At 49.5% G+C, this 144179-nt stretch overlaps 1 protein-coding gene across 2 annotated transcripts; it reads right to left on the minus strand.

Moving 5' to 3' along the window:
• Nucleotides 1-5439: 5439 nt before the first annotated feature.
• Nucleotides 5440-106571, minus strand: IGF2R (insulin like growth factor 2 receptor). Of its 2 annotated transcripts, none has more exons than XM_036110047.2 (48): nt 106217-106571; nt 87481-87620; nt 78676-78797; nt 77004-77102; nt 71837-71969; nt 68940-69069; nt 67152-67257; nt 64367-64529; nt 64015-64189; nt 63081-63184; nt 57505-57669; nt 54779-54919; nt 53445-53585; nt 52196-52333; nt 51435-51582; nt 50749-50926; nt 50000-50115; nt 49351-49519; nt 47936-48115; nt 45279-45380; nt 43891-43992; nt 41821-42016; nt 40416-40586; nt 39270-39413; nt 39015-39190; nt 38667-38754; nt 37997-38212; nt 36976-37106; nt 36628-36725; nt 34457-34593; nt 33268-33458; nt 31592-31718; nt 27538-27657; nt 26976-27232; nt 26451-26669; nt 24539-24688; nt 21858-22019; nt 20526-20733; nt 20025-20171; nt 18867-19101; nt 17966-18102; nt 15406-15520; nt 14111-14257; nt 13382-13569; nt 11435-11621; nt 8902-9054; nt 7944-8013; nt 5440-7241 (listed from the first exon to the last, which is right to left on the minus strand). In XM_036110047.2, the coding sequence occupies exons 1-48, from the start codon at nt 106363-106365 to the stop codon at nt 6825-6827; spliced, it is 7488 nt and encodes a 2495-aa protein (XP_035965940.2). In that variant the 5' UTR covers nt 106366-106571; the 3' UTR covers nt 5440-6824. The 2 variants fall into 2 exon arrangements, 1 of the variants encoding a protein (XP_035965940.2); XR_013441035.1 differs by lacking the exon at nt 5440-7241 and adding an exon at nt 8389-8531.
• Between the last annotated feature and the right edge of the window lie 37608 nt (nt 106572-144179).

Here is a 144179-nt window from a genome sequence, read left to right on the forward strand (position 1 = left end):
CGGATGGCTCCTGGATGGCTCCTGGTCATGGGATAGACCAAGCCATGCTTAGAAGCTTGGAACTTTCAGCCCCACCCCCATTCTCTTGAGGAGGAAGAAGGGCTGAAAATGGAGCTAGTGGGTCCATCAAGCCTACATGATGAAGCCTCTCTAAGAATCCCAAAAGTGCGGGATCTGGAGAGCTTCCTGGCTGGTGAACACATCCACACTGGGAGGAGGACGCACCCCAGCCCCACGGCGACAGAAGCTCCATCCCAGACCTTGCCCTACGTACCTCTCCGTCTGGCTCTTCATCCGCTCCTTCAGTAAACAGTATAAATGTTTCCCTGAGTCCTGTGAGCCGCTCTAGCAAATCAATGGGGAAGAGGTCACAGAACCCCAATTTGCATCCAAGTCAGACAGAATTATGGGTCACCTGGGGACTGACGATTTGCAGTTGGCATTTGAAGTGGGGGACAGTCTCGTGGGACTGAGCCCTCAACCTGGGGGGGTCTGATGCAATCTCCAAGTAGACAGTATCAGAACTGAGTTAAATTAGAGGACCCCCAGGTGGTGTTCCAAAGAATTGCTGGGTGTGGGGGAAAATCCCACATGTCTGGTGACCAGAAGTGAAATGTTCTGGGTGAGTAGCAAGGGAGACACACAGGAGAGGGGAGAGCTGGGTTTTCCCTGCACAGGAGGAAAAATGAGTGGCTTTTTGTAACACAAATGTGCTGGCCCCAAACAGGCTGGCTCTCCTCACACCGACTCCTCTGCTTGGGAAGCAGCCAGGGAGCAAAGGGCCTGCTTTCCACACATCCTGGGGCCGAAGCAAGGCCCCTCCCCGTCCCCACCTCCCCAGCGGCCAGTCCAGCCGGCCAGGCCTGCCGTGCACTGCTCTTTTCTCTGCGGAGAAAGCAACCCGCCTGGCTCTGGGCAAGGGCCTGGCACGCTTTCTCGTGCTCGGCCCAGGCCACTCCCTGTCTCATCTCCCAGTCCCTGGTTCAGGTGCATGGAGGGGAGGCCGGGGACCTCTCGGGGATCAGAATTACAACTGGGAGAAGCAACACAGGACAGCAACCGACCACCGTGCCCCCCACCCCCGACCCCGTGGGCGCCCCTCCTCCCCGCTGCCCTCGGCCCCAGAGCTGTCCCGGGCTGCAGGCCTCCTCACCGGCCCTGGGTTTGCGGGTTCCCTCTACGTGCCGCCAGGAGGGGACCACCATGTCCTCTCCTCACTGCCCTCAACCCCCAGCACCTTCTCCAAAAGTCCCAGTAGCCAGAACCCACGTCCTCAAGATATCAGGGTCCATGCCTGGCCCGCGAGAACCTGCTCGCTCTGTGACCCACCCACCCTGTCCCCACAAAGGAGTCCGCAAAACCACCTGTGCATTCCCTCATTCGTCCTCCGTCGGGCACGGAGGCGATCACAGGTCACAGGGGGGCGGCCTGGATGCGGGCCCCGGGCACAGCCATGGCTCCTGCTGGGTCTGATGGCTGCCTGGCCCCTCTAGGAGTGCGACCGGCCCTCAGATCCCTGGATTACGTAACGAAGCCCCGCGGGCTGGGAGGCTTACATCGCAGGAATGTATTATGTCACAGTTCCGAAGGCCACAACTCCAAAACCAAGGTGTGGGCAGGGCTGGTTCCTTCCCAGGGCCGTGAGGGGAGGGTGTGCTCCAGGCCTGTCGCGCTGGCTCGTGGAACGCCGCCTTCTCTCTGCGCACATCTGTCTCTGTCCAAATTTTCCCTTTTCGTAAGGACACTGGTCCTAGCGGATTAGGGCCCACCGCCTGACCTCACTTCAACCTGGTGACTTCTGTAAAGACCCTCTCTCTGAATATAAGGTCACATGCTGAGGTGCTAGGGGTTAGCACTTCATTTATGAACTCGGGGGGACACGATTCAACCCCTAACAATGTCGCCTCGCCAGCACTCATGCGTGGAGAGTAGAAGGGCATTCCAGTGCAGGGCCTCATCAAGGTCAGTGTCACGGTCAGCATCTTGGGGATTGGACCTGAAGTGGGGAGAGGTGTTGTGGGGGGGCACAAATGGCAGGGGTGGGGCCCTGGGGAGGAGGGGCTTCCTCAGGGAGAGGAAGCATGTACACATCTCTTGGGCCCTCCCCATCTATCAGACGGCACCCACAGTCCGTTCCCTGTGACCCTCAGGAAACAACAGAACTGGGGCCCATGGTGACAGCTTTTCTCAGGGCACGGGCCACAGGCCAACCTCCCCAAGGGGACACTGGCAAACATTTAGAAAGCACTGCATACTGTACCCCTTCTTGGAGATTCACTGGCCACATCGTTTATTGTAATTTCAACCATCTGTCCTTTTGAAGACTCTAGAAGTCTCGTGGCAAGAAAGCCTGTCTAGTCAGCATCCTCCAAACTGACTTGGGCACAGGCCCTTTACACGTTTTGTAGAACATCTACCAAAATCATACAGAACAAGGATTCCACGGGGCACACTTTGGAAAACATCACTCTATGACGACAAGATTTCCTAGTTTAAGTATGATTTTGTTACCCCCGAGGTCCCTCTCCCATGCTTCCTGAACAAGAGTCGTAAAGCCACGAGGTGGGGCAGAGCACAACAGGGATCCTCCAGGGGCGGGGCGGGTGAGGGGCGGGTGAGGGGCAGCCCACGGGGAGAGTGGCCTGTCAGGGTCTCAGACCCCAAGCAGGGTGAGGAGGGCAACCTCCCACGTCAAGGCCACGAAAGTACAAAGAGGACAGAGGAACTTTCTGGGCTGAAATAAAAAGACAGAGCAAATGAGGGAAAAAAAAGTTCCTTGTCTTGTTTGTTCAAAATTTGTTATGTTCTGATTGTCTCAAAATTAAAACAAAAAACAGTCTGCAGTCAAGGGTCACAAGGTTTGACGGGACATGGCCCTCGGCTTCTTTCATGGCTTTCTGGGGCACCGCACCCCACGGTGTGTCTGTCTCCAGCTATGCACCCCACGCGGCCAGCTCCCCAAGGCCGCTTCCTCCAGGACGGTGCTGAGAGCAGCCGTTAGGTCACCCCAACTCGGCTGTGAGCACAGACGGGGCTCCACGGTTTTGCCCTCTCCAGGCGTAATGACCACCTGCACCATGTGTTCAAGCTGGTTTTCCTCTAACGCTGTACCAAAATAATATTAGAAGTAATTTTTTTACTGAATGTGGTTTGCAAACTGGTCAGCACACAACACAGACTAAGAGGTGAAGAAACAGGAGTTAACAGTTCACAAGCCTCCCTTTGCTCTTTCTTTTTTTTTTAAGATTTTATTTGACACCGAGAGAGCTCGAGAGAGCACACAAGCAGGGGGAGCAGAAGGAGCAGCAGACTCCTTGATGAGCAGGGAGCCCGATGCGGGGCTCCATCCCAGGACCCCAGGATGATGACCTGAGCCGAAGGCAGATGCTTAACGGACTGAGCCACCCCGGCGCCCCGTTTCCCTCCATCTTTAAGAAAACTCTGTATTCCCGCCAGGACTACTCCCTTCCAGGCTGGGAGGCTCCCCAGTGTGTGCGCGGCCAGGGGGCCGTTCTTCCACCGACCCCGCCCTTCCGCGGCTCGCCGTGGGGCCTCCGGGGCAAGCGCACACGGCTCACGGTGACTTTCAGGAGACACTGCGAGTCCTGGGCCCGTTCCAGCCTTACCTCCTCCATCTGCCCTGAACGCCGCCCCCACCCGAGCCTGGACGTGTGTCACAGGACTGCCCGGCCAGGTGGCCAGCCCCGCACCCCCAGCAGCCCCATTGGTGCTTTCTGCCAGGATCATTCGCTCGCCCCGTGCTCCCCGGCCACACAGCAAGGCTAGCTTGAGGGCAAGGCCAACCCCAAGCCAGTGAAGCCCAGCTGGAGAAGCAAGCCCTGTGAGTGCACCTGAGTCGTGGGTGCTCTTCAGAAGCTGGTGAAGGGGATTTCTTTAAATCTAACCTCGTCCATACTGCCTGCCCCCAGCATGCTCACTATCCCCTAGTGACCTGATCCCCAAGAAGAGCCTTAATTAAGTCCTCCATGCCCATCAGTTCACTCACATGAAGGACTGGATTATCCCACAAGATTGTTTTAAATGCCCAGGCGGCAGTCAGCCTTCCTGAAGGGCTCGTCTGGTTAAGTGTCCTAGTAAGAGCAGATTCTACTTTACTATGGATTGCCCTGACGCAGGTTAGCCTACATTGTGCTTATCCCCCCCTTACTCTACTTCTCCGCCGCTCTTGGACAGTCTCCAACAGAAGGGCGTAAAAAAGTTGGTTCAAGGAAACAGAGTATCTGGGTTGTACTCTTACCAGTAAGATCCCTTCTCTGGAAACACCATGGCTCCTATTTGCGGGCAGGGCACATTTTCCTAAAACTACCTACAGCAACAACTGACAAGGATGGTGACTGTCTTTCAGAACCCAGGGCAGCGATGGTCTAGGTTCTCAAGAGTCCAAGCAAATGCCCTCAAGCACACAGGCCACCTGGCCCCCTCGGCTGTCCGGCCATGAGCTGCGCACTCAGCAGGCAGCCCGGAGCGCAGGCGAAGACCCCTGCCATCGAGCTCACCAAGAGGGCCGGGGCGTGTGCGCAAGTGGCCCCCCAGACCTCCTGACCGAGGGGCTTCCTGTGTCTTCGGGGGAAGCGGGGGAGGGCACGATGCCCTAGGACCAGTGACACCTTGGTCGTAACATACACTTTTCTAAAACTTGAGTGTCTGTTTCAGAAGAGACATTGTAAAAAAAATTTTTTTTTTAAGATTTTTTATTTATTTATTCATGAGAGAGAGAGAGGCAGAGGGAAAAGCAGGCTCCCAAGGAGCAGGGAGCCCGATGCGGGACTCGATCCCAGGACCCTGGGATCATGACCTGAGCCAAAGGCAGACGCTTAACGACTGAGCCACCCAGGCGCCCGAAATTGTAAAATTCTTAAAAAGAAAAAAAAAGTCACTCCAACTGGATAATGAAAAAAACGAGACAGAGGGAAGGAAGGATGCTGACTCCAAGAGGTCTAAGTTGACACTGTCACTTTCTGCTTCATCCGCTTTGGCGTTAACATCTCGGAAACTCATTACGGGTCAGAGTGATGAGCATACAGAGGAACCACCCCCGTGCGAGATGGGGACAGCTCACCGGCATGCTCGTCGGCGCCACCAGAATCCGAACTCCTAGGTGGCCACTTGGACAACCCGGGGATACCCTGACGTCCATTTTCTCGAAAAGAGGGATGACAGCAGACCTCGACTCGAGGGAGCCGAACACAGGCAAGGTGGCCCTGGTGCTCGAACCTGCCCGCAGGAATGAGTCCAGAGGGCACCCGCGGTGCTGCTCAGGAAGGGCTAGCGGGGACCCCCCCACCCCTGCCATCCACCCACTGCCGAAACCCAAGCACAGACCTCTTCAGGAACTTCACAGAACACACAGGCAGCCAGACTTGGCGATGGGTTCGGCAACTTTTCACCATCGAGGGGGAAAGAGCAGTAACACCCGACTAATAATTTATCTTTTATTGAAATTGTTGAATACTTTATATTACAGTAAATTTGATTGAAAAAAAATGAGAAAAGAAATCAATTTTAAAAAATACACTCATGTTGAAATCAAATTAGCCAGCCGAGTACAAACCAAGGGCAGCTTGCTTTTCAGTACATGAATACCACTGAGTCTATATACAATTCTATAATTCGAGAAAAACACTTCAAGAAAGGTGCCAACAGCCAGGGAAGGACAGCGTCCTGCCCTCGCGTCCTGCAGCACTGAGAGGCGGAGCCAGCACTCCCAGCGCGGGAATCCCAAGTGCAACGCTAGGGCCGAGTGCTGGCCCGTCGGCTTTCATGCAATTTCTGTTAAGTCACGCACTGTGCAAATTAAGGCTTCTTATAGGTCGAATGGTTGATAAACACTTCTTTTTTTCTTAAAAAAATAAGCACAGTAAAGGTGGTATCATGAGAACCTGAAGAGGTGAGACCTATATCCCAAATCTGGGAAAAAGTTATTTTCTCTGACATCTCAACTCCATCCTCACACACACACAAAAATAATCAATCTTTGGGTGGGTTGTTTGAATTCACCAGCCGGCGAAAGAAATACTGATACATGTGCTCTGTGCACCTAGGATTGAGGATGTCATGCAAAAAGCTGCAGCCGTTACTGACTAAAGGCAGAGAACAGGCGAACCGTCCCAAGCCTAGGCACTCGGGGACCCCTGCACGTGCGTGTTCCCTTCAGAAACAGGAAGCAAAAAGGAAGGACAGAATGGAGCATTCTAACTTAGAGGATACATTATTGACCAGTTCAAAATCTCATATGGAACCTTCCTAGCACACCAACAGCTCCTCCTCCGGACAGGGGATGAACCACTATGTTACCCTGCCGTCAGGAAAAAGACTGTGGGGTTGTTTGTGGGGTTTTTTGTGTTTTTTGTGTTTTTTGTTTTTGTTTTTGTTTTTTTCCTTTTTCGCAAACCTGAGTAATTGTCAAAGTCAATAAATAGGAGGAGAGAATTAAATGCTAAAATATAATGGTCAAAACCCTACAGGGCCTAAAGCAGCAAGGGTTTTTCTCAAATACACAGCCCTCGGTTCCAAGATGCGTCCGGCCCGGGCGCACAGTATGAGGCGCACGGCTGCCACGCTTTTAAGTGAGGGCTGGGGACAAAACCCAGGGCCCCGGCTCCGCCCCCTGCGACAGGAACAGAGCCTCGTTCCAAGGACCGTAAACCTGACCTCCTCACCCTCTCCCCCATCACAAAAACTCTTCCCTTTTGAAACAGTTTTTGTTAAAGGCAAAAATGATAGAAGCATCATCGAGCTGAAGTCTTATTTGGTTGGAGGTGCCTGGTGACACCGGACCTGCGTCTCCTGGAGGCACCAGGAGACTAGATGTGTAAGAGGTCCTCGTCACTGTCGTCGTGGAAGGCCGCCAGGCCGCCAGAGCTCACGGTCTTCGGCGGCGCAGGCCTGGGCTTCCCTCTGCGGGCCAGGTCCCCTCGCGGCAGCACCCCGGCGCCGTCTGCGCTCTCCCGAAGCCCCCTCCTCTGTGGGGTGCGCCCGTGCGGCACGCTCGCGGCCCCAGTCCCTCTGCCCAAATGCACCTTCACCTCCGGGATGGTCAGGACCTCATCCTCACTGTCCTGCTCGTCCCCGTGCAGGGAGGTGAGGGCTTCGGCCTTCACAGACTTTGTGGTAACGTGGCCGTTTTCCTGTCCTTCCTTCCCGGGCCTTGGGGTCGGCACCTGGATCTCTTCCATCAACCACTCCGTTTCGTTCTCATCTGCCTCCTCCTCCTTGTTCACCTGCCAGGGACAAAGCAGGACCCTGGAGCCCATCTGAGGCCCCACTCGGTTCTGCTCCCCTGTGGCCCTTCCTTCCACGACCTACCCCGGAGTTGGGGACCCCCTCCCCTGCCCACTGCAGTCACCACGTTCCCAGGCTCCCCACCAGGAGAGGAAGGGAGGGCTGGCAACTGTCAGCTCCTGAGGAGACCCCCCAAGGCAGACAGTGTCCCCGAGGGCAGGAAAGAGGCCTCTACTCAAGCCAGGTGCCCTGGGGGAGCTGGGGGGGAGGGGACAGGCAGTAAGAGAAGCCACAGGAAGGACGTGAAGGTCTGAGATAAGCCTTTTAGAAAGCAGTCTGGCAGGACGACCGCAAGTCATGAGAATGTGTAGCTCTTCAACCAAATGAGGCCTGTTTTAGGGAAATTTATCTGAAAGCAACCATCCAAATGCCAGATGCACAAAAATTTTCATTATATTTTATTTTTTTTAAATAACTAAAAAAGTAGAAGCAACAAGTATTAAATGTTCTCAGAAAATCAGCTGTAACCACGAGAAAAACTTGAAAGAAAAGAGGACAAAAAGTGTGTTTGGGTTAAAAGCAACGGATGATGTTTTCCCTTTCGTACGTCAAATTGCCTACGACGGCATTTTTCTCATCACTGACCGATGTCACCACCGTACGGACAGCCAGATATTGGGGGCAGGGGGACGGGAAATTACCTTCGAGTATTTGTAGGACACGTTCGCGCTTCTCCTGCAGCAGCTGGTCAGCCTGCTCAGCACGATCTCCCTGGAAGGCGAGCACAGTCACTGCAGGGTGGGCCCAGCAGGACGGGGGCCCAGCTGGCCAGCCCCTCCCAGCCCCACAGCTCGAGCGCCCACCGACAGACGCCTGCAGCCCCCACGACACAGCCCCGCACAGCACGGGCACAGGAAGCCCATGGCAGAGGGGCGATAAACCAGTTCAGTGAAAAGAACACTCTGGAATTAGACAGAAGTGGATCTGAAACCTCCCCCCCGCCCAGTGGTCTAGCAAAGGCAAGAGCAAGTTACCTAACAGTTGTGCTTCCGCTGTCCCGTGTGACCATAAGGCCACACGTCCCCGCCACCCCAGGCTGCACTGGGATTGTGTGTGCCAAGCAACTAACCCAAGACCAGCTCGTACCCAGCCCTTCTGCCCTGATTCTTCGTTCCCGTGCCAGCCTCTCTGGGGTGGGATGGCCGCACTCAGGACTCTGGACGCCGGCTCCGGCCACACCACAGGGCTCCTGCGCTCGGGGCTTCACTCATGCATGACATGGCAATCTCCTGGAGGGACAGCCACGTGTGGGGACGAGCCCAGAGGATGGCATCCTACAGCAGGCATCTCGTAAATGCTCACTTTTGCAAGGGGAGGAGAGTGTAGAGGGCTCAGCTGATCGTCTGCTCATAAAATGTGTTCATTTTCTGCCCATCTCTGGACACAACCAAAGACCAACGTCCTAGGAACTGACTCACACGCCTGGGACAGGCACCATGGCGCCGGTCCAACACGACACCTCGTCACAGGAACACAGCTATTTACGGAACACAACCCCGGAGACCGCATTCATACCGTTCTCTCTCTCACACACACACACACACACGCACGCACGCACAAGCACAGATCCTTGTGGCCCAGCGGCCTCCCTCCCCTTACCTCCGTTCCTTCTTGTAGAGCAGCAGGGTCAGCAGACAGCCGGTGAGCGCCACCAGCAGCAGGCTGAGGACCGCCCCAACGGCCTGGCTTCGCTCCGACAGCCCCCTGTGCTCCGGCGTGTCCTCGCCCGCGCTGTCACCGTCGAGGCCCACCCTGAAAGGAAGCCACCTCACTCAGGCACATGCCACCACAGCGGCGACCCTCGCCGGCCCCAGGCCGGGATGTGCAGAATGGCGGTGGACCAAGTCCTCGGACAGTGAGGTCAGGCAAGAGTACGGCGCACAGGCGAAAGGCAGCGACGCGGGACCGCAGCCTCAGCCCCGGCTCATCCCACTGGGCGGCCGTCAGCTATGAAGTGGCCGAGAGGGACGAGCTGGCCCCACTGGTCTGCCAGGACCACAGCTCTCCTCTCTGGGGCCAAACAGTGACCGCCGCCCGGGGGAGGCTTCTCCCTCACTGCATCTTGTCTTGGGACGCGGCGTCAGTGCGCTGCGGGGGGCGGGGGGTTGAGGGAAACCCCCCCCCAGGTCACCACGGGGCGCGACACGGACCGTCTGTCCAGGCTGCTTGTCCTGGAAGGCAGGGCTGGTGACCAACACGGCCGCTCTTCAACCCGCTAAGATCTCACCACTCCCACCCACATGTGGCGAACAGCGGTGTATTTCCAGGACCTTAACCATTCAACGGAAACAGTAAACTCAACTAATATAAAACCAGAAGCACCAGGACGGACTTCCCTTTCCGCTCAGAGAACCAGACCTTTGTGGAATGACTCGACACCTCCGAACCTCCGGGCCCCCGCGCCTGTGCTGACAGAACCCACTCCCGCCGATTCTTCCCCACCCCGAGAAAGCAGAGAGCAAGGTGACAGGGGCCACCCGGGCTGCTCGGGAGGAGAGCGGGCACTGCGACAGGCCCACACACAGTGAACTGGATGCTGAAGACGCTGCAGATGCAGAAAACCACTCGGTTCGAGTTGGGTCAGAGGGCGGCCGACGGCCCGACCACATAAGGATAACCACACTGATCAAAATTCAGCCGGTCTCAGGCCATGGTCCCAGGGTCCTGGGATCGAGCCCCGCATCAGGCTCCCCGCTCGATGGGAAGCCCTTCTCCTTCTCCAGCTCCCCCTGCTTGTGTTCCCTCTCTTGCTGTGTCTCTCTCTGTCAAATAAATAAATAAAATCTTAAAAAAAAAAAAGAATTCAGCCGGAACCAAGCGATCTGGTTCGGAACCATGAGGAGGAGGAGCTCAGCGTTCCCAGTCACTGTGTGCTCGGGCGGGGACAGCCCCACGAGGCGCACATCGGCCAGCCCCGCACGCCCTGCCCTGAAAGCCGGGACCAGCGGGGGCATCGGCTGCACGACACCACTCACTTCTAAGTGTGCTCTCGTTTCTACTTCTGGGCTCCCCGGTGAGCCAGGAATTATTCTCAAGTGTGCTTTAGTGTCCAAATGGGTTTCTATTTTTCAGTTAATTTCTTGTTACTGGTCCTTAATTGCACCGTGTGTGTTGTTTATACAGCACCCACATTTAGAAATTTGCTAAGACTTGCCTTACATCCATGTTCCCGGAAAACACAGGACAAAGTGTACTCTTTTTAAAAGTGAATACTGATTTAAGATCTGACAGATGGCATCTGGAACTCCCCCCACTGTCCCTAGCACAGTTTCTACGGACCGCAGAGACACCCTTCTCCGGGACACAAAGCCAACAACTGCAAGGGAAGAACTTCTCCTGATCTCAGTCTCAGCACAGAGAACGAGAAGCTCCTATAAGAACCTGACGTGGATGAAACAGGAAGAAAGCAAATCCAAGAGGAGAGCAACATGTAACACTGTGTTCTAGATGAGGGCCTCCAAACACGGCCATGACCTAGGCAGAGGGACGAAGGCTGTGGGGCCCAAGAAGAGGTAGGTTCCCTGAGGCCACACGGAGGCCCAGATGGCCCTTCCCTCACCAGAAAGCCCTCAGCACAGAAACGCAGACTTCCCATGAAAACCTGGCCTGTAGCTGATTTTCAAAATCTGTAGAACAAGTTTTCCTTCAAACACACACAATACATCGTTCAAATTAAAGTAACATTTACCACATAATAATCTGCACTAGAACACACAGAAAACCGTGCTGGAACACAAAGATGAGACAGAGCAGCCACTTCCGGTGAGCCAGTGAGGGGAAATGCCGGCTGGGGAAGGCCGGGAAAGAAAGTGGGGGCGCTCAGGCCTCGAGCGTGCATGCAGGCGGACGGCCGATGCACTGGGAGTGGTGGACGGTGGTGAAGGGGGCGTGGGGGGCCAGGAAGGGCAAGACTTGGACAGCCACTGAAGCCGGATGCCGGCTACATGGGGTTTGCCTCTCTGGCTCTCAGACACACTGGAATGTCCCCAAGGCAACACTGGGGGCAGAGAACACACACAAACACATGCTTGAGCTAAGTCCTGAGGGAGCAGGTTGGGGGTACAGCTGGGAAGTGTGCGTCCCGAGCAGAAAGCCGCCGACAGGAAGCTCCGGCCCGGCCTGGGACACTCACCCCAGAGGACACACGGCAGAGGTGTACCAGGAGAACAGGTACTGGCAGTCGGCAGTCTCGTGGCTGAACTCGGGGATCCCGTCCTTCACCAAAGGGTCGCAGTGGAAGAAGATGGTGGAAGACACAGACTTCGTCTTATCTTTCCCACACTTAGAGGATGAGGCAAACACCACATCTAGATCCCCATCTGCCAGACAGGAAGACACAATACAGGCGTTACCATCAACTTCTCAATAAAGGGCCGAGTTCATCTTTCCACAGTCTGTAGAAAGTTTGCACACACTTCAAATCATAGGTAAAGGGCCTTCTTCCAAGGTCCCATATGCACGCTCTTTCACAGGCCGCCCGACACACGTTACGGAGCCCCCGCCTCACGTCAGGGAGCAGGGAAGTCCTGAGCCTTGCCCCAGAAGAGGTCTGGCTCCGTCCTCAGCTAACAGTAGGATTCAGAACAGGGACTGGCCACGCGGTATCAGCGCATCTGTAGACGGAAATGGACCCAGTGGGCAACCAGCCAGTCAACCAACTAAACAAGCCTCCACACGGAGCCCGGGACGCTGGGGGCTCGGTGAGCTCCCCTGGCTGGCGAGACTCCGTGCATATCGTCACACACTGGTGCCGGGAATGGAACCCATCCTCATGCCGCAGGAAGAGGATGATGGAAGCATCCTGCTCCCTTCTGGACGCCATCCTACGTGCTTTTTTCCCTTGGCCAATTTCCATCCTTAACCGTGACTGTAACAGCGCAAATGAGTCCTGAGTCCTAACAAATGATCAAACCTCAGGGTGGTGACAGAACCTCCCCGAAACCTGCAGCTGGCGTCAGAAGTGACGGAGCCGTGTGCAGACGCTGCCCTCTCCAAAGTCCGCAGGCGGCTGGAAGGTCACAGTCAGCCCCTGCTACGGGGCTAGGGCGTTCAGTGCATGAAGCGGCCACGCTCACGAACCAAAGGGAGCCCGAGCCCCAAGCCCCACGGCTGGACTCAGGAAGGCCCCACGAGTTCTCACTCACAACTGGCTGAGGCGTGACCCAAATGGACCGCCCGCCAGGCTGGCATGTGGGCGCACGTCCCCGAGCTGATGGGGGAGCCGAATTGCAGCCAGACGGGGCTCCGTGGCTTCCTACCCTTGCCCTCTGGAATGAGTGGAGACTCGGGAAGAGATTTAAACTGATTTTCTCACGAAATGCAAAAAGTGGTCTTAATACTAAACCGACTTTCTAGCGTTGGTGAGTACTGAAAGTGAAAAGGTCTGAAAGGAGTTTAAAGAACGACAAATAAATAAATGCACGTGCAGATGTGACCCGAGTGAATCCAACTCAGAATTACTGGAAAAGAACAGAGAACCACAGGAGTTTACTCCATAATGTGGAATCCTGACAGCAAATCAGGCTGACCTGGCGCTCAGCGTCTGCGTGTGGACGCACGGACGTCTGAGCTCCTACCACTCGGGGAGCAGCTGCTTCTCCTCTCAGGGAATCTCTAGGAGCCCTTTTTACAACAGAGCCGCCTGGGTTTTTAAACACATTTAACTTTTTAAAGGGTGTCTAGCCTTTCTTTTCAACCTTTTGACAAATGTAAAATGTCTTACTCTTCTGTAAAAATATCTGAACTTGCCAAGTAAAGAACCAACATGACAAAACGAGATCGAAGGCAATTCTTGGACACGCACACTTTATCTTCTGCTTCACCCCCACTGCACAACCTCGGGGTGAAACCAAGTTTTGGTTTTCAGGTGTTCATCTGGAACTGAGGTGACTTTCTCCTACAGTGAAATGCTCGTCTCACACACACTGTTCAATCATTTTGACGACTGCGTTATCAAGACACAGACAGACCGGGCTTCTGCTTTCAAATCGGGGATTTCAACAGAAGGGTTTCTTCATGAAAATTCTAAAGTCCCTCCTTTGAAGAAGCTGAACACGGAACACTGATGGAAAGCAATTACCTTGAACGTAGTATTTGGTTTTGTCAGAAGTTCCAACTTTCCTACTGAAGTGTTGGTCGTTTGGTTTAACCTGGCATATGTTGGCCCCCGAGCATGCCGGATTTCTGGAGCTTGTGATGGAGGAAAGCTGGATTTCATACAGGTACTTGTCCCCATTTGTTCTCATGTCCCCAGAGGCACTGAACAGCCTGAAGAGACAGAAAAGATGGCAGTGACTCTAGTCCTTCCAGAAACCCATTTACGAGAGACTCAAACACCCGGGAACTGCAGGGCTGCAGGCCACGGCCCTTCTCCGGCTCTGCCGGCCTGGGAGCCTGTGAGGACGCCCGAGGGCACCAACTTCCACCCCATCGTCTTCCTGCGTCCCCAGCCTGCACTCTGAGTGGCGTCCCGCTCTGGGCCCACCCCAGCCTGCCCTGGGTGCGGCCAGCAGCTCTGGCCGGTCCCTGAGGTCCGATAGCCGACCCCCGAGATTATCAGGAAGGGGAGGAGGAGGGGAGACTTTATTTTTACACTCAAGAGAATTCACCATCTTTGGTGTTAAAACTTCATGGTTGAGTAATGCTTTCCCTCGGTTTAAGCAAAATATGACAACCACCTAGAAACAGTAACTAAAACACACTGCCTATTTATCATCTTGCAGCCCCCCTGCCCCACTAGGGAAAGGTCTAAATTGCTGGTTTCATTTTGAATACATTTCAGTGCTCGAAAGGAAAATGTTCCACTTACTTAAAATAAATATCTCCGAGGCTGAAGCTCTTGCCGTTTACAGGGTTGGTGATGGTGCCGTTCACCATGTGCACCTCTTGCGGCTTCACGGCACACGCAGCCCGGGAGTCCCAGCTGAAGTAGTACGTGCAGCTGTCAATGTCGAACCTGGAGGGAGCGAGCGAGGACCGCGGTCACGGCCAGCCGGGCTCGGGGCGGCGCAGGGCCGCGGCCGCACGGAGCCTCCTGCGCCTGGAAGCCTGGCTTTCAGGGCTCCATGCGGGCCGAGCCCTGGGTCCCCACGGAAGCCCCCCCAGCGCGAGCCCTCGCCACCCCCACAGTGGGCACCGGCAGCTCTGGCTGGAATGGCTATTACTGACTTTTCTCAACAGCATAATAGGGAAGGTGATGGTCTAGCACATCAGCAATGTGAAAAAGCAGGCAACTGTTCAACACAGTTTTGCCTTGTTTTGTTTTTAATTAAGAAACTGTGCGACATCTAGGGGCGCCTGGGTGGCTCAGTCAGTTGAGCATCTGCCTTCGGCTCAGGTCATGATCCCGGTGTCCTGGGATGGAGCCCTGTGTCAGACTCTGCTCAGTGGGGAGTCTGCTTCTCCCAGCCCCCGTCCCTCTCTCTCTCTCTCTCAAATAAATAAATAAAATCTTCAAAAAAAGAAAAACAGTGCAACATCTAAAAGCTGGAAAAATCTGCTCCCAAATTTTTGAACTTTATTTTATAAGCTTTTCTGACTCCTACATTGATTTAAATCCTCAGACAATTCCCAGGTCTCCCCAGAAATTCCAGCCCAGCTTCTGGAAGAATCACTGGTTGGGAAACAGCAGCTCGTATGCTCCCTCTGTTGGCCAAACTCCTCCTAGCACTAGATGCAGAGTTGCCTAGAAAATTCTAGGGTGATCCAAGAGCACCTCAGGTGCCAGCCCCACCTGCTTGGGGGGGGTCTCAGGCTGCTTGAACAGCTGGCCTTGGGTGGCACCAACCGCTGCCCCTTTGGTTCTACAATGATGTCGAAGGCAGAGACCAGTGAAACATCACTTGACATTGTCGCTTTAGCCAAGTGACCGTGTATCCGGCCCCTTTTCCAGGAAATCCCTCCCTGTGCGGAGCAGCCCCGCACACTCTAGGACAATTAACAGGCCCGGCCCCCTCACCAGGCCCCAAGTCTCAGTGGCCGCACAAACACCCTCTCCCTGCACACCTGTCCGCACACCTGAAAGTGAAAACTGGGGGGAGAGATGCTGGTGAGCCCCCAGTCCCTGCTCTCCACTGCTCCCTGTGCAGGCCCCAACCCTCTCACCTCATGAACGAAGGTCTGCCCACGGTCTTCGCACAGGTCAACTCTATGACGGCAGATGCCGTCTTATTCTCCCCACACTGATAACCTTTTGAATAAGTTACGATGACTTTGTCATCTGAAACACACGAAGGATGGATTTGTGGTTATAAAAAGCTTCGGCGTCAGAATGTTAAAAGCCAAGACAGAACAAATGTTCAGCTCTCTCAAGCCTCCTAAGTCTTCAGTCTTGGGTTCTCAGCATGCCAAGCTTGGTGACCGCCTCCGGGTCCGTACCACACCTTGCACGGCTGGGGAAGACCTGGGTTCAAATCCCAGCCCCTCCTGCTCACCAGCTGCCTGAGTCGGGGCTGCTGAGCGTCTGAGCCTGTCCCCTCACCTGCGCGGGAGGAATACCGCCCAGAGCGTCTGCCACGAGCCCGGCACGATGGGCACACAGAGAACCTCGCCCAACGGCAGCTGTCACAGCTGCTCCAGTTTTTAGGATTCCAGGGTCATTTTAGGTGCTTTCCCAACACATCCCCGCCCCCTCCCCGCTCGGAACACCCCAGGAGTAACAGGGCAGGAGCTAGACCTCCAAACTACAGAGAAAAACCAAAAGCAGAACAACTCTGGATTTCTCAGGTCTCCCGGCTCTGCATCCAACTTTTCCACTTCCGAAAATATCACAGAGAGGAGACAGCTAAGACCCTGACCTGCAGGGTCTAAGAGGTGAGCACTTGCTCACAGTGGCCACTTGGGAGCCAGCGTGGCGGCCAGCTCAACGCTGCTGCCACTTCCAGCTACTGTGTGTGGCCGCCCGGAGCCATCCTGGGGGAGCCCAAGCCCATGCTGGCTCAGCGGCACAGGGCGGGGGCCTCGGGAGCAGCGCCCACCCTGCAGCCCCCGACTCTCACACCCCCGAGACCCGGGGGGGCAGGGGGGACACAGGCCTTGGTACCAGCTTCCCACCTGTTCTTCCCGGGACACAGGCCAAGGCGTAGGGGACCGCTCTGCCAAAGGCCCAGGCCCTCAGCCCTGCCCAAATTCAAAGCTGTACCGGATGAATTACGTATCAGGCTCCTGTGCAAAATTTTGGAAGACAGAATTCTACTGCTTTAAAGAGAAATCCTTAAACTGCTGGGGCACGGGAAACAAACCAACACAGGTCTTACTGTAGATACCCTCCACTCCCGGGCAATACACTTGACCTTCCCCAGCTCGTTGCCCAACCTGGGACATGGACTCTAACCCCAAGCCCACCCCCACAGAGCTGTGAGGACTGCACAGGCAGAAAGCACAGCTGTAGATAAACGTGACTTTCTGGAACAGCAGTCCATCTCTCCACCCCACGTGGCTGCAGCCCTTCCTGAGCATGTGGGTCACGGTGTCTGTCCTTGGACAGCCGTCCTGTTGGGGCCGAGGAGTAAGGCCCCGGGTGTGTTGGGGACCCTGCTAGCTGAACCTTCCTTGAGGCCTTCACCCTGCAAACCTCTTTCAGCTGGCTGTGGGCAGCCGGGGGAAGGGCCGATCCAGTATCCGTACACAACCACGAGACTGCAGAGCAGAGAGCCACCCTCACCCCTCGTCGTGAGTCGTGTGGGAACGGCGGTGGACGGCGGGCTGGGAGGCCGCTCCAGGCGACGCTACCATCTGGTGCGCCTCTCATCCACAGTGACAGTGGTCCCTCGGAATTCCCTGTCTCCCTTCCAAGAGCTCAAGCAGACTCAAGTCACCCGTGGTTTAATCAGGACAACTCGGGGACCCCACTCTACTCCAACAAGGTAAAGGTGTTTTTCTTTACTGGTTCCTCCGAACATATCCCAGTTATTCCTATCTAAGAAAGACCTACCTTTTAAATAATGAAAGACAGGGGCGCCTTGGTGACTCAGTAGGTTAAGTGTCTGACTCTAGATTTCAGTTCAGGTCATGATCTCCGAGTCGTGAGATGGAGCCCCACGTCGGGCTCCGCACTGGGCATGGAGCCTGCTAAAGATTCTCTTTCTCCTTCTCCCTCTCCCCATCCCTGCCAAGCTCGTGCTCTTGCATACTCTCACTCTCTCTCAAATAAATAATGAAAGATAGAATCTTTCACTCAACAACCAATTGCAAGATGAATTTTCTACTAACACTATTAAAAAGAGCTTCAGTATTTTCTAAATTGTTAAGACATTACAAAAACATACCCCTGAATTATCTTTACCAAGTTCTTGTGTAACTGTTCAGCTTTCCTGAATAAATGCTGGTGCGTATAATATGCAGACTCCGGCACTCAATCCAGAGCTGGAGCAAGGATTCAGAGGAATCTTAACCACTGTGACCCTCTCAGGGTAGAAGTACGTTCCCAGGAGAGATGACCCCCCTACACACACCTGCTAGGACCTGCCATCTCTGGGAATACAAAGTGCTACTTATTCTAATGTTCCAGGAATTACCAAAATGCTTGAGAAACAGTCATAAGGAATGGTATCTGGCGGTTTCAGCTCAAGCCAGTGCTGACCCTCCTGGCCCTATGAGGACGCCCTCACCTTCCCAACTGCGACGCAACACCGTAAGCATGCACGACAAGGACCCAGGGCCTTACCTAAGACGTCCAGCCTCTGTGTGTGAACAAGCCCCAAGACCTGGACGACACCAGATGCACTCTTTTTGCAAATGCTGGCTCTGTCAGAGCAGTCGAGAGGCCCTTTATATATTTTCTGGCAGAGATTTATATAGTACCTGTGAAACAATACAGAGAAGTGGAGGAGCAGGGTGCAAGGCCAATCTGCCCTGCGCACTGGGGTGCAGCTCTCTGCCCCTCCCTCTCAGAAACAGGAACCGTGCTGGTCCCCAAGTGCCCCACGGCACCTCAGAATGCAGCACCAAAACAGATTTTCCAGTAAAGGCCCCGGGAGTGGCTGCTTCCTGAAAAAGGGGGCATGGCACCCAGGCAGGTGGGGGTGAACCCTGAGACGGTGTGGTTTAGGAGGGCTGCTGGGTTGGGACCTGCAGCGGCTCCAATCCCAGCGAGCTGCTGACCTTAGGACCGAAGGCCTCCAAGTGCACACCCCCACCCCACGCTGAGGCCTTCCTGGTCTGAGGGCCCCTGGCAGAGACATGGAGCAGCCGCCACAGGCCACAAATCTCAGACCCACACAGCCCACGGGGTGGGGGCCAAAGAGCTGAGAAAATCAACGCACCCCCCCACACACACACACCCAGCAGCAGACAGAAGCCCCTCACAAGCACAACACTCATCGAGACTCATTCTATCGCATGCAGATCGCCGGCTCCTGGTTCCAAAGGCTCTCTTTCTGTCCACCTCTGCCTTCAAATCCAGCCCCGGGCACCAGGTCTGGCACCGTGAGGGGCTCTCAAGCCACCGCAAGCACCGGCTTTACGTGGCAGCCCCAGCCCTGCAGGGACATGGAAGCGGACCGCCAAGAGCCCACCACCATCAGGCCCGAGAAGGACACGGCTGGCACGTGGTGATAGGTACTCACGAGACTCCTTCATGGACAAAGAACCAAGACCCGGTGAGTGAAGACAACAGCCGTAAGTCGTAGGTTTTGTGCTTCTGGATGAATTTGCACTCCATCTTCTTTGGAGGGCAGACAACTTTTGTTTTCCACTCAAATGTCACCTCACAGCCACGAACTTCACTGAAGACCTGTGGCCTCCCGATATCGGCCTCCTCGTCGCACTTGAAGATAATTGCAGACATCCGGTGGCTGTTTGCTGGGGAGCAGCATGCAGAAAACTCAGACGGCAGCCTGGCCCCCCGCCGGCCCCTCACGTTCCCCCCACCCGCCCGCTCTGCTGCCCCCGCGCCCCCGCCAGAGCTGGGCCGTCTCCTTCACGTGTCCCCCGACCCGAAACAGACCAAGGCCCCTCAGGGCCCTGTGTCTGCCTCCTCCTGCGCTTAATGACCCCATGGCACTAGCTCAATGCCCCGTGGACGGTATTCAACATTTGGTCACATGTGAATGAGGACAAGAAATAAAAACAGCAACAGGTACCTGTAATTACCTAAAAACGTGAGTGCTGTCCACCAGACCAGGAGAAAGGTCCTGTCATAATAAGCCTCAAAACAAAACTATAATAGGCCCTGTAAATTTAACACTTAGAATTTCTTTATATCCTCTCATTCCCTGAGCATTTATAAGAATTAAATAGTTTTTTGTGTATCTCATCATGTCCCTCGAGCACTCACGCCCGTTTGTGCCGCCCGTGAGCGGCCCGGCTCAGCCTGAAGCCCCGGCCCTGCCCCGTGCCCGCCGCACGGCTGAGAGCCGGCGGGTGAGCCCACCGCTCTTCCTGCCGACGCAGGCCCGTGACCAGCAGGACTGTGCACAGGCACGAGCGGCCGTCAGCAGCGCCAGCACGAGGACACCCACCGCCCGAGTTAGAGAATGGGCCCCACTGACCACCTGGCACCGGCCTGTCAGCCCTGCCCTACTTCAGTCTATGTACCCAGTCACGTAACACATCCCATGGAGCCATTTGAGATGTCCTCTCTTTATGCAAAACAAGCGTGACATGGAAAAACGACATGCAACAGAATTAACTCGGACAGCCCCAGAGGTCTGAGCACGAAGCCAGCCTGGGGAGGACGCCGGCGAAGCGGCAGCCCGAGCCCGGACGCGTGCTCCGCTACGTACAGTGTCTGCAGAAGCCCCACTCGCGGTCTCTGTCGTAGTTGGCCGTGGTGGAGCACCAGAGCCTCGCCCTGCCCTCCAGAACACACTCCTCGTAGCTCTTCCCATTGAATATGAAGGGGAACACACAGGGGTCACCTTCCTCAGTTTCTGGAAAAAAGAAGAACATCCGCGTGACCCTGATTACCAGCACCTCAGCTGTGCTTTCGCTGCCGGGCACGATCACCTGGGAACGCTCACAAGGATCCCTTATGAAAGCCACCACCCTAAGCCGACATCAGGACCGCTGGCCTCTGGGTCCCAACATGACAAGTGGCTCACAGACCAGCATGAGCCCGAGGCCAGAGCACTCACACTCAGGGCTGTGTGGGTGGCACGCCATGTGGTCCAAGCCAGGTGTCCGCATTCACAGCATCCGGAACTCCATGCCTCAGTTTCCTCCTGTGGCCGGGTCTAACACCACACTCCCCACAACATAAAACACACCCTGCTACAAAGATTTACCTGGAGGACAATTATCTCCGTTGGCATAACTTAAAATGACAGCTTCATCCTGGTGCCTGTAATCCAGTCTCATTGATGCCAGCCGCCCAAAAGATGCCCCCTTTCTCCTGGAAAGCAGGCAGACACCGCCGTCCTTACAGCCTCCTTCATCCAGGCCTGCCGCCGCGGTGCACACCCCTACACTGTAGGTGCGTGAGTCTCGAGTCACCTGGACAGACAGGAACACGCGTGGGCGTCAGTGGGTCTCCAGGTGGGGGAGAGCCGTCGCTCGTGCCGGAAAGCAGGGGCCGCCTGGGGGCTGTGCACGGCTGCCTCAGTGCTCCCTTCCTCTCTCCACTCCTGACCTTCCTCCAGAGGGCAATGCCGGACCCACCGTCTGGGCACTTCCCTCCATCCAGCCCAGGCCCCTGGCGGGGAGCTGGCTGTCAGACCTCGGGCTGCTGCTCCACCTTCCTGAAGCCCGGGGTCCCCACCTGTGACGCAGGAGTGCTGAGGACAGAGCTGAGGAGCGGGAAGCAGACACAACACCGCTGCGCACGTACGTCGCCTTCCCTGCTGGCCCCACCCTCTGCAGGCTCGCACCTGCAGCACACGAGTCACACCTGTGCAAGGTCTCTATCGCAGGAGCCAGGGCACGGGCCTCGGGGCTCACTACTCCCCAGCTACCATCCCCTGGGAGGTGCTGGGATCTGGTGGCATGGTCCAAGGTGCATAACTCAGTCACATCCAGATCACAGGCCCCCAGGTGGAGGGTCCCCAAACCCCAGTGACTCAAGATGCCCACGGCCTCATCGATATCACAAATAGCCCATGACACACAGGCCAGATAAGCTCCCCCCCAACACACACACAGACGTAGCTCAAGTCAGAGGAACATCCTAGCTGCCTCTATCCATCACCTCTGTGGTCAGCAAAGAGCTGCATCTGCATCTTGAAGTCAGGTTGGCAGGAGACACAAGGGAATGACTCACAGCCTCTTCTGGGTGCACCAGACCTGGCCCTGCCCTTATGGGATACACGGTGGTCACATGCACGTCCCCAAGCAGCCTCCTGACCTCCGCTGTATCATTTAATCCTCACAAAGCCCTATGGAGCTAAACTCTGAGCCGTGGCGCACAACTCAGGCGTTAGCTGGGCCTTGTTCGCTACACAGTCTAGAATCCCCAACAAGTTGATCCTGTGTGTCCAGGACGGAGACTAAGCCCATTACCCCTCTGTGCACTGTGCCTCAGTGGTCACACGTGCCCCATCACCTACAACACAAGAAGGTATCACAAAGAACCCGGGCCGCTGTGCCCCCAAGATCAGCAGGCTCCAGCTGAGCGGCATTACCTTGAAAGTGCTTTTGGAAAGGCTGGACAGGTTAAAGCTGTAATGCAGCTGCTCGTCCGTCAGGGAGCAGCCGTCCACCTTCACTTCGTCTGGACAGACCAGCGGGGTCTCCCACCCAAACACAAAGTCGCAGTCACTGGTCCTCAGCAGCATGGGAGCTCCCTGTTTGAGAGAAAACCCACATGGGTCAAGTACAGCATCCTCACACAGCTCTCCTCCCCCAGCTGGCACCAGAGAGAGACCCCCACTTCCGGGGCTGTGGCCGTGGCTGGGAAGCTGCCAGGTGCTCTGGGTGACCCGCAGCGGCCCCCCTCCAGGAGGGAGGGGCAGGGGCACCACCCTGCAAGGAACCAGGATGGCCCTGCCCACACACCTGGAGCCTCTCGAGTCACCTGGACAGATAAGCTCCCCCCCAACACACACACAGATGTAGCTCATGGTCCAAGGACGTGGACCTCCAGGACGTGGCCCTGCGTTTAGACAGAGTCCCCATGTCCACACTACCAGTTCTTTAAACGTCGACCGAGCAGGGTGTGAAAGTGAGGCCCTGCCGAGGCAGAGGAGGGAGCCGAGCACTCTGGGACTCTCGCCGGGAGCGTCTCCACCCCGCTGCTACAAACTGAGGCCACCCCAGAGGAGGCCCGCACACCACTCGGCCAGACTGCACGCAGGCCACCGAGCCCGCACCAGCGTGCTTATGCCCCCCTTGCTCAGCAACAGCACTGGGCAGCTGGTCAGGAATTTCATTTTCAGTTGCTGCTTGAGAATCGGTTTTTCTATAAACTTCAGTGGAAAAGTATTCCCACTAAAGATAAAAACCACAGGGTAAGAAAATCTCTTTAAAATGTTTCCAACCTTGAGCGCACACTTCGTGTGAGGTGCCCGGTATCTGAAAGCCAGTGAACACTGCTCACTTTGAACATGCCCCTGCTGCCCCGAGACTCCGTGCCCGCCCCGTGGACAGCCCACCACGTGGGGTTAGCAGTGTCCCAGCCAGGCCGTTACACGCTCTCCATGTGGGAGGCTGAGATAACCGGCGCTCCTCGGGCGGTGGGTCTTCACAAGAACCCCTCTGAAGAGTGAGCCACTGAACGTGGCGGCCTTTCTACAGATAAAGCCACGCTGCCTTAGGCTGTGTGTGCCGATGGCCGCCGGGTGGACAAACCGCACAAACATGCAGACACACCCAGAGATAAAAGGAGTTCGCTGATCACAGCTCCGCCCCCCAGTAACTCAGGATTATCCTGAGGGCCAACGGACCATCTGTGGACAGGGGCGTGTCCAAGGGCCCTGAGATGGGGTGAGCCACTAGGTGGGGAGGGCCCAGGCAGCGATGGTCTGTGTCTTCCCCGTCCCTCCTCTCCCCAGGCTGCTGCCACGTCACTTCCCCCCACCGCCGGGCAGCCAGAGCCCCCTTTCCCTGACAGACAGGCCGACAAACCAGAAAGTCAGCCTAGGGAATCCACAAGACACGTTCTAGAACCGAAACCCGTTACCTGCGCTCCTAGGGCCAGATGAGCCTTACAGTTCATCATCTTCAGGATTTTAAGAGGCACATATTTCTATCACCTCTCTCTCTCTCTCTCTCACGCACACCCACCCACACACACACACCCCCACACAGTCCTACAGTCAAGCACATTCATGTTTCTGTAGCCAAATGTATGAATATTCTTATCAAGTGGGACAAACACCATGAGCAGCCTCCATCACTCATGTCAGAGGACTGAGTTTTCAGAGCGTTACAGATTTCAGAAGCACAGACTCCGCGCTGTGAAGCTGGGCTGCTCGGAGCAAAGAGCTCGCCAGCTGAGGAGGGGGAGTCCCGGCGGCCACTGCAGGGCTGCATGAGTCACGTACGGCGCCCAGCACCTCTGAGTGCCTGTGAAATGGGGCCACAACCTACCCATTCAGCTCCTATCCACAGAGAGAACGTATGCAGAAGCTCTGTGGAACAGAATGACACTCGTGATGGAAGCCATGTTATTTTTAAATGCACTTACAACAGAAGTCGATAACCCCCTTAGAAGGAATACACGCAACTCTGTTAGAGCTATTTTGATTCCGGAGAGGCCTTCTTTGGTTCGCTAACTTCTGCATTTTGGTTAGATCCTGAACAATGATAGCTGCCAAAAGTCTGAGTTACCAATAAGAATAAAATCACTAATGCTATGGTTTTAAAAAAGGAAAAAGCTGACACTTCTATACGTTGGTACACATTGAAAACTACTCCTATGCTTAAGTGTTTCACGTTTTTAAATTACAGCAAGACTCGCTGTGCAAAGTCCGCCCCATTAATTCATTGTTAAATTAATGGTTTTAGGGGCACCTGGGTGACTCAATCAGTTAAGCATCTACCTTGGCTCAGATCATGATCCCGAGGTCCTGGGATCAGGCCCCGCATCAGGCTCCCTGCTCAGTGGGGGGCCTGCTTCCTCCTCCCCCCCAGCCCTCCCCCGCTTGTGTGCATGCTCGCTCTCTCTCATGCTCTCAAATAAATAAATAAAATCTTTAAAAAAAATTAATGGTTTTAAATTATTCAATGCACCACTGACGTACCATATGATTGCATCCATTTTCAATACAGGCATCCTTACGCCTGAAGCATGCTTTCTGAGCCTGCAGCTCTGGCTCACTAAACCAGGCTTCAGCCCCCAGACTGTGAACAGCTGCACACTTACCATGCTCACACCTCTCCTACAGTGAAATGCGATCAGTGAGGTGTAGTTGAAATGCTTGTCCGCTAAGCAAGGAGTACTACTTTCAAAATTCAAGTAAACTTCATTAGCTATGGGGTTGAGTATTGGAGGTCCTGTGACTCGGCCAATATCCTAAACAAAGAAAAAAGCAAACAGCATTTCAGGAAATTGCTCCTTGGGTTGGCGAACACAGGCTGATACAGAACTGCAACAATACCTCATCTGTTTTGAAAATGAGTAGCATCTAAAGAAACTAGGTTAACAGCAATTCACTTGACAAGTCTTGACAATAAAAGCTGCTGCTCAGAAAGTTCAGTTTGTCGGCAGTCATCAGTTTCGATCCTACGATTTCTAACAATAGGATTCTATTTCCAATCATGGTGAATCTTCAAAGATTCCAGGCATAGGTCTCTGTCCAGGAGTATCAAGAATGCTGCATGGTCCCCTATCACCTGATGGTGAGCGGCGGCAGGAGCCCCCAGATCTGCCCCCACGCCGGCCCGCCTCCTCACGCCCAGCACTGCCCCGGGACTGCTCGGTTTCCTTGGCAGTGCCCTTCGGGACATCCTTGGGAGGGCACAGGCTTATTTCCCATGACGTTTTATTGCTCAGCACAGCATCTGACGCACACTGGCTGCTCAGTAAATATTTCTGAGCAAATAAACCCAAGAACGAAGGAAAGACGAGTGGTCAGAAGTGGTGTATGTGTGCATGAGTGAGCCACGGGGCTGTCGTTCATCACCATGGGGCATGTTCAGGCTATGATGACTCAACATGTGCTCCAAGCAGGAAACTGGCTACCGTTTTTAAAATCTGAAAAAGGACAGCCAGGCAGGAAAATACAGCAGATCTGACCTATCAGAAAGGGACTCACATCTAGGGTCCCAACCTGCACGGTCAGAGAGGACGGCACTGAAGAGCTTCCTACTAAGATGTGGTTCACCCAGGCCCTTGGCTCCTCACGGAGCTAGGACTTTGTGAGACTCATATCATGGCCAATTTCCCCACCCGCTCCCATTTCTCTCCACCGATGCTGCAAATACCCATTTTTAAAAGGACATCTCCAGGCACACCTGGGTGGCTCGGTCAATTAAGCATCTGCCTTCAGTTCAGGTCATGATCCCGGGGTCCTGGGATCGGGCCTCAAGTCAGGCTCCCTGCACAGCAGGGAGTCTGCTTCTCCCTCTCTGCCCCTCCCCCCCACTCATGCGTACTACAAGTGTGCTCGCTCTCTAATAAAATCTTAAAAAAAAAAAAAGGACATCTCCATATCTTATGACAGGACTGTGTAAAGCCTACAGATAGAAATATAGAAATAGACCCTTTTGAGATGCATCTCAAATAATAAAGCACAGCAAAGATTTGATAAAACAAAAAGATAACTCATGAAGACAATTTTCAAAGAACCAAAGCTGTACTAAAAAGAGCTAGGAGTCCCAAACTTTTAAGGCAAAGTATCCAGCAATTAGCAGATCTGCTCTTGCCCCTGAAGGACTCATTTACAAAGAAAGTGACTGTATCTCCCAAGCACTTTCTTTACCTAAGACATGCATTTCAAAAAAAGAAATCAAGTTCTTATCAGTTCTTTCTTGTCACTTTACATATAAGTTTCCTGATCAGAGTCAACCTTAAGAATCCTAACAGGACACCCTATTCACACATGTTCACGTTTTCTTCCACAACTGAGACCTCCTGGTCGCCATCATGAGCTGATGGCTCAATGCACAAATCCTTAACGTTAATCTTCCCCAACTGGACCCAGGACACACACAGTCCCAGATCCTTTCACCTTCCTATCTGCTTGAGTAACCCTCCACTGAAAGCAAGAAACACAACATGACAGTTGTTAAAAATCTTGCAAAACTTGTTTCTGCCTTGTGTTTCCCATACTTACTATGGGGGGACCGTCGACAGGAACCTTGCACACGGCCGCTCCGGCGGGACAAGGCACCCCGTGCATCGGGTTCAGCGGCTGGCAGATGTTGATGTAGAAGTCAGGGCCGGTGTCCGAAGTGTCATCCTCACTCTCGTCATACGCCTCATAGCCCCCCGTGCGGTGGATGAGGGGGGACAGGTCAATAATGGAGCTTCCATTCCTCACAGAGCACTCCGTCTGTTAGACAGGGAGGACCTCGCTGGAGTCCACAGTAACATTCTCCTCATCACCACTAAGTCACCCCAGGAATTTAAAAGCAGCACATAAAAAGCACGAAAGATGGAACAACGTCCCCCAAATGCTTGGGCACTTAGACCTACTCATTGTTGGGACCATCACAGGTGGCTAAGCCATTCTGGGTACCCTCTGGGGGGAGGGGGAGTGGCAGCTGACAGTGACCTGCAGGAAAGCTGGTGCGGGAACCAGGGCCCACCCGGGCGTCAGGCAGGCATTTCTCAGAGGCCACACGGGCCCCAGACTCACCACCTGCTCGCAGGCCAGAGGCGTGTGCCAGGAAAAGAAGAGCGTGCATGTCTGCTTGTCGAGAGAGATGAGCATGGGCCTGTTGGTGGGCCCGGCCTCAGGCCTGCACACAAAGCTGATCACACTCTTGTAGGTCAGGCCGGATTTGGACGGACAGGGGGATCCGTCCTCATACACCAGCTGTAGGACCTGATCCACATAGGTCAGCCTCTTGTTTGCCTTGCCCACACTGATCCTGGTCTGCCCGAAGCAGGCCCCTGTACCGAACGTGAAGGGAGAGGAAAAGCACAATTACGGACTCAGGTGACCAGCTTTCTGAGGACTGCTTTCTGCAAATCCAGAGCTAACACTTGTCATTCTGAGCGTCCAGTGAGGTCTCAGCAAGTGTCCTGCATCTACCATTTCATCACGTAGCCACGGGTTTCCCCCGCATGAGCGGAATGTTACAGCAGAGAAGGTGATGGATCTTCAGTTCTACTCCTCTCTTTTGCCACAGGAATGCAGGGGCTGGGGACAGCCCTGGGGACGGGAGAGCCAGGCGTGGCGGTGGTCGTGCACTTACCCACGCCGGGGGAGCAGTTTTCATTGTCGTCACAGACACTGATGTACACGAGCCCCTTCTCGCTGTACGCGGCCGTGTGTCCAGCTCTGCCGCTTAAAGAGCTCAGATCAAACAGGTGTCCTGCAAGGGGGGAAGGGGCGGACACACAGTGACGCCAGCATGCTCACCCACAGACCACGCTGGCCATTGGGACTTCTGACTTCCTGCTGTGGGTCCGCCACTTGCCTTGTTCACTGACCTGGCCCTAAAAATGCTCCTGGCCAGCTAGACTACATCATGAGGCTAGACATTGCACGTTTATATGATGGCTCATCTTTCCTCAGAAAACAGCGGCTCATAGCGTCCTCCTCCTCCGGGAGCTGGGCCACAACAGGGCCACAAGGGCCCTGGTGGGATTCAGGAGGGCCTGATGGCATCCCTCCCATGGCCAAGGGATGCCAGCCGCAGCCTGCTGGGTCCCCAGCACGGACGGCAGTCGAGGCCTCCCCGCTGCCCCCACAGGACCACTGGACCACGGACACTGACTCCACGCAACTCTGCAAGCCTACAGCTGGTGTCACGGGCACCCTCGGAAGCAGGAGTTATGGGCAGCAAGACTCGCAGGGAGATGGATCAATCTCCTCCCCACCGAAGGAGAAGTCCTAGCAAACAAAACTGGGTAGAGCAAGAGAGGACGCCAACATGCACACACGTGGACAGAATGCTACTGCCAAGAGAGTCTTGCTCCCCAGCTTCAAGTTAGGTCCCTCACTATGGGGGGGCTGGTGACTGGCAGTGTCCTCACTGTGGGGGTTGGTGACTGGCAGTGTCCTCACTATGGGGGGGGTTGGTGACTGGCAGTGTCCTCACTATGGGGGTTGGTGACTGGCAGTGTCCTCACTATGGGGGGGGTTGGTGACTGGCAGTGTCCTCACTATGGGGGGGGGTTGGTGACTGGCAGCATCCTCACTATGGGGGGGGGGCCTGGTGACTGGCAGTGTCCTCACTATGGGGGGGGGTTGGTGACTGGCAGTGTCCTCACTGTGGGGGGGGGTTGGTGACTGGCAGTGTCCTCACTGTGGGGGTTGGTGACTGGCAGCGTCCTCACTGTGGGGGTTGGTGACTGGCAGTGTCCTCACTATGGGGGGGGGTGGTGACTGGCAGTGTCCTCACTATGGGGGGGGTTGGTGACTGGCAGTGTCCTCACTATGGGGGGGGGTGGTGACTGGCAGTGTCCTCACTATGGGGGGGGTTGGTGACTGGCAGTGTCCTCACTATGGGGGTTGGTGACTGGCAGTGTCCTCACTATGGGGGGGGGTGGTGACTGGCAGTGTCCTCACTATGGGGGGGGTTGGTGACTGGCAGTGTCCTCACTATGGGGGTTGGTGACTGGCAGTGTCCTCACTATGGGGGGGGTTGGTGACTGGCAGTGTCCCTCACTGTGGGGGTTGGTGACTGGCAGTGTCCTCACTATGGGGGGGGCTGGTGACTGGCAGTGTCCTCACTGTGGGGGGTGGTGACTGGCAGTGTCCTCACTGTGGGGGGGGGGGGCTGATGACTGGCAGTGTCCCTCACTATGGGAGGGGGTGGTGACTGGCAGTGTCCTCACTGTGGGGGTTGATGACTGGCAGTGTCCCTCACTATGGGGGGGGGTGGTGACTGGCAGTGTCCCTCACTATGGGGGGGGGGTGGTGACTGGCAGTGTCCCTCACTATGGGGGGGCTGGTGACTGGCAGTGTCCTCACTGTGGGGGGGGGCTGGTGACTGGCAGTGTCCTCACTATGGGGGGGGGTTGGTGACTGGCAGTGTCCTCACTGTGGGGGTTGGTGACTGGCAGCGTCCTCACTGTGGGGGTTGGTGACTGGCAGTGTCCTCACTATGGGGGGGGGTGGTGACTGGCAGTGTCCTCACTATGGGGGGGGTTGGTGACTGGCAGTGTCCTCACTATGGGGGTTGGTGACTGGCAGTGTCCTCACTATGGGGGGGGTTGGTGACTGGCAGTGTCCCTCACTGTGGGGGTTGGTGACTGGCAGTGTCCTCACTATGGGGGGGGCTGGTGACTGGCAGTGTCCTCACTGTGGGGGGTGGTGACTGGCAGTGTCCTCACTGTGGGGGGGGGCTGATGACTGGCAGTGTCCCTCACTATGGGAGGGGGTGGTGACTGGCAGTGTCCTCACTGTGGGGGTTGATGACTGGCAGTGTCCCTCACTATGGGGGGGGGGTGGTGACTGGCAGTGTCCCTCACTATGGGGGGGGGGTGGTGACTGGCAGTGTCCTCACTGTGGGGGGGGGCTGGTGACTGGCAGTGTCCTCACTGTGGGGGGTGGTGACTGGCAGTGTCCTCACTGTGGGGGGGGACTGGTGACTGGCAGTGTCCTCACTGTGGGGGGTGGTGACTGGCAGTGTCCCTCACTATGGGGGGGGTGGTGACTGGCAGTGTCCCTCACTGTGGGGGGGGTGGTGACTGGCAGTGTCCTCACTGTGGGGGGGGGTGGTGACTGGCAGTGTCCCTCACTATGGGGGGGGTGGTGACTGGCAGTGTCCCTCACTGTGGGGGGGGCTGGTGACTGGCAGTGTCCTTACTATGGGGGGGGCTGGTGACTGGCAGCGTCCTCACTGTGGGGGGGGGGTGACTGGCAGTGTCCTCACTGTGGGGGGTGGTGACTGGCAGTGTCCCTCACTGTGGGGGGGGCTGGTGACTGGCAGTGTCCTCACTATGGGGGGTGTGGTGACTGGCAGTGTCCCTCACTGTGCGGGGGGCTGGTGACTGGCAGTGTCCTCACTATGGGGGGGGGGTGGTGACTGGCAGTGTCCCTCACTGTGGGGGGGGGCTGGTGACTGGCAGTGTCCTCACTATGGGGGGGGGTGGTGACTGGCAGTGTCCCTCACTGTGGGGGGGGGCTGGTGACTGGCAGTGTCCCTCACTATGGGGGGGGTGGTGACTGGCAGTGTCCCTCACTGTGGGGGGGGCTGGTGACTGGCAGTGTCCTCACTATGGGGGGGGTGGTGACTGGCAGTGTCCCTCACTATGGGGGGTGGTTGGTGACTGGCAGTGTCCCTCACTATGGGGGGGGTGGTGACTGGCAGTGTCCTCACTGTGGGGGGGGGGCTGGTGACTGGCAGTGTCCTCACTGTGGGGGGGGGCTGGTGACTGGCAGTGTCCTCACTGTGGGGGGGGGGTGGTGACTGGCAGTGTCCTCACTGTGGGGGGGGCTGGTGACTGGCAGTGTCCTCACTATGGGGGGGGTGGTGACTGGCAGTGTCCTCACTATGGGGGGGGTGGTGACTGGCAGTGTCCCTCACTGTGGGGGGGGCTGGTGACTGGCAGTGTCCTCACTATGGGGGGGCTGGTGACTGGCAGTGTCCCTCACTATGGGGGGGGCTGGTGACTGGCAGTGTCCTCACTGTGGGGGTTGGTGACTGGCAGCGTCCTCACTGTGGGGGGGTGGTGACTGGCAGTGTCCTATGGGGGGGGTGGTGACTGGCAGTGTCCCTCACTGTGGGGGGGGGGTGGTGACTGGCAGTGTCCTCACTATGCGGGGGGGTTGATGACTGGCAGTGTCCTCACTGTGGGGGGGGCTGGTGACTGGCAGTGTCCTCACTGTGGGGGGGGGCTGGTGACTGGCTGTGTCCTCACTATGGGGGGGGGGTTGATGACTGGCAATGTCCTCACTGTGGGGGTTGGTGACTGGCAGTGTCCTCACTATGGGGGGGGAGTTGATGACTGGCAGTGTCCTCACTGTGGGGGTTGGTGACTGGCAGCGTCCTCACTATGGGGGGGGCTGGTGACTAGCAGTGTCCTCACTATGGTGGGGGCTTGGTGACTGGCAGTGTCCTCACTATGGGGGGGGGGGTTGATGACTGGCAGTGTCCTCACTGTGGGGGTTGGTGACTGGCAGTGTCCTCACTATGGGGGGGGGGTTGATGACTGGCAGTGTCCTCACTGTGGGGGTTGGTGACTGGCAGCGTCCTCACTATGGGGGGGGCTGGTGACTGGCAATGTCCTCACTGTGGGGGCTGGTGACTGGCAGCGTCCTCACTATGGGGGGTGGTGGTGCCTGGCAGCGTCCCTCACCTGTGGCAGGGTTGGTGACTTGGCAGTTGTCGTGCACATTGCTCCTCACAGGACAGGCAGCTGGTGTGGGCCAGGAGAAGGTGTACTCACAGTCTTCCACCGCACTGATGAACATGGGCCTGGAATTCTACGAGCAAAGGACAGAGTGTTGCCAACAGGGCATATGGGAGCCTCTCTGCAATACCACGTGGAATTTTTGTCAGTGTGTTTATGGACTGAGGGCACACTTAGAAAAGCAAAAGGTCAAGATCTTCCTGGGATTGCACTAGGGCCTTAACATGCAAGGTGAGGCGGACTCAGAGCCAGAAATCCACTTGGGGCATCATGGAGATCTTCCTACAGCTACAGCTAGGGAAAGACAGGCAGGGGACAGGGTGAGGAAGTGGCTCAAAGGCTCTGGTGAGTCAGGAAAGAGGAAATAGCTGGTAACACTCTAAAAGCAAAGGAACTCAGATCTGTTATTATAGACAAAACAAAAAGCCCCACCCAGAGAACTCGTCATTTACTCCACGATCCTCCACTTGCACGGGCTACACGCGCTCCGTATATCCCCACGCTTCCTGTCCACCACGGAGCCGCTAAGACTGGTTCAGCAGTACACTCCTTTCCAGATAAACCCCTGGCAGCTTTGCCAGCCTCCTGGGCAACCCACGTGCAGAGCCCCTCACACATCACCCTCGTGTTTCCTCCCACATGTCCATCAGCTCTTTCTTCCTCTACCACGAGCCTCTGCCAGTTACGGAGCTGAGAGGGTCTATCGGGGCCCAGGTGTCCAGGCCCCAGCAGCTCCTGTCTAGGCTAAGCCTCTGCACAGCTTCCCGAGGAGGAAGGCCCAGCTGCTACTCCTGCCAAGAGGGCAGACCTCAGGCTCCCAGAGCTCCTCCTACCACTGCTGGCCAAACACAGCTGGAGACAGTGGGCGCTCCAGCCTAGAACACTGAGTGGGCTGGTCCAGCTTGACTTTATTCCTAAAATTAGTTACAACCCTAATTTTTAATAGCACATGGGGCTTCACCTTCATCTCACACGTGGAGATGTTCCTGGGGGGACAAACAGTCCAGAGAGACCATTAATTCAGTCCCACACCTGCTTAGCTACACCCACCAACCCCTTAGAGAGAGGCATGGAGCACAGAAATGAGACCAGCCCCCATGGACCGTGCACCAACCATACACTGGCAGTGATGCCCGGCACCTCCTACTTCCTCTCTACACCTCACAGCGATTTGACAAGACGGGAACAGCTCGTGTTATTCACGGGGACACAGCTTAGCACAGTTAAGTAACCAAGCTAGGAAATAAAGAGCAGCCCTGACCCTGGTCTGTCTAACCTTCTGCTTCTCCCAAGCTGCATCTGTGAAGGCAAAGGGCAGGTTGTCAAATACCGGTTTGCTCTACAGCCTTGGGGGGGATCTGCAGGGGACCAAACTTTAAGGAGAACCAACCAGTTCTGAGACTAGAACCGCAGGTCAGACACCCCAGGAGCCAGAGAAGAGAGGTAGGTGCCCACGCGCCATAGGGCTGAGGCGGTACCCCCGGCACCCGCGGTCATGCCACGGAGCCCCGAGCATCGCATCCTCCACTCAGATCCCAGGGCAAGCAGACCGTCTCACTGGCCCTGCGATCCGCACGGGCCCAGAGCTACCCGCCGGGGGCTGAGGAAGCGGCGTCACTTACGACTTGGCTCTCGCTACAGGTGAAGCGGATGGTGGTTGACTTTTTCCGAATTTGGTCTGGACACAAGTCACCATCGACGTACTTCAGGACAGTGGCGCCATCTCTCCACTGGGGCCCCTCCCTCACCCTGCCGAGGTTCACAGGCTTGGAGCTGCCCAAGAGACACGCGGCTGCTTCCGCAGGGCACGGCTCTGTGAGAGGAGACATGGTTGTTGCCTTTGCCGATGTTCCAGTCCAGAATTGATCTGGTAAGTAATGTCACACATGCTATACACTTGATTCTAATAGTCACTCCAAAGTATCTGCTATTTCTTTCACATGAGATGACAATGATGCCACAGGACTTCTCAGTTAGTAGGCATGGAGTGCGGGGAGAATGCAAGGTTTCATAGACTGAATTATTTCTGAACCCCAAATGTGTTGAGACTAAAATACCTAGATAAGCCAACAGGACATTTTAAATGGCCCACATTCAAGTACCATCTTTAAGAGTTACCGAGAGGGGCACCTGGGTGGCTCAGTTGGTTAAGCGACTGCCTTTGGCTCAGGTCATGATCCTGGAGTCCCAGGATCAAGTCCCACATCGGGCTCCCTGCTCAGCAGGGAGTCTGCGTCTCCCTCTGACCCTCCCCCCTCTCATACTCTCTCTCTATCTCATTCTCTCTCAAATAAATAAATAAAATCTTTAAAAAAAAAAAAAAAAGAGTTACCGAGAACTCTGCCAATTTCCCAGTCCCCAAAATGTCTGTGATATCTGCCCTGTGTAAAGAATTAGTCCCACCTCATGGATTAGGAACCATGCTGTCACTGATCTGCCCGGCACAGAAAGTGAGGGGAAGGGGGCCCACGGCCTCAAATGTAAAGGAGCACCCGCCCACATTACTCTCAGTAAACACAGAGGGCATGCGTTCAATCTCTGCTTTGCTCTCTGTGTCTCCTACCCTGCTAAGAAATCACCTACCACCATGATTCCCTCCACCCACCTCCAACTCCTGTTCAAATAAGGTTACTATGTTCCCAGCAGAGCCTTCAACAAAGACTTCTGCTAGACCATCCCAGGGATCAGTCATGAGACCCTTAAATAATTCCTCCTGCCGCTTCATGGCCAAAACACCTTCACAGAATCCTGTTCCTACTCGATCTTCTCCCAAACTGACTACAGGCCATCCGCCCAAGAGTCCTCTCTCACCGGAGCCAGCCTGGGGAGACAGAGACTTGCAAACGTTGATGAGATAGTGCTCGGTGGCTCCTGTCCTTGTGACGGCTTCCCAGTTGTCACTGTACCTTGCCAGGGACGAGAGGTCGAAGGTGTTGCCAGCCTCGTCTCTGGAAGGAGACACTGCGGTTAGGCTCACTTGGACTCCGGATGGACACCGAGCACCGGAAAGGCTCAATATTTAAGGTGCGGTCTGTGCCCGACATCCTGGGCCTCAGGTCCCACCCAGGGACAGAACTTCAGACTGGACCTGGCCCACCACCTCCAGTCAGAATCAGAACCTGAGCTCAGGAAACTCTAAGACTTGGTTCAGCAAAATCATGTATTAATCCAAAAAAGAGCAAAGACCAGGCCTGCAAAGGAAGCGCTCCCCGTGCTCAGGCCCGTGAGAGGACAGGAGGGAACAGTGGGCTCCGTGGAGCACTCACAGCACAGAGCACTCTCGGGAGCAACCACCTGCTGTCCAACCCTGAGACGGCCACTGAAATAAAAATGAACTGCTGTCGACATGTCTGCTCAGGCTGAAGTTTACTTACTATACAAATCCCACACACGACTGTTACTGAGGGCCAACCCCACAGCAGGTGCAGTGTTGATGCTGAGCAAGACCCACGTCTGTCCCCAGGAAGCACTAGGTCCAGGTGAAGACAGAGGCACGATCACAGACGCCACCCCGTGAGGTCTCAGCAGGGAAGGGGAGAACGGAAAGCATTCGTTCGTTCAAAAAATACGTGCTAAGCTGAGGGTGTTATACTGAACCAAAAAGATACAAATCACCCATTTTATGAAATTTGCAGAAATTACCAGGAGAAGGAAAACACCATAAACAGGATATAAGTTTTTTTAAGTAGACAGTATGTCAGAGGGCTATTAAAGCTGAAGAGGAAAAAAATCTGGGGCTGGGTGGTGGGGGGAGGTTGAGATTTTAGACGTCGTGGTCAGAGAAAAACTTACCAACAAGATGACCTCACTGTACACGTTTTTGTACTCCCATGAAGTTATTACAATATGCATGTGTCAACTTCCATTTTAACTGATTATTCCATTTTTTACTTCATTAATTCTTTTAAAAACGGTGAATAAAAATATTTGGTAGGAAAAGCTTTATGTACAAAAATATAAGACTCTTTGTACACAAATCTCAGAAAGCAGAAGACAGTCTCAAATGGCAGTAAGAAAACAGTCAGGTCAATCAGGGCTATCTACTCGGAAGGATCGTTCACACCCACTAGAAATGAGAAATGAATTTGTTTCACATGGAAACGCTCATGAAGCGTTAGCTGGAAAAAGAAATGTTACAAAACAAATTATGATTCAATGTCACTAAACACGTAGATTCCTGAATGTATGCTTTTCCATACGTTACTAACACTTACAGAATTATTACTTTACCTAAATAAAAGGAGAGAATGCAATCAAACAGAACAGGAAGTAAGGAAAACGTGGAAGTGACTCTACCGTCCCCCAGGACTGAATGCTGTAACCCTGCGATCCTTTTCAGGGTCGATCATCATACAGGGAAGAGACAGCATGTCCCTTAAACATTCAGAACCACAGACCAACCTCCAGGGATGGGACACAAGATGCCTATTTTGTAACAGTTCCAAGGGCAACTCTGTTAGCATTCCCACACAGGAAAGACCTCTCCCTCACCTCAAGAGCTGCCAGCCACCCAATTCCAGGAGCCACAGGCAACAGAGATCAAAAGAACCATCGACAGCCCCTGAAAACCTGCAGTCTGGGGGCCGCCTCCCCCACACCGTCTCCCACACCCCAGCCCCTCATCCTCTCCACGCCCTTCTTCGCTGTGGTGTCCCCAGACACAAGCGGCGTGCAAGGGTGGGCGGAGGCCAGGTGACGTCCTGGTCACTCTACTCCACTTACACCTGTGAATCATGCAAGGTTTTCCGTTCCAACTGCAATCACCTCCCTGTATGCATCTTAACACAAAATAATCACCGAAACCCAAAGCTGTGAAAGATCTGGAAGTTAACCTAGTCCAACTGCTCATCTGAATACGAAGGGACGAAGGTGGAGAGAAACCACCTCAGCTAACCTCCTGTCCCCCGACCACTAATCATTAAAGCAGAGCTGCGCCAAGTGCCCCCGACTGCGCAGAAGGTCAAGAGACGGCCTCCACTTACTTGAACGAGCACTCGGTCAGGTCAAAAGGCGCACAGGCATACTGCGTTCGCCACTCGAACAAGTAGGAGCAATCCGAAGTCTCCCTGAGAAATACCGGCTGGAGAAGGTAAGAGAGAGATACGTCAGAGGGGAAACCTCAGTTCGTTTCTTACCCTTTAGATCTTAGGAACGAATATAGTAAAGGATGGTTATGTTCATTAAAATCCAGACACATCGATCAAGGTTTTGACGTATCTTCTGTAACTGGTGCATTTAAACTAAGCTAACCAGAGCAGATCGAGCAGCAGGAATGCGGAGAAGCAGCTCCCGGCCAGGCAGACATCCGGGCGGGCTGGAAGCACACTCACCCTCTGGGTGCTCCGGTCGCAGTAGAAGAAGATGGTTGTGGAACGCTGGTACACCTTATGGCAAGTGTCCCCCCCGGTGTAGTTCATCTTCAATAAGCCATTCTCATACGTCAGCTTCTGAGTGAGGAGACCTGTTCAGAAAGAACCTAATTAAAACAAGGATTGGTGCCGCCATGCTAACCCTAACAGGCACGTCACATCACGTACCCCGGATAAATGGCTAGAAGAGGGGGTATGCCTGGCCCCCGGGCGCTGGAACCTGCTCCCTGCCGCGCTGCACTGTGGGCGGAATAAAACCAGGCCTCCTCTCGCCCAAGGTTACGACGTTACAGACTAATGGAGGGAACAATGAGGAGCAGCCGCTCCCCAGCCTCATCACCTAAGTGGATGGCCCCGAGGTGTTGCCCATGCACTTGTCACGTCAGCTATTTTCTTTTTATAAGTTCTTAAACTTAGAGGTGCCTGGGAGGCTCAGTCAGGTAAGTGTCCAGACTCTTGGTTTCGGCTCAGGTCGTGATCTTGGGGTTGTAGGATCGAGCCCCGAGCTCAAGGAGGAGTCTGCGTGAGCTCCTCTCTCTCTGCCTCTGCCCCTCCCCACTTGTGCTCATGTGCTCTCTCGCTTTAAGAGTTCTTAAATGTAGTATCACTTGCCCAGCTGCTGAGACAGCATGATGACCAACAGCCTGCCCTGTAAGTTTACAGCCAAACCCTGTCCTAGATGCCCCCCTCTGACTCAACTCTAGAAAGTACCACCTCAGAACACCCATTACTGGCTACTTCAGCATGTCCCTGGTTGCAATAAAGAATCACTAACTGGAATTGCTAAGAACGAACAGAATAAGCTCTAACAACACCTGTCAGCATGCATCCTACTTAAGAAAATCAAGTGAAATCAGAAGCATCATTAATATTTCACCAGAACAAAGCTTTCTTCCTACTCCGGAAAGAGGTCATCCTTCAGCATAACATCTTAATACGTAATTCCATTCTTGCACAAGAGCAGAAGAAAAACCCACGGTACCTGCCACTTTTTGAAATCCCTCGGGTCCCCGCTTCTCCTGACACGATGAGATCACCTTGGACCTGTCGTTAGTGGAGCAGACCTCTGAGGACAGCTTGCCACAGACCCGGAAGTAGTAGGTGTATTCGCCAGCACTCACGACGGTGTCATTGACGGCCAGTGGCTTCAGGTCGTATAGGTTGCCGTGCCTCGGGTCCTTCACCTCACAGTTGTCTCCTTCAAGGACACACAGACATGAAGGGCAACTGCGAGCCTACCGACACTCACACCGTCGGGCAAAAAACAGTCTTCTAATTTTTAATCAGGTGAGTACGGTCTTAAAATAAGCATTAAACGCTATTTCCACATTATCTCAATGCGCTTCTACACAAAGTACAAACCGCCTATCAGATAGCCTTCTAGAAAAGCTGAGATCACAGGGTAAAGATCCACTGGACCAATCAAAACCCCAAGTTAAGATTCTTAAATGTGAGAAGGCGCTAGCTCAGCATCGCTCCAGGCAGGTGAGGAGGGTGTCACCGACAAAATTAGCTGTGCACTGGAGTCAAAACCCAAGGATAAGAAATTATCCCCCCGCCATTACGACTGGGTTTCGCATCTAGGACGCTGCCTGGAGCCTCTGCTACTTCATCCGTTTACAACTATTAGTGGGCTGGGCCCCAGGTCTTACCTTCCACTCTGATGACGGGACAGGCTTCCACCGTTCTCCAGACAAACACATACTCACAATCATCCAGAAGCTGAAATGTTGGGGATCCCTAGAATAGAAACCAAATATTTATGTTCTTGCCTTTTTTAAAAAGTCAGTCAAAAAGATAACCACAATTAATATCCAACTTTCGATCTCCACGAGGAAAAACACAGAGCACTTATTAAACACGTGACACCTGGAGGAAAATCTAGTCAAATGCTACCAAAGGCTGAAAACCCATGAAAACGCAGGCAGGACTGAACTCAGAGAGAAGACTGAGAGACTGAAGGGAAGTGGGAAATGAAAGCAGTTCATCAACTCACGCACCGAGGTCTGAGCGCACTCGAGCGTGATCCTGGTGGAGAAGCGCTGGTTCCCGCACTTGTCACCGTTGACATAGACAATACTCAGGGAGCCATTCTCGGCAGCCTGGGGGCTGATCTGCACCACGCCCAGGTTCCAGCTGTTGTCTTCTGACACCAGGCAGGACCCCACCGCGCTGCCTGCAAGAGACGGGAGCTCGTCTGGGGCAGGGGACAGGAGAAAGGCAGACAGAACTCAAGTCAAATGCTCTCAACTCACCGTGGCATCTGGGAATATAAGGGAGGGGATTGCAAACACTCAGATAGAAAGTTCTCTTTCTTCCATCAGCCGAGGTGTCCACAGCAGTCCAGGGCTTCCTGACTCTGCTTAAGCCACTCAGGTCATACTCATTTCCAGCGACGTCTGAAATACACGGAAACAGTCCAGCTAGCCCTGCTTTCTGGTTAGCATTAGAGCACCACCTTTTTCACCCTGACCGAAGACCCATGATGCACGAACTTGACATTGGTTATGAAGGAATCAGGAGATCCACAGGAAGCTCAGAGGCTTTTCCTACAGACACGTACACTCGCTCTGCCCTCGAAGCTGCCCTTCACAACGAGCACCACTGATGTGGAGGGGCAGAGCCATCGGCAGAGCACGAGGCATCCGGGAACACTGTTCAGCGTCCGGGTGCGCCTGACAGAGCTTTACAGCCTTTCTTTTAGGTCCTCAAATAAGATCTGATAATATTTCTTTCCCCTGAGTTTTCTTCTGTTCTTAGGCAGCTTCTGATTCCAAAATATAGATTAAAACCCTGAATTACCAGATTCTCTTCAAGAGAAACCTCTCAAGTGTAAGGATCAAAGAAGCACATAACACAAATATGCTGCCTATAAAACAAAGCACACCACACGCTCACACGCGCGCATACCCACACGCACACGCTCACACACGCGCATATATACACTCACGCACACACGCGTGCACATGTACAAACACGCTCATGCGCGCGTATATACACCCACACACGCGCGCACGTATATACACTCACACGGACACACACGCGCACGCATATACACACGCACACGGGCACACGTATATACACTCAGGCACGCGCGCGCGTGCATATACACTCACAGACACGCGCACATATATACACGCACACGTATATACACTCACGCACATGTGCGGGCACATGTACACACACGCTCATACGCGCGTATATACACGCGCACACGCGTGCGCGTGTATATACACTCACACGGACACACACGCGCGCGTATATACACTCACGCACACGCGCGTACACTCATGCACACGTGCGCGCGTACATACACGCACACACTCACATACGTGCGTATACACACACACACACACGCACACCCTCGACCGGCCTCCTCAGCCCGGGCCTCTCGGCCTTACCCGTGACCTGGCAATCCACAGGAGAGGGGACGCAGGCCAGTGCAGTCTCAAACTCAAAGAAAGTGTTTCGGATCCCCAGGGCAGAGTCAATGTCCTGATGCAGGAATTTGGGGGTTCCCGGGTAAAGGTCATCGTTGCAAACAAAGCGGATGATAAAGGCGTCAGCGGTCCCTGGGAACAAGGAGGCCAGACGTGAAGCAGAGCAGCCGTCCCGACACATGCCAGAGCAGCGGCTGCCACTGGGGACAAACCGCACAGCCCCCGTTAGAAGGACGACACCACCGCCCTGGGTCTGTTTCACGGGGCCCAACGGGAACGGCCGAGCGGACACCCTCAGCGCAGTAGTGACCCACACAGCCATGGGCTCACAGGGTGAGCCGAACGTCCTCCGTCCGGGTATTCCAGAAAACAGGCAAACGCAGCATCCATTCCTCAACCCAAACACTAGCTAACGTCACTGTCTTGTCGGACAATACTTAGTTCCTCGTACACACAGCAGTGAAAGACTCAGAAAAACCCTCGCCCCCCCAGGAGCTCACGTCCCAGTCCGGTGGCCCCCACACTGAGCCCATGACATGCAGTCTAGGGCACACAAAACAGTGAGAAGTGCAAGGAAGGAAAATGCAGCAGGCCCAGGCCGAGGAAACCCCAAGGTGGTGTGGGTTTTAAATGCGGTGGCCGGCCCCACCGAGAAAGGGACATCTGGGCGGATAGCTGAGGAAGAAGAAAGGGGCCACGGGGCCATCTTGAGGGAAGAGCAAAATGGGCAGAGGCAAGAGCGAGGACACAGGCTCAGGACGGGAGGGCGGGTGAGGGGGGGCCGGACGGGTTCAGAAGCAGGAGGTGAGCAGGATGGAACGAGGAGTGGGGGATCGTGTTGCCCCAACCACTGTGACAGCACTGGCCTCTACTCTGGGTGCACATGGCTGGGAGTGACGTGCTCTGAACACAGAATACTGGGGGGTGGGGGGGGGAGCACAAGCAGGAAGACCACCGAAGGGCTGCTGCAGCCAGGGCCAGCGGCGGCAGGCCACCAAGGACCCAGAGCAGTCCACGGAGGCGGCAGGTAAGGCCATCGACCCCGCCCAGTCCGGGAGGGAACTGAAGCAAAGAGGTTTAGTAACCAGCCTGAGGTCACAAAGCTTTACGTCCAAGAACCACCTGAGGGGCCTAGTGTTAGGAGGCTGGGGGACGGGGCAGGCAGAGGGAGAGCCCACAGCGCGACCCCGCCAGCTACAGGACCGCACGTCAGGGGCCTGGCAGGGCACACAGGGCGATTCGGGAGTGTGGCGCCGCGGCCCCAGGGCAGGAGGGCAGGTCGTTCATGGTCCATGCTCAGAAGGTTCACAGTCACGGAGCCACCAGGACACCTGTTAGCTGCAACACGACGTGGTTCTGAGCTCACCTGTGGCCGGGGAAAGAGGCCCTTTGTAGGTCAGAGTTATAAAGCCCTCAGTGGACAGCTGCAGGCTTTTCTCGAGTCCAACCAGCCTTTCTGGCTTCAGATTCTTTAGGTCCTTTGTCTGAATTTCCGCCTCACAGCCAGAGGCTGGTTTTCCATCGAAGGTCCCACAGACCGGCATTGTGCCACACACGTTAAACTGCAGGCCAGACAGCAAGAACCATACACGTTAACTTGGGCCACATAACTCGCCATAAACAAGAGCCCTAGCCACTCAAACCCTGCCAGACTAACCAGACAGTGTTCAAGTTACCACCTTACATGTTCAGGCAGTTAAAGCCTAAACTTAGTACATAATGCAACATTTAAAGTCCAAATGACAATGCCCATAAGTTGCTTCTAAGGAATAATAAACACTTTTATTTATACAGCCCTGTATCTGTAAATGCAAGAGATATGCTGCATATAACAACGCACCACCTATAACGGAGGGAATACGCATGGAGAATTTTACACCATTGTCAACGTGAGCGAAGGCATCTGTAGTTGAAATGTCAATTACCAGTAACCATGAGGGGACACCCCTGTATTTCTCACAGATGTTGATATCGCTGTCGTGACAATGAAGTTGAATATGCTCTGTGGTATGAAGACACAGAAAGGAAAGACTTCTCTACGTCTGCTAAGTGCTCATGGACGGGGTGTCCACAATCAAGGTCTACATATAGAAAGCGCTTTTCTTAAAAACCGAAGTTTCCTCCTCAGGAAATGGCCAGTTAGCACGAAACCCCACGCAGGTGCTCCGCAGCCATGTGGGCTGTGTGCGGGAGGCCCTGGGGACGAAATGCTGGGGCAGGTTCCCTTTCCTACTTTCACAGTCTTGCCTGTAAATTGGCAACAGAGCTGAGAGAAGCCTGGGCTCACTCTGCCATGCTGTGGGCACTGGCCATCCTGGCTGCCCGCATCTACAGGCCCCTCCGATTGGGAGTGCAGGCACCCCTGGAGATGTCTCACTTGGCAGCTTCAGCAGCGTGGGGAGGCCCCCGGGGGGGGGGGGGGGGCGCGGATCTGGGGGCAGCTGAGCCCAGCAGGACCGGGCGGCGAGGGTACAAAGCCAGGGAGTCAGCTGGTGGCGGTGGTGTCCTGAGTAGATGGCAGCACGCTGGCTGTGCCGTCGCCCAGGAGCCTCGACACACCTGCCACCTGCTGACGCCCCTGCTAGTTAGTGCCCACAAGGCAGAGCCGGGCTGGCCTGCTTCTAGCATGTTCTTTATAAGGGTTCGTATCTTCCAGCACGTCCTCTACGTGGACCAACAATGTTCTTGTCTGCCTCTCACTCACGTGTGGCCACATACGCACTCACCTATTACAAACCTATTATAAACCAAACTCTGTAGGAGCAATTTGGGGGTTGGGGGTTGGGGGTGGGTGGTGGACCAGCCAAAGTGCTGCTGAGGGACAAACCCTGTTCAGTGTTCTCCCGGGCTGTGCTCTCCCGCGTGACGTGTACCTACAAAGTTCCCCTCGGTACCAAATCCACATAAGATGTTCTTATGCCAACTTCCTGTTTTCAGAGCTAACTCTCTCCTTCCGTCAGGGCTATCCATGTAGGAAGTGCTGTCAGAAGATTCTAGAACACAGCCACCCAGGTCATTTCCCTTTTCTTGGATTAGGTAAGTACCATTTGCTCTTGACATCAGAATCACCTGGGGGCTGGTTAAAAACAAACTGATGGACCCACCCCACAAGAATTTGTATTTCTAACAAACTGCGGGTGACACCGATACTGTGGCCCAGGACCACCGCTCTAGACACACAGCAACAGATCAGAAATAACTTATTTCCAGAAAAATGGTACCCTCACATGTCTGCACTAGAGCAGGATGCGAGTGAGTTTTACCTCTCTTTCCCCTTAAATTTGGATTCTTCCATCTCTTCCTGGGTGAGAGCTGCCATCACAGTGCCCTGGGCTGTTCCCAAAGACACCTGCCACCAGCTGCACCAGCTGCAGGTGACTTCAACGCACACTTCCTTTTCTCAAAGCAAACCGGAAATTCATCACATAATTCTTACCACAAAAGTCTTCCCAATTCCCGAAACCACGTATGCTTGGGAACTGTTCAGCGGGTTAAGATCAAACACAAAGCCACTGTTTGGGTCCCTTATGGAACAGGCCTGCAGGAACAACAGGGGAAAGAGACACAGGAACTCAACAAATACAGAGCACCTCCAAAGCCTGTGCGTATGGACCTCACAAAACATGCACTTCTCACTGACTTTAAACCCCTGTCAGAAAAGCAGCCCTATGCGTACTCACCCGCCCCTCCAGACACAACCCCTGCTGCCTGCCCCAGTGTGATACCGGGCTCAGAAATATTAACTTACCTGAAAGCTCTTAGGGCTTACAATATTTACCTGGGTAAGAAGACCAATGCTGACCCCCAAGGGAAAAGTTAGGGGGAAACCATAAGCAACCCATAAGTAATCAAAAACAAACAAACTTAGAAATTGGTTTAAGTGTTCTGTTTCCATCTCACCTATTCACTTAAAGGCAACGGTGATGGGAAGCATGACGAGGTGCTTCACCATCTCTTCTCTTCTAGGAGACGTTGTAAACCTCCCCCCACCCCAAGTCTGTTCTCTGCACAGTCCACCAGATGCAGGGAAATTGGCAGCAGCCCCAGCCCCGGAAAGTACGGCCAAGGACAGAGTGCAGCACCCTACCGTCCCCGCCCTCCCCAGGCTCCACGAACCCAGGACCCTGGCTGGGAACATTCATTTAGGTGAGCCTGAGCTCTGCTGTCAAAGCGGAGATTTTAAAGGGGGAGGGAGAGAGGTAAGTCCCACCATGAAGAAAACACCCAAGGCTGTGGAAACCACAAGCCTCCCTTCAGAGTCAGAGGACACATCACAGGGCAGCCCGCTGCTATGCTCTGCAGGAGAGGGCTCGCCCAAGGGCACGAACACATGCCAAGGCCAAAGAGCAGGATACGCCAGGATGGCAACAGGCACTCAGAAGAAATGGCAGTAACAGGACTGGGATCGGAATTTTAAAACCTCAAGCATCACACTGAAATGGATGGGGCAGATCCTACAGATGACTATGTTTTAGGTGTTGGAGTGATATGTTAACCACTCACTTCTCTGCGGTGGTGGAGAACCCCCCGAGCCCACTGGGATGCCACTGCAACACGGAAGGGACAGGGGAATGGAGAAAAAGGAAGGAATCTGCAATCAGCGGGGAGTAAAGCTGAGGGTCTGGTTCTCAGCCCAGCATATGGGAGCTGGGGCAGGGAGAGCCATGCAGGATGACTCCCAAAGGCCTGCTGTCAATGTGCAGGAAATGGTGACGCCAATAACAGATTTGGAAGCATGAGGGAAGGGGTGAGTGCAGAGCTGGGACACCCAGGTGGGAAGGTCCAGAGCCAGCTCAGCGAGACGGCCCGAGACAGCACACGTACCTGGTCTGTGTCCGTCATTATTTGGATAGGACAGGCGGCCTCTGTATTCCACAGGAAACTGACCACACACTCCCAACTGAGGGAAAATATGGGGTGGGTATTCTGGAAGATTAAACCCAGGGTAACAGTCAGTATGACAAGATGGAGCTCAATCTCACCAAGACAATACTGGCTTAATATATAAAAATAACCAAACTCTACTGAACACTTAATTATGTGTCCATGATCGGCTAGCTGCTAGATGTGCACTAGCTAATTACAATTTAATGTCTTCATTATTCCTACTTAAAAAGATGGTACCTCTCAGGCTTAGATGTCACAAAATTCACCTGAGGTCACGTGGCAGTAAACGGCAGAACTGGGGTCCAAATCTGGGTTTGCATTTAAGTCCATGCTTTTGAGAAACGCTCTACACTGAGAGTATGCAACGTAAGAACCCAAGCACAAAAGGCTACAGTGTGCGAGATTTCAACTACATAAGCTCAGAACTGGGGAAAAGTGACCCATGGTGTCAGAGGCCAGCACAGTAGAGAAGTGACTGGAAGGGGCACCAGATGCCTCCCGGGTTGCTCTCAGTGTGGCTGCTCTAGATGGGGTCTGGCTGCACAGCTCTGCTCCACGTGTGAACATTCACCCAGCTGTTAGTGTAACTTACACTCCGCGCACTTTTCTGAGTGTGTTCCAGTAAAAAGTTCCCCAAACATGTGTGGGGCCACGTTCTGCAGCAACTGCAGCTCACACGGAGAGCGCTTATCGCAGCACTAGGAGTTTTGTTAGCATTTCTCAACGGAGCCTCACCGTGACCCTGGGAGCCAGGTTCTGTCATCACCCACTGTGTGTACACAGACGAGAACACAGGGGCACAGAGATCAGGACACCCGCCCAGGCCCCCAGGAGAAGGAAATAGCGGCCATCTGACGGTGAGCCCACACGTCGCCCACTGAGCGCCCTCTGGCCTGGAAGTCCCCCACCCTCTCACAGCCTTGGCGTCCGTCACAGTAAAACACATCTGTCCTTTCTGCCTCACAATGTGGTTGTGAAAAGGAGCTGCTTTAGCCGTGAAAGTTCTGAAAGTTCTGTGGCTTGCAGAACCTTGCAGATGTGACCTCTGCTCACGGTCTCTGGCTGCACAGGGCATGGCCAGCCCTACAACGGGCACTCAGAGATACGGTGACCATGGGAGGTCGCCCTGAAAACTACAACACACTGTCCACATAAGGTGTCACAGGAAAGCTGAAAAACTAAGGATCCCGGAGAACCTCCTGGAACAGTCCAGTATCTCCATGGCAACAAGAGACCATGTGGGAAGGGGAGGGCGGGCCAGGCTCTAAGGAGGGGACACGGACATGCCCAGGGGACAGCAAGGGCTGGCCTGGGCAGCCGGGAGTTCTTCCTGAGGCTGAGGAAGAAAGCAGCAAACCCAACCCCAGGCTAATCAAGAAGTGTGTTTACAGTTCGGCCATGGAACACCTTTCTTGCACAACACGGGCCCACGCTCATCCAGCTAATAACTTCATCCCCTTATCAGAGACCCCTTCTTGACCTCTAAAGAAATCACATCTAGGAAAAAAAATCTTGTGTTTGCAAATGACACAGAGAACTCGGGATCTGGAGGGCACCTGGAATGTAGGTGACAAAGTCCACAGGACTGCTAGCACTGGATACACTGTGCTCTTCGCTCAGTGAAGCAGAGGAAGCTGTAACAGACCCTCAGCACGTGTACCTGACCCTTTCCAATAATTTATTTGATAATAAACATGAATTCCATTATCTCCACTCTGCATTCATCTAAGAGTCTGGCAATTATTCAAAAAACACATGACCCAGACATAAATGTGAAACTCCAGGTAGAAAAACAATTGGGTTTGTGATAGCCAAGTTCTGGGCGTGAGTGCCAGGGATGGTGTGTAACACCGTGAAGATATTTAATGCCACTGAATTATACACCTAAAAAAGGCTTAAATGGTACATTTTATTTTTTTTTCAAAGATTTTATTTGACAGAAACACAGCGAGAACAGGAACACAAGCAGGGGGAGTGGGAGAGGGAGAAGCAGGCTTCCCGCGGAGTAGGGGGCCCGATGTGGGGCTCGATCCCAGGACCCTGGAATCATGACCTGAGCCGAAAGCAGACGCTTAACAACTGAGCCACCCAGGCGCCCCTAAATGGTACATTTTATGTTATATGTATTTTTACCAACTTTTTTTTTCTTTTTAGGAAAGCAACTGGGACTGTACAATGACCCCCAGAGCATTTTTATTTGTGGAATTTCTTCTTCCGTTCTGCCCTGGCTGAGGAACTCAGGGCCAAAAACAATCTCTGTAACTTTCTCTATTTCCCGGCCTTCATTTTTTCTACTTGATTTGCCCACATATTACATATATAACCCTCACTGTTCATCTGTGGCCCCGAGTGGCACTGAGCCCCGGCTTCCTCATCCATGAACGTTGGGGTTCAAGCCAAACTGTCCCTAAGACCTGTTCTGTTGTCGGGATCCTCGATCACCAGCTGACAAGAACTAAGGGACAGGATGGTGTCCACACAACCCAAAGTGAAAATGCCACCCCCAGACTCCATCTCCAGAAGAGACACATAGGCTAGTACTCAGTCACAAAAGACCCTGGAGGAACCAAGGTCACAGGCAACGCGCGCCTTACCAGGCTGCCCCTGGAACAGACGAGATGGATCCTCGTGGTGTAGGTGGTCAGCCTCCCATCGCTGGTGGTGCACGCTGAGCCATTCACGTACTCTATGAGGAGGCTGCCGCTGTCCTCCACCGTAGGGCCTGTCTTTGCGACCCCCAAGTTACTGATGGACACTACCTCAGAAAAGGAGCCCTGCGAACAAATATGTCTATTAGGTTTTCCCTCTGAAAAGAAAACACGGCTTCTTTGTGACTGCTACATTTGATTCTTGTCATTCACAGCACTCCTGTTCTATAAAGTTGCCACAAACACTGACCCGTCACTCCCAGGGGAAACACGTGCCCTATACAGACACCATCCCACAGAGATGATGATCTTAAATCCTGAGAACAACTCCTGCGGGCAGGTTCTATTTTATTTTACAAAAGGGGAAAGGAGGTTCGGACGTGGTAAGTGACTTGTCTGAGGCCGCCCCGCCAACAGGCACCCAAGGCAGGCCTCGAGCCCTGTCCCCCCGGCCCCGAACCAGGAGCCTCTGGCGCTCCCCCACCCGGCCCCTCGTGTCTCCCTCCCATAGTCGTGGATGGGAGAACCTTCGAGAAGGCAGAGCTCCCCTGGCTCCAGCTCTGCTGGGAGTGTGCACTTTGGGGCCACTGCACACACATCCACAAAGGACTGAGGGCGCCGCAGGTTTTGATTTGGGGCCACAAATCCATGCCAGGAGGTCAGTGATCCCCAAATACAGAACCCGTGGATAACAAGGACTGACTGACTGTACTCTGAAGTCATCGCTCCAACAGAGTGCACACAACATGTGCACATGCATACACAGCGGGGAACGTAATTCCAACCACCAGAGTGCGCTCACCAGCCGCCTTAAAGCACCTCCAAGCTGCCCTGGACCAGGCGCCAGGAAAAGTACATTCCCGACATGCTATTTTTAAAGAAGCACACATACGTCTTTAAGATTCACTGTGTATGAGGAACACAGGGAAACGTCCCAAAGTTCTGGCAGTCACTGCATTCGATCGGTGATGAGGTGCAGCCCGGCCCCGCGAGTCAGCGTGAACGCTTGGATCTACCTCAGCCACAGCAATGGTTCCAAGCCGCTCTCCCCCTCGTGAGCCAGAAGCAAGAGCTTCCGGAGGAAAAACTATTCTTCACAGAGGTTTACGGACTGAAAGACACTTGTGAGCTCGGGCTAGGCTAGCCACCAGGAGCTTCCTCTGCCCTGTGCCGAGATCGGAGGCCACCAGCACCATGGCATCTCGTGAAGTTCTAAACCTGAACGACGACTCAAACGTGATCACATCTGTGGGGGGGCCCCTACTCTTGCTCAGGGGGCTTCGCCTCAGCAGCCAGGCCTACTCTAAAATAAGCGCCTCCACCCACTGAGTCACGTGCTCCAGACGGAGCGCGAGACTCACCTGATCATTGTTGTATTTCATCTGGCACACTGACGCGTATCGATCACAGCCCGGCACCGGGTTCAGAGGTCGACACACGTTTATGTAGTATTTCCTCCATGTGCTGTGCTCGCCCGCATTGTCCATGGCGTACCAGTTTCCTCCACGACCACCTTCGGATTTTGCTAGACTAAAATTTCAAAGCAAAATGCATGGTTTTGATGCTATCAGATTTCAGTCTGACAATTCACTTCTAAGTAGTTATGGACACACAGAATGAAACATGCCCTACCAATCAAACCATGGAACGTGGCTCACCGTGACTCACAACACCCACGACTATCTCGACCTTCACTGAACTCGTCACACTCAGCAGACCCTGCACCGGCCCCCTCCCCCACACCTCTGTACTGATAATCCTTGTTTTAAATGATGCAGCTGAAGACAGACTCCGCTATGGCAAAGAGCACTGGATGTCACAAAGGCTACCAGACCATTATTAGAATTCATTCTGCTTGAAACTCCCCATCTTGGTCCTGCACCCCCAAAACTTACTTGTGTCCCCATTATCCACTCAGTTACGTGCTCACCAGCAAAGCCTAAGCCAACTTAGCACTACACTAGACCCGGCCCAGGGCCAAGGCCAAGGGCAGGCTGACCCTGGCTTCACCTGGAGAGATCGTACTGCTCCAGCGTGGAGGGGTCGGTCACCACACACTCCAGGGGCTCCTCCGGGCAGGCGTAACTGGTGTACCACCGGAAGTTGTAGGTAGAGTTATCTTCCTCCTAATCACATGACAAGGAGAGAAACGGGAGGGATGGCAAAGAGAAAGGGGAATGTTAACACAAAGCCAGCATTTAAGGGCATTTTCTGTAAATAAGAACTAGAGGAAAGAAAGTCTACTTTGCCCGTCTACATTTGTCTTATTAAAATGAAGATTTCCCAGTAATAAATTAATCTAGCCTCAGTTAAGTATCATTAGGATGATTTTTGATGCAAGTTTCGTACACAAAACCAAAGGGTGGTGGGTTACCATCAAGGTGTATGGCCCACTGAATAACCAGCTCAGATGAATACTGCCTATGTACCCTGGCAAATCTAAGAAGATTAATTAAAATCATAGAAGATGATGATTTGGCCAGGAAACCAGACTAATAATAGTTCTGCTTCCAAATAAAAGGGCCACGACAGGCCCCTGTGTTAAGTCTCAGGGAGACAGACAAGTTGATGGTTTCTCCCCAGGAAAAACCATAGCTCACACCTCACCTATGGTTAGAACCACATTTCATTCCAGAAAAGCCACAAGCCCTGTTCTACCCACTTTTTTCTTTCCCCCTGCCTTTATGAGACTGGCGTTCTCTCCCTCCCGGCTCTCATGATGGAAGCCCACACACGTGCACACACCACACAGCTCCTACCTGATATTCAGGGAGACCGACTCCAGCCTCTCGGTCACAGAGGAAGGTGATCAGTGTAGCTCTTGGTGTATGCTTTTCATTATTATAGGGCATGCCATCTTTATAGTTCAACTGGATCATCCCATCATAATATGACAGTTTAGCGTTACTCAGTCCCAAGTTCCAAGCCTTATTACCACTAAAATGAGCAAACAAATGTCTCTCAGCAAGGCCAGCGAGGCCAGAAGCGCTGCCATGCTGGGACACCGGGGCAAGGCTGCCACACGGTGGGGTGGGGGCGAGGTCCACGACCCAGGGCTGCAGATCACCAGGGTCTGCAGTGGGGCCAAAGGGCAGCCCCACCCCCACACCAGGACCCAAGGCCACGCTCAGCCTGGCTGGTTTAAGGTACAACCACCCTGCCTGAGCTATTACCACAATGAACAGAGAGACCTGTGTGCATCTAATAACTGAGACATGCAGGCTACCCTGAAACTAGGTATTAGGTGAAGTGTAAGGCTGAGGCCTGCTCCTTTTCCAGGAAATTCAACTCCTAGCATCCTCTGGTTTTGAGGCCAGGGCTTCTTAGGGTTGCACGCTCCTTGAAAAGCAATGATGTCAGTAGAGAATACACGTACTCCTGAATAAAATATCTGCTATTACAAGATGCCTAAGGAAAGCCCATAACTAAAAAGTAAGTTACTTGCCTTTTTGCTACTTGACAGGCTCCGGAGTCCGGCTGACAAGAACTCACAGACACCGCACCACAAACATTTATGTAAAAGTCATACTTGTCTGTCTCAATTTTATATGCACCATTTTTCTTTGTGAGAGGTGACAAATCAAAAGAAAACCCTAAGAAAGAGTAAAAACGATGCCATATGTAAGGTCAGTCGGACCACAGGGGAGAAGGGTGGGTCCAAGCTCACAGCTTCAAAGATAGGCTTCCCAGGAACTGGCCAATGGTAGGGAGCCGCAAGATGGCAGAAGAGATGCTTTCCCCTTCAGGCCACCAGAACTGCTCTTATGGACATCTCCCCTGGAGATGGATTCACCACCAGCATTCCTGTTTTACTGCGTTAACCTAAAAACCCTATTCAAAGCCCATAACTGCTGGATGAATAAACAACCAGTATGTTCAAAGCTAGATGACCACAATCCAATGACCTCTAAGGCGGGTTTCTAGGGCATTAACTTATGCAAAAAGCCTTTTCAAACACCATTGATTTCCTTGCGATCCTCACGTTCTGCATTCAGCGCACACCTAGCTCTACCATGCATCGAAGGGGTAGGCTTCTCATTATCTCAACCTCAAATGTCAGACTTCCAGAATTTCAGTTAAACAACATTAGTATAATTCTGAAGTGGGTTATCTCTAAAACGCTCACAGAAAATACGTAAGGAAAAAAAAAAAACCTAAGCCGTTCGGGGGGGCACCCTACCACCAAGGTGCTGTGCGGGCACGCACCTGCCTGGGAGTCAAAGACCGTGCAGTTCTCGCCCTCCGTCTTCGACAGCACGCAGGCAGCGGCCGTATGCCACTCGAACTCATAGAAGCAGCCATTATCCTCAGAGGTTCTCAACACCGGAGCGCTTTCCAGATCACCTGTCAGCGAGGAAGACAAATGTATCACTAATCGGTCCTCAACTAAAAGTAGTCCCACAAACACTGGGATTCCGCTGACGTGAGGTTCTTAAGAGTAGTCCAACCTGTAGCGGCAAGAAAGAAGGGCGGTTGCCGGGGCCGGGGTGGGGAGCTCGTGTCCGGGGAGGACAGAGTCTGCTTGGGAAGATGAGAACGTTCTGGAGGCAGGTGGTGGTGAGGGCTGCACAACGCTGTGAATGTGCTTCATGCCACTGAACCGGGCACCTTAGGAAGGCCAAAATGTTGGATTTCGTGTTGTGTGCATTTTACGACAGTTTCTTAAACATGGTAAATTCTGCATTACATGTATTTCACCACAATTCGAAAAACACTCAAAAACAAAAAATAGTCCTAGCCCTTGACCTTATCCCACAGCTGGGCATTTATCCAAAGAAAATATTTCAACAGGAGGCGGACAAGGGATCTGCAACAGCACAATCACCAGCCCTGGAAACACGCTATTAATCCAACAATAGGGAAAACGTTTAAAAATAGTAAGACCAAGGCATTATCAACAAGGAAGTCCCTAAAAATTATTAATATAATTGCAGAACACAGAAGAGTATTCACAAAATGCCATGTTTTGAGAAACGTTGAAAAAAAATGTCTGAACATATACAGATTTTGACCCTGTAAAAACAATGTAAACCTATAAATAAAGATAAGTGAAGAAGAGCATTGTGTTTAAAGGGTGAGATCACGGACAATATTTTTCAAGCGCTTACGATTTTCCCCCTTTGGAGGAAGTTAAGCAGCCGACACGGCCGCTCGGTATCAGTCCCGAGGAAGAGGAAGCCACACTGAGACCCATAACTCATTTGGAAAATTGCAACATGACGCTCTCGACACCATATGGTTTCTCCATTTCTGGACTGGTTTTGGGTGGGGGTTGGGGGCTCAAATCCCACAGACTACCACTGAAGGTTCTAGAACCGGAAGTGTACACAGCACGACCCCTTTCTACCTCCCCCTCTGAGCAGTGGCCTGTGAGAAAGAGAAACGAAGGATGCAGGCTCACCTGGGCAAAAGCCACCACAACATGTCACCTCTTCCCTTTTTCAGAAGTGCTCACCTGGCTTGCAGACAAGTGTTATGTTAGTTGTTATCTTCCTGTGGCCACAGTCACCACCATCTGAGTACGAGAGCTGAAGGTTCCCTCTCTCTTTCGTGGGAGAAGAAATAAACTTGCCTAGACTTTTAAATCCACTCTTATCTGGAAAAAAGGGGAAAAAACAGAAGACATGATTAAAAATGATAATGACCCAGAGAAGAGTTACAAACATGTCAGCCAGGACCCAGCAGGGGCGCCGCGGCCCCTTCCCCAGCCTGCCCAGCCTGGCCCCGTGGTCGGTGGGTTTTTCTCGAGGGACAGGTTTGGCCGGGCCATGCAGCCACACTGAGGACGCCAAGGCCACCCCAAGGCTCAGGGAGACAGGGCAGTAACGATAAACAACGTCCTGCCCCGTGGGCACGAGAGGCAGACAGCAAGCTTGCATGTCACACCATCCCAGGGTGCCCCTATTTCCAGAGCCTCGGCTCCCCTGAGACACAAGGTCTTTTGAAAGCACAGCCAAGAGGCTAGAGTTTGTCCCAGGACCAAAGCAGAAACTAACTGAACCTGTCCAGCAAGCCAGGAAGGTGACTACGTCATTCTTGGGTCAGTTGACTTTACTACGAGGCCCTGAAACTGTCCCCAGTCCTGCTTACCCAGACGCACGGGCATGCCTGGACCTGCTTCGAAAGACACATCAGCAATTCGGAATACCGGGGTAATTCCTAAAACCCAGCCTGGGTTCCTAACTCCTTACCTAATTGTAACAGATTCTGATTACTCTCCCTGCCTCTCATTTTCCAGGTGAGTCTTAAGTGGCAGACAACTACCGTGCGAAACATCTGTACCAAACTGCGCCGTCTCTGCAGGAAAACCACGGGACCGACAGCATTACAGCAAAAGGAACCCACGGGCACAAGGACTCTTCCAGGGAGAGTACAGTGAGGTGCCACTTGTCTAAAGCCGTAACAACAATCACGGGCAGTAAAGCGTTAAAAACTCACAATCAGTTTTACACAAGTACTGGCAATGTTATTCTTCAAGTTACAAAGGGAAAAGATAACCAAGTAATTCCCAGCCTGGCTCTTTCTGTTCCCAGTTACGGCGTTAGCTGACCTCAGAAGCCTCTGGCCAACTTCAGGACAGCGGAGGGCCAGTTTCTAGAGCACACCAAGCAGTTACCTACGTGTGAGTCATGAACTCTTTTTCCTCCCCATCCTGTATATGCTGAACCGAGAGAGAGGAGACTGACAAACCACAGGAAGATTCTCTAATTCGCTCCAAACTGGATGCAGCTGAGTCCCACGCGCCTCTGGGAAAACCACTACCGGGATCCCGCTCTGGGCACAACTCACCAACAGAGCACACGGCCGCATCTTCAGGACAGCCTCTGGCCTGGCCTTCCTGCAGCACTCTGTGGCAGATATTAATGAAGAAGTGCTTCTTTTCTGTTTCCCTCTGGCTGCCATCCACAGCTTCCCAATTCTGTTCCGGTTCTGTAATTAAAAAAAAAAAAAAGAAAGAAAACTTTTAGCCAAAGGCAGTGATTATTTCTCTGTGAGTCACACCATAAATGGTGATTAAGCCAAAGGAAAAGGCCCAAAGCTCACCAAGCATGTAGTCCCTAAACCTCAGGCACTCACGTTTCGGGACGCAGGCAGACCAAAGGCACAGAAATTCACCGAGACCCTCAGGCTTCTCACCTCACGTGACAGTAACAAAGCATGGCCCAATACCTCCTCAGAAGAGTAGGCTTACCAGGGGGTAGGGACAGAGAATCAAACAGCGAAACTTTCCCAAGCACCGAAGTGTGAAATCAGAAATGGAAAAGCAAATCTGGCTGGCAGCCCGTGCCTTACAAGGGGCAGAGCACCACGCCATCAGTCCCGCGCCCTCCTCCAACCACCAGGAAGGTTAAAGGCACCTGCCCCCTCTTCCACACCAGCAGACCGAGTGCGGGCCATGCTTTGTTTCCGGAATCTAACAAGACACGTCAGTCCCTGAGCTCAAACGGCTTGTGAGCCAGTCATGTATGAACAGGACCAAAACGCCACAGAAGGCCGAGGGAGCACACGTAAGCGCTAAGAGCAGGACCGGCACACATCGGAGGCGTCCCGTGACGAGTGGCCAAAGGGATGAATTAGAAGTGCGTGTGAAGGGCGTACAGAGACTGAAGGCGCTCCTTTTATGGACGGGACGCTGGGGTTCAGGCGGGAGAGCCCACCGCTCGTCAGGGTAACGGTTACTCTCAGAGCTATGCGCCGATGTCAACAACCGAGAAGAACCCGTTGGAAGCCACGCAGAGACAAACAGGGACCAGGACGGGGGAGTGGGGTGGGCTGACAAGCCGTAAGACAGGACTGTTCAAGCTAGCAAGGAAGGAGTTCTGAGAGCATCCTGAGCGGACTGCGTGAAGCCTGCAGGAATGCCCAGGTCCCTGGAGAGCCCGGCAGTGGCACGCGTCGGCTGCGTGAGTGCGTGTGTCTCTGCGTCCCTCAGGGGCCCCCATGCGTGTCCTGTACTCGGTGATGTTTAAACAACAGTGCTGGACAAAGGGATCTAACCGCACCACCCAGTTTACTGTGACAAAGCTGAGGCCCGCAGAAGACAGACAACTCACTCAGAACCCCGCACAACACCGTGCTCTCTTTCCAGCGCACAAAGCCGATCTCTTCCCGAACACATATGTACCGCACTGAACCACGGCACCATTCCCGCTGAGCGGGCGCTGAGCTACTAACACACAAAGAACATTTGCTTCCGAGGCAATTCACCAACACTGAACATTTACAGAGGTCTCATGTCAAAAAGAAGCTCTCCGACGATCCTTACAAGTGAGGAATTCCTTTTTCTAATATTATGCTGTCCAAACCAGATGGGGACTCAGAACCCATGAGCAATCACTCCTACGCACGTGTAATTCTGTGACTCTAGGCAAGCATTCTCTCTACCTCAGATATTATCTCTACAGATGCAATTTGCTTCTACTTATACCTAATTCCAGGGCTGCTGAAAGGGTGAAACTAAAAATGTCCCAACTTGATTCAGCTTCCCTCTTGGGAACCCTGATTCTTAGCACTCGGTCTCTCGGCCCCCTGTGAAGTTTGAAGGCCTGGGGCAGGGGTCATGCCCGCCAGGTTTGCTGCCATATCCCCAGGACCTGGTCTGGCACCTGCCACGTAACCAGTGCTCAATGACACCTGCTGAGCAGATCTCCAGCTCGGCAGGTCTCTACTGTGATGGCAGGCCTCGGGGACAGACCACGTCACATAGATGTGGCAAGGGACACAGCATCCAAGGGCTCCCACACTCATTCTCCTTTCGGCCCCACAAGCATCTGAGGTGAGACAGGGAATGCTGACCCCCACCTTAGAGATGGGAAGAGACGGTGAGACAAAAGGGGAGAGCACAGGGTCAAAAGACAGACCGACCCCGGCCACATCGGCCTTCACACCGAGGGTCCGACCCTCAGAGCCTGACAGGCGGGGGCGAGGTGGAAACACGGCCTGCTTGAAGCCCGCTGCAGAACTTTTCATTCTTTTTAACTGAGATGTAAGTGACATGGAACACGGCAGTCGTTTTAGGTGGACGACATCCTGACCTGATCTGTGTGCAGGCTGTGTGTGGGAGAAGCCCCACGTTTAATTACCATCCATCACCACACACAGATACAAGTGTGTGTGTGTGTGTGTGTGTGTGTGTGTGTGTGTGTGAGAGAGAGAGAACTTTCAAGATCTACTTTCTTAGCAACAAGAATGTAGATCTAAAATAAAAAACTTCCTAATCACAGAGTACAAGACCTGGGACTTGGCAGTTTTTACTAAACTAGGGTAAGATTAGCCCAGGGCATCCCAATGAGAAGAGTCATGCCAAGCTCAAACTCAGGTATTTTGCCTCCTAAGTCAGCATCATTCCTAAAAATTTGTACGACTGCTTTGTGAAAAGGGGGACAAGGCCAGGATACAATTTGTTGACAGTTGAAGAGAAAAGCAACAGCATTTCCAAATGTTTTCACAGGGAAAGAGGCAAGAGAAGGTTCCTGTGAACAGGCGGATGGAGCCCCACGGCGCGCAAGCCCTACCTGAGTGCCGAGCCAGCGCAGACAGGTCGTACCGCTTCTTCCCGTCGGCCACACTGCAGAGGAGATCCTCCTTCTCCTTCACACAGGCGTACTTCGTGTCCCACGTGAAGAAGTAGGTGCAATCTACCTCCCCACTGAATACAGGAGCTCCTTTCCCATCATTACCTGTGCAATTTGAGAAGGGGGGGGGGGGGGAAAGACACTCCATTATATGTAACCAAAATCTAGTCAGCCCATTGGCCACCAATGCCAACTGGGCAGTTAAACTCAAGTCCCAAACCCAAAGCTGAGGCTTTGGGGTCATCAGAGGGGTCAGAGGTTAGAGAGGCTTCTCTTGCGTTTCAGACAATCATAAACCCCTCAATGGCAGGCCTGTGTCCCTTCCACCTCGGTAAGACGGTCTCAGTAAGCCATCAGGCTGCTTACAACACATTCACTGTGGGTGCCTAACAAGGAACATGTAAGCCACCAGGCAGGGCTTGCTGCACACGGGCTGTGGTCAGCCCCCGCACAGGCGCATGAGTATCCTCTGCGTCAGACGACAGGGATTCACCAGAAGGCGGACAGAGACCAGAGCTCGAGCCCCAGGAGCGCCACTGGCTTTATGATGCAATTTCGGGCAGGGCGAGTTCCCGGAGATTCATCCCTAACCAGAAAAGAAAGAGTGAGAGTGTACAGCTACCCCACTGAACTGTGCGGAGGCCCACGTCACCTCCCAAAGCCAGAGGCATGCCTCCTGGCATTCCAGCATCCTTGAGCCCCAGGCCTTCATCGGTGCGGCTGCCTCCAGCACCCTACCATAATCCAGCGCTGCTCGCCACACCTCCAGGGAGCCCTGAAAGCCAGCTCTTCATAGGCCACTTCCCTGATCCACGTAGCCTGGGATTCGGCAAACTCTGGTCCTTTTTCCCTTACTAGAAATACTACCCCTCGGCTTTCCAAGCTGGTGGACGGCTGGCACGGAGCTCTGTTTTCCGCCCCTTGATGGTTTAATAATCCTCCTCTGGACCTCCTACATGATTTGCCTTTCTTGAGGTTTGGTGCCCTGAAGTGCACAATGTTCTAAAGCAAAGGGAAATAATATTTTGTACCAAGGGCAAATGATGTTTTAATTGTAATTTCTCTTAAGTCTTTAATATTATAAACATTGTAACTATAATACCAGCAAGAGCAGCTAGGGTGTACAGAGCACAGCCTGAACCAGGCACTGAGCATCAAAGGGCTACAGGCAGGAGGTCTGCAGAAAACAGGCTCAGGTTGAGGACCTGATAGATCTTGGCATATTTAATCCCATGGCACAGGTAGTTTCAGCCCCATTTTTGCAGATTAAGGGGGGGGGGGGTGTTAAATAATTTGCGTACGGTCTTATAGCTAGAAGCAGAGGAGTCGGGATTCAGACCCAGACAGTCTGGCCCCAGAGCCAGGCTCATAACCATAACCACAAGCGATACTTCCCTACACTACTGTGGGGGTTTCTTTCTTTCTTTTTTTCTTTTAAATGTATGTACTTTAAGCCATTCTTTTTAAGATGCAGCACTCCCAGCTTCCCTTCTGACAACAAAGAGCCCCCCCCCCCGCCCCGTTTGGGACTGCTGGGGCCTCCCTCCATGCGTGCTACCCCAACAGCGGACCCCAACAGCACCTCTTCACCCCGCCCACAGGATGGAAGGACGAGTAGCTTACTCCGGCTGGACCTGCTGGGTTTGCATTTCACTACCTGGAAAAGATCTGTGTTTCCCACAAACTTGATGTATTCGCTGCATTTCTCTTTTACCAGTAAGTTCACAAATCATTAAATAATACTAGGAATGGTTCGAGAATCCATCCCCACTTTGGAGCTGGTTCTGCATCTGAAATTTACTGCTTGAGGGAGCACTAGTTTTCAATAATCACTGGTGTATTATTTCATTATTCAATGAATTTTAGAAGAATGAAACTCGCCGGGGCTCAGGGGAAAATGGATTCCTGCAGCAGAACCCAGTCACCCTCTGCCTACAGCACCGTTCCACCTCATGCGATGGCAAAGACAAAGCCCACGCACCACACTGGTTTAATTCCCCTTCCAGCTGTGCAGCTAAACTGCATTGCCCAGCCTCCCTGCCTCCAAAGTTGGGCCATGCCACTTAGTTCCAGCCCATTGTTTAAAAAATGCCGTTCCCATTCTGCAGAGTCCTTGGAGGCCAAGTCTACAGACAGCAACACCAACGGGATGGGAAGCACGAGAGGAGCAGGCAGAGCCGAGCCCCGCCACCAGCACCTCTGACGACCTGCACTGAACTAAAGAAAATAAACCCTTAACGGAGTGAGTCAGTTAAATCTGTGGGTACCTTTGTACCAGCCTATTCCAATATATCACTCATCCAAAAAGAACGATTTCATGTCCTTATCTGACAAGATCACCAACAGTAAGTGTCCCATTACAGCAAACTCGATGTTAGCTGCCGAAACGAATGGCTGTGTGTACGTGTGCACACATACAGGCTCAAAAACAAACATATGCACCTCTGTGTCTTAAAAATGCATAAGCCCGGGGCGCCTGGGTGGCTCAGTTGGTTAAGCGACTGCCTTCGGCTCAGGTCATGATCCTGGAGTCCCGGGATCGGGTCCCGCATCAGGCTCCCTGCTCGGCAGGGAGTCTGCTTCTCCCTCTGACCCTCCCCCCTTCTCATGCTCTCTCTATCTCATTCTCTCTCAAATAAATAAATAAAATCTTTAAAAAAAAAAAAAAATGCATAAGCCCTAGATTCGTGAACATATATAACTCTAGAACATCCAACTTAAACTATAAACCACGTTATATTACATAACCAATTAACAGCCATTCACATACAAAAATTACATTATTACACTTATCCAAATAAACAAAATCCACCAAGGGATTTTTCTCTAAGAACTCTAAACTTAAGTTTGAACACAATAATAATGAAATAACTTTTACAGTACACAGTCTGCTCCAAAGTTTGAAGGACTGAATCACGGAGCTGGAAGGAGTCGTAAATATTTTATGACCCTACTCCAGCGTGAGAGCAGGCTCAAAACCTCTCACAAAACATCTAACATCTCCCTGTCTGGTCTTCTTGCCACCATCCTAACTAAAACAGCCTAGGAAGACACCGAGTTTTTGGCATGAGGACATCTCTGTGAATCCTGTCAGGTCTGATAAAGGCCCTGAGGTCACGGGAAGGAACGGACATGGGGTGGAATGTTCTGATCCGTCAGTGGTGACGTAGAGTTTGTATGAAGCAAATTTGGCAAAACATTAGCAACTGTTCAATAAAGAGCAGTGAGCATATAAATTTTCATCGTAATGTTCTATTTGTATGTTTGAAAACCTTTAGTAATAAAGATAAAAAAGGAAAAAATGGCCGTTAGCGCTTTTTTCAAGCGCCGGCATGTTCCAGCACAAGCCTTGAGTGTTGGCGCCTCTTCCTAGCAGTCCCAGACTATGTACCCTTCTCAATATCCTCCTCACCTGCTGGGATCTTTTTAGATCATTATTCTATCTTCCCAGCATGCCCAAATGAGATCAGTGTGCGCGCAAAGATCTCAGCCAAGTCATTTATAAAAAGCCCAGAACAGAATGGGGCCAAAAGGGGTAACGACAAGGTCGGAGGGAGACTTGAACCACGGGAGCTGGCCAACAGCAAAGCGGCTCGGCCGGCAGGGGAGGGCGGGCGCCCGGGGGCCTGAAGGCCTGGGGACACAGTGTGAGGAGCAGGGTGCATTTCCCAGGCCTGGGGACGTAGTGAAAGGGCTGGACTTCAGAGACAGTCCCCGAAAAGCCTGAAGAGGTGAGAAGGATGGAAGAAAGATGGGGGGTCTGGGGAGGGCAGCAGGGGGGCATTCAAACCACATGCGAGAGGCACCCAAACCAGAGTCATTCACCCTCCACCTCAAGTCCTGGGGACTCCACACTGATTTCTACAGAAAATCCAACTCCTCTGCAGGACGTACAAATTTCTCACCCTCCATTTGAGGGTCATCTTTAGCCATGTGCATTCTGAATCCGAAGCTCTGAGCCAGTCACACCTGCCCACACTCAGGCCTTTGCATGAGCTGCTCCCTCTGCCACAGAGACTGGTCCCCACAGCCACCCTACTTGCGTGCCTGGCTTACTCCGACTCGGCCCACAGAGCTCACCAAGCAGCACCTCCTCTTTCCCTGACAGCCCTGATCCTCCTCGCTGCCCACACCCCAAACCGCTAACTCGCTGCCTCCCTCCTGACAAGGTCCGGGGTGCAACACTCGCCCCCAGCCCTGGTCCAGCCTGCACGACCCGCACTCCGGGCACCGTGCCGTCTCTCCCTCTATACTCCCAGTCTGAGCGCCTGGAAAGCGCACAGCCATTACGGTATCCTTGGGCCTCATGGGATCTAAGCAGATAGATCAGGACAAAACGTATGCTGAACAAATCCACTTGAACGTGGATGTTATCAAAAGGGCCAGCAAGCAGACTCCAGGGTGAGACTGGAGTGCACGCTCTGAGAAGACAAGCAGAGGTGGAGGCGGGGGGGGGGGGGGGGGGGGCAGGAGTAAAGGGCACTTTGATTTAAAGCCTTCCCGTCTGCTCCACTCCAGGATCCTTCCTCGCCTGTTCCCGAGGCAATTTATTAGAGCCTGGTGCCCGTCACAACCTCCCTGGCCCCCTTCACCGTCATAGGCTCGAGGTTCTAGAACAGGCACGCCATGTGCAGTTGCCTCTCCCTGAGCCCCTGCTGAATCACAGAGGAACCTGCCTCATGACCACTGGTCAAAGCTCTGCCATAGAAACGCAAAAAACAAACAGAACGAAGAGCCAGAAAGACCCTCAGGGGTGGGGCAGCCTCTTGAGCCTCTGCGGCTATACGGCCGACTGGAACCAGGCCAGCTCCAAAACGAGAGCTCCGTGCAGAGGCTCAGTCCGCCTGCACACACCTGGGGTCCCAGCCTGGAGGCCGACGGACGGGACGGCTCTCTGATGATGATGGGATCCCATCACTTTGCTGCAGATGCAGACTGCGCCCGAGAGCTTCAAGATACGGACCACAGCACGGCTTTCTGAACTGCTGGCGCCATTATGACCTCAAGAAAGCTTATCCTAATCTCTCAGAAAAACCAAACGTTCCACTTAAACTTGCCCGGTGACCTCTTGCAATCCCCCATGTCCAGCCTCCACCACGTGGCCACTCGTTTGGGCCACTCGTTTGCATAAAGGGTCGTCTTGAGACTAACTTCAGAAAAGAAGAGCTCTTTAGTGACCACCCCTTGAGGGTGGGGAGTAAACCCACCCTGCTGGACCAGCACTCACTTCGGTGCAAGCCAGAATTCGAGACAGAAACGCTTTCCCAGCAAGCCCAGTGCTGGGCCCCTTCCCAAAACAAACAGAGAGCAGAGGAAAATGGAAACAGGATGTGTGTGTCGTGGGTGGGGTGGGATGGAAGGGGTACTCCTGCCCGCTCCAAGAGAGCAACCTCGTCTGGGGACCAGAGGTGGCCACGTCCAAAGGAGAAGGTCTGCCTGGTCCGACCGCACGCCGCTCCCAAGAACACACGTGCTCCCATCACTGCAAAGGGCAAGGACAGACCGCCGGCACTCACCTGCCGTCTTATTGCACTCGAAGTTTATGACGCTCATCCGCTGGAACCCAGAGCTGCATTCGTCCCCTCCGGAATAGATCAAGGTGAGGTCTCCGTCGGAGTATCTAGATGTTTGCAACACACAGACACGGGTTTGGGAGAACCAAGAAAGAAACTTGAATTGTTACACGTTTCTACATGAAGCCTTTTGCATACCATCAACAAATCAGGACTGACATAAAACAGCAAGCTCTCTGCCCAGCTGGGGAAAAACGTCTAAAGGAAATGAGTTCCAAATGTATGGGCTTGTCGTCCTCTTACTTCAAAGTAATAGCTGGCTGGAAGAAAGCACTGAAGGTTTTGCTGTGAGCATGAAAACTCTTCCACTCTTGTTTTGGATTTTGTACAAAATAAATAAGGCCCAAGAAACACACAGTGTATGTAGCAACTGCCGTAAACACAGTCTTACCTGAGGGATCCTGGACAATACTCATTTGCAGAGAGCTACATTTTCATAACGCTTTTGTGAAGATAGCTACCAAATTAAGGGTCACAGGAATTGTACTGAATGCGTTTTCTTAGTTGTTTCAAACTTTGATGCAATGCTAACGGCATTTCAGATTCTCAAACTGCCAGGGAAAAATCAGAACTCCTCAGAAAAACCCATTTTAAAATACAAAGGCCAAATCAACTCTTAAACTGATTAAATACCTTTCCTACACCGTGGTTCCTTACACACACCAGATGATAAAACGAACAGTTTTCACAGAAACAGTCCTATTGGAAAGCCAGGTTCAGTGACAAATGGCAACTCGCCTACGTCAAACAGGAAGGAATGCTGGCTTAACGGACCTGCCTGTACTTTATGGAAAATGGAAGGAGGAAGGAGACAAGGGAGGTCGGTTATGTTTCACAAGAACAGACACAATGCACTTGAAAATTACTGTTTACACACCGGAGGGTTTGATTCTGGTATTTTCCTGCTACTTTGATTTGAGAGGGTTCATTCTTCTTTACTTGGCAAATGGCGGCTTCTTTCTTACTACAGAACGGTACTTCAACTTCTCCACAGACATTCAAATAAAACATATATTCCTTTCCATCTGAAGCGTAGTAAGAGGAGGACAGAGCTAAAGAAAGAGGAATAGATGAGGAGAGGCTCTGTTAGGTCCACAGGTGCTAGAGGGTGAGGGCATCACTTCAAGCACACCCGAGCCCCTTTCGGAAACACCCACCCAGGGGCAGAGGCGAAGTGGGCCCCTCTGCACACGTTCCCCCTTCCTGCTTCATTTCAAAGCACCCCTCACCTCCGTCCTGTCGGAGTGGCTGGAGGTCAATGGTGATGTCATGCTGTTCACTGCTCAGAGAGCAGGTTTTACTTTCCAGATAATCTCTGTGGCACGCATACTCAGTGATCCACTCAATTTCGTAGCGGCAGTTGGATTTTGCTGTGAGCTTGGGAATGGTGCCCTATCAGAAACAATTTGAAAGGAGCAAAATTAGTGTTTTTAAATGCAGATTTTCCATACTTCTGAAAAGCTCAAAGGTACGTTGTTGGGTTTTTACGTTCTTCCGTTCCTGTTTCTGAATGATAACTACCCCTAACACAGTTCTAGCACTTGGCATATAACCACCCTGTTTACTTGCAACTGTTCTTGTCTCTTTCAGAGTCACACCCGAGGTCCAGCCTGGACTCGACATCACCCGACAGCCACAGCCTCCGCAAGCAGCCATGACTTGTGGAGGCACATGGTCTGTCCCCTCCTTTCTATCGGAGCTGAAGGGAGCTGGCCAGATGAACCCCCAAGCTGAGTAGAAGTCACCGTGTGTGTGTGTCTGGGGAGATGGTCCGTAACCCCTTTCTTCAGGTTGTCAAAGGGGGTCTCGGACACACCTCACCGGTCCTTGAATCTGCTCCTGCCCCTGGGGGAAGCCAGGGCATCACCCGCCACAAACCCGAATTCTGCCAAAGACCTGCTTTTACAAACGTGAGCTCAGATGCTCGTGTTTGGTGTGAACAGGGAAGGATGCAATCACTGCTGACCAGAGTGCAGTGCACCCTCTCCCACCATCTTTGGGAGAAAGGCCTCGCTGGTCTTCGTACCAGGAATAGCCTCGCCGCTTCCAGGAAACACCCCTCGGCAAACGTTTCTTGAGCGCCTGCCCCGTGCCAGGCACGGGACGAAGCACCAGGGCTACACACACAGGTCACAACTTATAAGACACAGAGCTGCAAGTCCAGGTCTGACTCAAAATCGAGGCTTTAACCACCTGGCTTGGGGAAGCTGGACACCTAGGGCTGGGGTGCCGAGCACCGAGTGACTGAAGCCGGGCACAAAAGGCCCCACCACGCAAGGTTCACTCATCAGAGAGGAAAAGGCAAGTCCATGGAGACAGAAAGTCACTAGCAGCTGCCAGGGCTGGGGGTTCAATGGGAGTGACTGTCCTGGGTGCAAGGTTTCTTCGGGGGTGATGGAATGTTCTCACATTCGATCGTGCTGGTGGTTGCACAATTCAGTTAATATCTAATAACCATTTCGTTGTACTTGAAACAGGGGAACATTATAGTATGTAAATTCAATAAAGCTTTTTTAAAAAGGTCTATATGACAAAGTGAACACTGACTAAAATTCCAGCTCCTAAGGGCATTCAGTAAGCCTGTGTAAACACTTAAAGAAACCCTCAAGCGTTAAGGTGTCGTATGTCACCCAGTTCTGTCCGGTGAACAGTTAAGCTGGAAATGGAACCTTTCACTCCACAAAAAACAAACCGGCCTCCTTTCCTAATGCCACCAAGCACCCTGTATCCCAGGGAGAAGAAAGGAGGGAAACTCCCGATTCGCCTCACTGTGGTGGAATGAACCGCTCCTCCCTGAACGTACAGGGAGGAAAGGGCAACACAAAGACCCCTGCCAGCTTGGAACACCTGTCTCATGGGGCTTGAAGACTCTCACCCCACATCTGCAAGTGTCCACAAATGTTCCCTGACATTCACCTTCAGAGCTCACGTCGACCGCTCATCAGTCAGGTCTTTGCTAAGCGGACGCCACGTGGCCCTGCAAGACTGCAGACATAAAATGGAAAGCTGGCCTGGCCTACACTCTGTCTCCACATCCCCCCCACAAAACAGGCCAGCTGCCAGCAAGAAACCAGACCAAATTCCATGTTTGTTTGTGGGGAGGGGGAGCTTGCTTCCCTCGCCAAAGAATTCAGCTCCTCCTCCTTCATTCTATTATGAGGAGACAGAAATAAATGAGAGGAAAGCCCTGCCCTTCCTCCCCGGGGGCTATCTCCCTTCCATCAGCACCCCGCACCTGCTAGAACACTCGAACAGCAACGGACACGTGCAACACGGCCAGGCATGGGCCCAAGGACAACCAGACTCCGGCCCTACCCGCGAGGAGTTTAAAAGTGTGCTAGAACTGAGTGAACAGCCAGAGGACAGGGTCAGGCACCCGCTTGCGAGTGTGGGAGGAGGGGCTGAAACGCCCCACTGTGAGACCCTCGAGTAAGAACCTTCCTTCTGGCCAGGACTCTCCTACCTGAGTGGCCCCCAAACTCCGGCCACTGGCCCGCAGAAGCTCGGCCAGGGCTGCACACCATCTGGTCCACTCATTTCGTACTATGTTTCCATAAACCAATCAGCTATTTTTACCTTGCCTCATCCTAACAAATACTAGCTAGGAAATCACAGGTTTGAAATTATATATATGGCTTTTCAAACAGTCATTCAAATCAGCATTACTATATAAATTTTAAAAATCTTTCCATGAATCACTTAAAATCATCTCACACAAACTAGAAAACGCCATCCTCCATCAACACACCATCCTGCAGCAACACACGCAGGGGCCCCTCCGGGTTGGTGAGAAATAGCAAACGCCAAGCTGCTGTCCCCCGGAGACCCTCACATGTGCAGGAGAGTCGACCCCAGGAAGCACGTCTTCCCGGATATTCCACCGCGGCTGCCCCTTTCTCGCTCCCCCTCTCCTGCCCCCAGACCCACCGCCCCGCCCCACCCCTAGATGCACTCTCCTAGACAGCCCACGCTAACGCGCGCTGCTGGAAAGTCCTCCAAAGACAAGCCACTCACCTCTCTGCGCTCCGACGGGCAGACAAACGTGATCGTCACTGCCGGGCTGTGACCGTCACAGAAGTCTAGCTCCCCGGCCCCTTCTTTCACGTAACTCAGGACAAGCCTGAATAATACACGTTGAGGAAAGAGTGTTATAAAGTATGAACTACACTCAAATTGATCTGTTGCCCTGAGCATTCAGCTCACTCAGTTGGGGGCCAGGGGTAACAGGAATGAACACTAAACTATAAAGGAAGCCATAGCATGAAATACCTTCGATTTCCATTTTTAAAAAAAAAAAAAACTGATTTTAAGTAAACTTCAATGAATGCTATTTTCTTTTTAAAAATAAATAAAATGACCAACATGTAAATTTAAATACTAAGAAAAGCTGCTCGAATAAGACAAACAAAAAAAACTATAAACGATCGAAGAAAACAAAATAAACACAGCCGAGCAGGCTGAGCACATCTCTGTCCATGAGGCTGCACGACTACTTCTTCTCTAAACAATAACTTGTAAGTGGAAGCCAAGATCTTTTTCTCTTCAACCTGAAGACAGCCAAGTGGCCCAGCCGTTGTGACCTCCCACAGCCAGGAAGAGCCCCAGCCGCCCGAGTGCGCAGGGGTCTCCCAGCAGGACACGCCTGCTATTCCTGGCGCGCAGGCCACAGAGCCGCCGAAAACACGGGACCTCCCTCTTCTCCGAAGACAAGCTCGAACTCTCACTCAATGCCCACGTTGTGCAGCGTCTCCTCTCCGCTGTGAGGAGTCACCCACCTGTCACTCAGGACAGTGTGATGGGACGAATGGTGTCCCCCTACACTCACATTCCACAGCCCTGATCCCCAGGACCTCAGCATGTGACTGTATTCGAAGACAAGGCTTATTACACAGAGGTGATGAAGTAAAAATGAGGCCACGGGAGTGCGGGGCGTGTGGGCGTGGCGCTAACCAGATATGACTGGCATCCTTATCAGAAGGAGAGACCAGGACACAGACACACAGAGGGAAGAGACCATGTGAGGACACAGGGAGAAGGTGGCCGTCTACAAGGCAAGGACAGAGGCCTCAGAAGGAACCAGCCCTCCTGACACCTTGGACTCCCAGCCTCCAGAATGGAGAGGAAATAAATTTCTGCTGCTGAAGCCAGCCTATGGCACTTCGTTACGGCAGCCCCGGCAAACTAATACAGACACACATATAGAAACCTCCCAAACATTTTTAAATTTAGGTTATGCTCCAGAGTCTTCTGTGGACACAAGCACCCGCCCCGACACACCACCAGTTCCGTGCTAGAACAAGCCACAGCAAGGCTTCTACCAAAGGCCTCTGGAATCTACGACGTGATCTAAGATGGGCTGGCATGGGACACGCTGGACAAAAACCTCTCTCTGCTAATTCAAGGTACGAAGGAAGGCAGTGAGAGAGCACGTACCGAGAACACAGCGTATCGTAAGAAACAAACCTCCGCACACCGGGCACGAGGGTGCCCACCACACCCAGGCAAGGAGCAAGCTGCCCCTCCACGACGGTGTTCTCAAAGGACAGAGGACGGGGGACACAAAAGCAACTTCATGAGTAACACGGAAACTATCAGCACACGCCTTAAGGTAGGGGTTATTTCATGAACCGAACACCAGTATGGATATGGGATGGATCAGGATATTCGTCTTTAATGGCTGTAATGACCAGTAATCAGACAATCAACAAGCAAAGCAGCCTATGTGACTGGTAGCAACCACGGATGACTTCACAAGCATCTGTAGGGACTTGCTGAGGTTTACACACACCAACGCAGACCCACCTGTCCTTGCTCATGAGCTTCAGTCCCTCCTTGGGCTGGCCGACGTCGAAGGCCTGGCCCCCTCTCACCAGGCAGGCAGCCGTGCCGGGGGGACAGCCATGCAACTGCGGACTGGAGTCCCGTAGCGAGTCTGTAAGACATCACGTGTGATGCTCCGTCAGACTGTACCTCAGGACAGGTAATCACACTCAACCTTACGCACAGGAGTCCCTTGACAGCAATCACCCAAGTTCTGAAAGTCCTCAAAGTAACCCAAAGTAGCAGAAGTCTGGAAACAACAAACAAGCTAGGATCCAACCCCATTCTGAGAGACCACGGGCGCACCAGGGGCCTCTCCAGATGCATGAAGTGCGTGCGTCCTGCCCCCTGGGGCTGCTGGGAAGCAGAGGCAAGACTGCAAGGCACTCACTCTGCACCTGTAGTGGAAGAGGCGATGAGAAACAGGGACTATCGTGTAATTTGTACTCAAGGAATGTACGTACCTCCCTTTTCTAAAGATACACTAACTTGAGCATTATCCCCCTCTCCAAGCTATAAACAAACTTTCGAAAACGCAGGCACTCCGTGGATTGGTGGGAAGATGAGGAGATTCATGGAAAGAACCTACATACAGCTCTGGGTTGAGATCGTAAAACCACCACTTGCTATCTCTGTAACTTTGCTCTAACGACACAACTATCCAACTGCGGTTTGGGAGAGGATCAGAGAACGTCTAGATGTGCCCGGAACAACGTGCAGCTCTGCTTGTACACGGCGGTTTGGGAGAGGATCAGAGAACGTCTAGATGTGCCCGGAACAACGTGCAGCTCTGCTTGTACACGGCGGTTTGGGAGAGGATCAGAGAACGTCTAGATGTGCCCGGAACAACGTGCAGCTCTGCTTGTACACGGCGGTTTGGGAGAGGATCAGAGAACGTCTAGATGTGCCCGGAACAGCGTGCAGCTCTGCTTGTACACGGCGGTTTGGGAGAGGATCAGAGAACGTCTAGATGTGCCCGGAACAACGTGCAGCTCTGCTTGTACACGGCGGTTTGGGAGAGGATCAGAGAACGTCTAGATGTGCCCGGAACAACGTGCAGCTCTGCTTGTACACGGCGGTGGCCTTACTCGCTTCCCAGGCCCGTGACTGGTACCGTACCTAACTCTAGCTCCATCCAGGGCTGTGACTCAGGGCCTCGCACATGACAGGGGCTCAAAAAACATGTGCCCCACAAAGAAGTAGCTATGGCCCAGCCTGGTCTTTCAAGCCTTCTCAACCAGAGGGGGTCTTCCACTAAAGCTCTATCTTCTCCAGTATGACAGAAGGTGGACCTTTAGGGGGTCAAGGCCGTCCCGCAAAACTGCACCGGGGGGTGGCTTGAGTCCACACTGTGTCCCTGCTGTGCCGCTTGCCCCCACGGCTCAGCAGATCCCTTGGTTTACTGAAGGCAAAACCGGAGGCATGCGCCCTGAGCGTGCAGAGCGGACACACAGCCACAAGCCCACAACTGCTCCTGAGGTTCTCAGGGTCACTATCAACAAGGTTTGCGGCCCGAGGCAACTTCCTGGGGATGGAGAATATCTGGACAGAAACCGGTAAGTCCATTTTTTTTTTTAACTTCTGAATTATAAATTTACAAAATTACTATGAGTCAAAGTCACTGAAGTTCAACCCAAACTGCCAATAATCAGAAAGAAAAAACTTTTGTAAGAAAATCTCCACTGAATTCAGATAATCCTCAAAATGATAAAAGACCAGGAATCTTAATGTTTTCTAAACTAAAATGAATTCAATCATCTGCAAGACTCTTCAGCTTTATAATCAAATTTGAGCTATGGGCCCATTTAAGACACAGGCTTTGTCTGTCTGCCTTTTTCCAAAAGAACGTTAAAAGCCGTCCTTGGAGAACACAGGAATGATGTAAAGAGCCTGACACACAAAAAATCTAAAATTACCACTGGTCACTTTTAGTGAAGCACGTATGTAGTATACGCACGTTTTAAAACTGTTTAGAAATAATCAAAATGGTACCTAATGTATTTGTACAATTCACCGTAAACTCATATATTTATCACCCAGCCACACCCTCCTGTACTGAGTTTATTCCTAATATTTTTTCCAAACTTTTCTAAGGCCAAAGTCCCATGTACAATGTAAGAAACAGGAACATAAAGAAAACACTAACAATGATCTTTTCATTTGCTAATTTACTCGTGACACGATTGCTGCTGGTGTAGGAGAAAAACAAGTCTTGGTCTACGGAACTAACAACTCCCTGAAAAACACATAAAGCTAGGTTCTAGAAAGTGCTGACAAAACAAAGGCTTAGTAAAACTTCTTAACGCCCTATTTAGATAAAGACCATTTACAGCCTTCAGTTTATTTAGCAAAGACACCCAAGCTTCTCACACCACTTCTGGCACCTAAGGAGGAAGCGAGGCAGGAAGTTGGCTTAGGACAAAATATGCATCACAACCCAGTTCACAAGGTCACTGGACCATCCTTCTCTCCCTGTCACCTGGCCTGCAACTCAAAGCCCATTGATGGCTCGAGGCCGTCCTCCCCACGGCCCCTCCCAGGAAGGCTGACTCATCCTGCTGCAGCTGGTTCGGGGTGCCAAGCACACCCACGCCGTTCATTCTCCCACCATCTCACTGAAAGTCAGATACCCGAGATTCCTGGAACCAAAATGTCTGGCAGAGAGAACTCACTGAGATGGACCAACAGTCTGGATAAAATCAGTGATGGAACCAGAACTGACTGGGGGTCCAGGGGTGGGCTTATGCACAGAGAACATCTTTCTGCGTCCTTAGAGGGCCGACTCAATGACATGGATATCCAACTAGGAATAATGGTGGAAGGGCAAAGATAGCGAAGCCTTCTAAGAAATCCTTCACCACCACCACCCCCAAACCTACCTATGTCTCTACAAACGTTGATGAACAGGGAAGTGTCCGGGTCAGAGTCATCCACCAAGTAACCCCCGCTAATCTTGATCAGTGGATTTAAGTCATGCTTCTTGAGCTCTCCATCAAATGCATAGCACGGCACCTGGCAGAGAGGAAGAGAAAAAGTGAGTCTTGGACACCCACCTTCTTGGGGTACCGGCTCAGCAGAGCCTTTGACCAATGTCACAGAACACCAGTCTCCACTGCTTAGGGTCTATCAGGCCGTGGGGTCCCCCGGAGACAAAAGAAACAAAGGTCAACAAGTGCCTCAGCTGCTCTGCATTGAGAACCACGTCTTTGCCTCCCGACTGCCCCATCTCCATCAGCACGCTATAGTATCTGCCAGCTTACAGATGACCTCCCTCACCCCTCCACTGCCCTCGGCCCTCATCCTGGAGCTCTGCAATTTATGGTGAAATTACCTGACTGGTCCATCCTCGTCCACTCCCCTTCCTCCCCTTCCATTCTTCCTGAACATGGGCACAGGAGGTTGCTGTCCACACCACACCAAAATCACCCCCACCCAGTCACCATCAACCACCTGCTGCAGACGTGATGTGCATTCTCAGCCTTCCCCCGGCCTCACTCACAGTGGCATTCAAGTGCCACTGGCCCTTCCCTACTGCCCAACCCCATTCTTTCCTTTGCTGTCTGGTCCCCCAGAGGCTCCGGGTTTCCCTCCACCCGCTGGCTGCTCCTTCTCAGCCTCCTGGGAACATTCTTCATCTCCCTTCCAACCCTTAATGCAGAGATGCTCCACACCTGACTTCTCTGGTCACTTCCCTGTCTACGCTCATCTCCTGCCCAACTCCAGACTTCCGAGCCAACCACAGTAGATCTAGTTTATCAGCAGACTCTGGAGACAGAATGCTCGGCTCCAAACTCTGGTTGCTGACAGTACGACCGTGAGCCAATCTGACCTCTGTGCCTCCGTTTCCCCACGTGTCCAATGGAAATAATGACAGTCGTTAGCTCAGAGGGTTGCTATAAGGGCTGAATGAGTTTATGTAGGTAAAGTTCTTGGGACAGTTCCTGTCAAGTTCATATAAATGTTACTTGTTACTGTTACTTCCCATTATCACTTAGATACCCAAAAGCATCTCAAATTTAATATTTAAAAATGAGCACTGGGTGTTTGTTATATGCCACTGATGAATCACTAAACTCTACCCCTGAAACTAGTAATACACTCCACGTTAACTAAGTTAAATAAAAAATAAAAAATTCTACCCTCGAAACTAATAATATACTATATGTTAACTAAATTGAATAAAAAATAAAAAATTTAAACAATAAAAAACTAATAAAGTAAAAAAAAAGAATAATAAAAATAAATGGGCCTTTGATTTCTCCCTGCAAACCTGCTCTTAGTCCAGTACTCTCCATCTCGGCATTCAACCAGCTGCTCAAGCTAAAACCTTAAGATCATCATAGACCCTGACATTCTACATCCAAAACCATCAGCAGGTCCTGTCAGTTCTGCCTTCAAACTGAATCCCTGATCAACAGACAGTCCCTGACCTACAGTGGTTTGCTTACGATTTTTCCACTTTACGATGGTGCAAAAGCGATATGCGTTCGGTCTCTTAGACTGAGGGTATTCACAGGCAGATAGATCTCTATGACAAAAGTTAACTGCTTACTGTTTAGCTAACAAATTTTTCTTAGAAAGATGCTACCAAACCTGCAGGAATGCTCTGACCTACTAACCCTTTTCCCCAGTCCAGTTCTCAGAGATTTCACAGAGATCTAATGGATCAAGTCAACCGGCACCTCCTCGAAGCCTCAGGGGACACGTGAACTCCTTTCAACCAGACCCCTAAGGCAAACTCTCCCCACACCCACAGCAGATCAGTGGTCCCACTGATGACTGGGGGAGGTTGGGGGGGCAGGCACACAAAGTCAGCTAGGTCAGAAGGCCAGATGCCAGGCCTCACACTGCACCCTGCAGAAAAGCAACCAAAATCAAAGGGATTCCTGCAGACTGTAATGAGGCTCCAGTGAAAAGTGACTACGATGTCCATCATCCTGCAAATGGAAAGCCTGTCATCCTCCAGCAAGGTAATGCAGAAACAGTAACTCAAGCAGGGAGCTATCGGGCCGGCGGTGGGAACGGGACACAAGGGGCAACTCCCCAGCTACAAAATGAAGGCCTCTGAGAGAAGGGAGCAGGCTGGCAGCTGGCAGGAAGGAAAGCGGGGCCACGTCTGAAAGAGCTCGTAGTTCTCAGCTAGCTCAGTTTCACCAAAGGCTTGAGAGATTCCAGTAAGCAAGGTCTGCGGACGCCCGGCTCGAGGCAGTTTTAGCCACTTCTGGCTGGCTCTCTACTCCAGGAAGGAACAGAAGACACGCCTAACACAGCACCCCACAGAACTGGAGCGAGCATCGGAAAAACAGTCAAGGCTCCTGGGGAAAGTCCTCCCCACTTCCTGCTCCACGGAGCAAAGCAATGGAGACATTCATAAGAGCAGGAATGTAGCCACGGGGGAAGGAGGCCGCTGGCCAGCCTCACACACCACATAGTGAATCAACTTGTTAGCGCCGGACATATATGAACTGCATTTATGTAACTCTGGTAAGAACACGAGCACGCCAGTCCTGAATTCTCTGTGTTCCCAGGAGTGCTATGGTAAGAGGACATACGTCCAAAACATTTCAAAGAAATTACTACCTTAAAACAACCTCCACCAGAATCCACTCAACAAGCATTATACTGGCAGTCTGTAAGGACAGTGTCTGAACTACCGTGAGCTTCACCCCCCAATTATTCTAAATCGGACAAAGCAACTGACAACCGAAATGAGGTACGGAAATCCAGACTCCAGTGACACTAAACCAAATCTGGATTGCTTTTTTTTTTTTTAACATAAAACATTCACTACAGTTTTTGAAGCGATAGGATCGCCTGTAAGGTGGAAAGGTGGAATCAAACCTTACTGAAGACAGAGAAGAGGAAACCCGCTCGCTTCAGCGACCGCCGCGCTCCTCCACTCTTCTGGTCTCGATTCACCCGTACCTGAGGCACGACGGATCCAGGCTGTGAACGAGGACCTGCCCTCCATCCCCTCCGTCTAGGCGTTCTCTAAAAGCAAGAACCCTTTCAAAATTTAATGAAATTCCTACTTCTTGGCCCACGACAGGCCCTCCATAAATGAAAACTGAATGAATAAAGCCCCGGCTGCCAACTAGACCTAAAGAGAGGCTCGCTGAGGACAAAGTGCACATTTCTCATCCATCTTTAGATCAGCTTCTAAGAGAAATTAAATGTCACTGTTTTGAGAAAAAACATGGACTATACTTCTCCCCTCAAACATCAAAAACTGATTTAGAGCAAGGGGCCCCCTCACTTTCTTATAAAGGGCAAACAAAGTAAATAGTTTAGGCTCGAGTCACACAGGTCTGTCTTGTTCTTCTTTGCTTTTTTCACAATCCTGTACAAATGTAAAAACTGTTCTTCGTTCTGGGGCTGTACAAACACAGGCCGGGGCCGGGCTTTGGCCCAGGGGCTATAGTCTGTGACTTCTGACCTCCAACACAAAGAAAATAGAAAACAAGTAGCTATTTATGTATCTATTTTGCAAAGCAATTTTTCCCCAGGTAGTGGGAGACATAACAGTCAGTTCAGAAAAGCAAGGCAAGAAGACACTCGTCAAAACAGGAAAAATGGGGCGCCTGGGTGGCTCAGTTGGTTAAGCGACTGCCTTCGGCTCAGGTCATGATCCTGGAGTACCAGGATCGAGTCCCGCATCGGGCTCCCTGCTCGGCAGGGAGTCTGCTTCTCCCTCTGACCCTCCCCCGTCTCATGCTCTCTATCTCTATCTCATTCTCTCTCTCAAATAAATAAATAAAATCTTTAAAAAAAAAAAACAGGAAAAATGGGTATCACTGTTGAGCTGGAGAACCAGAGCCCAGGAGGACTTCTGTGGGGCCCAGACAGCTCTGAGGTCCCACAGGAGAGGAGGAGGCACATCCCTCTATGGTTCTCAGATGCTTTTCCTGCCACGAACCGTGTGCTGGCACACAGGTTAACTGAAGCATTAAAATTCAAGGTTTAAATCTGACACCGTGACCTCAAGGTCAGTGTCACTGTATTAGGCCTTGACTCTTTCCACACTTGAAATTTTTTTCTCACGGAGTGTCCCTTATGCTCTTTTCCAGGAGGCAACATTTTGCCTCTTTCACTTCCATTACCAGACTGTCTTTTCTTTTAAAGACTGCCATATTTGAAAAACCACTGATCATTTATTATTTATAGCTTCATTTGGCTTTATTTTTTAAAAACGAATCCTCTCTTTTTGCCCTTCTTGAATGACATTGCATTGGGCCATCAGTGAAAATAACCGATTACTCCCATTTTCAGTTCCTAGAGCCTAAGAGAGTCTTTGAACTCAACCCTTCAGAACATAAAACTTAATGGAGAGATGTGAAAATAATCAACCCGTGAAGCCTGTCGCCTAGAGAAGCACAGAAAACCACTTTCAGACCGGGGGGGGGCCTTGTATAATGCTTGTTGAGTGGATTCTGGTGGAGGTTGTTTTAAGGTAATAAAACCACTTTCAGACCTGGAGGGGAGGAGCGGCAGGGGGGAGAGCCACACAGCCAAGCCAAGCTAACAGTCTCTGCGCTCGGGGAGAGGACACTTCACGAATCACCAAGGATGACTTGACCAAACACCAGAGAAAGAGCGGAAGGAACGACAACAGCCATCTAGTCTCTGAGGGGAACCGGCAAAGAACTGAACAGCTAGGGACACCTGGCCTGGACTCACAGCATCCAGAAGCCACGCCAAGGCTGAGGAGATGGGCGCCAGGAGGGAGAGTGAATAATCCAAACATAAGGTCACCCATGTCAGTCACTGAGTTGCACAGTACTAGAAACCAAGAACGAACTAACTACCTAACTGAGTAGATGGGGAGCCAGTCTACTTCTAATGACATCCTGGGATATTTTAAATGCCCTGTCCTAAAAATAAAACCACCCAGCATCATTTTAACAATTAAATCACATGGCATCTCTGCTCAAATGGCATTTGAAAACTAAAAAAGATTTTTACCCCAAAAGGCTTGTGCCAATATTTCAAATCTTAAAGGTCCCAGAATGTCCTTCGTAAGCACATGACCTTGGGTCCCCTTGTTACCTCTTTATTGGCTTTAAACGTGTCTTTCTTGCAGGCGGCACTAGTCCTCCACTCGAAGTAATGCACACAGCCTGTCGCAGTTACAAATTCAGGAGTTCCCTATTTTTAAAAAAAAATTAAAAATTAAGTTACCATACTGCATATCATACGGGGTTCCCCCCCCCTTAAAGTTAGAAACAGTAAAGGCTAATGAAAATTTTAAAAGCAGCGAGAAGGGGAAGGAGAGAGGACACAACTGTTTTAGCTAATCAAGGTCGTCGAGAAGTTCCCAAACCCAGAAATTATGAGACAAAAGCTTCGTGAAATCACGTTGGAATTTTGGTATAACTGGTCCAAAACTGTTCTACTGCACCAACTATGCAAGCACAGTAAACTCATGGGAGGCAATCCTCAGAGCCCTTCCACTCTCAAACTCCAAATGTTCTCTTAACCAAATGCCAACAAAATCAAAGCCAGAAAATGTGACCTCATACTTCCTGTAAGCTGAGGACGGAGGCCCATCTGGACCCGACCGAGTTCACACACCAGCCTCGCTTCAGACACCCCCACACTCAAGGGCAGCCCCTCCACACAGACTGCAACCAGGGTCGACTCCAAAATGGTCAACCACAGCGCTGCTGGGTGATACGTGACACCGAATTTACCTCTACACTCCCATGTGCAAATCTAGGGAGTTCTTTGCAATTCTGGTTCTCATAGGATGAACACAGAATTCTTGAAGGAAATCAGTTAAAATTAAAGCAGCAGCTAGCTTATTCTGTAACACAGACCTCCATATTTCATGCCACTGCAAACAGATCTTTTTCTAAGGTTTCAACATAGACAAGAGTGCATCTGACAGGCTGGTCCAAAATTAACAATGTTAAGTTCTATTTTTAAAGTTCTTCAGAGGAGACATTATGGGCCTGAAGATGCAACAGTCATAGCACCAAATTCTAAAATGATACTTTAAAGCAATCTGGTAGCCCACATGAGTTCGCTCAACCTTATTTTTCTAAACACTTGGGTTCTTACTCTGATTAGAGAACTTTCGTAAGATCTGTATATAAATTGCTTCTCCTAAAAGCTAACAATTATTTACTGAAAGTACCTTTCTATATACCAGAGATTAAAACCAACAACTCACATGTAATATGCAAGAGTAAGAACAAACATCATGCTTTAAATAATGTCCCCTTGCAATACTAGTAACACTCAAAAAAAGTATGATTAATGGCCATTACCTATTGGCCAAGACTTCTCCTAGACAGATGCTGGTCTCTCCAATTTAATGTAAGTGAGGAAACAAAAACAGTTTTTAAAAAAATAAATGCATTGCTCTAAAAACTACCAAGATAAAACGCTAGGAAAAGAAGTTTTAGAAATAAAAAAATTTATGCTTACAATGTAAACACTAAACAGTGTTTTGAGTTTAAACACACTAATCACCTTGAATTGTAGTTTTATACAGGATGTAGGTCAAGTTTCACTTAAAAGTTGTAACTATGGGCTAGGGTTTGTTTACATATTGGCTCTTAATGGTGATGGTGTTTTGGTTGGTGGTTTGATGGTTCTGTTTGTGTTTTTAATTTTGCTCACTTATTCTTCCTGGAAAAATACTATAGCAAGAATGCCTAACGGGCAAACATTTTTAACAAAAGGAACATTACAAAGTGACTCTGTGTGGACTCACCAAGGTTTTCCCACATAAGAAGGTAATGCTACTCTGGATTTTGTGATTTGGGCTTTGCTTACAGCTCTCTGTTGTGCTGAATTCCAGAAGAGATCTGGTTGCAGTTTTTGAAGAAGAATCACCTATTTGGAAAGGAAAGAGCATGAACAAGCCATAAAACATGCATAACCATAAAGCCATTTCCAAGCATAAGCAAATTAAAAGTCATACTATAATTCATCTGAAGGCTCATAAACTTACAAACTGTCCCTTCCCCAGAATTCTCCATCTGAGTAATGGCATCTCCATCCACCCAGCTGCTGTTCAAGCCCCAAACACAATACATTTGAATTTTATCTTTCTCTCATCTAGCACATTCAAGAAATCAGAAAGATCTAATGGTTCTACCTCCATCTCAAATCCGTCCACATCTCACCACCTCTACTACTGCTGCTAAGACCACTACCATCTCTCACCTACACTCTGGCAATAGCGTAGGATTGGTCCCCTTGCCTCCACTCTTGTCCCTCACCATCCCCCCTTCCCCATCTACCTTGACCAATGTGATCTTCGAAAACAAAAATCAGAACATATAACTCAACTGCTCAAGTCCTTCAATAATTTCCCATCATACATGCTATAAGATCAAAATTCTTTAGAATGGCCCACAAGTGGGGTGATTACATCTCAGTTTGCCTGGTATGTCACTGTAATAATCCAGAATAAAATGTCTATACCATACCAATATGGTGATAAGTTGGTATAGGAACAGATAAACTGACAAGCAGATTAGAACAGAGAGCAGAGAGAGATATGTATGAATCAAACCTTGATATATGACAGAATAATAGATCAATGGGCAAAGAACAGACTATTCAATAAAGGGAACTAAAAAACAAAATGACAATCCATATGGGAAAAAAGATAAAAATTGGATCTCTACCTACCACTGTATACGAAAATCAACTCTAAAATAATTAAAGACATAAACATCAAACTTTTGAAATCTTAGTAGAAAATATAGTTATCGTTCAGATCTTAATATAGAAAAATATTTAAGTCTCAAAAGCATTAACTCCAAAATATTAATATATTTGACTTCTTACATTTAAAAGTTTACATTCATAAATAGCTTTAAAAAATAGCTTAAAGAACACAAACTAGTTATAAACTGGGAGATACACAGACCTGGCAAAGAACTGGCATCAAGAATATATATACTCACACACAACAAAAGAATAAAGAACTTTTTTTTTATAATCCTAGAAAGTGAAACAAAATAACCTCTACCTGAAAGAACACAAAAAGAAGAGATAAGGGAAAACCCATACCTAGTCATGTCTCGGTGAATTTTAATATTAAAGGCAAAGAGAAAACTCTAAGGCTTCTAGAGACATAGAATGGGTCACATGCAATAGATAACCCAATATAAAATGGATAAAATCCATCAAAGGGAAGAAAAATATGTCAGTAAATATATGAAGAGATAGATGTTCAACACCACCGGTAATCAAGGAATTGCATACTGAAACCACATGGCATACCAATTAGAACCATTCCACTGACAAAAGTTAAATACCAAGCGTTGGAGAAGAAATGGCCTAGCTCTCCTTTGTTGCTTCAGCATGGCATTAGGTCCTGAAATTGAACATTCATGTACCCCATGAGCTACGTATTCAACTCTTAGGTATCTACACAAAAGAAACCCATGCACATGAAACACATGAAACATAAGCAAAACCTGGAAACAACCCGAATGCCCATCAGTAGAACAGTGAATAACTTACCTTGGGAGAGCCACACAATATTATATAAGAGTTCCTTGGAACAAACCACAGTGAAAGATAACAAGATGGCTGATCTTTAGCAACATAATATTGTTACCACTTTAAGTCCCAGAAAATTACACATAGCATGATGCACACTTTCCATAAAGATAAAAATATCACACACATACAGAGATTTTTGAGAAAGAGACAGAGAGACAAAGAAAGGGAAGAAAATTTTAAATACAGGCTAATTATTACTCCCACTGAAGGGAGACAAGAAGACGGAGAAAACACACAGACAGTGGTTATTCTCAGGTTACAAGATTTTGTTAGGGATGGGGCTCATCACATTATCCAAAACAGCTAATTAAAGAACAAAAAAGGGGCGCCTGAGTGGCTCCTTGGTTAAGCGTCTGCCTTGGCTCAGGTCATGATCCTGGAGTCACAGGGATCGAGTCCCGCCTCGGGCTCCCTGCTCAGTGGGGAGTCTGCTTCTCCCTCTGACCCTCCCCCCTCTCATGCTCGCTCTCTCTCATTCTCTCTCTCAAATAAATAATCTTAAAAAAAAAAAAGGAAGAACAGAAAATGGTTAGTCTACGGATTAGTTATGACTGTGTATCATGAACTCAGGATTGTAACTGGTCCAATTCGATACAAACACCTGAGATCTTCTTTTGAAAAAGAAATAAAGGAGGAAGAGGAGGAGGAGAGTAAAAATTAAGATGCCAATGGAGAGGGGATAATGGGTTTCAGAGCTGCCCCCACAGCACCAGGCTCAGAGTCCATTGGTTCTTTCTCCTGACTGCCCGCCTGCCTTTGTGCAAAGGTCTGCCTGAATCGCTCTCTCCCTGAAACTCCCGCGATCTGTCCGAAAATCTTTTTTCTCGGCCGAAAGCACAGAATCCCTGCAGTCTCCGGGACCGAGGACAGCGCCCCGTGGACAGCGCCCGTAGCCCCGCCCACGGTAGGTGTGTCTAGCGCCGGGAGACGGGGCGGGGCTTCAACGCGCCCCTGCAGCGCGGCGCTCCAGGAGACACGGAGGGCGGGCGAGGACGGCAGGAAGCGGCACGCGCTGCGGCCAGAAGGGGGCGCTCACAGGCCGCAGCCCCCCCACCTTCAAGACCCTCCCCCACGCCTCCTGTCCCCCCACACAGCGGCCCCTTCCGGCCCTGTGCCCAGAGCTCCCGGGGGCTCCTCATAACAGCTGGGCCCGCCTTGAAAAGGAAACGCGGAGGGCCCTGGCCTCGGGCTGGGAGGGATCCAGCCAACCTTTTGCCGCCGCGGCACGGGGCACCGGCATTCCTAAGCGCCAGGCCCCCATCAGCATCGCACCCGCCTGTCCACCTCGCCTTCTTCCTCTGCCCGCTCCGCCCGGTGGCCGGGACCGGCTGCCAACGGGGGCACTCGGGGAGAGGCCGCAGCGAACCGCGGCAGACAACCGCGGCAACCGGCCAGCCTGGCCGTCCTCCCCGGACGAGAGCCGGGTGAGGACTGCGGGGCCGCGGCCAGCACGCCAGGCCCACGGCCAGCTCCCGAGGACGGCGCCAAATGGGCTGGGCCGCGCTCGCCGGGCCCGCCAGACCGCGCCGGGTCCTCCAGACCGCGCGCCGGGCCCGCCAGACCACGCTCTCCAGGCCGGGTCCGCCAGACCAGACCGCACTGGCGGGGCCCCACCAGACCAGACCGCGCAGGGTCCTCCAGGCCGCGCTCTCCAGGCCGGGTCCTCCAGACCAGGCTGCGCGCGCCAGGCCCGCCAGACCGCGGTCTCCAGGCCGGGCCCGCCAGACCAGGCCGCGCTCGCCCAGGCCCGCCAGGCCGCGCCGGGTCCTCCAGACCGCGCTCTCCAGGCCGGGTCCGCCAGACCGCGCTGGGTCCGCCAGACCGCGCGCTGGGCCCGCCAGACCGCGCGCTGGGTCCTCCAGACCGCGCGCTGGGCCCGCCGGACCGCGCCAGGCCCGCCAGACCGCGCGCGCCAGGTCCTCCAGACCGCGCTCTCCAAGCCGGGTCCGCCAGACCAGGCCGCGCTCGCTGGGCCCGCCAGACCAGGCCGCGCTCGCCGGGCCCGCCAGATCGCGCCGGGTCCTCCGGACCGCGCCGGGCCGCGCGCGCCAGGTCCTCCAGACCACGGTCTCCAGGCCGGGTCCTCCAAACCAGGCCACGCGCGCCAGGCCCACCAGACGGCGCTCTCCAGGCCGGGTCCGCCAGACCAGGCCGCGCTCTCCAGGCCAGGCCGCGCCGGGTCCTACAGACCCTGCGTACCAGGCCCGCCAGGCCACGCTCACCAGGGCCCGCCAGACCGCGCCGGGTCCTCCAGACCGCGCTCTCCAGGCCAGGTCCGCCAGACCAGGCCGAGCTCGCCCGGGCCCACCAGACCAGACCGCGCTGGCGAGGCCCCACCAGACTAGACCGCGCCGGGTCCTCCAGGCCGCGCTCTCCAGGCCGGGTCCTCCAGACCAGGCTGCGCGCGCCAGGCCCGCCAGACCGCGGTCTCCAGGCCGGGCCCGCCAGACCAGGCCGCGCTCGCCTGGGCCCGTCAGACCAAACCGCGCTTGCCGGGCCCGCCAGGCCGTGGCGAGTCTGCCAGACCTCGGTCTCCAGGCCAGGTCCGTCAGACCGCGCCGGGTCCGCCAGACCACGCGCTGGGCCCGCCAGACAGCGCTCTCCAGGCCGGGCCCTCCAGGCCGCGCTCGCCCGGGCCCGCCAGACCAGGCCGCACTCACCCGGACCCGCCAGACCAGGCCACGTTCTACAGGCCAGGCCGCGCCCGGTCCTCCCGACCCTGCGCGCCAGGGGGCCCGCCAGGCCACGCTCGCCCGTACCCGCCAGACCAGGCCACGCTCTACAGGCCAGGCCGCGCCGGGTCCTGCAGACCCTGCGCGCCAGGCCCGCCAGGCCGCGCTCGCCCGTACCCGCCAGACCAGGCCACGCTCTACAGGCCAGGCCGCGCCGGGTCCTGCAGACCCTGCGCGCCAGGCCGCGCTCACCCGAGCCCGCCAGACCAGGCCGCGCTCCAGGCCTACCAGGCCTCGCCTGCAACCCTCGGCGTCCCCGGCCGAGCCCAGCCGAGCTCGCAACTCGGCCTCGCTGAGGCTCCAAGCCCTGGCGATCCCGACTTCGCAGGCGGCCTCAGGGCCCACCGCGCGGCCACCGGGCCTCCCCAACACATCGCTCAGAGCCTGTCAGACGGGCAGACAACCCTCCCCGTGCTAGTCACCAATGTGCTCCGGCAAGGCTTCCCTCGTTACCCACTTTCCTTTCCCCTCTTTATTGTGTCATGTCCTTCAACGTGTACTCTTCACATGTTCTCTCACCAAGTGAAGAAAGAATCCTCTCTACCCAATTTTCCCCCCAGCTTCTGCCTCATTTTTCTGCTCCTCTTTATATGAACACTCTTTAAGAGAGATTTCTATTCTTGCTACCACCGATACCCTCCCCCTCAGATACCCCCCCTTGTGCCCTGCACCGGTTGTTCCCTGAGCCACCTCACTCCTTCAGCTCCAAGTCTTTGCTTCAATGTCGCTTTCTCAGCGATACTTACCCCCATTTAATATTCTTGAACACACACTCCTGAGACCTCCAGCACCCGACTCGCCTTCCTTTTTTTACAGCACTCATCACGTTCTAGTGCACTACCTAGCCACTGTTTGTGTTTGTCTATCCCCCACTCCACTATTAGTATGTAAGCTCCACAAGAAAAGGGATTTTTGTCTGTTTTAGTGACTGATTCATTCACGTATTTGTTATAAATAAATAAATGAATACTAAGTGTTGGCTGTTTCAAAATATTTATATATATATATTTATATATATATATATATATCTTTTAAGATGTGACTTAACCAAGTAAATAGAATAAAATATACTACAATTTGCTGAACCATCCCCATACAGTTCGGTTGCGCCAGCATATTTCCACAGTTACCAATGCTACTAAAAAAATACACCTTGTACCAAAATCTAGGTACAGTGCTAATTCCTCTACTGGTAGGATTTACAGAAGTATGTTATGGGAATACAGGCTTTAAAATTTAACAGGTATTGCCAGACTATCAGGAGAGACCGTAAGTAAGACAAAAACATGAGTCGTATCTAAAACTCAACCAGATTATCATCTTAAATATCCAAAAGAATTATATGGTTTTAAGAAAAGGAAAGAATACAGGGTTTAAGAGGAAAAGAGATTTTCACATCTTAAGAGTCAGAGATGCAAAATTCAATCCAGCGATCAACCTGGATGATGTTCTAGGTTTCTCTGAGTGCACACAAGAACTGAACAATACAAATGTCATCTGAAGTCAGGGGCCAGCTTCCTTACAGTAAATGAAGGCACCTGATGCAGTAGCTACAACGGGTCCTACCCAGGTCACCAACAAGAAGCCGGTCGGAATCCCAGGCTTTGGCGGTAAGTAACCACAATTAACACTCTTTCCTGGTGGGTATGTTACCTCAGTTCTGTGGCTGGTAACAGGCTTCCTGAAGTAGATCTACATAGCTTTTAACCCTCAGAAAGATTAATTAAATTAAGACCAAAGAATTACCATTTGGGATGGCACAAGGAATGTGAACGTATTCGATATTTTTACATCCTGGCAATGTTTAACGTTATGACTCCAATCAATCCACAGGTTGTAATAACTGAGCAACTGATTGAAACTTGTGACACAGTATTAGAACATCTAAGAGAACTTGAGGCTTATTATATTATAAGCTTAAACTGTGGAATTTATAATTATTAGTGCTTAAGTTCTAATTGTCAGATCAGACATATGAAGTACTTTAAAAGGAATTCAAATAGGTAAAATGTAAAAATCATTTTAAATTGTGGCAAAGACGGTTCAACTAGGTTGCAACTGCTGTTCACGGGTCCTATAAAAATGACTGCTAAACTCTGCCAGATTTACATATGGAACAATATCATTTGCCTACAGAAGAACTAATCTATGATTTTTTTAATCAAAAATAATGTAGTATTGTTTAAACCAAAGTTGAGGTCTTAATATTCATTTCTAAGTACAAAAGCAGCCTTTGTGGGCACCATAAAAAGCACATCAACAATTACCTTCCCAAAAGAGTTACAGAAAACCATCTTACCCGTAGCAATACAGGCATGTGCCCGTTTCTAGGCTCCTTGCCAACACTCTATGATTCAACCATTTAAACTTCTGCCAATTTGATAGAAGAAAAATGAGATTTCATTATTGCTTTGATTTGCATTTACACCTGGCTTACTAATGAAGTTGTACTGACCATCTGGGATTTCTTCTTTTGTGAACTGCCTGCCTGTCTTCCGACTTTGCCATTTTTCCTTGGGTTGTCTGTCTTTCTTATCATTTATTGAGAGAAGCTCCTACCTCCCCTAGATTATTTTTCTGTTTTGCTAGGTTTCTTCCCAATGTTCTATTGTCATTTTACTTTTAATTTTAACTGATCTGAAATTTCTGTTATAGGATACGAAGGAGAGGTCTAAAGCGGTTTCCTAATGGACAAATAGCTAAATTACACTCCAACTTTTGGTTATACTTAAGTTCTCATTTATTTCTGATCTACTGCTATACTAGCTTTTCTGTTCCTCTGATCTATCGGGAGCTCCAGTTTTTGTGGCTGTTTTCAAAATTCACATTTTTTCCTTTCTATCAAGTTCATAAGTTACTTTCTCAGTTGTCCTCTCACAGCCAGGAGTTCGGATTTCCCATCATGGTTCCCATTTTAGCTATGCAACTGTCCAATGTGACCCTATGACTCACAAAGCAACACGGCCCAGAATAAGTACCCAGGCTCTGGAGTCCACCTGTCAACATTTGAATCCATAATCATGCAACCTCTGATAAGCTCCTGTATCCATTTTGTGCTTCAGTTTCTCCATTTATAAAAATAAGGGAAAATGAAGTCACCTACTTCAAAAAGTTGTTGAATGAACTAAAGATATTTTACTTTAAAAACATAATGCCTGGCACATAAATGCACAACAAATTTAGTTGTTATTTAGTTATGAAACCAAATTTATAGTAACAAATTCCGTTATTTCTATTATGTAATACAAACTGGCAAAATCAGATCTGATTCAAGATTATCTCTTTGCTAGTGTAAGGTCATTTGCATTCATTCAAACTAGTTTGCTTTCTTGAGTTGAAGAACAGGACAATCCAGAAAGTATCCACCATCTAGCACACCCTTCTCTCCCTTTGGGAGTGTGGAGCTCTGGGAAAAGTATGTGTTTCATGTGTGTCTGGGAGTAAAATGAGACTGGAAACTGCTAGTTTACATCACAGTCAACCTGTACCTTAGCTTTTAACTCAGCTAGTTACCTCTGGCCTCTCCTTTAACCAACCTCTCCTATTCCATTGGGCCCAGCTTTCTAAAAACACATTTACCAGATCACCTCCCCCATTACTGTCACAAAGAATCTATAATGGATCCACTACCTACATCTCAGAAAAAATTCTCCTGCCTGGCTTTCAAAGCCAACCCAACTAGGTCATTCTCAAATTTTGTCTAGCCATGCCAACTTCACAAATCATCCTCCTAGTGACACTTGCTTGTCTGCATCCGGTATCCATCCGTTACACTGTACTTTCTCATCAGCCAGAAATACTGTAGTCAAATATAATAATAAAGTCAAGAGGAAGACTCCCTTTCCTCTTTCTGAAAACCTGAGTAACAGTGACCAACAGGCCCACCTGTGGCCTCCCTGCATGAATCATCAAAATAGAACAGCTGTAAGTTGGCCACCTCATTTGCACGTTTTTAAGTAGATCACAAAGACCGGGTTTAAGAAAAACATGAGAAAGCAGAGCCATCTAGGAAACAGCCTTCTGTATCAATAAGTACAAATGTACATAATTCTTCATGATTCTTCATGATAATTATTCCACTAGATGGAAATAACCTAATTTGATCTCATGTTGGACACATGTAAATTGTTACTTTTAACCACGATAAAACAGAAAATGTATATTACATATTATAAGCATATATAAGCACATGTGTAGATAGCTATAGTCATTTTTACAAAATTGGGATCCTGTACACCCAGCAATTTAAGGGTAGTTCTACTTACCCACGGAATGATAGCTGCTCGCCTTCAAGTCGTGCATACAAACAGCACTTGATGGCCCACACTGGGCAATATCCACGTTTCCACAGATGCTGATCTTATAAAGCATGTTATTTTTGGTATCGACAGCTTCCCATGTATAACTAGAAAGGAAGAAAAACAATTTGTCACTGTCACTGATCTGCCAATAATTAAACTTCTCCCCCTAGTTTCACATGCAAGCCACATTTACTTAAGACTACCACAACCTAGAAGACATACTTTCATTAGCCAAAATACTAAAGTCAAGCTATGTTAAGTTGAATAGAAGCCAGGACAGAAACCACTAAATACCACCTCACTCTGGTTCAATCCGCCCTGAAGCTGCCGCAAGACTGACCATCATCAAAATACTTAAAAATTCTACAATGTAAGAATATCAACTCTCATAGGTAACTGCTCAAGAATCATGTTGAATATAAGATAGTAACCCTTCCAATCACACTGGAATGCTGAAAAGCCAAAGGACTATTTTTAACTTTATGTTATATAAAAACGAGTTATGGCATGAAAGACAATTCTCTTTGGTTTTACCTTTTACGGCTACAGTTCAGATCCAAAATTGACAAGATGAAGTTGTGCGATAAATCAACGATCTGACTCAAACTCGGGACAAAATTTACTTTAGCTTGATCCACTCCATCAAGCATTTAACATGCATTAAAACTCGCTCTCCGTTCAAGCCTCTGGCAAAGTAAATACTGAGTTAATTGTTCAGGAGTCAATCTGCATACTTGGGACAAAATAATGGTTTGTCAGTTCTGTCAAAACAATTATTCTCAATTCTCCACTCTTCCTGGGGAGAATGTTTTGTCCGTTTTGTAAAACAGGGGTCATTTCCTCAGCAAGGCTAAAGACAGGAAATGAGGAAAGTAACTAAAAAGCTCCTTGCAAAATGCAAAGATACTGTATTAATTCAATTGCATTGCTGAAGAGAAGTGAAATATGAATTGCTTAGGTTCAGCCCACTCGGGAGTTGTGCGGGAGGGCGGGGGAGGGGGGTTGCTAAGCCCTGAGACCCAGCAAGTGTAGGAGTGTATCTCCCTGAAGCAGTACCACCTTGAGGTAGAAAGTGCTGGCTCACAGAATTAGCAGTGCTCTTCCCAGAGCCCCCCTTCCCCTGGGCCTCGGGACAAGGACACACACAAAACACTAGGCAACGTGGCTCTCCCTGCCTAGAGGCAGCCCTCCCCTCCCCCTATAGCCCTGTCCAGTAAGGGAGGAGCCCCAAAAGTGGGGTTGTTGGCAGGCAAGGAGCCAAGCACTCTCCTGAACCTAGGCCTGGGGACTGATCAAATTTACCTGCCAAGAAGCAAAGGGACATAAGCACACAAAAGCACTCAGGCAGGGTGGCAGAATGCTCCCCTAGTTCTGACAGCCACAGCTGGGAACCTGAAAAACAGGCTGGTGTGCTCCAACAGAGCTGGCCTTGAGGTAAAGCCAGGCTCATAAGCAGTTACCACTGAAGGTTGCTTCTTTTTTCAAGCATAATTGATACACAATGTTACCTTAGTTTCAAGTGTGCAACATAGTGATTCAGTATCTCTATTCCTCCGCTGCGGTCGCCACAGTTGCCATCTACCACCCTACGAGGCTATTACAATACCACTGACCATATTCCCTATGCTGTGCCTTTCATCCCCATGACTCGTTCCTTCCGTAACTGGAAGCTTGTACTTCCCACTCCCCTTCACCCATTTTGCCCATCCCCCTACCCCTCTTCCCTCTGGCAACCACCCATTTTGAACTCAGCTTCTTTATCAGTAACCCCTTAGAGTTATCTCCTAAAGGCAGGAAGGCTAAAGGCAAAAGAAAATAACCCAAGTACCACTGGGCATGAGAAAGTCATCAATAAAGGCCTGTTTCCTTTGACCTTCACTAACCTTTATTCATTTGCTTCACAAATATTTAAGGACTTCCTGCAGAGGAATTCAGGGGTGCAGCAATGATCAAAGCAGACCAGAAAATCCCTGCCCCCCAGAACTGCACACTCGGGGGGGGGGGGGCGCAAGAAAATAAACAGGTAAACAAATTCACATACTAGTATGCTGAGTGCTCTAGCAAAAACGAAATTGTGCGTGCTGGGAAATGAACAAGGACCTACTTTAGATGGAGTCTTCTGAGATAGTATTTGCCCTGGGACTCGAACAACAAAAAGGAACAACTCAGGGGAAGATATGGTGGGAAGAATATTCCAGCGGATGGACTAGCCACTGCCACTACTAGGCCCTGAGAAGGGAATGAACTTACCAGCACCCTGATGGAAAAGAGGGCAGTGTGGCTGGAGCAAGGTGGGGGATGGGGAAAGCTGGCTACATGGGGGGCTTTGCAGATTCAAGGAGGCAGTTCTGATTTTGTACTTGAAACAAAGGAAGGCCACTCAAACACACTGTGGATCTTTCCTTGAAATTTTAAGCTAGTGTTTTTATTTGCAGAGTATTAGTAAAACTTTTCTATTAATTACAGTTAATTAAAGAAAAATGCTAATCTCTTACTCAAGAGCCATGACTATGTTTTTCTGGGGTACTAGACATCGAATCTAAAACCTTAATAGTGGCATCATGAAAGTGTTTTGCAATCCTAAGTATATGAGAGAGCTATATATAGGTATATTTTAGAATGAATCAACTGCTAGGAATCAACTCTAAAGAAATCCCCACAGTACCTAAAATGCTATACTTTTCTTAAAAACAGAAATCTACTGCTGATTTTGCAGAGGTGATATTTAAACAAGGTAGTTGTAAAGAGTGTGTGTTTAGGGAGCAGAAAAGAGATGAAAAAAAGGAATGTGGGGAATATTGTCTTGATTATCTGGAAATCAGTGTCCCTAGAAAGAAAAACGTTGCTCTATTCGATTTTCTTTTCTCTATTTGCATTTCATAATTGCTTTGTCAAGATTTATCAAAATGGTAAGTGGTTATGGGAGTGAGGAGTGATGAGCATCCTATGAAAGTATTTGAGTGCTGGCTTTTTTCTGGGGGTTGATATAACCCCTTACCACACGGCAGCCCCTCCAGGCTGGCACCTTCAACACCACTCACAATCCCAACCTGAAACAGCTGGTGTAGAGACCTTCATCACATCACTTAAAAAGGAAGGAATGACCGCAGCATGTTTCTAATCTATACTACACCAAACCTCTGGAAGAAAATATTTGCAAGCTGTGTAGAAATGTAGTGTACGTACACACACACACACACACACACACACTCACAAGAGTGCACACGTGCACATTTGAAATGTGTCCGCAATAAGAAGATCTCCTGCAGCAAGATAGTATGAGCGCCCTGTGGCATTTCCTTGAATCTCTAACACTCAAACCAGTATCAAGTCTTCAGGTCACTGCGGCCCCAAGGGAAATGACGGGGCACAAGGAGGTGGGACAGGGAGAACCGCAAAGGCCCGAGGAAGCAGTTGGTCAATGGGAAACAGCACCCAGCAGCCTTGCCCACTGTCCTAGCCTTGCGAAATTCGGCCAACATCCTCAGAGGAGGCAGCCCATTCCCAGTAGAACTGCTCCTCTGGAGGCACCATCTGTGTGAGAACCTTGGCTTTGAAAATGAGCAAAAGCAAGCAAGATCCCTGCCATTCTACCCCACTTTCCAGAGTGTAAAGCATAGTAAGCCAATGTCCCCCTCCCACTCTCAAAAAATCCAAATTCATTTCAGTACACACCTGGCGCTTCTAGATCCACACGTAGACCCAGGAAGTCCTCTGGCCCCACAGCTGTTACACCAGCACTCCTGGCACGGCCCACACACGTGTGTCTTAGGCATCCCCAGCCGCACAGCTCCTGGGGGCAGTCACGGCCTCCCCCACCCCCAACACAGGAAGAAAGCCACGGTGGGCCAGGATGGCAGCACGACACCGCTCTCCCAGCAAAGCCACCCTTCTTCCACCGTCCCGAGCACCTCGGCCCGGGAGCCAAAGATTCCCAGGCTCAGAAGATCAAGCCCCTTGCCCAACGTCAAGGAGTTATGAAATGCACCAGGTCCATCTGAGCTCCAATGGCAAGTGTTTAACCACCAACGTGAACTGCCTCATTTATTTTCAATTCTTAAAAAGTTTTTTTTAACTTCCCAGAAAATAGTTTCAATTACAACACCGCAACTGACAAAACAGTTCACAGAACTTAGTTTAAATCTTGTCACAATAAATGCCACTAAAATGACAGATCCCGCCTGCGTGAGCCAATCCACCTGAGGATGGCCCCTGAGGAAACACCGTGAACCTGTGCGAGATGCAGGCTGCCCCGTGCCACACTGCCCAAGAGACCGTAACTTTCCAAACTCAAGTTCTCCTCCACATTTTACACTTCCTGCTGCTCTCTACCCCCATCCACTTCTGCTGCTCTTTTGCACACTTTTGCACACCAAAGGTGCCGCCTTCTGCAAACTCTCTTCCCTCACCCAGTGGTATCACTCCCCTCGGCCTCCTTACCACAGCTGCCCTCGCCCCCCCTTGTGGATCCAAGCTGGTTGAGGACTTCACTGAGAGGGACACTCATCTCTGACTCACTCTCCTTCAAAATGAGTACTCAGCTCGGCAGAGAGCTGCCCTTTGATACCCCAACCAAGAGTCCCAACAGTGTCACCAGTAACTGGGAAACATCCTACCATCACCCCTTCAGATCCGGCGGGGAACAGGGGAGGGGGCAGAAGTCACACACAAGGCAAATGACTTTAAGACATCTCTGATTTTAAAGTGAATTCTGCTCCTGAAATATGCCCTAAACATGGACAATTAATTTCACCATAAAAAGTGAGCACACAGGCCAAGTCCTTCCCTTAAAGAAAGCTTAAAACTGTCGGCCCCTGACTGCAAATCCCATGGCCTCCACTAAGAGTGGCTTGGACTACCACAGTCAGTCCGTGTCTGTTCGGTGGCACAGAGGTTCCATTTTAACCTCATTTGGTTTAAATTTCATAATATCCTGAAAGGTGTTGGCAGATTCCCAGTGAGAAGGAGGCACACAAGAAGCATACTGTCAACCAAGCCCGGGACAGGAAGGCATTCCTACTTTCCCAATAACCGCTCCAGCAAAGGCCGCATGCGTAACCCATCCTGGCGAGAGAACACCCGTCTAGGGGCAGGGAGGAAGCCACAAAGCCAGCTGACCAACACAACGGCCCAGAGTCCAGAAAGCTTAATGAAGAAATGCAGGGCCATCTCCACTGAACGAGGTCGCTGTGCCTGTCCGAAAGAAAGAAAATTCCAAAGAAAAAGCCAGAGAAGTAGAACTGGACAAAATGTGTAAACTAGTTGAGGTTGGTGTCTTCCTGGGACACCTCTCAGGTTTTCCTCTCTGTCGTCACTGAATATCTGCAAAACTGCAATATATTGTAAAATAGAATTTGGGTTTCTTTCATTTTTAAAACCACTAACATCTAAAATAGAGTACATAAAATTCCATTGTAAAATGTAGGATATGCCCAACCTCTTAGAGGGAAAAAAAAAAAAAAACTTAGAAAACTGAGTTCCTTCCCCCCAACACAAAACAGCCCCCTGAACCCTCATGTGCTCTTGAGTAATGGTCATGAAGCTATTAAAATTTTTATGACTGGCCTACAATTAATTATTGGTTTATAAAGCCATATAGAGGTATGATGGAATCAGTAATAAAATTAATAAGCATGTGTGAATCTATAATTTGGTTTCTTAAAAGGAAAAAAAAAAAAACAAAGCTCGGTAATGTGGGCTAAATTCACACAGCACAGTCACTGGCTAGAGGAATGTTTTTCTGAATCCAGAGTGAGCAGCAAATCTAAAATTTTAGGGACAAGGGAAAAGTCTTTCCAACCTGAACATCAAAAAAAGATTTTCCTATTTTTGGCCTGCATCCAAGTCCTCTTGCAGAATATTCAGGAAATCGCTTGGCTCACTTCTGCCCCTTATCATTACCAGATAGTTTCTCAGCTCATATATCCAGCTCGCTAACCTTCAAAAATCTGGAACAGTCTCCTAAACTTAAGAAGGGGGGAGGGGGCGCGCAGGGGGAAAGGAGGGTGCAGAAAGAGGCAGGATTTCCAAAATGGACATTTGCAGCAGAATGTCAAGAGCTTAATGTAACCACTGTTGTCAACAACTTTCTGCAGCCGACACTAAAAGAGAAGAATCTGATTTGGCATGATAAATCTGCACCCTGGTCTCAAGGCCAGGGGACACATGAGTTTGACACAGCATGGCAAAAGCTTATACAGGAAGTACTTCACTTCCTATTCGAACAAACCCACAAAGCTGTGGATACAGATATGGGCCTGCACCAAAAAAAAAAAAAAGGCAAGAAAGTGCCAGACATTAGTCTTTGGTTTTCCCGGGTGGTTACAAAGGGTCTAGGAGCAAGAAGCCAGTTGGCTAGAGCGGGATCCAGCTGTAAGCAAGCCTCTAAGTCAGCACCAGAGCCTAAGGCACCAGGGGATGGGCAAGGGGGTGGCCCAGCAAAGTTTTAAGCACCATGAGTGACTAACAGAGGTCGTGTGAAATAGAGAGGGAGGTGAGCCTCACTCGGAAAGGTGCCACAGCAAGTGGAAGGAGCCCACAGACGTGGCTCCGACTCCCGCCCCACCCTGACCAGCTGTGTGGGACACGCTTGATCTCCCGAGCCCCGACTTCCTCATCTATGAAACTCAGCTGCGGCACAAAGTCACTGTGAGGAAAAGCATGACCAGGAACGTTGAACTTTTGAGGGACTAGGATTTAAGGCTTTCATCTGATCAATAGAAGGCTTCAGGCTGCTTAAAAATGGAGTTTACAAAAAAAGGTACATTGGCTTAGAGCCTCCTAAAGGAATGTCACGTAACACTGGCCAGAAGTGGAGGGGGCAGGCCCTTATCTTGGGCCATCTCCACGGAGCTGGGAGAGCTCAAGACAGAGACCTGGGGGGGGGGGGGGGGTTGACGCCTCAGGACACACATACACACACACACACGCAAACACCTGCTGCCTCCTGGGATCTCTCAGGACAAGACAGCCACTTTGGGCCTACCCACGCCTGGGCCACGTAGCCACCAGCTGCCACCAGAACAGAGGCCTGACGAATCTGAAACTCTGGCAGAGGTGCAGGGGAGAAAGGACGGGACATACCCTTCCTAAGGAGGTTCCACTGCAATGCAAGGTGTGGAATTCTTAAGTCAATTGGCAAGGGCCCCTTCACAGCACAAACCTCTCAAAAAGGACCGCCTGTCCTTCCTCTGCTACGCCCGTGGCACTTTTGCTCGGGTCAACTCTACGATATCAGGACGCAGGCCTGTATTTCAACCCTAAACCCTCTGTGAGGATTTTTTTTAAAATCAGAGTAATTACCTGGATGCTCGCAGACTTTGTTCCTCATACACATAAAGAAAAGTTGGATTACAGGCTAAACCTCCTTAATTATACGGATGCCTGAATTCAACTACTTTAAAGCCAACCCACCAGCCCACGGCACAGAATTCAAACCATAATGCTCAGTCCCCTCGTAAGCTGTCACCAGTGTCCCAGAAAACCCTCCAAGCCCCAGTGCCATTCCTGCAGAGAGCGAGCTACCAGGGGAGTCTGCCCTCCTAGCTGCTGGGCAGTCCGCTCGGCTACATCAGGCGCCCAGTCTTCACCAGGCCGGTGCGGCTGACACAGGAGAGAAGTCTCTGCTCCGAAGATGCTGGGGTCAAATGTCAGGCTGGCACCTACAGCCCAGCAAAACCTAACACCCTACTGGGAAAAGGAAGCACACACACAGGGCACCCCTTTAGTGCCAGGCCAGGCATCGCCGCCATGAGTTCATTTCAAAAGAACAGCATTACCTCACCTCCTCAAGAGCTTTTCTGAAGAATAAGCGAAATATCCTTGGGCAACCCCGTGCCCCACACTTCTGCTGAATGATCTGCAAACACTGTCCCTCAACCGCACCCAACCTCTCCAGGTAGGTGCTGCCCCCCTTCAGACACAGAATGACGGCCCTCTGAGGTCCACAACCTTGTCTCCGGCCACAAGTTGGGAAAGTGGCAAAGCCAGCACTTGAACGAGGCCTGTCCTGCCTCAGAGCGCGTGGCCCTCCCCCACATGGCCACGGGAGAAGCGTCACCAACCGAAACGTGACCTGAAGAGAAAAGGCGGCCATTTGCTAAACCGCTGCCCTGAGCAGATGTCCTGCTTCTTGGCTCACTAGGGAAACCAAAACAGAGACTTCCGCGTCCCCATCAAATCTACCCGTCTACGTGCGCCGTCCTCACACACTCCCCTCCCTGAGGCCTGCCCTTCGTGGTGCCCTGGCTGCCAGACTTGTCCCCCGTTTGGGGACAACACCCAGGTTTTGTGTCCTCTCTCTTCTCCTTCCTTCTCCCCCTTCACCCTGGGTCACCAATCTTTCTCTCTGTGCTGGACTCCCTTCAGCGTACCAACCTTTTGTAAGAGATCCCGCTTTTTACAACACTCCTCCTTGAGCCCACACACCAGTGCAGCACCCACCCATCGCTCTGATCCCTTTACAGCAAACTCCAACCCTACTGGGTGCACATCCTATGCTCTCACATTCCCTCAAAGCCAACTGGGCTTTCCCCCCACTTCTCCACCAAAACCCGTGTTGTCATCACCAAAGACCTCTGCGCTGCCAAATCCACTGGTCACTTCTCAGTCTTCATGGTACTTGACTGCGCCACATTCAACACACCCGACCACTTGCTTCCTACAACCCGGTCTTCCCTGGGCTTCCAGAACATTATGCTCTCTTGGTTCTCGTCCCATCTCCCTGGCAGCTCTTCATCAGCTTCCCCTACAGGCTCCCCAGCATCCGGCAGACCTCTAAGAACAGGGTCCCTCAGACTTGGCCTCCACCACTCCCTAAGTACTCGCTCCAGTGCTTTCCAGCTACGCAACAGCAGCTCCCAAAGGGACATTCCCAGCCCAGGGCCCCGCCCTCAACCCAAAGGCACAGCTCTAGCTGCCCACTCGACCTCCCCAGTCAGATGCTAGGACGCATCTCAACATCAACATGGCCAAATCAACGCCTTGTCTTCTCCCTAAACCTGCTTTTCCCATAGCCCTCCCCATCTCTCAAAACAGCAACTCCATTTGCAATGCAACTTCCAATTGCAGACTAAACCCTGTGCTCATCTTTCTCTCCTCACATCCCAGAAGCAGTCATCAGAAAATCCATCAGCTCCACCTTCAAAATACCCAACTCTGACCACTCTTCACCACACTGTTTGCTACAACCCTGGTCCACTCTACTGTCACCTCTTACCTGGTCTATCAAAAGTCCCAGCTTTCTACCTTGGCCACCCCCCACCCTATGTCACTCCTCTGCTCAATATCCTCCCAGGGCTCCCACCTCCCTTGGAATAAAAAAGCCAGAGTCACTACAATGGCCCATGGGACCTGGTCCCCAGCTACTTCTCCCCCTTCCCTCCGGCCCTCTCCTTCTGTTCCCTCAGACACTCATGCTAGCCCCTCCATCATGTCCCAGCCACATCAGCGTGCTCATGTGCTCCCCGCCAGAGCATCTGATACGTGGTCCCCAGTATGAGGCACTTCCTTCGTGGTCTCTGCTTGTACGTCATCTTACAGAAAGGCCTTGGAGAAGTGCACCCTTCCTTGTAAAGGGGCCCCGCCCGCAGCTCTTCTCACCCTCAGTGTCAACCAAAGGCCAACTCAACAAAGACAGAAAAGAGAGCCACACTGGCTTCTCACTTTGTTTGTGGTGAGGAACACATGCACAGCACACAGCAGGTGAAGGAGCTCAGAGGAACAATGAGGGTGACTCAGTGGAGATGCACCCTTGTCACTTCTAGGAATCCACTTCTTTGGCACTTCCATTCTGGCGGTTTGGTTTTCTATTTTCAGACCAGGGGCAAAGAGTAGGGAGTGTCGGGGGAGTTTCTTGTTTTCAGTACAAAACCATTTCACAACGTGTAACTGGTTTCAGAGTGAAGAGAAACTACAGATGGCAACAAATGAATTTTACCCACAATCAAAATCCAACGGTGCATCTCCTCCTGAGTGTGCTCTCCGTGTGCACGTTCCTACAGCACACGCAGAAGCGTGAGGAATACTTACAGCATTCCGGCACAAAGGCCCTGATTGAAAATTGTCCTCCCAGGCTGCCCACGGGCAACTAGGTGTCAAAGGCCACTTTCCGCTGTTCCCACATCCCGCAATCTTTGCCTCCATACCTTAAAACAAAACTAAGAGTAACACCTTACGATCTCTCTAATTCCCTACAACTCGCCTCGCCGTCTGTGAACCACAATACTTGTCAGGATCTGCTCCCTCCACCCAAGGGAGCTGCCCTCCGTGCGTTTACAGAAGGACAGTTGCCCCCGCGGATCTAAGAGCATACAAAAGCTAACAGAAAAGTCGCACCGAAGGTCTCTAGCTGCTCTGAAGGGCAAGTTTCATGCTCCTAGAACTGGAGTAACTGGCACCCCCCCCCGCCCTCCGCTGGGAAGGGTTCACGCGACCTGCCCCCCCGCACTGGCTAACACAGAGACGAAAATAGGCAGATGACACAGGGCTTTGGGCACCTCAAAATCCTCTTCAGCAGCAGCTGTTGGAAGTTGAGCAGAACGGCAGAGCCGAGGATGTGCTTGCACACCCATCCCCCCCACCCCTGGCTTGCCTTCTCATTTCCCATTCCCACCTATGACAGACAGCCTGCAATCCAGCACCCACCCACCCACCCCATCCAGGGAAGGCCAGGGAGAGCTAAGAAGGGACCCCTGCTGACCACTGACACCAACGCAGAAGTCAGCTGGGGCTTCTTAGCCCCGACAGGAGATGAACAAGGAGGCTCTCTCTCTTTCCCTGGACGGTAGACTGCTGCAGCCACCCCAGGAAGGAAGACAAGCCAAGAAAACTGCAGGAAGGGGCCCAGGGCTGGCCTGACATATGGCATCTGGCATCCACCCAAAGCCTACACCTCCTATCATCAAGCTCCTCCTTGTTTAAGGGAATTTGAGTTGGGCTTTCTGCAACTCACAACTGAAGGAATCCTGAAGGATGCATACCTCAGAACCACAGAATTTTGGATGCAAAATGGACCCCGAGAATCGCACAGTCCAGTGGTTTCTAAACTTTTTCAAATGATGGAAATGTTTCTTTCTCAAAAGGACTCTTTTGATGGAGTGCCAACGCAGAAAACGGCTCAAGAGGCAATGCTCTCTGGTTGAGGCAGAAACCCCAAGGCACTAATAGAGAGAGAACCCAGGGGGTGCGGAGTAACCGGCTAAAAGTATCATGAAGATAAGGCGGCAACTCTAACTTACAGACAGAAAGTAATCACCACCGCCACGCCACCACTGTTTATGAACACTGAGGATGGGACAGGCACTGAAATGCATTTGAATCCTCAAACCAACCCTAAAAACTTGACTAGCACCCTGATTTGACACCAAAGGAAATTAAGGCCTAGAAGGACCAGTAACTGTCCTGAGACCTAATAACTAGTAAAGGGAGGGGTCCAAATTCAAACCCAGGACAGCCGCTGCCCTCGTGGAGGAAACTGAGATCCAGAGAAAGGAGATTCGCCAGAGCCAACTCAATAATCCAGCTCTCCTCTCTCCAGCTGCAAGCAGCACATACTGCACTTGGCCAACTGCAATCAACACGGGTTTATCAGCTATCTCCTGGCAGGGACAGGCTGGGGGTGATACCTGGGAGGGGAGAAAAGTCCCGCGATTCGAAGAGCAGACACAGAGACGCGTCAGCCAGAGCCCTGCCTCGCCCATCCCCCAACCTCCCCTAACCTCCCCCGAAACCATTTAGAGCCAAGATCCAACAACTGCTTCCAGCCCTACCCTGCACAGCTGCACCAGGACAGGCAACAAATGTCCAAAACGAGACTTATCGCCAAGACCACGATCAAGACTCACCAGTCATCAAAAGGGCGCCAGCGCCATGAAAACGAGGACAAACTCCCAACAAAAGAAACTGGGCCCAAGGAAAGAGAATTAATAGAGCAATCAGAGCAGAACTTTACAACCTATCTTCATAGAAATGATGAAAGCTGCAGCAGCCACAAAGATGGATTCACAGGCAGCTGTGAATATACATCAACTGAAGACCCTGTTGAAATAAAAATTAAGAGAAAAAACAACAACAACAGAAAAGCTTTAGAGCTTACGAGCAACAGATTGGCTAAGCTGGGAGACGGGAGACAAGACTTTCTTCTGGAACTCCAAGTGGTAGCCAGATACAAAGTATTAAAGACAAGTCAAGCAGGACAAAGAATAAGTTACAATAAAGAAAAGCTGAACAGCACAATTACAGAAACTTTGACCCAAATGGAGAACAGTTTTTCCAAACACACAGAACACTCCCAACTTGACTAAGTGCTAGGCCACAAGGGAAATAACAATAAATTCCACCCCATTCACTAGCCACAATGGGGGGGGGGGGGGCCACAGGAAATATCCATTCACCTAGGGAAAAATGATTCTAAAAAACTAGTGGGTTCAGGAAGTTGAAACAGTTAGAACTTCTGGATCCTGAAAAAAATTATTTAGAATTTAAGGATAAAAAAACTATATAACAAAGCTCTGAGTGGCACAGTCCTTGGAACAAAGAAACATATAGCTTTAAATTCATCTCATACTATGTAAAATGATCTAAAATAAAAGATCTAAGCTTTTCGACTAAGTTACTAAGAGAGAGCAGAAATTAATAAAATTGAAAATACACAGTGATAGAGCTGGGTAAACAAAAAAGGTAGACAAATCTTTACTAAATATGAAGACAAAAATGCACAAACATCAGAACTTTTTTTTTAATTTACCTAGAGATACAAAGAGTATTTTCAAAAATGTAAGAGTAGCACAGTATATGTTTATATATGAATCCAAAATTAAAATGACAATTTTCTAGAAAATATAGAGTTTTGGTAAACTGGCTCAAGAAAAACTAGAAAATCTGACTAGATACATAAAGAAGGTAAAACTGAAACCATAAGCAAAACTCCACCTCCACTGTACTCTACCTTCTCAAAAACACCAGGCCCAGATAGTTTTACTGGTGAGTTCTACCAAAATTTAAGGAAGAGAAAACACCCATCTTATAAAAAACTGTTCCACAGCATATAAAATACTAAAAGCTAACTAGCTTTTTCCACAAAGCAAACATATTCTTGATGCTAAACTCAGCCAAGAACAGCATGGCAAAGAAAATTACAGTCCAATCTCACTTAAAAACAGCTATAGGCATCCTAAATAAAATGTTAGTAAACAGAACTAAATATATTCATGAAAAAACAAACTTTCAGCCTCTCCTCACATCATACATAAAAATTAACCCAAAAAATTGGTCATAGGGCTAAACATAAAAGTTAAAACCATAAAACTTCTAGACAACCGTAAGAGAAAATCTGCTTGACTTTGATCGACCAGTGGTTCTCAACTGGAGGTAATTTTGTCCACCAGGGGCCATTTAATATTGTCTGAAGATATTTTTGTTGGTCACAGCTGGGGTGGGACCAGGGGGTTCTCTCCTGGGATCTAGTGGGTGGGGGCCAGGGATGCAATTTAACATCCTCCATGCACAAGACAGTGCCACAACAGAGCATTACCCAGTTTAAATGTCAATAGGGCGGAGGCCGAGAAACCCTAGCGTAAGTAAAGATTTCTTAAGCTACAAAAAGCACAAACCATTAAAAAAAAAAAAAAAAGATAAATTGAAGTTCATCAAAATTTTTAAAAGTATCTGTTGATCAAAGTACATATTAAAAAAATGAAAAGGCAAGCCAAAGACTGGGAAAAAATATTCATAGTACACATTACACATACCTAAGAAAGGACTTGTACTCACAACACATAAAGAGCTCTTATAACTCATTAAGATGACCCCTCCCCAAAAGAATTGGGGAGGGGAGTGACAAAAGACTGGTTTTAATAGACATTACTGAAGGCTGGCCAAATGGTCAATAAACACATGGAAGATGGTCAACATCATTAGGCATTCCAATGAATGCATGAAAAGATATTCAACATCATGAGTCAGGGATATGGAAATTAAGACCACACTGAGATACCAAACAAACCCACTAGAATGGCTAAAATTAAAAAGACTGATAAGACCAAGTGCTGACAAGGACATAGAACTGAAACCCTCATATACTGCGGTGGGAATGCAAAACGGACATCCACTTCTGAATAGTTTAACAGCCCCCATCGTTAAACACTCACCATATTCAATGAACAATTCCACTCCTACATATCTACTCAAGAAAAAAAGGAATGCACAAGTCCACGCAAAATCTTATGTGCAAATACTCAACAGCTTTATTAATAATAGCCAAAAACTAGTTAACATTTAGAGAAAATCAAAACTAAGATGACACTATTAAAACTCACAAAAATAACGGGAGAAGGGTGTGCATGGTGGCCGCCTCCCTAGGGAGAACAGTCACGGCCAACACAGTCTTCTGGGACTCCAACAACGTGCCATTCCATTCATGGTGTCTCCAATTCCAGCTCTGGCCCCTCCCAACTGTCCCTCTGCTTAAGAAATTAAAAAAAAAAAAAATTATTGGGGAATAAATGAATCCTGTGTCACCTTGCCAGGATTACAGATGAGGAGACACTCAGCAGAAATTCAGGCTTCTGTCCCTCAATGGTCATGAGTCGGCTATGAGGAAAACACAAAGGACCCGTAGGTATACCCAATCTCAGCTACTTCCACCTTCTCATACACCATCAATGACCAGTGGGGACATTACCAAGAGATAGAGCGCCATGGCAGGGACAACAAAAAAGGAAGGGGGGGGTGGAACGAAGAAGAAAAAAAATGTTACCTGCAAAATAACGAGCTACTTTCTGCCACTAAGTCTCAGTTCTGAGACCCCACTGAATCCTCCGACCAGCACAATACAGTTTTACATGCTGAGATAAAAATAATGAGAACATCTGAATTATTTTTCTCAAACCCCATCTTTTAAAAATCCTTCTATGAAACACTGATAAAAGATGTGAAATCCCTTCAGGAATTCATTTCCTAGGAATTTGTCAGGACGCTGTTCTAAGAATTAATGCATGAGATCTAATGTACCCATAATTAACAACCTTGGGCTTCTACACACACTTATTGTTGCAAGAAATGTACACACACAAATGGATGTGGTCCAGGTTTAACATGTGGCCCAAATTAAGCATATAAGCATTGTTCCTTCAAAAAATCGCAGAAAAAAAAAAAAAAAATCTCCTTAGAGACAGCAACTAAATCAACCTCAACTCCCAGCTGGCTTCATTATTCTCTTGTTCCTGATATAATAAAAACTTTCCAGCATTTGTACCCAAACAATTGGGGGAAAACTTGTTCTGAATAAATTATAAAGTACTTTACTTAAATCAAGCAGCCCAATGCATTATTTTATAACTAGTACAAACTGTTAAGACCCCTAAGGATGTTAACACCTAAACAAAATGGAAACTCATCTACTACATATGATGTAAAATGGTAGTTTCCAAAGTGTAAGTCACACAGTGATGAGTAAGGCTACTGACAAGCAGAGAGCATTTTGGTCACTTTTGGTGACTTCTGATGACTTTGCATGGCCTGGCTTCTGCCCTCCCCCCACTTGCTTTCACTGTTCCAGCCCCACTGACCTCCAGACATTCCTCCCCAGCACTAACACTCCTTCCATGCCAGACCCACAGCCAGTCACACTGCCTTCAGGAAACGCGTTCTTTCCACTAGCACACCACCTCCCAAAACAGCTGACTGACGAAGAATCCACCAACTTCTTCTCCAGCACAGGACTCACCTGGCACAGCAGTCATCTCGAGTCTTAGAAAACATACGACTGAGTCGCTCTAAGAAGCAACACATTAAGCACTCCGTAGAGCCAGATGCACTTTGGGAAAATCGCCTTTTTCGTCCCTGCTTTTCAGTGCACAACCCACAGAGACCTGTCCTCTCCTCCATGTGCACAAATATTCTTAAGGCTGCTGCTGAAAAAGTTCTCCACCGTTTCCTTCACCCCTCCCAATAACTAACTGCACCAGGAACCAAACCCCTGCCACCTCCTTACCCCAGGAGAGAGAAGGGCCACAGCTGGCCCTCAGCTTTGCCCTCACCCAGGGGCCTCAGTAGGTGACCTGCAGGCAGCCCTGAAGCAGACTCGACTTCCCTCCTGTTGGTTCTAAGGGACCGCAGATGAAAAGTACCCTCTTCGGTTCTAGAGAGCTGGGTATGAGAGAAGTTGCTTCCTGGGACCCAACTCTTTTATTGAGAGACAAAGAGAATTTACTACCAGGGCTCTAGTTAAAGCTGTACAGTGTCTGGGCACTCCAAAGCTGTGGCGTGGATGATGGGTTTCTGGTGAATGCCCTAGGCATCAAACCACAACGAACAAGACAATTTTCAATGGAAAAAGTATGTTCTGTGTTACAAACAAGCAATTTACAAATATTTGGGATGTGATCCTTGTGTCTACCAGGGATGTCTACCTGGGGTCTTGGGGCCACCTGACCAAGCTACACGAACAGTAACACTAGTAGTAACACTAGTAAAGTCTGCTTTTCATACTCCTGGGGGGGATCTGGGTGGGTTATTCACATTTCAGACAAATGGACTCCCTGAGATAGAATAAAAAGGCAGTTTAACACAGCCTGCTTTGGTGATACTAAGTAGAACTCTTCATACTGGATTTAAAAAATTATCAGCTCGCATTCCTGTTCCTCAAATATATGCTAGAGTTAAGGAACTTTTAGCCAGCGTTATCTCATAAAAGTACACAGATTCTGACACTCCCCCCAAAAAAGTCTTAACAAGTATTTAAGCCAAGGTATTCACTTAAAACAGGAACAAATAGGAAGAATTTCATTTAGCCGAATATTGAGTTTAAAGCTGACATTATGCACAGCTCTGGAGAAGTCTCAACGCAAAACCGCAGAGAAGTAAAAGACAGGGAAAAGAAATGTGTGCAAGCCCACCCCGGAATGGACAGGGAGATTTGCTGTCCTAAGGAAATCTGGAAGAAAAAGTAAACATGCCAACTTTAAAGATATTCTAAGACTGCAGAGGACACATTTGTCACACTAACAACGCCTATCACCCTAGAGCACTCTCTAGCATTTGCGAAGTTGAAGACACAAAGGCCATTTCCTACTGGACCCAGAGGCCATGTTCCACTCACAAACGAGGTTAACAAATGCAGATTCAGATTCAAGACGCTGTGAGTCCTCACAGCAACCCGAAACTAAGGGCCCCCCACCCCCGCATCAGCCACTTACATGTTTCTGCCCTCAAAGCCAACTTTAACCTTAACTATTAAAAAGTAAATTCCAATTTGCTAACAGGACCAAGATTTCAACACCACTAGCCCAGCTGAGTTAATTTCTTCCGGACAGGGCTGGTCACAGCAGCCATTATTCCAAAATCTCCTCCTTTAAATGTTAGCTGCAGCCTGACCTGGCAGAAATTGACCCCCTTTTCTGCATACCATGCTCATTACTGTGTAATATGTATCTTAGGGCAGCCAACTAACCTATAAACAATGTGCAGTAAACTCTCCAGCCTGCCTTCCTCCCCCTCCCCAAAAAGGGAAAAGAAATAAAGAACACGGACCTTGCAAAGAATTTCTGTTGTGAACTCAGTCTGTCTCCTTAGAACAGTGATATCTACAAGTTCTAAACTCAGGAGTACGAATTAGACCATGTCTGATACAAGGGAAAACTAAGAATCCCATAAACCTCACCACAAACTCAAAGTTCAGCTCAAAGCCAGCTCAACTTCATTCTGAGATGTAACTTGCTAGCGCCAGTTCACTGGTCTTTCTGAACTCTTCTTCATCCCACTTCCTTTTTACCAAAGTTTAAAAAATAAATACAAGTTGGGTTTTCCATCAGCCTAAACAGTCCACAAAAGGTTGGTCAGAAAATTCTCATTATTGGCAGTTCCCCAGCCCCGGGACTCCTATCCTCGCCAGCATAGGACACTAACAGTCCTCGATGGGACTAGCGATTATACAATCATGATTCCCAGAGCAAAAGGCTCCACTAGAATAATCCACCCTGGAGACAATGACATCATGTGAGCAACTAGACAGGAAGTTGGGCTCGGAGAAGTGAAGGGTAAAGTCTTGAAAGCCAATACAGGATGACCACCCTCCATTCCCTCGATCAAAAAAAAAGGGGGGGGTCACCTTCTGCAGAAAAGCTACTTTAAAGAGAAAATGGAAAACCTACATGGAGGAAATCAGTCAGCAAATGAAACCACCACCACCCCAACTCTAAGGCCATTCGTGCGGTGTCCTTCCACACTAAGGGGCCTCTCCAAAGTCCCGCTGATGGAACTTTGAGGAAAACGTGGAGTGGGAACAAAGCAAAGCTGTAGTTCCTGCGTCCTCCAACTTTCGCAGGCGCACCGCTGTGAGAGGGCAAGGGCTGGGCGGAGGGCGCCCGCAGTGTGACACCCGGCTGGGTCCGGGCGGCCGGCAGCTCGCACACAAAGCCGCCCCGGACTTTGTGACAGCCACAAGTGGCTAGGCAGCGGCCCCCCGGGCCAGCGCCAGGACGGCGAGTACCCCGCGCCCCCCGCCCGCGCGCGCACGACCCCTCGGTCTCTCATCCCTCGCCACTACGCGGGCAACTTTCCCTCGGGGCCGGAGGAACCCAAACCCGGACGAAAGGCGACTCAGGGAGCCCGGTCCCTCCCCAGAGCGCCCCCGCCCCCCACCCAGCCCAGCTGCGCGCCCGGGGCACCGCGAGCGAAGCCTGCGCCCCGGCGGGTCACCCACCTGCACAGCTCGGGGAACTCGGCGCCCTGGGCCCGCGCGGCTCCCGGGGCCCAGACGAGCAGCAGGAGCTGCACCAGCAGCAGGGAGCGCAGCGGGCGGCCGGCGGGCGCGGGCCCCAGGTGGGCGCTCCGGCGGGCGGCGGCCCCCATCGCGGCCGGCCCGGGCTGCGCGGCGAGCGCGGGGCTAGCGGCGCGCGGCTGCCGGGGGCCGCGCCCGGGACATGGTCGTGCCGCCAGGGCGGAGGCTGAGCTGGAGGCGCAGAGGCGGAGAGGAGCACGAGAGGCGCGGGAGCAGAGCAGGAGCCCGAGGGGTGCGCGGCTCGGCTGGGCTCGGCGGCGGCGGCAGCGGCGGCCCCGGAACCGCGTCACGTGACCGCGCCCGGCCCCGCCCCCCTCCCCCGCCCCGCTCACATGACTCCCTTGTTCAGGTGATCCCCGCCCGCCCCGGCTCCGCCCAGGCCCGGTCACGTGAGCGCGGCGCGGCGCGGCGGGGCGCGGGGCGAGGGGCGCAGGTGCGTGGCTCGGGCCTGCGTCCCGGCGGCCGTCCTCGGCGGGAGAGAGCCTGGCCTCACTTTCTCCCCGCTCCCGCTCTGGGTCGCGGTGTGGGAGCGTCCCAACTCCGAGTTACCGTACCTCAACCTCGCCCCACGGCCGGGGAGGGGAAATAAGAGGGTCAGACTTTGGTGCCGAGCCGTAAATGCCATCACAGAGCAGCGTAGCTTCGGATCCTTGACGAGTGGGAACGCACTTCTCCTGCTCTGCGGGGTCAGCTCGCGGAGCCCTGCACCGGGTTCCAGCGTTCGCCTCGCAGAGCCTCTCACAACCTTCCCTGGGAATGTTTTTTCCTAAGCCTGAGCTTCCTACATTAGGGAAGGCAGCACAAATATGGGACCGGGGAGTATGAAGGAGGCAAAGGTGTAACTGGGAAGTGAGTGGCACCCAACAAGACTTTGTTAATTCCTCTATTCAGATGTTCTGGTGAACCCACACTGTGAATGGCTCTGAGCTATGCACTGTGTGAAAGTGAAAAGAAATCTGAAGTCTTGAACTCAAAAATTTTACCTTCTTTTATTTTTTATTTTTTTTTAAGATTTTATGTATTTATTTATTTGGCAGAGAGAGACACAGCGAGAGAGGGAACACAAGTAGGGGGAGTGGGAGAGGGAGAAGCAGGCTTCCCGCAGAGCAGGGAGCCGGATGTGGGGTCGATCCTAGGACCCTGAGATCACGACCTGAGCCGAAGGCAGACGCTTAACAACTGAGCCACCCAGGCGCCCTTACCTTCTTTTAGAGCAAATAAAAAGATAGGGACTAACCACAGCGGTGACGGCTCATCTTTTCTTTAATGCTTACTCCGTGCCAAACACTACTAGCTAGCACTTAAGCATGAATCTGGAAACCACGAGACTGGACCGTTGTTATAAATGAGGAACACACTCACAGAGACGTTAAGTAACTTATCCAAAGACGCTTTAAGATGTGGCAAAGTTGGGATTCAGGCACATACACATAATCATGACCCAATAGTAGCTAATATTTATTGAGCAGGTAATTATGTGCAAAGTCGCATTCTGGTGCTTTGATTTAGCTCATTTAATTCTAACACGATCCTATTAAAAAAAGGTACCTTTATTGTGCCTATTTTACAGATAAGGAAACTGAGGCGAGAGAGATTAAATAACTTGCCAGTCATGCAGCTAGTAAGAAAAAGCCTGGGTTTGAGCCAAGTCAGTGCCAGAGTCTGGCTTAGTCACCATGCTATTGAAAGAGTAATATAACCCAAGAAAGGAAAGTGTTGTAGTGGCTCAAAGGGAGAGCTCAGATGTCCAACTGTGGGCATCTAGAAAGGGTTCATATTTTGCAACTCCACTATTATAACTGGTACAGGCAAAGAACTTCAAGGGATACTAAAACCATCAGGTGAAGAATTATTACAACTGGAATATTCACTTTGTCTTAAAGTATCACCCTCAAAGTATATTTCCCTAGTAAAGGGGAAATATATCTTTAAAAGAACCACCTTTATCAAGTGATTAGAATTGTTATCACAAATATTTGGATAAACTAATTTTTTCTGCATCCCAAAGTGATGCAATGAAAAATACTGCTAAAGGTAACATTTAGGGCGCCTGGGTGGCTCAATTGGTTAAGCGACTGCCTTCGGCTCAGGTCATGATCCTGGAGACCCAGGATCGAGTCCCGCATTGGGCTCCCTGCTCAGCAGGGAGTCTGCTTCTCCCTCTGACCCTCCCGCCTCTCATGTGCTCTCTCTCTCTCTCAAATAAATAAATAAAATCTTTAAAAAAAAATAAAATAAAATAAAAGAGAGCATAATTATAACTCAGATGCAGATGTAAAACGAACATGTGTTAAAGATATTATTTAACTCATTAATTAACATGACAACCAGTAGCATGTCACAACTGGCTCAAAGGGGAATCCAGAGAGTCCAACACATTTATAAGCAGTCAGGAATGCTGAATTAAATTGCCTAATAGATGGACGATTGGTCAATATCCATAAGTCAAAAAACAACTGCATATTCAGTGGACACAATTTGCATTTCTAAAGACAAGAATCATAGATATTATCAACAGTATTCTACAATCTCCAAAGTTTTAAAATAGCGCACAGACAACGAAAGGCCCAAAACCCCATAGAATCAGATACCCCAGCAGGGGGCATTAGGTGGTGCCTAGTCTTCTATTGAGGTTGCTCGATACTATTTTTGGTCCATTTCAAAGTCTTCCATAATTTTCCCCTACAGTACACAATATCACTTACATGATATTCTTATCAAGATGTTTAAATCTAATCAAAATAAAACAATTGAATCCAGATTGTGGAGCATTCTACAAGAAAACTGAACTAGACAATTAAAAAATGTCAATGCTCAGGGTGCCTGGGTAGGTCAGTTGGTTGAGCATCCGATTCTTGGTTTCAGTTCAGGTCATGATCTCAGGGTTGTGGGATCGAGCCCAGAGTTGGGCTCTGTGCTCCATGTGAAGTCTGCTTGAGATTCTCCCTCTCCCTTTCCCTCTGCCCCATCCCCTGCTCATGCTCTAAATAAATAAATAAATAAATAAATAAATAAATAAATAAAATCTTTTTTAAAAATGTCAATGCTCTGTAAGGCACTCCCCCTCCAATAAAACAGGAGTACTCTTCCAAATCGGGGTTACAAAAAACACACTGAGGGCCAAATCTGGCTAGAGAGCTCTTTTCTAAATAAAGTTTTATTGGAATATAGCCATACCCATTTATATTATCTATGGCTCCTCTCACTTACAATTTCAGTGAGTATTTTGCAACACAAAACCTATTCTACCATCTGGCCTTCTATAGAAAAAGTTTTCCAACCCCTGTTCTGTATCAGTGGTTCACAAAAGTGTGGTCCTTGGACCAGCAGCTTTGACATCGCTTTCCTGCTTGTTAGAAATGCCAATTCATGGGCCCTGCTCTGACCCATTGACTCAAAATCTTCAGTGATGGGCCCCAGAAAATTGTTTTACTAAGCTCTCCAGCAAATTTTCATACACATAAAGGTTTGAGAACTACTATTCTGAATTAAAAGAGACTAAAGGGACAAGACAACAAAATGCAATGCATGACCCTTAGTTGGAGACTAGACCCCAAAAAAGGAAGGTTTAAGGGACACCTGGGATAATTGGGAAAACTTGAATATAAATTGTATATTAGAAACTCTAAAGTCAAATGGTATAGAGCATAACTCTCCTGTATTTCATTTAAATTTTGCAGTAAACCTTTGAGAAAATACAAACTCCAAGATGTTAGCTCAAGACCCCATGTTATGGGTTGAATTATGTCCCCTGAAAAGATATGTTGAAGTCCTAGTCCCCATTACTCCAGAATGTGACCTTATTTAAAAATAGAATCCTTGCAGATGTAGTTAGTTAACCTTAGATCAGACTGGGGTAGGGTGGGCTCAATCCAGTCTTAGTAGACTGGTATCCTTATAAGAAGTGGAGTAGAGACATGGAGACACACAGGGGAAGACAGACATATAAGAATGGAGGAGTGAAGCATCTACAAGTGAAGGACACCATGAATAGGCGGCAACACCGGCTTCTGGGAGAAAGGCAAGGAAAGAATCATCCCTTAGAGCCTTCAGAGAGAACAGGGTCCTGCTGACACCTTGATTTTGGACTTCTAGCCAGCAGAACTGTGAAACAGCACATTCCTGTAGTTTCAGTTTGTGGTACTGTGTGTTAAAAACAAGAGAGCAGCCCCAAAATGGAATCACTTATGCTAAGCTCCATGACGCCAAACTGAGACCTAACTTAATTACAACTTCAGCCTCTCCGAGAAATGGAATCTTAAACCAGTCAGTCAGGAATCAGCTGGTCAACCCTAGTGAGGTCATCTGCTTGATCAACCCCTGCCATCTCCTGAAGGAAAGTATCCTCACCACAACCAATCTATGTTTTGCTAGTGTGACTTCCTTCCAGTTAACTTCCCCTTTGCTAGTATAACTGCTTCTCTTCCCTTCTGTCTGTAAGTCTTCCATTTTGTACAGCAACTCAGAGCTCCTTTCTATCGCTAGAATAGATGCTGCCCGATTCATGAATGATTGAATAAAGCCAGCAATATCTTTAAAATTTTATTCAGTTGAGTTTTGCTTTTTTAAAAAATTGTCACAGCAGTCTTAGAACACAAATACACCTCACAGCTAACAGGACAGATTCGGGCTTGGAATCCAGGTGTTCCGACAACTACACCATCATGAAGGCTCAATCTTCTTGCACCTGACACTTGGCCTGGCTTTGGAAACACAAGTTCAGGTGACAGACCACGGACATACATATGCTGCTGGTGCAGATGTCCTGCTTGGTGTCTAAAATAAGAGTAGCTGCGGGTAAGTGAGTGGGTGCCCCTTTGGAACACAAACCACAAGCTATCAAACTGATGGTGCTCAGATATCTCTCTGAAACCCAGGAAGAAGCATGCAACAAAATTCCAGAAACTTTTCTGAATACCCAGGGAAGAGCAAAATTCTACTAAAAAACCCTCAAGTCACATTGTCATATCTATTAGCTATTTCTTGATCCCTACAATGATAAACAAAGTAATCTGTTTTCCCAGGGGAAAAAAACTGAATAGTAAATAGTATTATCAAATCAATGTTAAATTTTGGGGGGTGAGATAATCATATTGTCATTTTGTAGGCGAACGTCCTTGTTCTTACGTGATACATGCTGAACGTAAAGTATCATGATGTCAGCAACTTTTAAATGGCTCCAAAAAGAAAGGATATTATGTACTGAGAGAAAACAGATGTCAGGCTGCCTGGGTGGCTCAGTCGGTTGAACATCTGACTCTTGATTTCAGCTCACATTATGATCTCAGGGTTGTGAGATTGAGCCCTGTGTCGGACTCCGAGCTGGGTGTGGAGCCTGCTTGAGATTCTCTCTCTCCCTCTCCTTCTGCCCCTCCCCCATCTCTCTCTCTCTCTCTCTCAAAAAAAAAAGCAGATGTCAAAAATATTAACAATTGCTACATGTAGGTGAAGAGTGTATCAGTGCTCTGTACTATTCTTTTGATTTTTCTAGAAGCTTGACATTTTTCCAATGTGAGTTGGGAAGAAGATCCTATCAGGGAAGAGATTGCTTCTGAGATGAGCCTGGAAGGAAGTTGGATTGGGGGTGGGGGGTGGGGAGGAAATATAGAGAAAGGACATTGCAGACAGAACAGCAGGAGCAAGGCACAGGTAGAAAAAGACAGAAGCTGTATAATGAGCCAGGCCTTTTGCTTGAGTGAAAAGCACATAGGAATACAGAGAAACTACTTTGGCCAAAGATTGTGCTAAATCCTGGCCTTATAAAATATAATCCTTCCCTCAAGTAGTCCATGGCATAGTAGGGAAGATCATCCATTTTAATGTAAGTTTGGAAAACTTTTACTGGGGTCAGCTCCTACAGGATTTTAAATGGTCACTTAAGAAATTTAGGTTCAGTTGAATATTAAGTGAGGAACGGGCACCTGGGTGGCTCAGTTGGTTAAGTGACTGCCTTCGGCTCAGGTCATGATTCTGGAGTCCCTGGATCGAGTCCCGCATCGGGCTCCCTGCTCAGCAGGGAGTCTGCTCCTCCCTCTGACCCTCCCCCGTCTCATGCTCTCTCTCTATCTCTATCTCATTCTCTCTCTCAAATAAATAAATAAAATCTTTAAAAAAAAATATTAAGTGAGGAACAATAATAGCCGACAAAAGCGATACCTATTGAAGACTCACTCTGTGCCAAAACCATTTTGTATTATACCATTTACTCTTCATAGCATACCTAGGAGATAGGTACTTTTATTATCCTCATTTAAAAGATGAGAAATTCAGGCATAAAGAAACTAAACACCTTGCCCAAGGTCGTGCAATTAGTAAGAAACAGATCTTTGATGTGAGTTGTATGATCTGGCACAGAAGTCCATGATTTTAACTCAGAAACTTCCTCCTCATTGAGAGATTCCTAGCCTGAGAGAGGGACGTTCACAGTTACCTCTTCAGGAAAATCCCTCTGGTTGCAGAGTGCACTGGAAACGGCTCAGTAAAGGTATCAAAATTAAGGAGACAAAAGAGACCATGGAAAAAGCCTTTTGTCCTTCCCCAAGAACTGGTTAACACCTGGCCAAGAGTAGAACTCAGGGCTTGTCACTATCCAGGGCACTTAGGTTCATTGTGACTACCCAGAGGGAAGGGGAATGGGGATAGAGGTGTGAGGCAGGTAGGGTGCCGTCTTCCAATACGCAAAGCCCACCTTTCACTGAAGAGCCTAGAGACCCTTCATCCCAGCCAGTCTTACAACCAGAGGGAGAGCATAAGACCCAATCCTGACAATGGAAATTGATGGGACGTCTCCTGGGACCTTCTGCAAAATGTTTTCCTCTTCAATAAAAAGTAAGGCAAAGAGGCAAATAAAATAAGATGAAATCAGAGAAGGAGACAAACCACAAGAGACTCTTAACTGTAGGAAACAAACCGAGGGTGGCTGGAGGGGTCGGGGTGAGAGGATGGGGTAACTGGGTGATGGGCATAAGGAGGGCACGTGATGGAATGAGCACTGGGTGTTACATGCAACTGATGAATCACTGAACTCTACATCTGAAACCAATAATACACTATATGTTAAGTATTTGAATTTAAATAAAGTAAGTAAAAAAGAAAAAAAGAGAAAAAAAGTGAGGCAAAGGAGGAAATTCACCACCCCCTTTTTTTGGTGGACGGAGTGCTCTCTATATAAGATACCTGTAGGTCCTTCAGCCCCTGTAACTCTGAGGGAAGATATGGCCAACACAGTGGGAGAAAGATGGAAAACATCAGGATCTTTGATGACATTGCCGACCACTTCAAGGGAACCCTAGAACTGGCCAGTATCTGATCATTTGCTTTGTGACACAATAAATAAATTTGCTTAAGCCATGTGTGTTAGTTAATCATTTATTGTGTTTCAGCTCCAAATGCACCCTCTAATATATGTTCTGTGATAAAGAACTTTTTTTACAGTAGTTCTCCTTTAAAGTGAGCGTGCTGTTAAGCTTTCTGAGTAGAAGGCACTCTGGAGGGGCGCTGTGGGAGACCAGGTTCTCCGGTCCTTTCCAGCACATCCGTGCCACTGGTTGCTGATCATCTGCTACCCTACCCTCCCCAACCCACCCCCACACACATGTCCCAAAGGAGGACTTATTGCAACTGCAGACCAGCTCCAGCCTGGCCAACGCAGAGAACTTCTCTACTATTCAATGACCTGAATCCCACCCTCTCCAATGAGATCTGAACCCCTTCCAAGACTGACTTTCCCTGGGTTCACTCCCTCAGCCCTAGTGTACCATATAGAGTTTCTTCATATCTTATAGTTGCTTTTTTGTCATAGTTAATAATTTTCTATATTAAACATCCTTGTTTCTATCTTCTGATTGGACCCAGACTGCTCTACCATGTTTAGCTGGCTTTTGTATTACTTGTAGCTAAAAACATACCAACTGACCCAATGCAACACCTTAGCATCTGGGTGGATAGGACAGACAAAGAAGAAGGTGTCAATGATGATGGAAGTTTCTAGATGGGAAGGTTGGTGTCAAGAACAGAAAGAGGGAATAGGAGAAGAGACATGAACCTGAGGAGAAAGAGGTTAAGTGTCTTTCTGTGCAAGAGTGAGTGTGAGGAACACCCAGAGAAAGGTGCCCAGTAAGCAGCTGACAGTGTAACACTGAACATGGACGAGAAGCTGGAACTGGAAGAAATTATGGGGGAGACACTTGCAAAGAAGAATTGGTGATGGGAGAGATAACTGGACATCAACAAAGTGAATGAAACCACCCAGGGAAAAAACAAAAAAGAGATTCTTGGCATATTAGAGGCCTATCAAAATGTAATAAATTACCCTCAAATGTGGTGACTTAAAATAACAATCATTATTTATTAATTCTCACAAGTAGCTGTGGGTCAGGAATTCAGACAGAGCCCAGTAGGGATGGCTCCTTTCTGCTCCATGACTTCTGGCCCTCAACTGGAAGATTCAGAAGTTCAGGCTGGAGTCATGTGAACACTCATTCACCACCCCCCACCCCCCGGTCTGATGGTCAGCACTGGCTGCCGACTGAGACTTTTAGCTGGAATGCCTGTGTGTGGCCTCCATATGTGGCCCGAGCTCCTTCAAATATGGTGGCTGGGCTCCAAGTCAAGCAGAGAGAGAGAAAGGGAGAGAAGAGGGAGAGAGGTGGACTCAGCTTGGAAGTCACGTAACCCCACTTTGGGCATGTGCAATTGATCAGGGCGGTCAACAGCCCCTGTCCAGTTTCAAGAGGAGGAATCCTAGACCCCAGCTCTCAGGGGGAGAGTGTCAGTCACACCAGAAAGAGAGAAAGTCGAATGAGATAAATGTTAAGGAGTGGGCATCTTTGGAAAGAGCAATTTGCCACCCTTGGGAAGCACCATATTCATGGGGAAGAGAGAATACGCCAGAAAAGGAGCAGAGGAATAGGAAGAGAACAGAGGGGATTCACAGGAGCCAAGAGGGAAGAGAAAGCTCCTGTAACATTCCACTTGGGAGTGGTGTAGAGTTCAGTTATGAGAAACATGTATGAAAATGGATGGTGGCGGCTGTGTCGTGGGCAACTGCAGCAAAAATACCACTTACAGGTTGGTGGTTGAAAAGTCAAGTCCTTAGATTAGAGACATCCATTCTTAAGTTCTCCTGCTAGGAAGCAAGACAACCTCATGGAAGTGAGAAGATGGGGAAATAGACAGTGCCCTTTTAAACAAACCATTATCTGACTGCCGTTCCTTCAGTTTGTAATGTTCCCTGCAAGGAGAGTTGGGAGCTTATGAATAAGTACAAACCATTAGGTCTGTATTAGCAAGACTCCATGAGTGCACTCTCTCACAAAACTATAACAGGAACGAGGTGACTCTTTGGACCACCACCTTTCTCTTCTCACTCTCCACAAAAGGCATAACCCCAAGAGAAGGCAGTAAAGTTAATTCAACAAACACATATTGAATATTGATATTTCTCAATTGATAACTATACTCAGCACTGGGAGAGCAAAGAAGGCACAGTCCCTGTCTTAAAGGACTCAAAGATTTAAGAAGAGAGACAAGTAAACAATTTCCTACTCAGAGTGATAAGTAGAGAGGTACTTGCCTGCAGGAAACCAAAGGAGACAGAGTTTCCTCTATGTCTCACTCAACCTGGAGGAATCACAGGGAGGCAGACCCACACACAGGGAAAATGCCATGTGTAGTTTGGAGTTCTGCTGCCCTGGGCCAAGAAAACACCAGAAGCTAGGAGAGAGGCCTAGAGCCTTCAGAGGGAGCATGGCCCTGCCAATATCTTGATCTGGGACTTCTGGCTTCCAGAAACTTCAGTTGCTCTAAGCCACCCAATTCTTTGTGGTAGTTTATTGCGTGGCCTAAAAAACTGATCCACCTGGAGAGGATGAAGAGTGTTCAGGTCAAGCAGCCACAGTGAAGACAGAGAGCAGCAGGAAGTACTCATCAGATCTGGGGGCTCCTAGTGGAGGTTAGAAGAGAGGGGTTAGGACAGCTCCCCAGTCCCTGTAGGATAACTGGGTATTTGGTGGTGCCATCCACTGAAAGAGAGGAAATCCTCCCAGAACACAAGCTCTGTGGCTATGTTTTCCTCAGTGTGATTCCTAGTGCCCAGAACAGTGACAGCTCAGTACCTAGAAACAGATAGTTACTGGATGAGTGGGGAGCCAAATGAAATAGGGAATAGGGGAAGGGTATCTGTCTTATATCTGTAACACACACACAGACATTTTCAACATTTCCCCACCAAGTTTTTAAAGTCCCATACAAATTCATTTCGTGTGCAGCCTTCTTTCCAGTGTTCTCTATTGTCCAGTTTTTTTAGCCCTCCTATTTACCATTCCCTCCCTTTTTCACTTTCCTTATGCTAAGGTGCAAATTTTCTAACTGAAGAAATCAGAGCCCATGGCCCGCTAAAGAAAGCATACTTACAGATTCCACCATAGTGCTTGACACAAGTAAGTGTTCCATAAAAGCTACCTGTTGTTGTTATCTGAATATCAAACTTGTACTTCTCTGATAAATCTGGACAGACCTCTTCTTTTTTCCCTTCATTTAATTTCTTACTTGCCTCCTTCTTTGTCCTTTATTTCATGGCTAATCCTTCATTCTGTCCTGCGTACCCAATCTACCACCACTCTTTTGAACTAATATGGAAGAAACATATATTAGTTATCTACTGCAGCTTAATGAATCATCCCAAAACTTCACAACTCAAAATAGCAGTAAGCATTTATGATCTCCCACACTTTCTGTGGGTGGGCAGGGCAGTGCTGGCTCGGGTCTCTCCAAAGGTTGTCATCATCTGAAGGTCTGACTGAGGTAGGTCTGCCTCCAAGCTGCATACTCACATGGCTTGCAAGTTGGCATGGCTGTTGGTGGGAGGCTCCAGTTCCTCTCCATGGGGGCCTCTTCACAGGGCTGCTTGAGCATCTGCCCTACACAATGACTGGATCTCCCCCAGAGCAAGCAAATCGGGAAACCAAGGTAGTGGTTACAATGCCCCCTGCGACAAAGCTTTAGAGCTGCCCACCATCACTCTGGCCATACTCTATTGGTCACACAGACCAACCCTTATATAATATGGAAGGAAACGACACGAAAGCATACATGCCAGAAGGTGAAGGTGCCTGGGGGCCATCTTGGAGATTGACTACCACAGAAAGTGAGAAAGGAAGATGAGGAGGGGGTATTGAAGGCATACTAAAGGAAAAATAGATATCATAGGTGTGTCTTTTTTATGAATGCTATATTCAGTCATTTCACTGTTTTCCCTTCATTTTAAAACTTCCTCTGAATAAAACTCATCAAAATAACATGAATCAACATTTCATCTATGTGAAGTAATTTTTTGAAAATCTTTCATTTTAACCCAAAGGTCATTGAAAATTTTTAATCCTATTCCAGTTGGTGTTTCTGTATTTTTAAGTGGGGTATCAAGCTTATTACAATGAATTATAAAATATCCCTTCAATTTTCTCATGCCCAAAACTATTCCTCTATTTATAGTAGCCTATGAATTCATTCATTGTCTCTAAGAATTGAATTCATCATTATAAACATATTTATTTCATCAGGCCTATGTCCGTGTTGCTGGGTATAAAAGGCTGCATTGGCACACATCACAAAAAAATGCAAGCCTATCCCAAGAAATTCTCTCCGAGCTGCTGGTGATGGCGAGAGCTTGGGCATATGGGTTAGGATCTAGCCTCTGCCTCTTGTTAGCTCTTTGACTTCAGACAGGTCATGTAACCTCAACTCCACTTTCTTCATCTAGAACAAGGGTCAATAAACTTCCTATTAAAGGCCAGATAATAAATTAGGTTTTGTGGACCACACAGTCTCTGTCGCAACTATTCAACTCTACTTTTGCAGCATGAAATGATCTGTAAATATGAGCAAAGGAGCATGGTTGTGTTCCAATAAAACTTTATTTACAAAACAAGTAGCCAGATTTATTCCAAGGACTCTAGTCTGCCAATCCTCAATCTAGAAAATGAACACATGCAAAAACATTACAGTTGAGTGCTCAATATCTTTATATCCCAGCTGATTAGTCTAAGTCAATCTAAGATGTTGATCCCCTGGGCCATGTTAGTTCAGAAATGGGCATGCCCAAGCCATTCTGTTTCAGTGAGACATGAGAAGAATACTGGAAGTTTCAGTGAAATCAGCGTCCTTGCTCTTAGAAAAATTCTGCTGCACAAAGCTAGCCTCTCTGTATCCCAATCATGGGCAAGAAACTACAGGCCAAATGGCCACTAGCAGCCATCCTACCAGCCTTAGCAACAACTGTATAATGTGGATGGCAGACAGAAGCCTTTCTCTAGACTTCTTTTCATGTGAGCTAAAGAAATTTCCATTTTCTCTTTGTTAACCCTAGATTGGATCATCTGTTATTTCAGCTAAAGTCATCCCAAGTGGAAACCTCATCAAAGATACTTATGAGATCTAAATGGGAAAGATGTATGTAACTGTGGCATGTAAGTTTAAAGCTCTACTGATATGAATATTGGTAATATTGAAATAATCACCAAGAATCCCTCCCCCGATCATCACTGGGGCTCAGTCACGTTGACTATATACACATGTCTTTGGCACCCATAGTCCATTGAAAAGCCCTTCGTGTCTCTTCAATAATCAAAACCAAAAAACCCCTGCAAACTATCACTTCTCTTAGATTGAGATTCCCAACCCACATAAGAAAAAACTTAGTGGAAAGAAACCAGCAATAATTATTAGCTTGTCAAAGTGATGAAGTAGTGCATCGTGAGGACAACCACAGGGGCTGGTGAAGGTGCTTACAAAGCAGTCTTTCCTTCTGTCTCTCTCTCTTTCCCTCTCCACCCCCCAACCCCCATCTCTCTCCCTCCCTTCATTTTCTGGAAAGTAGTAACACAGAAACTTGAGTTTGAGGGTTGTGGGTCTGGAGTCAACAATCGGTCTTCTTTGACTATCCAACTTCTGTCCCTGAGTAGATTGTTACATATGAGATGTTACTAGTCCTCATAAAGACTATTCTCTCGTATCAGAAAGGGATAACTAGGGATTTGTGGTTCTTTATTAAAATAAAAAGTGCTGAGTCCCTTACAGAGTGAAAACACGGTCTTATTCTCTCTCCCTCCCTCTGGAGAGATTTGGCACAACCAGCAGTATGTTTCTTCTACTTCTTTTTTTATCTTCCATGATGACCCAGTTCTGTGATGCTCTGAGAATTTGAAACAAAGAAATAAATAAATCCAATCTAACATTTCATAACCTGTACTGCTTGCAACTATGTCACAGGTACCGTATACCAGAGGCGGACAATAAAGAGCTGTTCTAATTTATCAAGTACCTAGGATGTCTGAAGCCACGTACTGAGGGGATGAGTCATTCACCTTTACAACAACCTCGTAAGGCGTTATTATCCGCTTCTTACATGGGAGGAGACGGAGGTTCCCAAGAGGGCAAAGGAATTGCCCAAGGCTGCAGAACAAGGAAGTGGGGGGCCCCAAGGTGGATACACATCTGGGGGATTGCAAAGGAGGTTCAGGAAGAACAACTCGGAGAGCATGAAAATTATGAGTCTGCCAGAAGCTTGAATTATGCAGGACTGCTGGCTGAGAGACCACTGCAAGGGTGGGCGTGCTGCGTTGGGTGATGGGGCTCTGGAGACTCGAATGTTGGGCACGAGTGAGGAAACAGGCAAGCTGCCCAGCGGGGACACTGGTGGGCTGGAGCTGTCCCTGCTGTGCCACGGCCCTCAAACCCAAGAAGCTCTGTACCAGGCTCAAGTTCACACACAACAGAACCAGCTAACGTCTAGTTTCTGACTCCTATCCCATTACTTTTTCCTGCTAAAAACAAAACCAAAAACAAACCCCAACAAAACAAAAACCCAAAACAAAACAACAAAAGACCCTTCCCTTAAGCACAGCACAAAACCCTCTTCTCCACGGTGCCTTGGTCGGACCCCTCTGGGCCCCACGGCATCCCCACTCGGAATGCCAAGGATGACCTTCTCCAATGACAGTTGCCATATACTAATTAACTTGTGTCATTAGTCAATTTTCCATTTTTGTGCATTTATTTGGGCAAAACTCAAAGGCAGGGGCTATATTTTATGATTTTTTGTGTGTGTCCTTTGCTAGAAAACAAAACTCAACTGAATAAATTTAAAGATCTCATTGGCTTTATTCAACATTCGAGAATCAGGGAGCATCTCGTCAAGGAGTAGAAAGGAGCTCTGAGGAGCTGTTTAAGTAAGATGGAAGGATTTTTATAGGCAGGAAGTGGGGGGTGGGGGTGGGAAAAGGAGGTTATCAGCAGAAGAAAGGATTATTTCAGGCAAGGTCACCTTCCCTTAGGGGGAAGGGCAGGTGGTCTTATCAGGCAGATTACCTCCCTAATGCTGACCAAGAAATTTCAGATCTATTGGTTTAAAATTCCACCCCCGGGAGAGGTTGAAACTACAATTAAGTCTTGGTTTTTCTGTCCTAGGACAAGTGACTCCACCTTGGGCCTGTTATTTCTTTCTTTCTTTCTTTCTTTCTTTCTTTCTTTCTTTCTTTCTTTCTTTCTTTCCTTCCTTCTAACACTACATAATATTTTTTGGTGCCCTTCACAGGATCTAGTATGATGCCAAGCACACAACCACCCTCACCCAATGTTGGACTGACGTAGCAATAGGGATGGACCAGGGACATGGGCCTACACGTGCCTTTTCCCAGAGGCCCTTGAGTGCACAGAGTGTTTATGAGCTACAATATAGTTCTGTGGGCAAGCACCGGATTTCAAAAAGGCAGCCTGGGTTTGAAATCCTGCTCTACTACATTCTAGCTGGGCCATCTGGATGATTTACTTCTCCAACCTCAATTTCCTCATCTGTAAAATACGAATAATAATAAATGGCAGTAACGTGCCCAGCACTGTCCTCAAGCACACAGAGAGCCCTTGCAGAGAGCTTCCATATGCTGCATACACACTAAGCTCTCAATAAATGGTATAGTTGTCAATGCAAATTGAACACAGCTTTTAGCATCTCTAAAAGTAAGAAAGAGATTTTTATTTGAGCCCAAGTTAGGACGGCTGCCGGGGAAACACACTTCACAGGGAAGCAGGTGCTCCAGAGAATGAGCAGTTTTTACAGGGTTGTGTACTTTTTACATCTTATGAAAGCTCAAGAGATTATAGATTAGCATATGGGCAGGAATCACCAGTTTTATTGTAAAGGAAGGCAGGGAGTGGGAGCATTGATCCCTATGTCAAGGACAAGATCGTTTTCCTTTATTTTTTTAAGATTTTAGTTATTTGTCAGACAGAATACAAGCAGGGGGAGCGGCAGACAGAGGGAGAGGGAGAAGCAGGCTTCCCGCTGAGCAGGGTGCCCGATGCGGGGCTCGATTCCAGGACCCTAGGATCATGACCTGAGCCAAAGACAGATGCTTAACCGACTGAGCCACCCAGGCGGACCTGGATGGTTTTCCTTTAGACTACTCACTCACAAAGTGGACGTATAATGCATGCGTGGCGGCCCAAATTCAGGCTTTTGGTTTGAACGAAGTTCATACACAGTCATGTTGACTTAGAAATCTAAACTGGCTTCCCTCGTCTATAAAGGCTTCAGAAAGTTCTTCTCTCATCAGCGTGTAGTGATGGGTTTTATATTATCGGTGACCGAAACACTTGTTGAATGTGCATAAAAAAGTAGACTAAGAATTAGTAGAAATAAATTTGGCATTCAACTCTGCTGCTGACTTGCTGTAAACCTGCTCTGGGGAACACATTTTTTTAATCCCTATAAAATGAGGATCATCTTTTACACCTTGTGCTGCACCCCCTTTCAGGCTATAGATTTAAAACTCAACAGCACTAACTGAGGGTCCCCCTGTACACAGAATCCAGTTCTTCAGTGGTGTCCAGCAGGGACGTGGGAGCCATTTACACTTCTCTATGTCAGTGGTTCCCAAAGTGTGGGCCGGGAGCCCTTTCGAGGTGTCCGTGAGGTCAAAGCTATTTTTATAAAAATCAGATGGGCTTTGCCTTTTTCACTTGTTGACACGTGTAAAGTGGTGTTTTCCAAAGGGTACCTGAGGTGTGAGGAGATGATGTGGTATCTCTCTCAGCTGATGGCAGGAGGGTTTTGGGATTCCTGCGTTTTTAAAATTTCCCCATGTTAATTTTGAATATGGTAAATATCTGGGGCACCTGGGTGGCTCAGGTTAAGCGCCAACTCTTGGTTTCGGCTCAGTTCATGATCTCAGGGTTGTGAGACGGAGCCCCACATCCAGCTCCATGCTCAGCGGGGAATCTGCCAGAGATTCTCTTTCCCTCCCCTCCTGCCCCTCCTGCTCCTGCACTCTCTCTCCAAAATAAATAAAATAATTCTTAAAATATGGTAAATATCAATAGATATAATCCACACTAAAAAAAAAACAATTTGGGGGTCCTCAGTAATTTTTAAGAGTGAATCCCACCCAACCCCAAAAGGTTTAGGAACCACGGATCTAGATGCTTCTGCGCTACCTTTCTAGGTCACATCATCTCCCACACATTCATTCCTCTGTCATTCACGGTCTTCATCTTTGTTATAAAGCCATGTGAGCAGTGGTAAGGATGCCCTTGGATTTGAGGATACACTTTTCTGATAGGTCTGTTTAAGTAAATCTTGCCAGCATTTCTGTTGAAAATTACAGCGGCCAGGGGCACTTGGGGGGCTCAGTTGTTAAGTGTCTGCCTTCGGCTCAGGTCATGATCCCGGGGTCCTGGGATCGAGCCCTGCATCGGGCTCCCTACTCCATGGGAAGCTGCTTCTCCCTCTCCCACTCCCCCTGCTTGTGTTCCCTCTCTCACTGTGTCTCTCTCTGTCAAATAAATAAATAAAATCTTTAAAAAAAAAAAATTAAAAATAAAAAAAAGTTAACATATAGGGACATCTGGCTGGCTCAGTGGTTAAGCATCTGCCTTCGGCTCAGGTCATGATCCCAGGGTCCTGGGATCGAGCCCCACATCAGGCTCCGTGCTGCACGGGAAGCCTGCTTCTCCCTCTCCCACTCCCCCTGCTTGTGTTCCCTCTCTCGCTGTGTCTCTCTCTGTCAAACAAATAAATAAATAATCTTAAAAAGAAAAGAAAATTACAGTGGCCATTACAGGCCTACAGACACTCATGGAAGAGGCGATCTTCCTTTTAGGTTAAGGAAAATGTCCACAGTGACAGGCGGCTGCTTGAGAAAATGGTCCCCGCACACCAGCTGTCTCTGTCCCGTTGCTTCCCATTTGCTTTTCCACCTTGAACGCTGTGCTTTGCTTTTAAACAATTCTATCCCAGAGTTTGTGAAATAGCCCCATTGAGCGGTTCTTACAATGATTTTCTGTTTCCCAAGAGTATGCTTATAAGGGTTGCGGTTACAGAAGTTAGAAAAGGCTGGGTGGGGAGAGCTAATTATATATGGATTATTGCTTCGCGTTTTCTTGTCCCACAGACTCAATGCAGATGGTATGATTGTCCACACAGCAGGGGCAGATCTGCCACCAAAGAGACAGGAAATCTTGGCGGGAGGCATACAACCTCCACGGGTGTGTCTCTCATTGACCTTGGCATCCCTCCAGCAAATCTTTCCTTCTTGGTAAACGAGGGAGACAGCGTGCGTGGGCCCTGCCAAGGCTAATCGGACTCTGGTTTTCCCGAGGTCTGGAACTTGCTGGCTTTAGGCTTAAGGGAAAAATTAGACACTTCTTGAGAACCAACAGCAAATGGCACATTCCCCCTTAATCACACAGGCTTCGTTAACTGTCTAATCTCTTACAAACAGGGCCTTCCTGGAGGTATCCGCTCAGGAGATGCCTATTCAGGAGACAAAATAGATCCTGAATGTGTTTACAAGAGACATCTGCTTTCTTTGGCTAGTTGTTGCCATTAAATCAAAATGTATACAGAATTTATAGTCCTTGGCAGAACAAGAATATAATGAAGGTTGAAAGGTTGAGAAGGTTACCGGACTGAAATAGAATTTGTAAATTCCACAAATGGGTAGGACTCGTCTCCAAGGGTCCCTGAGATAATGAAATAAGGTCCCTGACTTAGAAGCACACACAATATGACAGGGTCTACAAATGCAAAACAAATCAGCCACCCCAGGCCCAGTTACCATCCACTCCAGCCTCCTGACTGGCCTTTCTCTGTCTTCTGCTTGTTAGGAGGCAGCCAGGGGGGAAATTTTAGAATGTTTAGAACACTCTAGACTCAGATTTCAAAGCCCTTGCCAGCGAATTTCCCTTTCAGCTCTCCAACCCCATCCCCACCTGAAATTCCTTCCCTTGTGACTTGGGGCCTCTCCTCCCTGCCCTTGGACCTGAGTCACCCACTTGAGACCAGGAACGGTTTGTAAATACTTGGCTACTTGGCCCCAGATCCACTAGCCTCTGGACCAAACGAGGATTCAAATACAGATTTACAGAGCTGGTTTTTCAGCTCGTGGAGCTGAGAGAAAATATATAGGAGCTGCAGAAGCAGAGGGGAAGGGGAGGGTCCTTTGGACAAAGCCTGGAGAGGGCTTTAGGCAACCTTGAGTCCCAAAGAGATGGAGACGCCAGTCTCTGGCTGTGCTTTGCTGAAGATCACCAGCCTCCTGCCCGCCAATTAGCTGGTTTTAGTTGACTCATGCCTGTACTGAAGACTTCCCAGTTTGTTGTTCAAGGGCCCAGGACACTCCTACATCCTCTAGAACTTCTAGAATAGAGGACAGAGGTGTTTGTGGAGGTTAGCATCCTGAGGGCAGGGATTGGACCAGATGAAGGGAAATCTCACTTTGAGCCAAGATGGACTCAGAGGGAACCAGCTTTCAACCCCCCAGGGTGGAACATACTGACCTGTTACACTTTCCAGGACTGGGGTAACTCTGCCTTCACAGTGGCAAACACACAGAAGTGCCCAAGAGCCATTTCCCACCCACAAGGCAGAGTTCAGCCTGCAGGTGAGAAGGAAATTGAGAATCATTAATAGTTTAGATTCTGGGGGTCCCTGGGAAGGGCCCATCCCCTACTCCTGGGCCAGCGCTGGAATAGGAGAGCAAGAAAGTGAGAAATCCCAGGTAAACTGAGGAGTGCCTGGCTCTCGGGGCAAAGCCCGTGAGGCTGCAAACCCCAACGACAATTCATGTGCCCACGGGGCACCTGAGTGGCTGGGCAGCAATGTCACGGTGCTCAGGCCGGTGGGTTTCAAAGAAGCTTATAAAAGGGAACAGAATGCATGACCCCAAAATATGCCATTTTAGCATGCAGATTATTTTGAGGTGAAGGCAATCAAGGCCCAGCAGACTCAAGAAAAACTTTTACCTCTCCTTTATCTACCTAAAAGAATTTAGATAGGGTGCCTGTCTCAGAGAGAGAACTATTATCAGAGATAACTTTTATCTAAATGACTTATCTGTATGCCAGGGCAAACATCTAATTATCAACATCTGCTCTTCTTATGTCCTGTGAATTACCTTCCTGCCCTCTGAAGCCTCAGGCCCTATCCCATTCCTTAGCTCAGGATGGCATATAAGCCTCAACTGCTGGACTTGCCTTTGGGGCTCATATTTTTATGGGGTTGCTGTACATACAAAATTAAATTAGCTCTTCTCCTCTTTAGCTGTCTAATTGTCAATTATTGGGTCAGCCAAAGAACTTAAAAGAGTAGGAGGAAAATTTTTCTGCCCCTATACTTCACAACGGGGCAGAGTAGCAAGGAAATGGCTCAAATAGCTAGGGGTCTTGAAAGGACTCTCTAGAGTGGGACGGAGACCAACCAAGTTGACCCAACGTAGGTGGCCTTGAAAAATAGTGTACCCGCTTGGAAACCAGTGAGAACAAAATGAACAAGGACCATAAAGCACCTCCGCACAGCAGAACAGTAGGGGAGCCTCCCCTGAACCCAGACACCACCTGGGGAGAAAGAGGAAGGCAGAGAGGTCGGAAAGACTCCCAGTTAACCTAGTAGTTTCCCGAAGGAGACTGTTGTAAATTAGAGGCAACTGACTTGTGGCAAGATGAAATTCTCCTTCAGAAGAAATGCAAAGTTGTCAGCAAAGTTGAATTTGGTTTTAGAGAAATCACTTTTCTGCACACCCGTGCTTGTGGATGGAGAAATTTATGCCTTTTCTGGGGTCATGGCAATCTCCTGCTAAAATACTATAATAGTTTCCTGTTGCACTTGTAAATTAATCCAGACTCTGGCCTCTGGCCTACAAGAGTATGAATCTGTTCTTCCTCCTCTGGTTCCACCCCACCCCCTACTAAGCTTTTGTCCCACTGGTCCCCTTTGTGAACGGCACACTCGCCAAGTTCTGTCCTGACTCAAGGCTTATGTGTATACAGTTTCTTCTGCCAGGAACACTTTCTCACACCAGCAGAGGAAACTGGCACCTTCTCAAATTTGGTGAGGCCAGCTGCAACTGATCTAAATAGTTGTTCTCTGTACATCTTATTCTCTATCTCAGCATGCTTCTCTTCTTCACTCCCTAGCACTTCACGCTTTAGAGTCACTTGTTTATTTATGATCTGTTGCTCCCACTAGACTCCAAGCTCCGTGAGGGTGGGGATCTCATCTATTGTGCTCACGGTGGTCCCTCTAGTCCTTGCACACCACCAGCATATAGTAGGCACCTGTCAAATATTTGTTGAGTAAGTGGATAAATAAGCAATCAAATTAACCAAACAGCATACCAAAGGACTCCAGAGAGTGCCCTGGAAGTCCAAGGCTAGAAATGACTAATTCTGCTCAGTGGATTTAGAGAAGTCTTCACAGAAGGAGCATATCATGGCAGCAGGGGAGAGAAAATCAACACCGTGGTCAAGAGATGGGAGTGGGTAAGGCACACGTATACTAGAAAAAAAAAAAAAATCCAGAGAGGACAACACTTACTACCAGCTTTAACATTCTTCCATATTAGGAAAGGAAGTAGCATCTATGGTTTGGAGGAGGGAAGGGGTTTGAGTATAAGCAGGATGCTAGAGTGTAGGAATCGGAATAGGGTATAAGGACTAAGATTAGGCATGTCACTTTATACTCTTGACTGAGGCTGAGTGCATGCTGGATCTGTCCTGTTCAGGAACTGTGGCTGCCTGAGATGTGGCTCTGTCCACTGTGTTGGGGCCATCAATCTCACTCTGAAAATCCCCATGCCATCAGCTCCAGATGAGCATGACATAACTCATGAGACCACTCTGGGTTTTCATAGTTCTTGAATGAAGGAAAGGAATCTGAGAGAAATGCCCGGTGAGCCGTCATGATTGGTATATATATACACTTTTTTGCAAATATTTAAAAATAACATGTATATGTGAATCGCCTAAGGACCATGTGACCCACAATTGGGATCTGCTGCTTTAAATATCAACTCCTCTTAATGACCAGGCACCTTCTTACAATTCAATTATAAAAAGACAAATAACTCAATTTAAAAATGGGCAAAGGATCTGAATCGACATTTCGCAAAGGAAGATAAACAAATGGCCAATGAGCACATGAAATGATGCTCAACATCATTAGTCTTTTTTTTTTAAAGATTTTATTTATTTATGTGAAAGAGAGAGAGAGTTAGCAAGAGCAGGAACACAAGCAGGGGGAGTGGGAGAGGGAGAAGCAGGCTTCCCGCTGAGTAGGGAGCCCAATGTGGGGGCTCGATCCCAGGACCCTGAGATCACGACCTGAGCCAAAGGCAGACGCTTAACGACTGAGCCACCCAGGCACCCCTCAACATCATTAGTCATCAGGGACATGCAAATTGAAACCATCACCAGATACCACTTCACACTTACTAGAATGGCTAAAATTCAAAACTGAGATAACAACAAGGGTTGACAAGGATGTGGAGAAATTGGAAGCCTCACACACTTCCTGGTGGAAATGTAACATGGCGCAGCCACTTTGGAAAACAGTCTGGCAGTTTCTCAAATGACTACCATATGACCCAGCAATTTCACTCATGGTATATACCCAAAAGAAATGAAAACATCTCTTCATACAAAACTTGTGTTTGTAACAGTATTACTCATAATATCCAAATGGTGGAAACAACCCAAATGTCCACCAACTAACTAATGGGTAAATAAAATGTGGTATATCCATACAATGGAATATTATTTAGTCATAAAACAAATGAAGTACTGATATATGCTACAATTTGGATGAACCTCAAAAACACCAGGCTAAAGCAAAAGAAACCGGACACAAAAGACCACATATCATATAACTCCATTTATATGAAATGTCCAAAAAATGGAAATCTATACAGAAAGTAGATCAATGGTTGCTTAGGGATGGAGAGAGGAATGGTGGGGGGATTGGGGGTTTGGTAGCTAAAGGATATGGGCTTTCTTTTTGAGGTGATGAAAATGTTCTAAAATTGACTGCGGTGATGGTGGCACGAATCTGCAAATATACTAAAAAAAAAAAATTGAATTGGACACTTTAAATAGGCAAATTACATGTTATGTAAATTATATCTCAATAAACCTATTTAAATAATTAATTAAAAAAGACCAGGCACTTACAAAATAGAGTTAGAAAGGCTTTCTAACATACCTGTTCTGGATAAAGCAGGTACCCTTGTATTGTGTCAATTGGAGTCATAGTCCCTTTAGGCCAGAAACACCTTCATCACCGCAGCCTCTAGGTGACTAATGCAATGCTGTGCAGATAAGAATTCAATAAAACAGTTGATAAATAAATGAACAAGAAAGTACCATTCCAATGAGTGAGGATTATTGTTCCTGAGCACAGAGTGAGAAAAGAGAGATAAATGCCAGGAGGAAGCTTTTAGTTTAGGTGTTTGGTAAAATGGCATAACATGAAGTGTGGGGCCAAACAGAAGAATAATCTGTTATGGTCTATTCATTACAAAATTGAAGTCATTCCAGCAAGTGGTTGGTGACTTTTCTCTGGCAAGAATTGGGAGATTCAAGCCACCATTTACTATCTCCAATCCTCTACCTTTCCTCAGCTATGGTAATCACCATGGAAAGTCAAAAGCATCAAAGAATCAACAGCCTAGTCAGGCAAAAATAACGCCCCCTGAGCAATTAAACACACCCAGCATATTATTACCATTCCCAAAATACTGGTATCTCCTGTTTGTTCAAATAATCTTCCTCTTTCCTCTCTACACTTCTCCGCCCTTATTAATCAGGTGGTGTGGCATTTTAAGTGAATTAAAATTAATTTCACTTTGAGAATTTCATATCCCTGAGATAGAGACACCTTAAAAATTGGGGCTGGAAACTCTAAAACTGGGTGGGGTGTATGATGAACAGGGAAGGTCCATGATGAAAATGCCATAGTTTCCTTAATAGAATATGCTTTACTTACTAATGGAAAAGAAGTATTATACAAAGACAAGATAAAAACCCCATCGCTAATGTTGACAAGCATATGATGTTAGTTCTGGAGTTGACCCAATTACTCCCTACCAGGCCTGTCGGGGCAAAAGCATCACGTTTCTTTCTGTTCCCCTTCTTGTTAGTGAGACAGGAGAATCTCTACTCCCACGGGCAGCACTTACGGGGTACGCTTGCAAGGGAGCACAGCTGCATCTCTGCTCTGAGTCCAAACCGTAGGCTAAGTGTTCAACTCCCACAGAACAGGAAACCAGACTCACTCTCTTGCAGCCTGAAGAACATTGCACCTGGAACACTTGGTAAAAGTTGGATAAATAGACCCCAAAAGAGTCCTGGATCTTGGGGCGCCTGGGTGGCTCAGTTGTTAAGTGTCTGCCTTTGGCTCAGGTTATGATCCCAGGGTCCTGGGATCGAGTCCTGCATCGGGCTCCCTGCTCCGCGGGGAGCCTGCTTCTCCCTCTGCCGCTCCCCCTGCTTGTGTTCCCTCTCTCGCTGTGTCTCTCTCTGTCAAATAAATAAATAAAATCTTTAAAAAAAAAAAAAAAAGGATCCTGGATCTGTGAGGGGAGAAGCCCTGCTCCCAGAGGAGGGCTGCAGTGGTCACCAAGTCTCCCGATGCCAAGAGATGAGCTGGCAAGAAAAGGATTCATCCTACCAGCAGGGTAACTGATCCTGATCATCAGGAATGTCTGCCCTTTTGCAACGGGGTGAATAGATTTGCACACTGGTGGTGGTCCTCAAGGCTATCTCTTGGCATTCCCCTGCCCAACTCTGATGGTGATGGTAATTATCAACTCTGATGGTAATCTGATGGTAACGAGACATCAGGCAACAGCAACAGTCTGAGCAGGGCATGGTGACCAGGATTTCCAACCCTTGGGGATGAACATCTGGATCAGGCTACCAGGTAAGCTACCGGGACCGGGAGAGGGTAAGGGGAATCTAGAATGGATAGAAAAGGAGGGAAATGATGAACAGCCTGTGGCCTCAAGACTACCTGCGGCAAAGGAGATCAATCTTACTCTTCCAAGTTTCCCCAGGAAGAGACTAATGAGACTCCTAGAGTAGTTTCCAGATGAAGTAAAGTCACTAAATGAAGCAGTTGCCGAGAATGTGGGCTGAGGTGGATGATGATATGCTCTCCACATTCCCTGCTCACAGTCGAGGCACTAACACATCTCCAGATGGAGAGAATGTTTTCTGCTGAAGGCTCACAACCAGGTGTGGTCCTTTGCTGAAGGAAGCTATCCCACCCAGGGCAACATCCCCTCCCCAGGGGCAGCCCTCATCCAAGGATTAGTTGAGGCAAAGATACAAAGGTTCCATCCTCTTACCTCATTAGGGACACACATGTGTATCCTAGTAAATATTTCACAACTGGTTCTCTAGGAAAAAAGCCCTGGCTTGTCATGTTGGGTGGTTTCCATGGTGTAAATACTCCCACTGTGGCCAATTTCAAGATCAAGCTGACATCACTGAGCGAGGAGCTGGAGGGGATGCACATAGTTGCTCCCACAAGCCAGGAGGAATCAGTTGCGTGCACCACTGCTCATCACTCAAAGGGCTCATCTGGGTTTTAGAGCTGCCGTGGGTTGGGTTGAGACCTGGTGAAACCACATCGCATTCAACTTGTCCCTCCACCCAGTCCCGCATCCTCGTGCCCTCACAGGTGTTAGTTCTGAGACACTCCCCTGCGCACCTGCTGGCGATTCTCTGTCACAGAGGGTATTTCCCAGGGAACCTGCGCTACAATCATCCCTAGGACTTGGCCACTATGGGAGTCTGTCCTTGTCCTGTTCTCTTCTCACTCTGTAGTCTTTCCCTGGGCAACTTCATGCTCTCCCACACTTGGCCATCACCTCTGGATCCGATGACACTACTCCACTCTGGACTCAGGAAAATAAATCTCCAGATCGCTATGGAAGCCAGACAGGTTTCACTGGTACTTAGCACTCAATGTACACAAAAGAAGCTCATTACCTTCCCCACCTACCTGCCTTTTCTCTGCACCCTCTCTTTCAGTAAATGATTCACCACCTTCCCAACAGCATACGATTTAAAAACAAAACAAAACAGGGGCGCCTGGGTGACTCAGTCGGTTAAGTGGCTGCCTTCGGCTCAGGTCATGATCCCAGGGTCATGGGATCGAGCCCCGCATCGGGCTCCCTGCTCAGCAGAGAGCCTGCTTCTCCCTCTCCCTCTGCCTGCCGCTCTGCCTACTTGTGCTATCTCTCTGTCAAATAAATAAATTTAAAAAAAAATCTCAAAAAAATAAATAAATAAAATAAAACAAAACAAAATCAACCTAGAACTGCCTTTAACAGCTCATTCACCCTAAACTCCTGCCAGTTCTCTGCTTGTCTCTGAAGGTCTGTCTCTGTACTCACATCCAGCCTCCACCTTACATAGGTCTATATCCCCTTACCCCTCTTACTGCCCCGTCCTGATGGCTCCGAGGGTCTCTCTGATTCTCTTTGCTTGTCTCCCTGCCCACATGGTCTACACCAGCGACCTCCAAAGTGGGGTGCGCCTGTCAATCCAATGGAAAGCAAGGAGTACTCAGGCTTTTCTCTTTATTTTTTTCTGTTCCTTTTAACATGTGGCTTTTAATGTACATGCAATGCCTGTAAATGCTTATAATTTATAAATACTTTTAGTGGAATACCTATTCACTGTTTTTGTTCGATTCTTAGTGGTGCATGATCAGAAAAGTTTATAGATCTCTCCATTCTTACTCCGGTGACCTTCTTACCACACCAATCCTCTCGTGTCCCACCCTGACTCAAAGATGTTTGGTGACTCCCTGGGCTCAAATGATCTCCCTCATTAGATCTTTCTCAATTTCCCATGCCATCATCTGCTTCTTTCCCCATTTATCCAGAGCTCCTAACACATATGTTTTTTTTTTTTTACCTTATAATATAGAAATTGATGTGAAATGTCCTTATTCTCTGGCATAATTTAAGCTCATTGAGGATAGAGGCTATATTTATATTTTCCCCCAGAACTTAGCACTTCTCCTTGCATGTGGAAAATGAATGTTGGTTGAATGAATATCTTAAGTATCATATACCTCAAGGATTGATCCTAATAATATAGCTTACATCTAAATAATTGAGGTTTTTTGGAGAGTGTAATGGTAGTAAATAAGACATCGTTCAGGTTTAAACACTCATCCTTTTTAGGAAAAGCCAAAGTGCTCTCTAGCAGTCGCTGGGCCACAGCAACAAAAAGAATTCACAGGAAGATATTACCACAAGGTGGCAGAACAACATTACTCTTCAATATATGTATTTTCAGCTTGAATTCTCTTGGAAAACGTTATTAGTTTAGCAGTTAAGCTACCGTAGAACATGGCACATGTCCCCAGAAGAAAGTGCAGTAGGAGCTGAGGGGTCATCCACACCCCTTCCTGATGAGCCCTGACCTTTGCAAAGGGCATTAGATGACAGGAATGCCCATCTCCTGAGCCCATGAGATTCTGACTCAGAGGGTCTGGTCTCCTGCACGGATATGCCTAATGCATCCATCCCAGCGTCAATACTTGTGGGGGTCAGGGGGCCAGGGAAGCTTCTGGCAACTTCCCTTCTGCACCAGGCACCTTCATAGACTCCAGAGGCCCAAGCAGAAGCTGACATTTGATGATGTGATACGAGTACCCCCTGTATGACCCTGTATTTGTAAGCAACCCACATTCAGTCATGCAGGGTGCCCACCGTGTGGCTCATCACTAATGCTCTGTACCAAGCAGAATGCAGACAGCAAAGGAGTAAGTCTTTGGCTTTGACATTTGAGAGGCTGGTGGAGGTGTTCTTGGATTTTTTTTGGAGGGATTGGGGGGGTAGAATGCATGTGAGGAGTAGCAAGGCATTCTGCCCTTACCCTCTTTCCCCAGGACTAGGTCTCCCCCCGGCCTCTCCTGAGAGGGAAGCCCTGAGTAGATTATAGTGGAGCCCTGGGCTCTGCCCTCTCCATCCCTCAGAACCCCTAGATTGATTGGGGGAGATAAGATCAGAGAGGCCAAGAACCACCTTTCTTGGTAGAGCCTGGAGGAACCAAGGGCCCCAGCAGAAGGACAGACAGGGCCCCCCACACTCCAGCATGACAAAACAAATGTCACCAAGGTCGGGGCACTGACTCATTGAATTTTCATGACTACCCTATGAGCGAAATGATTTTAATCCCCGTTATTTTCAGGTGTGAAAACAAAGCTTCTGCCCTGGCTAGGAAATGGTGGGGCTGCGCTTCATGTCCAAGCAGTCTTCAGGCCCATGCTTCCCAACTTCAGTGCCCACTGCCTCCCTGAACTGGGTGGAAGGAAGCAAAGGAGGGTGGGGTCTGTAGGGAGCTGAGGTCACATGACCTGTGACTCAACTGTGAGTTGTATGGATCATCCCCCAAAGGCCAATCAAAACATCTGAGCAACCCTAGCAAAGGTGAGACCCAGACCCTTCACCCCATCCATGCCCTACATAAACCTCAGTTACTCTGAGGAGAGGAACCAACCACATGGATTGCTTTCTACTCTACAGGCCATGACTCAAAGTAGAAATTAAATTCAGTACCAGGAAAGTGAAGAAAAAAGTCATTCCTATGTCTCTCACTCGGTAGACTGAGGAAAAGGAAGAAAACAAACACACCTCGAATACCGGCTCTAGCCCAGGTACACCGATCCTCCCCACAGCAGCGAGGGTTAATAATCCCCCCTCCGTGTTGTGAACTGAGCACAGCCGGAGCAGAGGTCAAGGGCCACAAAGGCAAAGGCCAGTGCAGGTAGAGCCAGAATCCAAACAAGATTTGTTCAGTGAAAAAAATCACAGGGTATTTCCACCGAGCTTTGAAACACTGGGTATTAGAGGTCAAGCTGCCCAAGGCCACCATCTTAGAGATGAGGGCACTCAGCTCAGAGACGAAGTCCAGGCTGTTGGCTGCTGCTCATCCCCCCTCCCAGTGCCTCTGACCAACGGCTCCACAAAAGACTCAAGGCTCCAGAATCTCCTCTCATTCCGTACCAGTGACTCCTTCAGTTTGCAGCTTCTGGCACGGCCTTATCTCTGATTCTGATAAAGGGAGCTTTGCTGAAAACCTCTTGGTGCTTGTTCAGTAGAGGAATTTTTAAAATCTAAATAGCTTTATTGGGGTACCATTGGCATGCAATAAATTACATATTGACATATAATAAACTGTCCGTTTAAAGCAGGCAGCTTGAGAGGTTTCCATGTATGTATCCATCCATGAAACCACTAAAACACTGGAGACTATGAAAATATCCATCCCTGCCAAAAGTTTCCTTGTGTCTCTCCTTTGTAATCCCCCTCTCTATCTCCTTCCCCAAAGCAACCGATGATCTGCTTTGGGTCACTATAGGCTAATTTGCATTCTGTAGACTTCCATATAAATGGAATCATATAGCAGTACTCTTTTTAATCTGGATTCTTTCACTCATAATAATTACTTTGAGATTCATCAATGTTTGTCAGTGTATCAATAACTCATTCCTGTTTATTGCTGAGTAATAGTGTGTTGTAACCATTGCTTATTTATCCATTCACCTATTGAGGGACATTTGGGCTGTCTGCTATGACTATTGTGTACATGTCTTTGGACGTATGTCTTCTTTTTTCCTAATACCTAGGAATGGAGTGGATGGATCATATGGTAAGTATATGTCTAACTTTTAAAAATACTACTAAACTGTGTTCAAAAAACAGTTGCACCATTTTACATTTCTACTAGCAGCATCTGAGAGTTCCACTTTTTTCACATCCTCACCCGCACTTGGTATGGTTAGTCTTTTCAATTTTAGCCATTCTAATAGGCATGTAGTGTTATCCCACTGTGGTTCTAATTTGCATTTCCCTAGTATCTAATGATGTTGAATATCTTTTTGTGTGTTTATTTGTCATACTTATATCTTTGGCAAAGTGTCTGTTCAAACCTTTTGCCCATTTTTAAATTGGGTTGTTTGTTTATTGCTGAGTTTTGAGAGTTCTTTATATATTCTGGATACAAGTTTTTTCACATATATGCTTTGTAAAGATCTCCTCACTGGTTGTGTAGCTTTTCATTCTCTTAACAGAATCTTTTGAAGAGCAGAGCTTTTAGCTTTGATGAAATATAATTTTCAGTTTGTTATGTTATGGCTCATGCATTTGGTGTTACATGCAAAAGATCTTTGCCTAACCCAAGGTAACAGATCTTCTATGCTTTTCTCTAGAAATTTTATACATTTAGGTCTGCAATCTAATTCGAACTGGTTTTTGTATATGTATACAAGTTATGGGTTTAAGTTCTTTCTTTTTTTTTATGTGGATATATAATTGTTCCAACACCTTTTGTTGAAAAAACAATTCTTGGGGTGCCTGGGTGGCTCAGTCGGTTAAATATCTGACTCTTGATTTCTGCTCAGTCATGATCTCAGGGTCCTGAGATAGTCCAGTATTGGGCTCCATGCTGAGCGTGGAGCTTGCTTAAGATTCTCTTTCTCTCCCTCTTCCTTTGACCCTTCCCCCCACCCCCGCTTAAAAAAAGGAAAGAAAGAAAGAAAGAACAAAGAAAGTAAAGACAATTCTTTCTCCATTGCATTGCCTTTGCACCCACCTTTGCACTTTTGTCAAAAATCAGTTGTCGGTATATGCGTGAGTTTATTTCTGGACTCTATTCTTCTGATCTATTTGTCTATCATTATGCCAATACTACACTGTTGTGAGTACAACAATGCTTACTACTGTTTTGATTGCAGTAGTAGAATTTAAGGTGTGATGAGAAGCTTAAAAAAAAGGCCCCAAGGTCCACTCCATCCTAGAGAGTCTGCATCTCCCTCTTTTCTTCCCAGGACAAAGAGGAAACTTGCATTCTCTTCCCAGAGCTCAGCACAGTCCACCTTTTGCTTAAATGGTCTTAGAACAGCCACCACACATGTTGCAGCAGAGAATATTCTGGGCTAATGTAGAGAATATAAGTGGTGGGATCTCTGCAGAAAATTTACCTCCAAGAGAGGGAGAAGTGTTCTCCCGTAGCAACAAGGACTGTTGGTGTTCCCAGCACCGTGTCACCCAACTGGACACTTGCTAGCCATTTCTCTAAAGATTTGCAGACAGGGAGACTGAAGTTAACCATTAAAATAAAATTTGAGAATTAAGAATTTATTGTACCTGCCGCCTTCTCTCCCCTTTCCTCTTCCAGCGTCACTCCTAATCTCTCTGCTTTGAAAATTTTGACCGAGTTATGCACTAAAAAGGAGGTAGAAAAAAGGACCTCTCTCTTCTTACACACTAGGAGCATGGTATTGAAAACTGTGGGGGCCTGGCAACAGCGCACTGGAGAGTTTGAACAAAAAGTTAGGGAAATAGCGTGTATGGAATCTCTCTGTACTATCTTCACAAATTGTAAATATAAAACTATTCTAAAATTAAAATGTTATTTTTAAAAAGCCAGAGTAGCCATTTGAAAGAAAAGTTAGAGAAAGGGAAGGTTTACTAAAACTGCTTAAAAATAGCACGGCAGTTCTAAAAAGTAATCATCTTCTTTGTTTATTATCTTCTCGACTGAAAAATGACCATTAACCTTCAACCTTCCAGATGCTCCTATTTGATTGGGTATTTATTTATTTCTTCAAGCTGTAAGATGGTCTTTAGATGCCCCCACGAAACAGCGTGAGAGTGTTTTGGTTTCTCCCCACCCTTCTGGGTGCAAACAGCCTTCCATCTGTTCCTTTTCTCCCCAACCCAGATTGCGTCATTTTTCCTGGTTTAATCAGAGATAAGAAGAATAGATGTTGAAAGTCTCCTCAAAGGAGAGTCCAGAGATGCTCTGTGCTTGTGGAAGGTACGAAACCATGGGAATTCAAAGATGAGAACTTCAGGCTGTCGTCATGTATCACCACTGTACTGGCATAATAAAAATGGAGGACATATGAACATCCATTCCATGGCCTGGAAATCAGGGTCTCCTATTGACAAAGGCATTTCACTGAAGAGTATCCTACTAATGGGATAATCCCACATATGGATAAAGACAAAAACACAGGGATCTGTGACCCACTAACACCTGGATACAGCTTTGCCCAGGAAGGAGGCCATCCAGTAAACACAGGTGTCAAAATGAAAGCAAAAGCCTTGGAAACTGAACACAACAATGCTTACTACTGAATGGAATTCCATTAATGTCAAGTCTATCTGAGACCTCGTCATAGAAACCCATTACCAGTAAAAATCACAAGGAGCTAAAGATGAGATGATTGCATAGTGTGTAAAAGGGTAGTGTTAGTCCAAGACTTTGAGGTACTTACCAGTACGATGGGGAAGGCATTAAATATTCACTCACAGGTCAGGTTAATCCTGACCCTTGGTGACCTCCATGGAAACCTACCTCCTGGGGTTCACATGTATGTGGGAGCAAGATTTTTTGTAACCAAGAGATTATGGCAGAGGTGATGGGATATCACTCCATGATTAGGTTACCATATGTGTGTATAAGACTCTGTCTTGCTAGCAGACATGCTGGACTCTTCCTCACTGGTCTTGAAGAAGGCACCATGAAGTCAATGGCCATGGTGGACAAACCCATGTGGCAGAGAACCATGAGTAACCTCTACTTGCAGAGAGCAGCCTCAAGCAAGGAACTGAAGGCTTAGCTCTGTGACAAGAAATAAATCAATTCTGCCAACAACCAAAGGATTGTGGGGGCTGACCCTTCTCCAACAGAGCCTCTGATGATCCTACAGCCTTGGCCAATACCTTAACTCTAGCCTGGTGAGATGCTGCAGCCTAGAACCTAGCTAAGCCATGACCAGACTCCTAACCCCCTGAAACTCTGAGATTATAAATAAATGTGTGTTGTTTTAAGCTGCTATGTGTGGTGATTTGTGATGCACCAATAGCTACCTCATACATAGAGTAAAATATACTTTTGTGTGTTAGTCACTTATACTTTAAAATATAAAAATTTAGTTTCCCTTCATGCTCTGAGAGGCATCTCTCCCCACTCTCACTGCCATAGAGGGGACCCTGAAATCCAAGCTTGTGATAGACCCCATCTGAAATACATGGTGGTGGAAAAGGGGTGGTTCCATTCAAAAAACAAAACAAAACAGGGTCCCATGACTAGAAGAAAAAGAAGGCAGAAAGTGAATATCATAAAAATAATAATTTCCCACCTGAGAGTCCAGCCCATTTAATGTGACAGAGGAAGAAATAGGCCCAGAGAGGTGAATGGCTTCCAAAGTCACCACTCCACACAGGGTCAGAAGCAAAACTCTTTACCCATCCTTAATCCAGCACTCTCATCACTAGACCAAATTGTATGACGAATGTTCTGGATGATCTTATTTCTCTGTTCTTTTAACCTATTTAGGAATATGTATTCAGAAAGAAAGCATTAAAATCAAAGTGAAATAATTAGTGAAGATAAACAAAAGTTTTAAAAATCCAACCGTGGAATCAAACTTGTTATTTGGAAGAGAAACTCCCATTTGGCTGCCCTTTTAAAACATTTCCAACTGGTTTGTGCATACTTAGGACTTTGAATTACTCCCACAATCAAGAACAACAGAAGAGAAAACATGAACCTGTTAAAGAAAGAGAAAAAGAATTCAGTGTTTGGCTTCCACTCCCTACCTGCCCCCACTTTTTTCCTTACATGTATAAACTCTTGGGGGTCTTCTCATATAAAGAGACCGAAATGTAGGCTCTCTCACTGGAAGAAAGCTTTGAGCTTATAGAATCAACCGCTCTCCTTTCCTCACCAATGAATGAGTAGGTGGAGGGACCTGTTCTGGGGGGCTCCGGGGCTGGAACACAGGGCCGGGGGCTCTGTCATGCTTCCTTCCTTCGTCATGTGATTTCTGTCGGGCCCAACTGTGTTCCAGGAGCTCCGGGAGATTCCAAGGGCAGTGGTAGGTGTGTAAGCGGCTTCCTGAGGTCAGAACACAGCTGCTCATTGACCCCACGGGGGCTCTGGTGTCCTCAAAGCAGCTGCATCATGGAAGGAGGCCCATACAAGTCCTAAATAGCATGTTGCTGGTCAGGGCCTCGGAAAATAGCTTCTGGCATTTGCTTCCTGCATTGCTTTCCCCTTTTTATTTCAGCAGGCAGGCTCTTAAGGATGGCCCCGATTCCGCAAAGGCCAAGGGAGCAGAGGAGGACAGAGGTAGCCGACCGAGGAGAGAGAGTAAGTACAATGCCAAGTCTTGCTTCTGGCTCAGAGCTGAGCAAACTCTGTGAGTCTCTGCTTCTCCCATAGACAGCTGAATTGCTGATGGCTGCCAGCAAGCTCACCATGGGGAGCACGTGAAAAGGCGTATGGGTGAGAGCGTGTCCAAGGTGTTCTATAAATGCATGGGTGCTGGTCTGAGCCAATTCTACCTCCATGACCACTTCTCCCCTGCAGTTGAGGCCCCGAGGGCTTCGATGTCATAACAACTGGCCCCGTACAGTGCTTGCCGCGTGCCACAGTCTAAGTGCTTGCCAGAGGGTAGCACTTGATTCTCACAACCACATATGGGGTGAACATGATTATAATCCTCCCCACTGTACGGCTGAGGAAACTGAGTCATGGAAGGTGAGGCATGAGTTCAGAGTAACTAGCTGGTGTGCTCGTAGAGTCAGAACACAGACTCAGGCAAAAGGTCCAGGGTGCATACGCCTCATCGCCACGTTCTCTCAGATCATTGATGTGTCCCCAGAAGAAGGGACCAAACAGCCCAGGGACCCATCCTCCCACTCTTCCTTCCTCCATTCTCCACTACTAGTCCCCCAGCCCTCTTCAGTTCTGGGACTCCTTTGTCTTACTCCCAGATTCCCGGACTCCAACCCTCCCTGAACCCCTTCCATCATCACCTCTGTTGGGTCACCTGCCTTCTTGGTGCCCACTGAGCACCTGTAGCCTTCTCTCAATTGGTCCCAGCCCCACCCAGCAGCCTGAGGGTGCTCCACCTGGCCCAGAGCCTGTCTAGATGGGGAGGTAGGAAGATTGCAATTGTTGATCATTTGGCAGAGAAGGTTTCTTGGTGGCCCATTGCAGCCAATATAGCATGATCAGACATAAAATACCTGACCATGCCAATGTCAGCGTGATGCTAGCCAACCATTGCATGGAACTTACCAAGAGATCTGCAACCCTGGTGGTGAGTTGCCTTTCAGGTAAGCCCCAGGAGGAAAAAGAGACACAACACCAGAAAAAAATCATACTTGAGTTCTGACGAGCTGTAACAGATTCTGTAAAATGTTCTGATGAGACCGTGGGGGGGAGAAGGAGCTGAGGAATGGAGCATTTCCTTTCCAGCATCTGTGAAAGCAGGATCTTTGGCATCAGGTCAAGCTGTGGGCTGCACAGTAGAACCACAGTGCACTCCCTCCAAGTCACTTATAGGGACGCATTCTTCCTTTTGTTGAAACAGTCTTTTGAGTTCACGTGAACTCAAAAGACTGTTTTGGAAAAAAAAAAAAAGACAATCTCTTTTTTTTCCAGTTTTCAGCCTCCGAGGTTTGGTGCATTTCCTATTGCTGTTCAATACATTTTGTAAGTGGAGATCTCTATTCCTTGCAGCAATGCTTGGAAATCCACATCTGATATTCCAGTAGCAGTAGCTTCCAGCTCTGTCTGGAGATACTGGTCAGGACACGTTCTCATGGCCTGGCCACACAGCCTCTCCTCATTCCTAACCAGTGAGCCACCCACTGAGATGCTGTGGGTGCTGTTAAGTTTGGTTGTATCTGATGAAGTGGGACCAGAAGCAGCAAGAGATGTGTATGACCTACACTGGCAAGTAGGGCTCAAGGTGAGCCCTACCCCACCAAGCGATGGGGTCCTTGAGTGCCAGACCTAGCTGCCTGGGCCATCTGGCTGGAGGAGCCACCATGTACTGCAAAGTCACCAGTTGGCTTCCAGTATGGCTGACCCAGCGGTGTCCCTTTCTCCTCCGTGTCCACGTGCGTACCTGCAAAGATATTTGCTTGACTGAAGGGCATGACCTTCTCAAACAGAGAAGATCCCTTCTTGGATCAAGAATAACCTTCAGAGATACATATTGAAGTATCCACGGGGGACACAGTATGGGGATTTGCTTTAACATAAGTACAAACGATGACACTGAAATGAACTGGCGTAAAGGAAGATGAGCCGCAGAATGTCGACAACTGTTGCAGCTAAGCACTGACTTCATGGGAATCCACGATACTGTTTTCTCAATGTTTGTCTATATTTGAAATTTCCCATAAGAAAACTTTATTTTTTTAAGTAGATGTCAAGTTCCCACGTTGGTGTAAAAAGGTGGAGACACCTCTGAAGGACTGGGAGCCCAGCGTTTCCTGCTGACATGAGTAGAATATTGCAGGGAGTGTTCTCACACTACGTGGCATGGTGACTTATTTTTGCCTGAGTAGGTCGGTTGTTTGAGATAAGGATTCATGTTCACAACTTGATGTGGCCATGTAGTACAGACACAGACCACAGACGGCGCTCGAATCTGGTGTTTTTTCAACCTGTGCTCTGTGGAAGTCCAGGGCTTCTGAGGAGATGCTTCAGAAGCTCTGAACCAACCTGACGTGAGCACCTGTGGCACAGCGGGGTGCGGCAGTGAGGGAGACGCTCTGATCCCTGTCCTCGTGGAGTCCACACTGTGGGAGGAGGTGGGGGTGGGCAAAGCAGATTCATACATCCATGGTGACATGGAGAAAACAAAGCAGGGAAGGGCGATGGGTTACACTAAGGCGAAGGGCCATACTGTCCCCAGCCTCCCTCTAGAGCCCCCTCAGCTCGCAGACCCTCAGAGGGAGCTACCAGCAAAGCAGTATGTGTTTGCAGAGCCCCCGCATCACACAGCTGAGAGCAGGATGGGGCTGTTGACAGACAACAACGTAGTGATGCCCAGAGGGCTCCCTGTGACCCCTGTACTGGGGCTCACCCTGTTGAATGCAGCCCATTCACTGGACAAACCTTGAACACCTCCTAGATGTCAGCACTGTTCGACATGCGAGGGAGGGAACGTTAACAAGGCAGACACAGCTCCTGCCCTAGGGCACCTCGGTGAGCCTGTGCTTTTCACTCTCCTGCCGGGTTCCTACAGCTGTGCATCCAGTGTGTGTGTGTGTGTTGGGGTAAGGTTATACATAAGACAAAATTTACTGTTTTAACCATTTTTCAGTGTACAGTTCAGTGGCATTAAGAACATTCACAGTGCAGTACAAGCGTCACCGCCATCCATCTCCAGAACTTCTTCATCTTCTCAAACCGAAACTGTGCCCACTAAGCAATGATTCCCCATGTCCCCCTACCCCCAGCCCCCGCCCCTGGCAACCACCATTCTACTTACAGCCTGTATGGATTTGACTATTCTAGGGACCTCATATACATGGAATCATATAGTATTTGTCCTTTTGTGTCTGGCTTATTTCACTTAGCAAAATGCTTCATAGTTCATCCAGATTGTAGCAGCTGTCAGAATTTCATTTCTGGGGCACCCAGGGTGGCTCAGTCGGGTAAGTGTCTGCCTTCAGCTCAGGTCATGATCCCGGGGTCCTGGGATCGAGCCCCGCATCGGGCTCCCTGCTCTTCAGGGAGTCTGCTTCTCCCTCTCCCTCTGCCCCTCCACCCACTTGTTGTCTCTCTCTCAAATACATAAATAAATAAAATCTTTTTTAAAAAGATGGGGCACCTGGGTGGCTCAGTTGGTTAAGCAACTGCCTTCGGCTCAGGTCATGATCCCGGGGTCCTGGGATCGAGTCCCACATCGGGCTCCCTGCTCCGCGGGAAGCCTGCTTCTCCCTCTCCCACTCCCTCTGCTTGTGTTCCCTCTCTCACTGTGTCTCTCTCTGTCAAAATAAATAAATGAAATCTTTAAAAAAAAATCCAATTGGGTAGATACGTAGGAGTGGAGCTGTGGGATCCTATGCTAGGTCTACATTAGCTGAGGAACCACCATGCTGTTTTGCACAGTTGCTGTGCCATGTTGCATTCCCACCACCAGTGCAGCAGGGACCTGAAGCCAGCATCCATCTCGTCGGTTCAGATGAAAGAATGAACGCTAGGGGTCATATCGTCCCAAGCACAGCTGGACTGGGCAGGAAACATGCAGACCTAGGCCCAGGAGATAGGAATGCTTGCTAATCATTCAAAGGAACATGAAGGAACACAACCCCACTAGCTTATGCACATACAAGTGGTTAGTTTAGGTACATACAAGCAGCTGACAAGCACTATCCTAACCACATCATCACCAGGTGTACCTAATGAAATCTCTAACATAGGAAATACAGATATTTTTCATATTCCAAGTGTCTTGACATAGAACAGAGCTCCATGGGATGAGACAGAGTGGTACCATAAGTAAGTAAGTAACATCTGTTAACATGACTTCATGAGCCTCCAACCAATGGCATCCACCTTCTCTGGAGACCCCTCCCCCAAATTTTGCCCTTACTTGTAAGCCATTGGGGAGTTCAGGACCTTGAGCATTAACTCTCATTCTCCTGGGTGGCACCACACCAATAAATAGCCTTTCCTCACTGTAAAGCTCAGTGTCAGTCCTTTACCGGCTTGCTTCACA

This window comes from Halichoerus grypus, chromosome 9 (assembly GCF_964656455.1).
Source record: "Halichoerus grypus chromosome 9, mHalGry1.hap1.1, whole genome shotgun sequence".
NCBI lineage: Eukaryota > Metazoa > Chordata > Mammalia > Carnivora > Phocidae > Halichoerus > Halichoerus grypus.

Coding starts and splice junctions, on each gene's coding strand:
- IGF2R (XM_036110047.2), bottom strand. CDS start 106,365: ATGGGGGCCGCCGCCCGCCGGAGCGCCCACCTGGGGCCCGCGCCCGCC. Junction 63,185..64,014: donor TACCAGAATCAAACCCTCCG/GTGTGTAAACAG, acceptor GCAAACATCTAG/ATACTCCGACGGAGACCTCA. Junction 49,520..49,999: donor GAGCAGTACGATCTCTCCAG/GTGAAGCCAGGG, acceptor TTGAAATTTTAG/TCTAGCAAAATCCGAAGGTG.